Genomic DNA, 117,495 nt, shown 5'->3' on the forward strand with positions numbered 1-117,495 from the left:
TCTGATATTACAAAGAACAACAAAATATAGAAAGAGAAAATAACGTGACATTGCTCATTCTCTCCCTGAAATTCACTCTGTGCTATCCCAACCCTCCTGAGACATTGGCGATGACACTGAAAGTTGACTGATGTTCTAGAAGCTTAAAGCTTCACGCTCATAAAATACTGACCACTTATGGAAGCGGCCTGTTGTGTCCCCACCAGAGAATTTTAACATTTGATTTATAAACTATATTCCCTTCACAAAAGGCCTGCAATGAGATCCCAAGGACAACTAATGAGATTTCATACTGGGCTCTTTTGTGTTAATCTAATTTAATGCTCAGGGTGGACGTGGAGGAAACAACAAAGTCTGGTATTCCTGCAGAACGATCCCCTGACTGGAACTTACTTTCATTTACTGTAGGATGACACTGCAGGGTATTGCCTCATCCTCTGATGATAACCATTGCTTGAGTCATGCAAGCAAACATGCACCTCTTTGGCCTCATTCAAAACGGCCCTACAAATTCACCTTTCAGGGGGGCAGAAACGGAGATAGTCATCACGACTCTCTCCTGGTCAATCCGCCCCTACATTGTACATATTATGTGTCTTTTCAATTTATTGTTATTTTGCATCTGTGGAGTAATTTATTTTTATTTTATTGGTATTGTTAAATGTCGATGGTTTATGTACTAAGGACTTTCAACGGAAACAAGACCGCAAGGGCTTTTTTGAAATGCTCCTCTTAGACAGGATGTTTGACTGTATTTGTACTGTAATACATGCTACTGTTTGACTGTACTTGTACTCTAACATTCTATCTAATAAATATATTCATCATCATCAGTCCACAGAGTCTTTTGGAAAGAACCTTTCTGGCTGTCGAGACCGCTGCTTCCATCAGAGTCACTTTATCTTTTGCCCACCTTAGTTTGATAAGATGGCTAAGAGGAGTGTCTCCGGTTGCCTTGGTTATTTCCCATAGTTCCATTTATTATATGTTCTTCATCGGTTTGGAAAAACTTTGAGATAAAGAGATGAAGCTCTGGGCTTCTGTCTGCTGCCACCACTAGTGGAACTGCATAGTCTCCAAGGAGCATTTATTCAAGACCGTTTAATTAAATCATACACTTATCTAGCAATAATTACTGTGGCTCATTTGAATAGATAAGTTTAATGCAGGGGTCTGGACGTAATTTTACTTCTCAATAGAATGATGGCCGGAAATGAAGGAAGAAAATCCTTCTAAAATGAATAAAAAGCATTCAGACCTCTACAATGAGCACATCAAGCAATGCAACTGAATTAGTTTCATGGCAGAAGATGCTGCTTTTAGTCACATTGAATCAAATCCGGAAAATAAAGTTGTTGGAAACTGGATGAAGTAAATATGCAGCAGCTTTCATATAAAGTGCTGCTCTGTTCTCAGTTTAAAGTCAGTGTTTGATAACCTTTCATTGTCATTGGCTTAGTTTGTTTTTGCTTTTTATTGGAGATGCTAATGTAAAAGATCCCATCTAGGTTTTTACCTGATCGACAGGCGATGTCCACGTCTTTCTCGAAGTCCGTCTGTAGACAGAAAACAGTCAAATGGTCAGGATTGTTAAGATGTAAATCCTTGAATAGATCTACTACATATTGCTTTTATGCAAAACCCATGCTCCTCTTTAAAAAACATCGAGACTGAGATAAATGATATATATATATATTTCATCCTAAGCCTTTAGAAAAACACAAACCAGCCATTTTCCCTTTTGCCTCATCCTAACAATATATCACTAAAATCACTATGGGGAGAAAAAAATGCAACTACAGCAGCTGAGATGTATTTTGTGCTTGCTGCTAATGACTGTATTGAACCAGGGGGCATGACACCATTCTGCTATTGCAAAAACAATTTCACGGCGAGGAGTATTAGAATACTAATGGCAGATCATTGTTAAGATGTGCCAGTGGTGGGGTGTTACTAGATGAAAAGAGGGTGTCCCATTCGAAAGGTCAGGTAGGGGAACGGCCCTCTGATACCGCATGAGAGGAAATGAGAGAGATGCATGGAAAATGGGGACAGTGAGTTTAATCAAACATAAATAAAGAATTGCGTTTAGAAAACCAGAGGCCAGTAATACCATCTATCAAAGGGCCAACTCTCCAACATGTGTGTAATTGCTTTGTAAAATTGATGTATGGGAAATTATAAACCCATTAAAAACAATGCCTTAGATTTCAGAGGCCAATTTAAACTAATGATGAGCAGAATAAAACAGCACAAAGAGCTCAAGTTAAATCAAGGTCAGAGGAGAAAAAGTCAGTTTGAATGCGTTTATAAATAACCAGGGACAATGTCTGCTTAAATTATAGAGCATCCAATGGCTGCAAATAACATGCCTACCATTATCTGAGCATGCCCATTAGGGAAGGTTCCTGTTGCATCACCACTGATTGGGTCTTGGCAGTTTCTGAGTCTGCATCTGAAGGCATCCTGGACCTTAAAACAGAAGGTGTCAGTTTGTCATTGTGTCCATTACACTGCATGTCACAAACTACGTTTGAAACTTCATTACTGCATTATTACACTGTTGCCCATAAAGTTGTAATAATTCTTTTTTCAGACACATTCTTCTTTTTAATTCCTATTTATACACCAGTAAACACCTTTCAGCAGGTGCAATTATTACACGCTCAGTCCCAGTGAAATGCATTCCTGCTTAACATCTGTTTGGCTATAAGAGGTAAGACATTCACTGCTTTGTCTTTGTCCTGCCTGTATGCAGTAAGTTCATGTCTTCAGAATTGGCTCTATAATTTCAAAGACGTTCGCCAGGCTATTGCCTTGCCCGATGCAACTGGCATTACATCAAAGAGTTTCTATATTCCAACAGAACAGACACAAACAAGCTAACAGTTTGGATTACCTTGGAAATGCGGTCTGAAAAAAAAGTGTCAAACATCATCAAAAGATTAGTCATTTGAAGGCAAGAAAATCTCCAGAAAGACCACAATTTTTTACCAGACAAGATGATTGGCAATTGATTAATCTGATTAATCCATAGAAATTGGGAGATAACAGCAAACTGTTGTTTGTGGAGAAGTTACCATTGAATCAATGATTCCTGCCAAACTGTAAACTGAACTGTAAATCCTACAGCAAGCTCAGGATCTGACCAAGGAGTGGGGCTGCTTCTTTCTCAATATTAGTTACTGAGTGATATTTTAATAAATAATATTGAACATTCTTATGCGTGAAATCCCCTTGAAATGTTTCCTGTTAAATTGACCAAGGTCAGAAAAATTAAAACAAAGCCTTTAATCCTTTCGTTCAAATAGCCTCAATTTGGCTTAAGCCTGAATGCACAGTCTTCAATGGTCAATTGCAGTTACATTTTCACTGTGATACATCTGGAAGAGTTTGATCGATAACATTTAGCTGTCAAGAATAAATTATATTATCACAATCATTTCATGAGAAGAGGTAAAGATATTTTATTCCAACTTTATGGGCAACGGCGTGTTGAGTATTAAGGGATTTATTTCCGAGTCAACAAACTTCTTTACCTCTCTCCTTAAGATGCAGTGGACCATCACGATGACAAAACCCTGCAGTGAGTCAAAGATGGCAAAGAGGATCTGAAAAAGGATGGAGCGCTTGTCTGTCATGGCGAGCACCGCCGACATCCAGGTCAGAGCCAGCAGTGGCAGGACAACGCAGGAACTCCACAGCGAAGCCCTGGAAGGAGGGATGAAGGAGGGTGCAGAGGAAATAAAAGCCAGCTAACCTGGTGAAGGTGATATGATAAGGTTCTGAGTGAAAAGTAGCATTTCCATATGGGTCTCTCTTTTTTTTTTACTCCACTGACAGCAGAGCCTCAAAGAAGCCTGTAACATGACATGCTTACAATAAAAGGTCCCTATGCTGACCTGATGCATAAGGGGTGCGAGTGTGGACTGTAGTGTGGGCTACATTGTGGAGCTGAACACGCTGTGCATGCAGAAACTCCCCGTTGCATCGTCTCATTGATTCAGACACTGACAAGCACTTACATTGCATTGCTAGCTGTAGTTGCTGATAAAGCAGTTGTTGATACAACGCCACATTTGGCACACTTGAGAGTTAATCCTGTATGCGGCTCACTCATTTGTCTGTGGGACACAGAGACAACAGCATGACAAACAACACAAACAGCCACTCCTCCGACTTGAAATCCTCCCCTGTCACATTAGCTACAGCAGACACAGCTAGTGGGTGGGCGATTTAACTGATTTCCACAGTGGACTGATTCTGCCAAAGAAGTGCAGAGCCATGACGGTCCCGAGAGAGTTATGACCCCCTTTATGTTTGTGCTTTTCATTTCCCCTTTTAACAGCAATAAAAAAGGAGGTCTGAATCTTCACATGTACAAAATAAATATATCAGATTACATTTGTAATTTTGCATGAAGGTAAAGAAGAAATTGGAGGTACTAACAAGGACGTGCTGTCATACCCTGCGCGGTGCTTCAGCTTCTTTTCCAGTATGCCATCTCTGGACACTAGTTTATTAAACACCAAGATACCGATCACCATGTTCACCTGTGAAGAGGAAGGGGAAAGGAATATTAGCCTCTGAGATTATGTCCAAACAAATGTGGAATCGTATCTTTAATTTCCCATCTTGACATTCAACAGCGCAAAGGCAGCTGGGATTTAATGTTGTTACCCTGGGGGGAGGCAGAGGGATTTCTTTTCTCTTCTTGATTTTCCCATGTGCTGAGCTTTGACCTCTAGCATATATTGTCTGCACATCTGTGACATTCCAGCCAATGGATGAGGCATGCCCTGGATGCTCAGTCCAGCATGGCAGCCTTAAGAAAAGCTCTGCCTGACAAGAAAAACATCTCGAAGGCACCTTCCCCTATTCTTAGCCCAACAGAAAATAGAGGCAGATTTAGCTGGGAAACAGATGATTTCAAATATGCATTCTCTATTTGAAATGCCTCTAGCTGAGATAAAGAGTTCATTATGTATTTATAGAAATACATTTGGGGAAATTCTTATTCAATGAGCTTTGTTAGCAGGAGACGTTTCATTATGATGTCACAGTATCAAGGCGTGATAACCGCTGTCTGCTGTTCCATCTCGCTGCAGAGGCTTGTTCTTGCCATTTTTCCAAAGAATAGTTTCCATTCCTCTGAGGTTCATCACGAAAGAGAACCACAGCGGGACGAGATGGCAAGTCAGACCCCGACGTTTAGTCACATTTTAAGAGGAATATCTCAATCTACTTTATTGCAAATCCCACCACAGATCAGCGGTTTTACAGTGGGGGACATTCGCCGTCAGCTGAGACACACTTAGGGATTTGCATACTCAAATTTATTTTGTGCATTTTCATTTTAAAACCAAGAGAATGCAAATAAAATTCCCCAGTATATGAGATATAAAAATATTTTCTGGTCTCAAGCTGGTAGGTGCACCCTTCCATTAAATACAAGAGAACCACCTGAGTTCATTACTTTGACTTTGAAATCTGACTGTTCCTTCTTGTCAGGTGTTTAAATTTTAGCATCCTATCGCGTTTTAGTATAGTGCAGTTGTACTAAACCGATGCTATATCATCTCTAAAGCATCATTATATTTGTTTGCTCCTTTTAATTTTATTTGACCATCTTTATGTTCAAGAGTAGACTAAAGAATGTCCCTGCTTCTGTGCTCTCTGTCTCTCTATCACTATCTCTCCCTCTTTGTTTTTGACTCTCATCCTACCTGTCCTTGTCTCTTGCTCCCCCTGATCTGTCATTGTCTCTCTGTCTTTCTACCTCTCTCTCATTCTCAACCCAACCGGTCAAGACAGAATGCTGCCCGCTATGAGCCTTAGGTTCTGTTAATTATTGTGAAGCTGCAAAATTTGGGGACTTAACTGCATTTTGATATTAGCTAAAGTAAATTTAACAACTATAGATTATAGAAATGTCAACACCTGCACATTTCTTAAATGCCTCAAGTATTTTTTTCACTTTAAATTTTTAAATGTCCTTTTACCTCCTATCCTCAGCAGTTAAAAAAAAACTGATGTCTGAACATACCAGAACAACAGCAGCTGCAGGTCCGACAAAGGCATACAGGAGACCACCCTCTAAAGACAGCCAACAGCTGCAGGGGGGAAGCAGGAGAAAACAGGTAACTGTTAAAACAAAGACATTAACTTCCAAGTTAATGGTGCACACCAGCAAACAATTGTATTTTCCTCAACTGTCAGGGGAGGAGTGCCATATGCTGTAACTCTATTTCCAAAGTTTTACAGGGTAATAAAATGCTAAAGAGATTTTAAGCAGTGTTTATGCATTTGGTTTCCAGCAGGGATTCAACTCACACAAAATTGGCGTCTAGCCGTGTTATTTTGAAATTTGATTGGTTTCAGGGAACTTTGGTTATGGCACGATTTAGGATTGGTATAAGCCACTGAAGAAGCACTTAATCATTGCTCTTAAATATCATCAATATCCTATTGTGTGCACAGAATAATGGATTGGCTCCAGTATAAGTGTCATCCTTACAAATGTTCTGCATTTCTATTCTTTCTTTCACTGTAAAACAATGAAAATGTTTATTTTAGATGTGACTGTGTCACGCCGGATGGTCCAAAGGTTTGCGCAGCAGACTCCCACTCATATGAGCCATGTTTGTGTCCCGAACGTGACGTCTTTATATAATATGAAGAACTTAAAAAATATTTAAGTATTTTTTTGTGGTATTTTGTGAAATATACCACAAATACCACAAATGTATTCAACAAATAAAAATAAACTTACTATAAAGGTGTCCCATATCCCTTTGTTTTGGTGAATCCCATTGAAACTGCAACCACTAAAGCTGGCAATCCTAAAAAAACAGAAACAAATCAATAGTCATTTGATCTCCTCTATTTTAGACCTGACAGCGCAAGTTCTCCTCAGTGCAGAAAATATCAGCATCACAGTGCAGCCAGACTCCATGAAGCCACAATGTGAGTGTGAGATAATCACACAGTCCATTTACAGCGTTCTATGAAGCTGAAGAAGCAGCCTGTTCTGTCTTGATAAAATGACAACAGTGCATCAAATGCAGGAACCTATACATATAAAATGTCATTGTTGAAATTCACCCCGCCCTTTAAAACTTTTACATGAAGGGATTTATTTTTTGTTGCTGTATGGCTCTTCATCACAGATTGGTGCAATGAGTCGATCTTTACTGCTGTGTGCTCAGAATATTAATGATTTTGCTTTCAGGCCAACGCAAGCAGGTGCGATTGGAGGCAAATTCAAAATATCCTTCTTTGGACATGCCACCGCCCCCCGGCGCTCTGATTGGCTGGGCACGACGATGCCCTGTCAATCATTATTTCTTCTAACTGTCCAATGTTTCCACATGTAGGGTAGGTGAGGTAACTTGAATTTGCTCAAAATTATTCTCATATACTTTTTGTAATTCAGAGTGTCATTCATTGATTAGAATAAGTAGTCAGAGGCTGTTGATTCATCAAAACTGTTCATGAATGAATGAGTGCTAACATCCATCCATCCATCCTTCTTCTTGTAGCTGAGATCTCTCATCTATAGCCCCTTTTCCGCTTTGCGAGTCACAGGAGTTGCTGGAGCCTATCCCAGCTTGCTATGGGCGAGAGGCGGGGTACCCGAATGCGTCGCCGGCGCATCCCAGGGAGTGTGTGACACGAGCCATTTTAAACAGCTATTCATCTATTCCACTCTATTCATCATCTTGAGCACTTTGCTCCTCAAAAACTAGCAGTTGTCTCCGACTCCTTTCTGCAGCAATAGAGCACAGAGACTCTTTTAGCTATTGGTGGTGGGATGACCTACCTACAATGGTCCTGTTCATATCAGCTATACCTTCATTCAGAAACCTGTTTATTTGGTTCATTTATGCAAATCATAAATTAGGATTGCAAGAAATACTAGTGATAGATGTAATAATTGGCTCTTTTACTTAAAAAATAGTTTTTCCTGTTATTATAATGGAAACTATATGATTATAATCTCTTTTGTCATTAGAACCCACAGTAGTATATTACTTTAAACACAAATAAGTGATGATATCATCAAACAGTAGGCTAACTATAGTTCAGTGACTGGATTGCTAGCAATAGCTACATTCACATTAGTATCATTCACCAGAACAGCTGGTGCATCTAAAAAAAACTTTATGAGAAATGTCATGGAAAGCCAGTCAGGACCGGTGTAGGACATAATCATCACGTCGCCATGATGCGATCTGCTTGTGCTTCCTGGAGGCACATGACAAACACCTTGTAGTCATGCAGGGCATGTCTGCAGTGTTGAAGAAGTAAATTGTACACAAGCATGTCAGGATCCATGACGCAGGAGACGCTGCACTCCAAACAGGACGAATGAATATATATAATTTTATTGTAAAACAGCGCTTGTCATTTTTTCCCCTTTGCAGCAGCAAGCAGCACTGCTGCAATGACTAAGAGTGCCTTGTTTGTTGCTAGGTAACACGAAGAATGAGTGTGGGCTCTTTCATAATCAAATTGATTTTGTTTAAAGCAGAGATCTAGTAGTCTGTGAGAAGGAACCTTTTAGAAGCAGATTCAGATAAACATTGATTGATTGATTGATTGATTGAAGTTTGGTTATTTCGAGCATTCACAAACAAAATAATACATGCGAGTAAAGAAATTCCAAATCATACATTCACACTCGAAAAGGAGTGGGAAGAAGAAAAAACTTAGTTAATCCCAACCCCATTCTCATCATCAATAACTTAACATTAACATTTTAAACACTCACTCCTGTCCTTCGAATTCAAAATAAATGTTTTTTTTTCTTTGCAGTCTAAATCATCTTTATCAGACATGAGGTCAGCTCTCCAGCCTGCTACTGGAGAGCTGCCCCCCCCTCCCACCCCACCCCAGGCTAGCCCATTTAGCGAGCCCCTCAGGGTTTGACTTTAGCACAAAAGCACTGTAACAAAGAGCCTGGCAGCACGACGATCTTGCTGCCTCACAGAGCATGAGATCAGTGAAAAGAGGGAGAGGGGCAACAAATAAATAGATGCACTGTTAAAGTACCACCTTGCATGGAGACCATGGTTCTAACTCACCCCAGCCCAGACATAGAAAGCGCTTGCGGATGAGCCTGGTCCGGACCTTTCCCGTCACGGCCATGTAGGATTGCCATGCCTCTGTGAGGACCCAGCAGAACGATGCCAGGAAGAAGAAGTGCAGAAAGGCTGTTGTCATGACACAGACCCCCTGTAGATGGAAGTGCAAACGGTCAGAGAGAGACATATATACGTGGAGGGGTGTCAGTCGCTCAACCACAATTAACTGTACAGCAAGATTGCTTATTATTATTTACTTATGTCCTTGAATTATTCTTGAAGCACAGACAATATTCGTGTGTCCAGACCATCCACTGATGCGCAGCAAATGAAAAAGAGCGTCTTTTACAACTGCAGTAACAGAGGGAGTCACTGTAGTAATGATCACAGACGCTGACGCAGAAAGCCACGGCAAAGCGTTCGCCTCTGCTATCCCACATTAGTATGCTGGGGGAATCCACCTGGAGGCATGTGTGTTGATGTCAGCTGTTCCACACAGACAGAAGGGGAATGATCCACAACACTGCCTAACCAATACAGGAAGCCCATGTCGGAGGTAGCAGATTGCATTCAGGCTCGGTAATCTACCGGCTCTTTTCGGCTTTGTTAGCGCCTCCATCTTTGTTTCACCCAGAGACACGTTTGCGAGACGATTAAGCGATAAATAGGTAGACTTAGGAATCCTGCCATTCTGTGAAGACATTAAACTGGTTTCCATTGTGAAGGTGTGGCAATCTGAGCAGTGCTTCATAAAGAGGGAGAAACTGAAGAGCACCATCTTGTCCCAGGGCGTCTCCACCATGCTGCGAGGGCTCCCGTACTCTTTATGCTCCCCCCACTGAGATAACTATGCTAAATCCATCTGTCACCTGTGGTGTTCATGAGTGTTGCACAAGACAGTAATCCTGCATGAGCCGTGGGGAATTCTGTTTATTACACTACATTATTACACTAAGGAGGGCAGATCATGATGTCAATGTAGATTCTGGTATAAAATATTTATATTTATGTTTCACGAGAACTATTAGAATTTGTGTAGGGTACATCCTGGCGCAGTACTCATGTTAAACCACAAAATGCCTAATGTCTAAGTTACTTAAATGTGAGGTGCGTCACTATATTTGTCAGGGATTTTGATTTTTTCATTCCTCAGAGAATGATCTATAAAGAGAAAGAAAGAGTTGTCCCTCTTGCTAAAATTGATCAAATACACTAATACAGTACATGATATAGTTTCCGGTGCAAATCGGTAACATGATTGTGCAACACAGAATTGGAAGCAAAGTTATGCAGTTATTTCAATATATCATTTATCAGCTCTTTGCTCATAACTAGATTTAAGTAGGTCAGTTCCATAGATAATGTGTTTTATATAAAAAACACAAGAATGTATTTTTACTCAACAGCCTCAAGATGACTCAGCTGCTTAATGACAAGAGCCTCTAGTACATTGTAGGGACCTTTTAGCTGCTCATTCTTAATGGGCAAAGGCCTCCAATTCTGCCGAGGTGCTCGGTTTAGGCACCGCAAACATGCACCTTCTTCAAATCCCAGCAGAGAGATTGTCTGGGAGCTTCAAGTCAGGGATGGTGGCGGCGACTCTGTAATGAACTAGAGCTTCTTAGGCCAAGCTGTGGTGAACTTTGAAGCAACGTTTCTGATTTGCAAATGTAAACTCTAACACAGGATGTTATTCAGGACATCGAATCAGTTGACATTGCAAATAGTCTTTTGTGTGGGGGGAAAAAATTTTGTGTTCTACTGAGCTATTCAACCTTCTTCCCGCTGCTGTTTTTTTTATTTAACAAAATAAAATTTACATTCTGCTCAGTCAGTTAACATATTTGTAGTTTTCTGATACTTTTTGATACAAATACAACAACTTCCTCCTGAAATGTAAATGTTTCTTCCTAAATCTAAATTGTGCTCATAGCGAGAGTCAGCTTGTTTTATGTTAGATCAATAAAGTAAAAAATATCAGTAGTACTTCACTGTATAAATTAGGCTAATTGGTTTATTTACATCTCATAAGAGAAGCCTTCAATATACAAATATCCTGCAGGAAAAGGTAAAAAAAATGCCCTCATATTTAGTGATGATAAGTATCGGTACTAGAATTGCCCATAGCTGCTTTCATAAAAAACTGGTTGGAGTTACACATGAGGCCGGTTCAAGAGTTGCTGTTGCTAAAGAGTTAATGAAAGGTGCTGAAAATAGAGCCTCGTTTGTTGGAAACAGGTCGCACACGACTGCTCTGTTTCTCAGTTCACCTGGGTTCGTGTAACCATCTGGCCTCATTAGTCTTTGCATATAAAACTGTTCATTTAAACAGAGACAAAGAGACAATATGTGGAAACCACAGCAGCCCCGGTCACACAAAACAAAAAAAAAACACACACGGCTGAAGCCTAGAGTTCACACTGCCCTTTAGAAAGGCAAATGGCGAGAGAGCGCACTGTGTCAGTATCCATGGAAACAGAGGAAGGAACCCCATTGAAGTACAGTATTACAGAGCTGATCAACATGAAGGTAAGAGTAGTGACTGATGGGAAATATTTCAAGTTGGTTCAATGCTGGCACATTAATATCAGGATAATTTGCTGTGGTCTGCCTAAACTCTGGGAGGCTCGATGCTCGCTCAGGTGTGAAGAACTGAAAGCGTGGTTGCGAGTATTTTTGCTATTTGTTTTACGTTGCAATGACTCAAATGGAATAAGGGGAGCTGCATATATTGTTGAAATGACACATAAAAAGGATTTTATGACATGTAGAAATTCCTATTCGTAATTGGATTAAATTAATGTTGACTTGATGATTAAACTTTTATTTTCTTCTCTGAGCTCTGGGCTTTGTATTTACTAAACTTTATATGCATTATTTATACTTTCAGTCCAGTTAACAGGATAACTTTTCCCAAATATAAAGCACGTCAAGGAGATCTGAGAATTAGGTTGCATATATCTTCTTGTTATTCCTTTTCTTAAAACTCATCAAAAGACTTTGACCAATTCTATTATTCTGACCAAGTACTACCGTAACATATGGCAAGGCCGAATTTACTGATATCATGGGAACTAAATGTAAAATTTAATTTAAGAAGATTTTACAAGCGCTTCATTTTTGATCTGCATGATTGGTTTTGGATAAGATGCCAGCTTTGATGAGCCATCTGTGCTGATGCGCGACACGCAGTGTTTTAATACAGGTCGATAATCATCAATCTCGCGACGCGTCAGGAGGTTTACACGCTAAACCTACAGGCAGTTTGTCTGAAGAAGTGCTTCAGCTCACACGATTAACCGGCTGTGACACTCGTTTCATGAAAAGCAAACCAGCTTCTGTTGATGATTTAATTGTCTCTCGATAGTGTCAGGAAGGGTAAACAAAAAAAAAAGCCTTTAGACTTCTATCCACTCAGTATTTAATACATTGTCGCCCATTAGAGGAAACTGTCATAGGTTCTTCCCCGGTGAGACCAGCAATGTCTGCGTCATCTTCTCTTTTTCTGTACGCCTAAAAACCAACGAGGGCAGAAGACAAAAGAAAAGCACAAAGGTGACTAACTGACCTCCTGCTACAAGAGGACACCTCCACACCAAAGAAATGATCTCTATCAGACAATGAACGAGTCTGAACCCACAAACAGTGGCGCCAATTATATGCTCTTCTTGCGAGAGATGCCGGGAAAAACAAGTAAGGCAGTGTCAGGCAGCACGGCAATTAAACCCATACAGGGGCTCTGTTTTCTCCTCTTGCTCGCCCACCCCTCAAACACTGACTTCTCCAGTATGCTTGATCCAAACGAGTGAATTATTTCTCATATATTTCTTTACAACGGAGACGTAGTCAAGAGAAGTAAGGGGCGACAGCTGTAAAATGTGAACTTTCATTCTCAGCTTTAGAATTTAAACCAGCGCTAACTTGGTTTCCGTGCAGGACGATGGACGCCAGAAGGGACGGTTTGCTTTTACGTCGTCTAATCAAAGCTTACAAACTGTGTTCATTGAGTGTGTGCAAATACGCAGAATTCTGGTTTAGCTATTGAAAATATTTTAGTAGAATTTCAATGTCTTATTTTACATGGTTAATGTTTGTTTCTTGCTCATGAGGACAAGATTTAAAAAAGGGAACCACAACTTTATCATTCTTATGCAATTAATGAGAAGCAACATTTGATGCTACCATGTTTTAAGCATCTATAATGGATGAAATGAATCACTAGCATTGCATCGATTGTGTTTTTGGTGACAAGCTATACACAAAAACAGTTACATAATTATACAACTAAAGGCAGTAGAGCAGCATTAGCACCTATCTGGAGCTGTGCACATCACCTGATGTTTTACCTTTATTTTTATCTTTACCAACTCCTGAAACAAAAGCAAAATGCTCGCTTATTGTCTCCAGTTATCGTATGGCTGTGTTTGTCTGTGATTTGGTAATAGACCCACAAAGGGAAAGCTTCACAAAGCCAATGAGTTGAAAAAAGATAAAACCTTTTATTTAAAGTGTGTTTGTAATACCAACGCATTTTATGGTATTTCACCGATGCACTAAAAGACTGATGAAGTCACAGCAGCAACAGACCACGACATGTACACTGATAATATCACAGCGAGTAGAACTTCAGCTGTGTCCGTCTTCCATGGAATTGTCTAGTGTTAATATTCATTCATTCATTTTCTTAACCGCTTGATCCAATCCGTGTTGCGGGATCTACTGGAGCCTATCCCAGCGGTCTACAGGCAAGAGGCGGGGTACACCCTGGACAAGCCACCAGTTCATCGCAGGGCCACACATAGACATACACGCACATGCACACACACACACACACACACACACACTTACGGACAACTTAGTGCAAGCAATTCACTTAAACTGCATGTTTTTGGAGATGGACAGAAACCAGAGAACCCGGAGAGAACTCACACAGACATTCAAACTCCTCACAGAAAGGCCACAAGTCGGATTCGACATTCTTGCTGTGAGGCAACAGCGCTTACCACTGCGCCAGCATGCTACCCCCCGTGTTAACATATTTTAATATATTGTTTTGAGATTCTTCAAAGCTCGCCATCAGAACGATGGCGAGCTTTGTTGTACTCAGAATCTCTCAGTGGGGGTTCAGCGGGCTTTAGAACGCCTTGCTATGTCAAACATACCTCACTGTATAAGGTTTGTTAAATCCAGCAGAGAAATGCGGAAATGACATCTTCAGCTCTTTGCAAATCAGAGACAGATCTTATTAGGGGCACGCCAGAGGAGCATTCTGTTGAGTGGTGGTCCTCATAATCAAGACTGGAGATAAATGGAGCGCTGATTACATCTGACAAGCTTTCAATCAGCGTTCAATGCTCTCCCATGAGCAGGATATAGAATGAGAACATATTCATTTATTAAGGATAATAATAGAAGAGAATATGGGGGATTAAGAAATTTTCAAATGTTTGAGTTGGTGCATTTTGTCCATGTTTAATCTGTAGTGTCACTGAATCAATGCATCTTTAGTTTATGCTTTTTCTTTTTGTTCATTTATTCATTATTAATGATCCAATTTTCATGAGCTCAGAAAAAATTAATGGAGGAACGGCTTGATTAATGAGCGGCGCCTGATCCAATGTGAGCCCCTAAATGCTTGCAGGGCCATCTGCTCTAAGAGCAAATCATACATGTAAGCACAGTGAAAGCAGCCGTGATGCACAGCAGCAGCAGCAGTGGCAGCATTGGCGTTTCTGATGCCTCCATAGACAGGAAGCGTCATTCTAAAGGATTGTTAGCTCTCTTATATATTCAGTTGAGTACCATTAAAACACATCCACTGTATTATAACACAGTGGGTCATAATAGAGTGAGAAAAAAATACAATATGTTCCTTTTAAAAAAGGCAAAGGTCCAGTGAGAATGACGTGGCTTGATAAAATGGACAATGTGGCATTCTGTTGAGCTGCCAAATTATTGAGCAGGCCGTCCGAGTGGGCAGCTTGTAAATCCCAAATACAGTTTGCCAACCAATCTCATACATTAGCCACTTGTTTACTGGACTGTTATGAAACCAAGGAAGTGATACATATTTATTTAATGCACTTAACCCTTTGAATTCTAATGACTTGATTTGGACTACAGCGCTCCCTGTCATCTGAACATAAACTTTCAGTCATTTCAGTAAAAGTTGCGTTGCTGAGTAATCTAAGTAAAAGTCTGTCTCCCATCCTCCCTTTACTTCATTGTCTCCATTATTGCACCCTTTCAAGGGCAATATCACAATACTCTCATCGGACTTTTGTTGTGCTGTCCACCAGGGCTCCCAATGTGCTTCATGGCAACATTTTTATAAAATCTTCCATTGAAAAACGTCCATTATTGTGAATTGTTAACAGTTCACATTTGAACCACTATTCAAACTGCTATTTTGTGCACACTATTTATTTGCAATTTAAGATCTATCTATATATGCAAACGGATTGTAGATTTTCCCAAGACATGGCAACACCTGAGTAAAGACCGCCTGTATACGTAGACAAACGTGACAGAAGTCTACGTCTTAGAGGGAAATTAAAAACTCTTTATTTTCCTTTTTGGATGAAATCTAAGAAGTTTTGCTGTGCAAGACACAAACGAATGAGAGCATCTTGCTTGACAAAAGTTATAAAGTAACCGTTACATCATTGTTTTTGTACTCTCAATGACAAAACCAACATCTGGCACACAAAAGACAGCATTTTACTGATGAGAATTATAGTGATCAAAACTAAAATGAAACGTGTCAAGAGTGAATTGGACTCAAATAGATTTGGCAACAGATTCATTCAGGCCAAATTGAAGTACTGAGTTCTATTCAAACTAGACAAGGCCACAGTTAGGTGCTACTCGAATCATTCCTGCATTCTGCAACGTCATCCTGAGTTAAACCCTTTCACAGATGAATCAAACACAAATCCTCCAAACATTTTGAACTGCGCAGAACAGATTCTTAGAAGACACTTACCACGTTATGGGTCTGAGTTTGTCCAACAAGGATCAATATATTTGAGCAGATTATAGACAGGCAGAAGTTGAGCAGGATGATCGATCGTTCCGAGCGAATATATCTAGGAGAAAAAAAAGAATGACCAAAATCAGATATTTCTTAAAACTTAGAGTTGGATTACGACATTCATCAATCGAGCGTTTGCAGCCAATCCTCTTAAAGTACAATTACCTCCATAGCACGGCATAGATCACTGTCAACGTGATCAAGGCGAGGCAAGACAGACCACAGCCAACTATCAATGTCACAGATGGGACCCCCGAGTACGCCATGGTCTGTGGGGGGGAGACAGAGCAAGACCAGCCAGTCAGTGGGAGGTGGAACCTTTATTGTTGCCTTGTGATGGAACCAATCAAAACTACAAACACCAATCCGAATAGCACACAGTGGGTTCCTTAATACATTGTGAGGTTTGAATTGCATGCGTGGGCTTGAAAGATTTGTATACGCATGCCAGAACTTTCCACCTGTCTGTGCTGGAAAATATGCTTTCATGGCAGAGGCAGACATCTGTTGCTTCGCATGTGTTTATTCCCCTTTGAAATCCCTTCAGCTTGCCAATCATAAGGCTGAATTTGGAGAGTAATGTAAACTAATGTGGTGAAAGCATAAAACACTATAGTAGTGAGCGAATAATTACCAAAAGTGCACTTTTATGGCTAAAAGTGGTGTTGTGGCGCTGAAGGCCTGAGCTGAAGCTAACAGATGCCTGCAAGTTATCCATGTTTCTAAGCATGTTCTCAATGTTGATTATTCTCTCACTTCTGTTTCCTCGGTAGTAATCTGATTACAAACCCCCCCCCATATGTAGATTATCTGATGTCAGTAAAGAAAACCCAATAATGCTAATTTCAGATCTGAAATCTTTCTTCCTCATTGATCTTACTGATGAAAAAGAGACGCATCGGCATGTTCACGCCCCTAAACGCAGAGTTACCTACTGTAGCGTCCGTCGGACGCTGGAATAAGCACACAGTGGATCTCACAACGAGCTCTTTATTAAATGGTCACTGTCGGCCGTAACCACGCCACAACACAGAACGGGTAACTATCCCTCACTCCCGCAGCTCCCTCACACACACACCGCCCCTCCTCCCTCGGATGCCTTTGCGGACCCTCTCCAGCGTAGGAACAACGAACACTCCTAAAACATGAACCGTTACACTGCCCCCCCCTTACTGAATCCCTCGCCCCGAGGGATCACAAACAAAGTCTCTGAGATGGCCCGGGGGCTTTCTCCGCCTTCGGGGCCGAGTGGGCAGCGCTGCAGCCTCCTGCCACTGCACAGGGGGTGAGTCCGGGGGTGGTGGTGTCTTGTCTCTGGGAGGGGGTGTTGGGGGACGGGGACGGGGCCTGGGCCGCTGAAGTGGGCGCGCATCCCCTTTGTATGGGGCCAACCTGTCCCTGTGAAGCGCCACCCGTCTCCCTCTAGGGGGCAGCTGGACCCTGTACACAACCTCCCCCAATCTCTCCAAAACTTCACAGGGCCCCGACCAGTGACAGTCTAACTTTGGGCACCGTCCCTTTTTCCGTTTAGGGGTGTACACCCACACTAAGTCACCAGCGCTGAAGTCTTTCCCTCTGCACCTCAGGTCGTAATTCCTTTTTTGCCTCATCCCCGCTTTCCCGAGCTGGTCACGGGCAAAAGCGTGAGCTGACTCCATCCTATCTTGGAGCCTCCTGGCATATTCTGGCCCCGGTGGAACTGCTGGTGTGTCCGGGGGGTTTCCAAACACCATCTCCGCAGGGGCCCGCAGCTCCCGACCCAACATCAGCAGAGCAGGTGTGCATGAGGTGGAATCTTGCACAGCAGATCTGTAGGCCAGCAAAACAAGGGGGATGTGCATGTCCCAATCACGCTGATGTTCTGCGGTGAGTATGGCCAGTTGTTTCCCTAAGGTTCTGTTGAACCGTTCGACGAGCCCGTCACTCTGTGGGTGCAGCGGGGTGGTCCGGGTCTTCTCCATTCCCAGGCGCTCACACATGGCAGAGAAGACTGCTGACTCGAAGTTCCTCCCCTGGTCGCTGTGGATCGTCTCAGCTGCTCCGAATCTGGCGAACATGCCCTCCACCAGTGCATCAGCAACAGTCTCTGCCTCCTGGTTCGGTATGGCGTACGCCTCCGGCCACTTCGTAAAATAATCCATAGCAACCAGGACGTAACGGTTCCCCTTGTCTGTACGTGGAAATGGGCCCATTATATCCACTGCCACTCTCTCCATCGGGGCTCCCACTGCCAGCTGTTGAAGGTGGGCGCGGGATTGGTCGGGGGGGCCTTTATGTGCTGTGCAGAGGTCACAGCGGCGGCAAAAGTCCTCCACGTCCCGCCTGAGCTGGCCCCAGTAGAAACTCTGCCGCAGCCGGCCGAGGGTTTTTGAGATCCCAAAATGCCCGGCTCCAGCCGTGCCATGACAGGCCTTTAGCACGGCTTCCCTCAGGGCTCCAGGGACCACCACCTGCCACCTCTCCTCTCCAGTAGCTGGCGCCTTCCAGGCCCTCTGAAGCACCCCGTCCTTAAGCCGAAGGGCTGCAAATTTTTCATAGAGTCCCTTAGTGGCAGGGGAGCACCCGGCGACCTCATTCCACTGGGGCCTCCTTCCGGACTCCATCCACTGCAGCACTGGTTGGAGGTCAGCATCTTTTTCCTGTTGGACTCTCCACTCCACAGACCCAACAACCTGCGCTGCTCTGCAGGCTAGTCTGTCCTCGCTGGGCATGGGGTCGTGTTTCCCCTCGGCGCAGAGCTCCACCTCCCGGGCCTCCCTCTTCTCGCAGTACCGACAGCTCTCAGAAGCGCAGGGACGCCGGGACATAGCATCCGCATTTGCATGGCGAGCGCCAGCCCTGTATTCCACGTGGAAGGTGTAGGGCGCCAGCTCCTCCAGCCAGCGTGCAATCTGTCCCTCTGGCTCCTTGAAGGACATCAGCCACTGCAGGGCTGCGTGATCTGACCTGACAGTGAACGGCAGGCCGCAGAGGTAATACCTGAAGTGGCTTATTGCTCTCACGATCGCCAGGAGCTCTCTGCGCGTCACGCAGTAGCGCCTCTCAGCTTTGTTAAACGTTCTGCTGAAGTACGCCACCACTTTCTCTCCCTCTGGCCCCACTTGGCTCAGAACTGCTCCCATACCCACGTCGCTTGCATCTGTGTCCAGCAGGAACGGTAGGCTCGGGTCGGGGGGGGTAAGGATGGGCGACTCCGTCAGGGCCTCCTTCAGGTGGCTGAAAGCCTGCTCACAGTCTGGGGACCAAGCAAAGTCACTGTCCTTTCGCTGCAGGCGGAACAGAGGCGCGGCTATGCAAGAAAAGCCACGCACGAACCGTCTGTAGTAGGACGCCAGGCCAATGAAGCTCTTCAGTTCTCTCAGGGTGGTGGGGGTTGGCCAGTCCTTCACTGCTCGCACTTTTTCCTCCAGCGTGCTGATGCCCTCGCCCCCAATCTTGTGCCCCAGGAACTCCAGCTCCCTCCTCATAAAGCAGCATTTATCTGGGTGGAGCTTCAACCCAGCCGCTGCTATCCTCTGCAGCGTCTGCTGCAAAGATGCCAGAGCCGCCCCAAAAGTGCTCCCATGGACCAGGATGTCGTCCAGGTAAACCAGGCATTCCTGGCGGGGGACATCAGCCAGAGCTTTCTCCATCAATCTTTCAAACGTGGCTGGGGCATTACACAGGCCAAAGGGGAGGACCCGAAACTGCCACAGCCCCCTGCCAGTACAGAATGCGGTTTTCGGTCTTGCTTCTGGGCTGAGAGGCACCTGCCAGTAACCGCTGCGCAGATCTAGGGAGGAAAACCAGGAGGAGCCGGAAATTAAGTCCAGAGACTCATCAATACGGGGCAGCGGGTACGAGTCTTTTTTCGTCACGCTGTTCAACGGCCTGTAGTCCACACAGAATCTCATTTTTGAGCTCCTCTTTTTGTTGACCATCACAACCCCAGAGGCCCAGGGGCTGTCAGAAGGCTCAATGATGCCATTCTGCAGCATCTCGCTGATCGCGCTGTCAGCAGCAGCCTGACGTGCTAGGGGAAGGCGGCGAGGGCGTGTCTTAATGGGCCTGGCATCCCCGGTGTCGATGTCATGTTGCACCAGGTGAGTCAGGCCCACTTCCTCTTCCGTCAATGCAAAAATGTCCTGGAACTCTAACAACACCCGCCACAGCTCCGCTTGTTGCTTGGCATCCAAGCTGTGGCAGTTGTGCTTCCACACCTCCCTCACCATCCCCATCCTGTCTCCCTCACCTGCCGTGGGACACTGCACCTGAGGAGGCTGTGTGACTGCTGGGAGATGGGGAGCGAGGGGCTGCGGCACCTGAGAGGTTGGTAGTAGGGGCTGTGTCTTGCGTTGCTCCTTTACTGCTCTCATGCTTGGCTGTTGCAGCCCACGGGTCTGAGCGGGGCGCACCATTTCAATTGTGGGGCCCCTTGGGAAAGTCAACGTGTTCCCCCCCAGGTCTAACACACCTCGTGTGGCACGAAGAAAGTCCAGGCCCAATATGCAGGGATCCTGCACTGCTGCAACCCACACCTTAAAGTTCACTGACAGCCCCCCCAGCCGTATGGTGACCACTCCCCTCCCAATCATAGGAGCTAGCTCACCTGTCACGGTTCGCAGCTTCACCTCAGTGTGTTCTAAATGTGTCCCTGCTGGCACCACATCAGGTCTCACTAATGTTGCAGTGGAGCCGGTATCAATAAGGGCTGTGCATGGAGCTCCTGCCAGGGTGATGGGTACATGGCAAAAGTCCCCTGCATTGGTCCAGCCCACCACCCTTGCAGATTCGGTGCTGTCGTCTGCTTCTGGAGGGAGCGGAGCCCCGCTCCCCCTGCCGTTCCGTTGGGCTCCGTCCACTGGAACCGAGGCCGGGTGGGACACAGAGAAAGGAGCCTGCGTTGTCCCATCTACGCAGGTCCCGAGCCGTTTCCCTGGACGCCAGCTTGCTTCGGGCACCGTCTGCTGATGTGACCCTGCTGACCACACGTCCAGCACACCGGGGGGTTTCGGCGAGGGCTGTGGTTGTCGCGTGCTTGGTGCGGTGATGCGGCTCTGATTAGCTCAGTCAGTTCAGCAACCCAAGCCGGTTTCTCCTGACCCGGGTCACTATGCACCACAGCCCTTGTCACTGGCCCTTGGTAGCCCTCGGCAGCGCCCCCTACAGCCTCTCTCTCCGCCGCCAGCTCCAGGGCCTCTTGCAGACTACGAGGATGGGCAAGCTGTGTCTGCACGCGCAGCTCCCCCGGTGATAGGGCTCGTATAAACTGGTCTCTGGCCAGTTCATTCTGCACAGCAGCGGGCATGTGGGCATAAGCTTTCCTCGCCAGAGTCTCAATGTCATTAGCCAGCATACGGAGCGGCTCACCCGGCTGCCTCCGTCTGTTCATCAGCTCCGCACGCAGGACGCCTGGTTGGTTACACTGCCCAAACCGACGCTGGAGGGCTCCGACCAAAGCCCCATAGTCTTCTCTCTCCGCTGGGCTCAGCTGCAGCAAGCACGGCAGCGCGTCATCGGCGAGGCACATGGCTAGCTGGAGGGCCTTGGTGTCTTCTGACCAGTGTGCGGCCCGAGCCAGTAGTTCGAACTGGGCATGAAATGCCTCCCAGTCTGCCTTACCGGAGTACTTTGGGGTCTTGACTTGCGGCCGAACACACTGCGCGGCGCCATCCACGACCGTGGGCGGGCCCGCAAAGCCTTTCCTCGTGGCTGCGATTGAAGGGCTGAATCCGGCGTCCGCTGCTAGCTTCCTGGCTGTCTGCCTCGTGCGCTCCACAGCGCGTTCAAGCTCCATCTCATACACCCGCCTGCCGGCGTAGCCACCGTCCATTACCTCCTCTTTGATTTTCGGGCGAGCCCCTTTTCCGTCGCGTCCAGCCATTAGCGTAGCCGACGAGCAGAATTAGCCGTAGCTCACCTAGTTAGCTCCGCTCGGCTAACGGAGTTTAGCGCAGAGGGATCCGTGTTTTCACTTCTGACACCAATGTAGCGTCCGTCGGACGCTGGAATAAGCACACAGTGGATCTCACAACGAGCTCTTTATTAAATGGTCACTGTCGGCCGTAACCACGCCACAACACAGAACGGGTAACTATCCCTCACTCCCGCAGCTCCCTCACACACACACCGCCCCTCCTCCCTCGGATGCCTTTGCGGACCCTCTCCAGCGTAGGAACAACGAACACTCCTAAAACATGAACCGTTACACTACATTTACGTGCAAACTATAGGAATAACCTTAAAAATTCCCGTTACCGCTGATTAACTGTTAATGGGATCAGCACGACAAATATTACATCTCCATTCGCTCCAGTATAGACACGCAAATAGACACACGCACACACACATGCGCGCGCGAGCGGCTTTCTCCTTTTCATCGGCCTGTAAAACCAACACTGAATAACAAATCAATAGCCTACTTACTAGATCTCTTGGTTGCTGAGCCAAAATGGCGAAGGTAGATACGCGATCACATAAGCATTTCGTATGGGATGCATCTGTGAGCACCGTTTTACATCCTTTGCTGGACCAGGCGCCCCAAGAATCGTTCCTGAAAGAAGGAGGCAGAGGTTTAACAGCGGCGGTGGGAAGACTTCACGGGACTTATCGGCATCGTCATTTTTTTATTTCATTATTTCTTTGAATCGGGGCAGCTATATAGACTGTTACGTAAAAAAAAGAAAAGAAAAGGCGAACGGACACGTCGGCGCAGCTCTTGAGGAGCTGCGAGCAGCATTTCAGCTGCAAGCAGAGCGGCAGGGACGCGCAGGAGGCGGGAGGACGCGCGGAGCTGTCCAAGCCGACCGGTGCTGATTGATTCGCTGTGCGCGGATTAAAACCAAACTACTGATACCAAACCGTCATTATTCCCTCCCGATGCTGAGAGATAACAGCGTTTGCATTTACCTGAATCTCTTTAGGCGTGATTTTCCTATTCCTTTAGGCTGTATCCGTCTACTCCCCTCCCAAAGTCCGTTTTCTGCCGCTTTATTCGCCCTTTCGGCTGTTTTAATTAGCAGGGTTTGATTGCTTCCTAAGGGGGATTTTCACCCTGGAATCGGCAGACAGCATCAGATTGATACTCTCTTCCTCTCTGCTGGCGAGAGGGGGGGGGGGGGGGGGGGGGGGGGTGAGGTGGGGGGTGGGGGAGGCTGATACAGTGAAAAAAGAAACGCTCGCTGTCGCAGGATTTGTTTATTCGGCTGCATGTCAAATGCTATGATGGGAATAATTGATGTTTTTACGATTAATCCAGAAAATCATTTCAGACCAAAGCTGTTGCCCGTTGGCGCGGAGCGCTCTGGAACCCCCTGCTGCAAACTGAACACCACCCTGCGGAGGGAGCGCAAATGGTTGCAGCCAGCCCCCACTTCTCACCACTAGCAGGTGAAATGCAAAGAATGCTTCACTTCCAGTTTTTTTCTTTGTCCATACCTCATTTTCAGTCTCCCAGAAAAAGAAAATAAGAAGGTAAAACATCCTCGTATAGTTGAAATACATCGTGTATATACGCCATGGCTGCGTTATATCATCGCCTAAACCTAAGATTCATGTCACAAAACACTCCAACAAACACCTGTTGTCCTGCAAAACCCTTTCCAGTATTCACTGCACATGGGACGAGACTAATTCCACGCTAATTGTAGGGCTAGATTCAGCACACTGGTAACAGAAGCAGACTCGCTGCGTGAAGCAATCCTGCTCAGCCATTTGATCAATATGGCATCATAATTTATTATTGCTGTGTGGCAGCTTTTCCTTTTCTGAGCAGTGTGTGCTGTGTATTGCAACAACTGGGATGTGTGTTTTGTGCAGCTGAATGTTTCTGTTTTACTTCCACGTCTACACCTTCTTTAATACCCACGTTAAACTTAGAATATGCATTTATAAATTATCCAAACGCAGTAAACACTCACACACACTAAAAATACTCAGTCACAAAGGCATACTGTGCAGACCTGCTCACCCTTATTGATTACCATGGATAATGTGAAATATCTCCTGAAAAAAATGAATCAAGTGAAAGAACTTTTTTCTATAGAGAACTCGTGTTTGATACACTTGTGCTAAATCACAAATAAGAATGTGCAACCAAGGGTGTGCTGCACATGATGTTTTTTCAGTTACTTCTTTGACATTACAACATGTAAAATTGTTAAATTACTTTGGACCTCGGATTAAAAGATCCTGATGACGATGTATATTTGGTAAATTTCTGTTTATTTCTGAAGATATTGGACAGATTATAAAAATAAAATAAAGAAGGGATGCCAATAATGGTGAGCTCATATGTAAAGCTCATACTCTCTGCAGCCTGTGGAGGAACTTTCTGCAGCTGCAGCTGAGTCGTGCCATTTCAAGGATTTCTTTGGAGTTTTGTGATCCAGGAGAAAAAAAAAAGTGCGCCAATCAAGCCTCTCAACATTCAACTTACTATCATATCCGAGTAGTGCTGTTAGCCACAGCGAGAATGGCGCTGTGACATTCGTCACATACACACTTGTTGACCACTTTTCATTCGCTCTGTGATATATGAATTACTTTTTACAGAAACTTCGAGGACTGGAATAAGTAACAGAATTTCATCCTGACCATTGACTGCAGACCAAAATAAAAAAAGTCAGAAAAGTTTTAAACACATTCAGTGTTTAAACCCTCTCGCCTTACGGAAGCTGAGAGATAGAAAGCTGCATGAAACTCCAATTAAGTTTGTTTTCTTTCAGGAGTTTGACAGATTGAGTTCCTGCAGCTATTGAGATCTTAGTGCTAAACCCATAATTTATCCAGATGTCCAAGGAGTGCACTTACAAGTCAAACAATGACGCGGATGCAGCTGCATAGAGTAAATGATTGCTCCATTCTAGTGCACGTCAACCAGCTTTGCATATAAGACTGTTTTGCTCACCATTTACTGTTTCTTCAGGTAAACCAAATCCCTAAACCTCTTTAAATGCATTGCATGTCCACATTAGTGATGGGAACTATGATTCTTTTTACTGAATCGGGTTTGAATGAATCGCTCACTAAAGTGAATCGATTCATTTGAGTCATTTGAGTCACTGAGTCAGTTACCCAGAAGGTACATAGAAATATACTGTAAATACAAGTTTCACCTGCTACCAATTTATGCTGCTAAAATGGCTGATTGAAACAGGGAAATAATAAATGTCATTGAGGGAAAAGAGGTAAAGATCAGGAGTTCTGAAAGGGAAAAAAATATTTTTTTGTTCTCTGCATAAATTAAATATAAATACAAAAGCAAAAAATGTGTTCAAACAGTGCAGCATTAGACTAAAATAGTATACAATACACTTGTGCAAAAGCAATATATAAAAAAGTTGTACATCTTTATTTTTATTTATTATGTTTCCGCCAATATTCCAAAAATATATTTTTTTAATTTTAATTATATACTGTAATAAAAAGGCGGCATTAAATAGTTTCTGTTAAGTCCGGACACTAAAGTTTATCTTCAGAATAATCAGTGGACTAACTGAATGAATATCGATTTAGTTTCTTATTAATCCTTGTGAGACAAACAGAACGTGCGGGGCAGCAGCCCCTCGGCTCCGGTGAGGAAGGGCCCCCCCAGGCTCGAGGCGAGTGGCTGCTGCCGCTGAAAGGGGGTTAGCGAGTCCGGACTCAGTGACTCATACTTGAGTCCGGTTCAGTGACTCGTATGTGCTGCAGGGAGGGGGTTAGCGGTTCAGTGACTCGTTGTGCTGCGGGGAGGGGGTTAGCGGTTCATGACTCGTTGTGCTGCGGGGAGGGGGTTAGCGGTTCATGACTCGTTGTGCTGCGGGGAGGGGGTTAGCGGTTCATGACTCGTTGTGCTGCGGGGAGGGGGTTAGCGGTTCATGACTCGTTGTGCTGCGGGGAGGGGGTTAGCGACTCACTGAACCACTCTCTTGTGAGCGCAGCTGAGCTGACGTTAGCTTGTAGCGAGTGGGACGGTTTACCAGGGGAATTGGTAGTTCATTAAAAAAACATGAATCGATGCTTTTCTCACAATTACAGTGATTAACTCGACATGTTTCTACAAGGTATGTTAGAACAGCAGTAATATACTGATTGGTGTCTTCAGTTAGCTGTGCAGCTAACTAGCGGTAGCAGGGACGAGTCAGTGAACGACTCAGTGGGGAAGAAGAATCATGACTCATGATTCAGTAAAGTGAATCACGGGTTTTGAACGATTCGTTCAGGAATCGCACAACACTAGTCCACATCCGATTAGCCGGCCACTGGGCTAGGGACTCAAAGAGTCCTTTAGGCGTTGCACTTTAGGCAATTTTATACATTCTTGAAAGACTGACACAATGACTGGCAGAGGAGCGTGGAGGCCGTGTTGGGGAATTATTCCATCTATCTTGGATCTCTTAATGACAGTAATTTACATCAGCCTGTGGGCTAGGCTGTGTGTGTTAACTGAAAGAAGATGAAAGGAAAATTAGTGGCTTTATTTTCATATTAACCCTGTGTTGCAAAATGCCTGTTTCTTAATTTAATGATTAAAAAATAACAACAACACGACTCAATACCACAAGTTGCTACAACAAGATCACAAATAAATACATCTGTTAAAGCAACCAAAATCATTTATTTCATGTACTAGCTGAGGATGCAGATGATGTTGACTCCAAATCATATCCTGCCTTGTCGCTGAAAGCTTTACCTCCAGCTGACAGCTAATGCCCAGTTTGTGTCCTCACTGGAGCAAAACTTATCATTATTGTAAACATCGCTCACGTGGTTACTTTTCTGGATGCCAATGCCCTTTAGCAGTATGCAGAAATCATTCTAGTTCTCAAGCAGAGATACCAAGCAAACTCTTATTTGTTTAATGTAATGATGACTCAATGAACCAGTATGTCGACATACTCCATTCAAAACCAAACCTAAAAAACACATACATGAAAATTCTACAAAATTGAACTCAGAATGAAAGTGCGGATCATTTCCCACCTCATACAGCATCAGAATTGGACTCACATGCCCCTTAATCAAGGTAACAATGTCAGCATGTTGCTCAATGCATGACTGAATAATACTACCAAATAAAACTCATATATATATATCATGTTATTGACCTACACCTCGAGAACCATTCATCAGAGCTCTGACTTGGTATGTAACTGATGACCCAAGGAATTTTTGGTTCAGTTTGTACAGTCAACAGCTTCAATAGCAATTAAGTTAGTTAAGTTAGATTAAGTTAGTTCAAATAGGAGAACAGCTCTCTGTGGAAGTGGGAACATGGGATCAGGCCTCTGCGGACTGAGCCCAACATGTCCTGAGTTATAACCACAGCCACAAGAAATGCAAGAAAGCTGCAACCAGCAAAACCACAGGCCAATAATTCACACCATTCCAGCAGGAATGAATAGCATCATAAATTAGGAGTGAGTAGAATCAGCAACTGAGAGTTGTGGACCAGGAGGTACGAGTCTGCCTCTCAGCACTTTTGTGCATCTTCACAGGCACAGGTTTCCGACTGATAGCAAGTCATATTCACCCCCTCTCTCCAAATAACCATGCATTCGTGCAGAGTGAATGTTGTTAGTTGCATTTATCCTATTAGGTACTGATTAACTAGGAAATAACCTTATATGGTTTGCAGCCCACCTCCCATTTATGGACAATATGATCATATTTCACCAAAAATATATGTTTGTTTATGTTGTACTGTTAAAGGAATCTAGGATACTTCCAATAGCATCAAAATACAACATTTCTTTTAGAGTAACTCTAATTGGAAGCAAAGGGATTTACATGGGTGAAATAATTCTGTTGAGTAATTATGTAAGAAAAAGGTGTCCTAACTGCGGGAGTGACTAAGACAGATTTGTGGTATAAGAAGATCTGTGACAGACAAATCTAGATGCCGTTAATCCTCATGTGAAGTTGTTTCAGGTTCCATAAGCATTTAATGAGGAGACTTGTCTTCCACAGTTTGATGGCTTAGCCTCACTAAATCTCTGTTGGATAATCTGAGAGGGGGCACTAAAACATCTGCTGCCATCATGTCTAAATGACACTCATGAGGCGCTCCATGCACTACTTTACATGGTTTCTGAGGATTTTGAAGTAGCTAATTGCAAGGGAATGCCAAAAGGCAAGAACCATCATGTAATGCCGATCTGTAATTATATTCTGTGATGTAATGTGATTCCCTCAGAGATTACGCAATACCACCAAAGCCATTGACAACACACGTTCTATCATCGAGGAACATAACGTGTAGTTCCATGACCCAGGAGTGCTACACCTAACATTTACAATTATATTCATTCATCTTCTGAACCGCTTTGTCCGTTATCAGGTTGCGGGTCATGCAAGAGCCTATCAATGGGTGAGAGGCAGGGTACACCCTGGACTGTACATATCACCCCCTCCAAATTTATAGTTCATCAAGATCAAGAATATAATCCAATTCAATGTTAGGCTTTTATGTTATGTTATGCACAAATATATTCATATTGATGTGTCTACTCCCTGATAAGGGTTTAATGTGTAACTTTACCTTGCAGGTTTAGTTTCTGCAGCTCATTCTGCTGTATGTGCTAGTGGTTTACCCAGGTTCTTCACAAAGATGTGTGCAAGACTCGCATGTTCCTGATTGCTTTTGATGAAAGGACAATACACAATAACCCAAATTCCAAGATTCAGCAGTGAAGCAATATAACAAGTGGCACTGCTAACTGTAAATAAATAAATGTAGGAAACCTGACAACAACAAAGTAGAGTGTGAATGCATGCCCACTTACATTATGTTGCTGTCCCACAGTGCACAGTAGGGGTTCATTGTACCCTGAAAGACAGGAAAAGGACAATATTTACCTGGCAAGTTGTGATGATGATCGAGCGTCATGACAATCATTATAAATCTGCATATTTGTCTTTGTGTGGTTAAAAAAAAAGAAGTCATACAAGGGAGTGTGTATGTAATTATCTGTACATTCTGAATTTAGATGCTTACAAATGAATTACCGAGCCAATTAACCACCATTGTGTGCTGGCTCATGTGTGTTCATTGTGGAGCATTCAGTCAACAGGCAAAAGCTCCTATGGAGCTAAAAGGAGGGCATTTTAACCAGTCAAAGCAAATCTAACTGAGGCAAGGCAATATCCATGGGCAGAGGTGATGCTTACATTTGCCAGGTGAGCCAGTTCAATCTCTAGGTGGGACTCGGTCACCTTGGGCTCAGGTCTTACAGTCACAGCAATGACCTTGGAATTCACAACCGTGTGGTTCCTAATAAAAAAAAATAGAGAGATGCAGATTCAGTTGAAATGTTTTATTAAGATAAATTTGCATTTGGGAATTGTGGATAAAAAGCAGATCACTTTGATGAAAGCGTTAAAGTAGATGCTCATGGTTAATATATAAGCTTAAAGCTTTAACATTCAACATATTACTATGAATGTTAAGCCGCGCTTATGGGCAGAAAGGATTATCATGGCATAACACTTCCAGCGTTCAAGAACAGCCTCACTTTTACTCCTGACACCAGACGTCTCTTATTTCATGCTCTATACGGCGAGCATAAACACAGAGGCTTAAGTTCAGATGTGTCATTGAGACTCGGGTGAGGTCTACGAGGAATACCTGTATCAGCCCTGAAACTCAATTTCCGGGTTGTGTGCATTATATTTGAATTCAAGTTCCTCTAGTTTGCTAAATATCTTTGAATCACTTTGACTCGATGGTGTTGTAGTCTGAAGTATTTTATCTCATGCAGTTTGTATTGAACACTGAAGCAAATTAAATAACACAACTGAAGACGCTGCCCATTAGATGTCAAAACGCCAGTTCAGGATGTTTGACAATGACTTTTTACAGAGCACATATCAAGAACTTGAACTGAATGTCTTTTTTCATTCTGTGGTTTTAAAATCTGGACCAATAATCCTGTTTATATATAAAAAAATAAACCTTTTCTTGGCGCTGTCCTTATTTAACCACATTGCTACTTTCAATATGTTTCATTTGCCAAATAATTTTATCTGATTCTGATTCTATCCAAGGTTCATAAATGAATGCACCTGATTTCATTAAGGGAAAAATAAGATGTATAAGTGCAAAGCGTCCGTAAAATCTATTCACATTAATGCGTGACAACATTCACGACAAGTAGTGCAGGAAAAGTAACTGGTTTTCTGCTGTTGAAACTTTAAATGTCATGTGTTTGATTTGGAACATTTCAGGGACATTTGAGTCAGACGCAGCCGGTGTTGAAGAGTGGATCTATAAAGCTGAATAAAAATGGACACTTCGACTGCTGCTAATATTTCCACTTGCCAGCTGATCAGGACATATGGACAAGGTGTGTTGCACTTACTTTGGTGAAGGTAGCATGAGTCCAAGAGTCTTATAGAGAACAGTTCCCAAAATAAACACGGGTGATCCTTCCATATCTTTAAGGAAAAAATGAAAGCAGTTAACACTGTAGCAATGTTTGTTAGAGAGGCATAACTGGTATAATCTACTTTTTAATTTCTGTAATGTTGATTAACACTACGAAAATGTAACTATTTGTAAAAATGCTTGCATAATTGAAAGAAACACTCTGCTCAAGCGAGCCTGCTAGTTTCACGAAGCAGCTTCTGCTTCACCAAACAAGACTTGACTTGAAATATAGGCACCAGGGGGGACCAGAGGGTGGCTGGTTCAAGTCCAGTGTCGAATAATGTCTGGAGTGAGAACTGGTGGCTACGGAGGTGCCCTTGAGCAAGGTACCAAACCCCAAAACTGCTTCCAGTGCACCGCCACATGGCGGCCGTTCACTCCACCATCTCTCCATTATTTGCATGGTTACAGGCCTGTGTGTGTGTGTGTGTGTTTGTGTGCTCCAACCTGTATGTGTCAAGTGTAAAAATAATTTCCTCACTAGGGATTGATAAAGTATCTTAAACTTATCAGTGAGAACAAAATGTTTTTCTTTAACAAGAAGCACATACTTATTTCTCCAGTCGGATCAGCTTCTGTCTTACACTGTTCAAATTAGAGTGACTGGGATTAGACACGCCGCACAGTCTCCCAATCAATTGTCTGGCTATCTTTGATTTATTAAAGAAAAGACTGATTACGCCAATTAACCAAATTGTCTGGCTCTGGTTTGTGATATACGGTGGTGACTGGCACTGTTTGAATGGATGCTCAATACTGAGTTGACAGAAAAGTCAACGACTGAACAGGCTAGAAGTCCGTCATTTTATAGGCTGGCATCATTATCCGAAGCAGAGGACTCTATTTCTACTAAAATCAAGCAGCTGAGATGTGAAATATCTTTTGCTATTACTCAACAGTGACCAGTGAATTCAAATTCAGACAAATGTATTAAACCCCATAAATTCAATTCACTTCAGTGCAGCGTGGCCACTAGGAATTAATCCTACATTTAAACCACAGCTTCCACTTCAGACTGTATTAAAGTTACTCTATTTTCTATATATGCACAAAAATGTTTACTTCTATAAGAAATGTGCTCCTGGATTGCTGTGTTGGACAAGAAGATGGCTACATAACATCGATTTTGTCAAATACCTGTCGACTGGGAAACAAAGAGGCCCTTTGGGATGACGACTTTATCTTCCGAGTTCCTGGCCCAGTCGACCATGCCTTTACGTCCTTTCATGGGGAAGTTGATGTCAGTCATCACAGACACTGCTGGAAGCCTCTGGATGCTGGCAACTGCAGGATTCAAACACACAGACCAGGGAAGAAATAGTGATCTTCAATACACAGTATTGGAGTTTGCATACTGCACATTTTTCTTGTCTTGTCTTAACAGGCTCGTGCACTGGGCTGTCATTACACAGAGTTGCTAAGATAAACTAACCAGATGCTGAATGCAACTTCTCATTACCTGCAAAAGATTCTCTCTTCTCGGATCACATTATGAAACACAAAATGTAGCCCAAATAGAAGCCCGAAAACCTAAGATCAAAGGTTTTAATGCATTCATCTGCAGGTTTAACATGTGCCTACACCTGGTACCTGACAATCTGTTGACAGGTGAGCTCTTTAATACCTCTCCACTGAGGCGCTTTACAAGCCTGGTCCCTGCATTTACCGTGACAACAACAAACAGAATTCCCAGGATCAACTAAGAAGGACTCGGCATTACAAGGGAAGGATAAAGATGTCCTGTTCTCTACCTGGTTTCACATCTTCTTCCAGTCAGGCGGCACTTCAGAGGGGAATTTGAGGCTAATCCTGCCATTGATGCAAAAGCTCTATTGTTCCTTGTGCTCTGCCAGTAACACAATTTGAATCATGGCTGGATGCTACGTTTGAGTGAAATAGGCAACAGAAGGTGTGTCCATGTGTTTGGGATGATCCAGCAGCAGACATGAAATCACAGAGCATCATGAGACCCAGAATTTGCAAAGAGGCACGTTCACAGAACCAGATGTTGGGAACACTGTGGCGCACGGCGGGGTGCTAAGAAGATTCTCAGATTTATGGGTAATTCTGCAGGTAAATGGGGGTTTAAGCGGCGTAAATAAAGTGATCACCTCGGAGTGTGATGCTTCTGAACATCAACTCTATGAAAATGAGACATGCAGAATGCATTAAGGAATTATAGCATTGCTCAGTGCTTCTGAGCTCCAGAATTAAGTCAAAAATACATAGCAATAAATGAATGACTATTATCAGCCATTGTTAATGTCTAATTCCTATTTACACTATTAAACATCTAAGAATTCTCTCAACCCTCGGAGCAGAGGATCACAACAGACAGCCAGAGTGAATTTAATTTTCTAACATGTCCTGTGCTTCACTTTGTCCTCAAAGCATTTCCCTGTAAAAACAGAGAATAAGCTGCATTTTTCAATCAAGGTTATTTTGACTAAAAGTAGGAGGACAGAGGACGAAGCTCCGGTGAGAGCCAGTATTTATCTAGGTGTCAGCAGGCTGCCATAAATTAGTGAAAATTGATGCAGCACTATCTTACTCAGCCAAATGCTCTCCACTTGGCTTCCACCAAAGGATCCACAAAACTTCCATTCCTTTAATCAAAAGGGTTACTTGGCTGCTACTTTGAGAGCTGAACTTACTGAGTGTTTGTCTACTCCAGCTGGTGATCGGCAGTGAAATGATAATAAAATAAACATGCCACATGTCCGGCTTGTATATTTTCAAGATACAGTTTGGTATATTTCTAAATAGGTGTCACAATTTGACTTGATTAATGAACCTTTAATATAAATTGCAACTGTCACCGAGTCAGATTTTGTATTATAATGGGAACGATTATAATGGGCCGATTATTATTTTTTATGAAATTTATTGCAAAAAGTAAAGCGGTTATGTTGAAAGCTTCTCTCAATCTTTACACTTTTCCACCAGTAGTCAGTGAGCTTCTGGGTATTCTAGCCAGAGGCAGCTCATTACTGCCAAAGCTTCAGATAAACGGTCAAAAAACCAAATGGCCCCGAGTGCGAAGAGTTTCCAAGAAGATGGTTCAGAAATGTGCCTCTCATGGTTCTGTATCCCTGGAATGAGGACCATACTGCATTTCCTGCCATTCATATTCCCTCACGCACATGTTCTCTCAAGATTCTCACGTTAAACATTAAACAAGCGCTTAAATCAAAAACCTATTTTCTATTTTATTTCAATTGTGAATAGAAAATGTAAAGGACATAAGGTACCAAGGTAAAATGTTAGGAACTAAGGGGGAATTTCAATCTCAGGAAATGTGGTCACTTTTGAGTGTTTCAGATTAATTAGGAAGGACTTTGTGCAGGCTTTATCAATAAAGCTGATGAGCCACGGTGGCTGAAATTCATTAACGCCGTTTGCGCAGTAATTTGGAAGACTTCAGTCGCAACCGGAGATCTGGGAGAAGCAAAAAGGATGACTGAAAACCACTTACTATCAAAAGATTCCCAGTCTTTGATGTACTCTGAGATTGAAAGCCAGATTCCTATTTACTGCAGTGACTATTTCTGAAGTAATTACATTAATTCTAACAAATTATTAATCCATAAATGTAGAGGTGCCAGCGTTCACATTGTTCAATGAGAGGAAATTCAAATCTGAAATCTCTTTGTCCTCTTCTCTTAAGTTTGATTTTTAACTTCTTAGAAGTCAGACAATATTATCTGAGCTGAATGTGGTGATCCAGTTTCATCATGATCAGCACTTCTAATGCCTAGAAGTATTTCAGTATTTCAAAAACAACTTTATTTGTTCAATTAAGTTTCAATTATTATTTTTAAGTAGATTCTATATCGAAGAATGCTGAGGATGGAACTGGCAGGGCACAGGGCTAGAGGTCGACCCAGGAGAAGATACATGGACGTAGTGAGGGAGGACATGAGAGTGGCTGGTGTTGGGGAGGACGATGCAAAGGACAGGGTGAAGTGGAGAATGTCGATTTGCTGTGGCGACCCCTCAAGGGACAAGCCGAAAGTACAGTAGTATATTTTTAAGTAGCTGCAGCTTAATATTGCTGTGATTTGTGTGTAGCTTCCTTATTAAGGAGGAGCCCTTAGATTATCAATAAAAATGTGCATCATGTCTGCATGTATTTTTGAGGAAACAAAACATTTCTGATGTCAGTAAATGGTGCCCAAAACATTTTCCAGATAAACCCGTTTCTCCAGTTGGATTCTGTACCAAATAACCCTACATCATACTTTTAATAAAATAAGCACAGACATTATGAATGCTGTAGTGCACCGCCCGTGTCAAGTTTTTAAGCTTCTGTGACTCCCTGATTTGAATTCAACAGAAACTAATGGGCCTAAAAATTTTCTTTATTGTGAAAAATTATAACATTGCTGGAAAACAATCCATGGAAAATAGATGCGATTTAAAAGATGGTAAAATAAACACACATGTAATAATGTGAGTGTGGTCATTAAAGAATGGATGCTCAATATACCTCATTATCCCTTAATGCTGAAACAGTGCAGCATTGCAAGATCACTTTATATTTACTGGATGATTTTGTGTCTGTCATATGTCTGACAAATGGAGCTTAGCTGAGAAATACCCACTGCTCTTCAAGGACTTTGTACGAAACCGGATGAAACACTTAACACCCTCAATTTAGAGTCCGTTTCACAGACGAGATTGCCTATTGTGTATGAAGCAGAGGTCATGTGTTAATGCTTTCTCCGGCACAAAGAGGAGGCAATGAAATTAGATTGGACGATAGCCATTAAGCCAAATTGGAAGAAGTATGAAGTAGTAGGACACTGGGATATTCTCACATAAGAAATAAGTCATTAGCGGTCCGCATTATGAAATGCATCCAAGCCTCATTTCCAAGAGTCCATTGCTTAATTTGTTTCATGCAGTGCTTTGTGACTGCTTTCTGACGGGCGCATGCATTGTACCATGTTTGCTATGCTACTATTGGGGGGCAACCTTTTCATCATTATGAAAATGATATGCTATGAAGAGATACTGAGAGTAAGTGTTTGCTGGAAGTGGGTCAAATGTTAGCTATTGTGGAGAATACAGAATGAGTGAGAATGAGGAAGAAACCTCACGCCGCCGGAGCAACTGCCAACCAGCACATTGTATGTGTTCACATTTTACTTTCATGAATAAATCACAAATGCAATTCTATTATTCCATTCCAGCAAGACACCATTCATGGCTGAGTAAGAAATGAAATGCCACAGAGACCTTAGATCATCCAAGCGGAGGCTGTGCAACAGGAGCGGGAACAGCCGATGAGAACGTTGGGGAAGAGAAACACTACTTCTTTTTTTGGTGATCAATGGAGGGGGATTTCTAATCTGGACTATGATCAATGGTGCAATGTTAGCAAGTTCATTAAAGTTGCATTAAACAATAACATGTAATTACACTTCAAATTTTATAGCCTCTTATCAGAGACATCACACACCGTATTTTTAGAATAAGTGCTAATCTCGCTAAGAAGTGACAAACAATCTTTTTTTTTATGCTACTCCACTTCTGCTCAACACCCCTCAGGCTAAACGCTGCTAATCAGGACTTTCTACAAGGGATGTATTTCAGTGCAGCATTGCAAAGAATGGTTTCACCTTCAAATATATTGGAAATATTTTATTTGATTATTGCATAAAAAAAAGTAAAACTGATAAGTTAGGTGATTAAATTCCATGAATGGGTTATTTAAAAAGCCATACAGCTAATCATACCAGAGGAGAACAGTGATATCAATAAAGGAGTATGAAAGTATTGTCAGTTTACGGCTCCAGTTAAAGAGCGCTCCTCTCGTGGGAGCTCCTGCACTGCATGCTCGTTATCCTGGATTGAATTGTAGGTGTTTTCATAATGTAGCACATTAAGACCGCAAGATGAGTTTCAATCAAAATTATTGATTTGCAGTAATTTTGCTCCCAAACCTCGCCACGCATTTATCCTGAATTAACGATCGTAGAGAAATTGACACAAGGAGTCAGCAGAGCGCAGGGATCGTGTGTTTGTGTTTGTGGGGAAAAGAAGGTTGATACTTACCCAGGTTCCCAGTCATCAAATAGGCATTGTGGAAATCCTTCATGCCCAGTCCTACAATGTGGATGAATTCCTCTATGACCTGCATCAGCTCCACCGCTCCGGGGTAGATCTAGACAAGATAGAAAGATAAGAAATCACTTCTGTTGTCACAGAATTAGTTGGCTTCATTAGATGGATTGAAGTGAACAAATCCGGACCAGAAATAAGCTTCATGGTCCTAGTTAAACTTGAATGATTCAATAATTTTGATTATTGTGTCTACTGCACACAAGCATTCAACTAAAAAGCAAAGCACATTTGAGAAATGTAGGAAAGAGACGGGATGGATTTGTTTTAACTGTTTCTAGATAATTTTATGACTTTCAATTACATTTATGAAGAGTTGAAACAATTCTTCCATTTTATTTGCATCTATCTTTTCTGAGACATGAAATCACTGACCATCTTCTTCCTGAAAATATTGAACAAATAGTGGAAGCCAGAACTGAACCAGGATCAGAGCTGCAACCACAGCCTACATGATTGATAGTCGGCTTCTCCTCCGAAAGGCTCTGCCAAGTCAAGGGTGATTGCCTAAGTTCAAGTGATGCTTCACAGACAGTGTTCAGCGAGAGAATGCCGAACAAGGACTCCAGAATCGTTTACAGCTCCTTGGCTCATCCGGCGATTCTGCCAGTCTGGTCAGCTCTTTCCTTCCAGTCGATAAATCAAAGAAATGCTAATCCAATAAGTGACCTTCAAATGATTGGACAGCAGTCCAGGCTGCCAATCTAGTGGTGATGGGTCAAATTTAATAAGAGGCTTTAAATTTGGGGGCCAGACGCTTTGTCCGTTCACTGTGATGGAGTGAATACGGACTGCATGGTTGAGTAGCTGTACCAGGGAAATGAGTCATTAATACAAACACAAAGGCAGGTCTTAAACATATGTGTGAACGCAGAACAGTCCTGTCAGGCAATTAGAAAGGCCTTTGAGCGGCACTAAGCAATTAGCACCTCACTCTTGGTATTCGACAAACACCTGAGGTGGGCTTTTCCGTCCCCCGTTGACACCTTGTGTCCTGATTATTTGCACATGCCTCCACATGTGATGATGTTTAGCCTGGCGAGCAGTTCAGTGCTGCTGAAGTTGAGAGCTTCTGACATAGAGTGAAAGACATAGTGGGGGAGAAAAGCACATCACGTCGGCCCCTTCCGGCGTATCTGACGCACAGTGCAGTCATGCTCATACGGCTGGTCTCCATGGCAACCATGAGATGTGAAGGCAGTGCGGGGAAATGGCTGCAGTCGAGCTCCTGTAGACAGAGCTCTTCCTTTTCTTGCCATGGTAACAGTGACAGGAGGTGAATATATAGTGATCTCTGAACAGAGTAACAAAAACCTCACAGTGAGGTGTTTCATGTGAGTTTTCAATGTCCACAGCGCGCAGTGTGGGTGCCGTGTAAAAACTCATTAATGCAGGAGAAACGAAGTGAGAAATTTGATCACTGTCAAGTCAGACGATGTTGTTTAGCCAATGTCCTCTTACATTTGTAGAAATAATGAACAACTATTCCTCATTCTCTTCTTCCTTTACATATCTCTTCTGGGTGTTCAATCACAGATGCAACTTTTCCTATTCCTTTTCCCTAATAAGTCAATTTCTCTCTGAGGCATTCTTACTTAGTAAACTGCTCATTTGTGAGCTCATTGACCGCGTACCTTCGGGGCATGCCAAGCTAAAGCTGCAGTGAGCAAACACCTACAGTAATTACTATTGATAGACACTCAGGACTGGCACTGGTGCCACAATCTGAACTGTCTGTATCCCCCCCCCCCCCGCCCCCCTTCAATCTTACTTTAAGTCACGCTTGGAGAAACGGAGAGAAAGAAAACGATTGAATGATTTTAAGACGCTGCCTTAGTCACACGTCAGCGGAGATGATGCCTAATTTGAGTCAATTTACCAGTGAAGGTGACAGCAGAGCAGATGCCCTTTGCGGAGTCAGTCATTGCAAATTGTACCTCAATCTGGATTTGCTTGATGTCAGGGTTTAAGCTGGTCTCAGACCCCAGTGACAATCTTGGAAACAATCGCTGCAGCATCTAATGCAAACAGATGTGACAGCCGGATGGCATACAGAGGCTAGACTCCATTGTTAAAGACATTGGACATTGTTTAATTTACAGCTCACCGAAGCAGAACTGCATTCGGTTACACCTACATACCATACTGGTTTTCTATATTATGGAACACCATACAGTACTAGCTCCTGTGTTTCAAGTGAGGAAATGTCCAAACACCGGTTGCAATGATCTGTATCCACTGTGTGAAATGTGAACAGCAGGAGTGGGGCTTGCAGAGTGGATGGTTGGACAGTCTCCATGGCAGCGTTGCTGCCACCAAGTGGAGCTCTAAGGAACAAGCTTTTTAAATTAGGCCAGGTGTCATACCTGAGTACATCAAACATTACCGCCACACTCACCTGACTTTTCCTAATCTCTGTTGTTCATATAAAGAAACAAGCTGTGTTTTTACTTTTGAGATCTGTAACGCGGCAAAGTGCAGCAAAATGAATTATTCACCAAGTGTGCAGCCTCATGCTTACCTTTTGAGCGTCCTCCCATTTATCCTTATTTTCCTCCTCCAAGAGGTTGCTGATGATTTGAAAGAAGTTCTGCAGATATGATGAAAGGTGAAGCGATAAAGTACCCACACACGCCAGCATTACAGACACTGCAGAAAGATTTATTTTAAATCATGACCTATAAACGACATGTACTCAAAATGTCTCTAGGATTTATTCATATTTGTATATATATTTTTTACTATCAATGGGCCTCGGCAACTCATTTCCTTCTGTCGTGTTTTTAACATGGTCATGACAAATAAACCCTTGACTGAACTTGTGCGCAGAGAACAGCATTGAACAGAATCTCTGTCAGAGAATAGCGCAGCGCTAAAGCACACTGGGATATTTGCCACTGAAACAATGACGGTAAAGCATCAGAGACGATCTAACCGGCTCTGACGTAAATACAACTTGAATATCCCTGCAGCATGCAGCAAACATCTAATGCTGGAGGAAAGAAGCATCAGCTGCGATCTGAAAGAAGATAAAAGGGATTTTTTGAGCAGCTGTGCGTGCCGTCTCCTCCTGCAGCAGAGAGCAGGGTATGCTCGAGGTGCATGCCTGCAGAAGTAATGGAACCCCTTGTCTGATCTTTAGCCTGTTATTTCTTCTGAACTCCAATGCGCCTGAGGGAGTGGCTCTCTCTCTTTTGACATGGGCTATCTTGTTTTCTACTTGAATGCTTATGCTCCCTCTGGTGGTAATGTGCCCACTTTAACACTGCATTAGCGCAGAGACACACAGAGAGGCTGGGCTGCCTGGCTGCTCTACGGTCTGCCCACACACACACACAACATAGGGCTCTCACAATAACTAGAGACAGAATGCCTTCCTCATCGCATAGATTCTCTATTATAAGAAAATGGTCGAATGGCCCCTGGACTACCCATCCATGCCCAGGAAATTTAGGTTTCATTTCCGCAGATTAGCAGCAGACCGTACAGCTGGAAACTGTTGATAAATGTGCAGAAAACTTTCCTTTCATTTTGTAATACAAATATTACACTGTGGAAGAGTGTAATTAAGTGAGGTTCATTCTAAAACAAACGAACAAAAACAACATCACATTCACACAACGTACAATGCTCTCTTTGGGAGCGCATGCCGGGCTGCATGCAAACAGAGGTCTAGAAGGGTGTCTTTGAAAGTGACATAGCTCTGAGGACATAAATTATCTTATTGCTGATGGAGGCGGCGCTTTAGCTATAATCACCATCATCCTATTGACATAAAGAGGATCAAGCCTTCATCCCTAACATGATGAGATGAGACTGCTTAGGATGCGGAAAAGACCTCTTCATACAACAGAGCCACGGGGTGCATTTGTCAGCCTTTGTCGGTCTCGGACGTGCTATTTAAACTCATTATTTACTCACAACAGATCTGTGAGCCACTTTATAGTCAGAAATCAATCTATTCCCTGCAGAGCCCGTCTATGTTTAAATAAACCCTCTATCCGCTTACCTGAACGTCATCTGAAGATGGCTCGTAACTGGCTCTCTTGAAGGTCTCCGTTACGTTGCGAAGGATCTCCACAGAAGACAGCAGGTCACCAGCGTAGAAGTTCCTCCTCTGGGTGAGGTCAAGCAGGTTCTTGGTCACCTGCGACATCCCATCCCCTGCCAACATCCTCTGGCCCTTCGCAAGGTGCCCGTGAACCTCCGAAAACAGGAGAAGGCAGAACTTGAGGCATCTGTGTCCTTGAGACTCACACAAAGCTACTGTATACTTTGCTCCACAAACATCAGAATAAAGACTCGACTCGCTGAGGTCCTGTATGTGACACTTAGATCTAAGGCAGGCTGAAATGCAATTTGCCTCACGGATGTTTTGAAATGAGCCGATATGAATAAAGGAGTTAACCGGAGCAGAAGACACACTTTTAGGCAGAAATTGCATAGCGGAATGACATTTCACATTATTACACAGGGTTTATGACCATAAATACACATTCACAGGTGCTTTTCAGACTTATTTCCTTTTTAACACTGATGGAGGATTATTAAAATGATGCAGTTTAGTGACAAAGCTATCATCGTGAACAAAAGCCCAGTTGATTGTGTACTCATTATACTTGACAGGACTACGATGATAAGAGTTCATGACATGTTGTTTGGTTTAGTCTCATTTTCTGAGACAAAGATTTGTATCCTTCAATGACCTGCTCCAGTACAAATTACATTTTAAGGGATGTTATTTAGCGTACGAGCTCACTGCTTATATATAGGCTTTAACAAACTCAGAAAAGATCCTTCAGTAACTTGATGAGGACCATTATAATTATTAAATTTACTCTTGCTAAACTGGTTAATCATTGGCTGCATTGTGTGTGTGCGTGGTGGGAGGATCACTGGGAGGTAATTTATGATGGATTGCAAATGGGGGCTCTGAGAGGAAGCTGACTTTGCACCTACTGATTGCTGCAAGTATCTGAATTCATTTGTTATGCATCGAGCATAGCTTGGCTGCTCCCAGAAGGCCATTCCACGGTGATCCAAAGAGCAGCGTCGACTGGTGGTGCCTGTGGAGGGGAAAGAGAGCGACAGATTTAGAGAAGAGAAGGGAGCGAGGGAGGAATTGGATGGGAGATGAGGATGTAGGCGTATGGAGGGGGGGAGGTGTGTATGTGTGTGTGTGTGTGTGTGTGAGGGATTAAGACCAAAAGAGAGGCAGATGAAAGCAGTGGAGTGGAGGGAGTTGGTTACGGGGAAGAGAGAAGGACAAAAGAGGAGAGGGAGGAGAAGAATGTTAATTGTTTCCAAGAGAGGCTCATCTTTTTCCCTTTTGTCCATTTCTGCTGCCCATCAAAATCTGATGTCGGCCATTAAATTTTGAAGTGGAGTCGAGGCACATTGTAGACATAGAGAGAGAGAAAGGGAGTGCCCAAAGTGAGAGTGAGAGAGACATTTCTGGGAAGAACGTGCTACAATTTGAAGAGAAGTGGTTTCATACTATGACAGTCCCATGACTTTTAATAAATGCACCGTTGTACCATGTTGTTGAAGCTCACGGTGGGCTTTTCAAGCATGCAGCTGCATGGCTGCAATAGCTGTCTGCCATTTAAACAACGATCTTGAAATAGTATAAGAACAACTCGACATCCACCCACATTGTCATGCACATCCCACATAGAAGTCCCGCATCTGACTTTCCCAAGCTGTCAACCTGGTGGACCGTGCTTCAACCGTCACCCCTCTGCTCGAACACAGGTGCCCGACATCCCGAGGAAACCTCCCACGGTACAAAACGTTTCCCCTGGCATCAATGCTTCAAATAAAGCCTTCGCTATCTCTCGTTCTCTCTCTCGGTCTTTCACACAGACACACAGATCAAAGCCTCACCTCCCACACTCACCTTCTCCATAGTTACTAACCGGTGATATGTGCACACCAAACACTGCTGTACGCTGGCAGCGCCCATGCAGCGCCATGAGACACCCCAAAGGGCACCATACTGAGCACCCCCACCCCCAAATTGGCTTCACAAAGGTGGATTTGTTTTCTTTTGTAATCTATTCTTATATTTTTAAGGATATAAGGATTCAAAATAATATTTTCACATATTTTTTTTCCATCATCTTTTTGCCATTCAAGTTGAAAACATGGTGAAAATGTGTTTTCTGTTTATTATTGAAAAATTAGGGAATCACTTTAGTGTTTTGCTTCTGACATTCTAAAAGGTCATTGTTATCTCAGAAAGACTGTGCACTTTAAGAGGGTATTGGCAAAAAGACAGAGTACTAAAACAAGGTCACATTCAAAAACTGTCAGAGTTCGAAAATTCCTTAAATGACTTGTTTTCGTATTGATTTAAAAGTTAATTTAAATCAAGAGCGACAGAAAGACACATTCAGAGGACACTTGAGGACCTTTAGTCTGCTTTCATTTTATTATAATACTGTTTGATGTTGCAAACAGTATTATATATATATATATATACACACACACACAGTGGGACCTCGGTTCTCGAATCACTTGTTTTTTGGGAAAAAAATTGAGTTTAAAATGCCTCTGCGTTCGACCAGTTTTTCTGAGTTTGGACACGCGGTTGGAGCTGACGTAAACCGAACACACACAAATAAAGGCTGAGTTGCAGGAAAGTGGAATATCATTCAATGATCAAAAAAATATATTTTTTGATCATTGATCATCATTAAGTCAGCTAAATAACTTCAATCTTAATTGAGTTTCTCCTAAACCTTAAGACAAAGATGCTCAGTAGTTTTGCATGAAAAATGCCTTGTCCAAAGGAACTCCACATATCGGCAGAATAAAAAAACTGAAATGTAAATAATTAAACTGAATAACGTATATCATTGAAAAAGGTAAATATTTAAATTAAATATTTTACTTGAGAGCACTCGGAGCAAATCTTCATCACAGCAGCTGAGTTTCACCGTGAAGCTTCCTCTTTCAAGTTCACTTCTTAATATTATTTGTAGCTGTGCTTCAATCTCCCTGTGGCACACCTTCCTTTCCTAAACAAATATGTGTCTACCGCAGCCTGGTGAACCCCTTTGGTAGTAAATGTATGTGCAGCTCCTTTTAAGTCAACTTTTTTTTAAGTAAGTAACTCATGAACAGCAAATCCATGGCCTGTAATGATTTGGATCACTAACAAAATCTAATGGATTGTTCCTTGGGCCTTTTGCAACCACTTCAAAATGTTTCATCTGTTATATATATATATATATATTTCATATGTCTGTTTTAAAATCTGTTCATAATTTTCAGAGTATTAATACATACATGCGTACCAAAAATGGCGCAAAACAAATATATAATAATAAAGTGCACTAATTGTTTACATTTAGATTTACTTTCCAATAGGAGTGTTGTCTTCTTCATGTATTTAGATGTATCCTCATACAGCGCCGACATCCACAGATAACACCTTTGATAGCTGTCATCCAGGATGGCCGAGGGGGCCCATGGACTGTATACGGTTCCTATGATGGCCTTGATGAGTAGGGCGCTGTTGCCATGATAACAACCAAGCAGCCTCCTGCTTTCACAATGCACCTTCTGTTCTGTCGCCTTTGCTGATCAATATTTCATCATTGTTTACCAGCTCTTGCAGCAATTACATCTCTCATTGCCCTGAAAGAAGGAGATGCTGCTTGTGAGGCATTTGGATTCCTTTCACATTTTTCTCATTAAGGGTTTTGTGACTTTGACCTTGATTTAATTTCAGGTCAAAGGTTGGGAGGTGCTGTTTTCATTTTTATTTTCACTATGTGCTTTGTAAAACCTGCTGACACTGGAGCTGTGATTAATGGCTTTACAAATACACTTGACCTGACCTGAACTGCTGTCCATCATGTTCTCTTTGTCCAGTGGTCAGTGTGAGCTTTGAAGGGGGATGCACAGTTCTTACACTTGATCTGTGTGTTATCTGTCATTTTAACCTTTTATCATGGCACTGGCCTTCTGTTGCATGAACATTTCAGGTTGTGGTTCTATGATAAAGTGACATGGAATCACAATATCTTGATGTGGGCTCTGTTGTTCAGTGGAATTAGAGATATACTGATAATCATAGAGAACTCAGCTCTGATTTACTGCAACATTCTAGAATGCTGTTTGAACATACTGTTTGTTTATTAAGGATCCTAATTATAATAATATTGATGACATATATACTGTATCTCTGCAGCAGCATTGCAGTTGCATGTTGTAGAAACATGAAATTCATCTCAGGCTCATAAAAATTACATTTCTTAGCTCCATTTGGAGAAATTCTATTAAAAGATTTAATTAACTCAAACATTATCCCTCAGATATACTCTTATGACCATTAGACATCTGTGGGTTCTCTCCATGTTCTCCGGTTTCCTCCCACCTACAAAAACATGCAATTTAAGTGAATTGATTGCTCTAATTTGTGAGAGTCGGAGCGTTTGTGTGTTTGTCTGTCTTTCGTGTGGCCCCGCGATGAGCTGGTGTCTCATCCGGGATGTCGTCAGCTGGGATAGGCTCCACAACACCCACAGGGCAGATAAGCAGCTGAATACAATGGGTGGATGGATGGATGGATGGAGAATTTGACAATATAAGGACATTTTCACAATTTATTTGTGCACATTAATAATCTGACGGCCTATGAGCATGATTTGTAACAATGTGAATAGCTTGGAACCCAATTCTGGTGCATTTCTCACCATAAATAAATGCAGAAACAGGAAGTCTCCAGTTTGTTGAGAGAGAATGTTAAATGGAAAATATCTACACATCCACGTATCCGTGAATGTTAAAGGAGAAAACATTTGAAGGTGAAATTATTTTTTATGCAACATCAACGCACATGAATGGTTTTAATGGTCTTAATAAATGTGATTCTATAATTATTTAATGTATTTATTTGACGTGGCATTGCTCAGTAAAGAAATGCTTTGCATCAGGGAGGCAAATATCTCACCTGAACTGACTGACCTGAATTTAAGACACCTCTTGGGTGCATATTAAACAACATCCTATTACAGGAGATGGAAAAAGAGAGACAATAGCCCTCATCACAAGCGGGGAACAGCTCCGTAGTGCCTAACAGCTATGAGCTGTAAAACTAATGTCAAGTCACAAAGCTAATGTCATGCTACTAAATCTTACTCTGTGTAACTTTGCCGCTGGTTAGCCATCTGTCAATGACAGCGAGTTCGCTACCACAGCTAGTTCTCCAGTCAGCTATTTTATGGCTCTGAAGCAAATGCCAATCAAACACGTTGGCCTGCTTGAAGTTCAACAATAGCTTCCCATGTCCAACCTGTGACATTAACAGCAGCACGATGTCCTCTCTTTCTTAATCCGACCTTCAGCGAGAACAAAAGCATCAGAGCAGCTTTATCAGATTCCTTCCTTTTCAGCCTCCTGCTCTCTGATTTCCTTTCTCTTTGAGAGCTGTGCTAGCCTTGCACTGTTGGAGAGCTGGCATCCTCTGCTCTAATGCTCTTCTCACCGTGCATATTAAAGCTTCTGCTCACTGTCTGAAAGAAAGACCTTGGTGTGCCTGTCTTCGACAATACTCTCAGAATCACAGATGTCTTTTTTCTTTTTGCACATACACTGTGTCCGGATGGGTGTAGACACGCGTTATATCATTGTGTATGGACATGATATGAATGGATACAGTACGCGTTTATCATCACAAGATTATTTTGTTACTCAGATATAGCTTTATCATTGGGAAATTTGGATCATTTTAGAAGACATAAAAAAGATAGGCTTGATGATGGAAGGTCCACAAAAGTAACTATGGTGGTAGAAATCATCATTATCCCTGATGATGTGGGCAAATGAATAATATTTTGATGTATAATCAAACAATGGATAAAGTCCATGTCATGCATTTTGCCTTTCCATTTTACATCCAGGGGACTGTGTGAGGGGAAGGATAGACACTGATGCCCTAAGGTGACAAGCCTAGTTGCGTTTGAAGTTTAGAAATTAGGTCTAATAAAAACAGATGAACCTTGGTGGAGGTGAAGACGCCTACCTGTGGCATTGGGGGGACATCTATTAAAGGCCAGCTCTCCTGAAGGTGTCCTCCTCCACACCATTGACACTGCATAGTCCTCCGGACAAATCTCATACGGTGCTGAAAAACAGAGTCCATGCAAAGAGCTTCTCAGCATTTCCAGCATGATGCAACAATTTCTTCATATTGAATATAAAACTATGTAGATATCAGGGATCAAAGGTGGATGGTGTTTGTGAATAGGAACATGCTGTAGTGCTGCATAATTAAAAGAAGTATGTCTGAGACTTCGTTCCGGAAAGAGATTATTTTGAACGATACATTCGTACCCATTCACCCTCCTCTGCATTTGTCTGTCTGCATGTCCTCTCTGGATGCTATTATAACTTGTTATTTAATAAGACCAATTGCTCATCTAATAAACATAATTATTTCCTTTTTTGGGAGTCTTATTTTCCTAGTCACCCATCGACTAACCTGGACAGCGTTGGTCGCTGCATTTTCTGACTTCTTCTCCGTTGCCATCGCACTGCTGCCCAGTTACGGCTGCCCCCTGACACACCCTGGCTCGCCTCTGCCATCCACCATCACAGGATTTGGAGCAGCCACTCCATGGGCCCCAAGGATTCCACTGGCCGTTCGCTAAAACAGGAATACGTATTCTTGATCAGAAACAAGCGCGACTCCTGCCAGTTCGTATCTGCCACCAGAAATATCGTTTTTGAATCAATTTCTTTGTTTATGCTGTCACCACTTTTAGTTTGTAGATGTAATTTATGAGTAGTGCTCCAAAAAGAAACCAAATGGTTTAGCATATTGAGCAGAATGTGTGTTTCATAACTCGATAAGCTACTGTGTGATTGCTACTCATTTGCCACACTTTGCAAATTTTGAAAAGTTAAAACAAATTCAGTTTTCAAAACCAGCAGCATGTTTTATGCCCTTGTAATAAACACTGTAAAATTGTGGATTACACCAAAAAACAGATGCTCCTCTTCAGCAGTGTAGTAAATCACCACACCCTTGTCTGGAAAAAAAAAAGTACAACACCCTGTGAGCAACAATTCACTCTCATTTTAACCTCCACTTACTCCATCCTTCACATATGTGGAGCGGTTTCATGTCCTACAACTAACCTCTATCACGATTGTTTCTGGAGGGGAAAAAAAAAATAACAGAACGGTGTGACCTGTTGGCTAAATCTATCAGTAAGACATTGATCAGCTCCCGGTGGATACTGAAGTCTCTGCTCCGCATCAAAGCAGGTGATTGCTCAGATAGATGCACGGTCAGGAGCTTCAAAGACATCATTGTCCTGACAATCTGGGACAAATACTTCCATTTTTGAAACACTTAAAACTGATTCAAACCCTGTGCAGAACTTGATTGTACTTATTAGCATATTTAATTGTTTTTTTCTTTGTTGTGGTTTGTTTTTTTGTGAAACTAAAGCTTTTTGCACATTGCTCACAGACACATCTGATTAGTTCTGAATAAAAACATTTTGCGTTAACCTTTGTTTAATGATGAACTAACTTGTTAAATGATGGCTCAGTGTTGTCTCTCTAATGTTTGATTTTGCAGCTTGGGATGAAATTGCCAATCAATAAAGCATAAATAAATGCCTTGTAAAATGTATGAATAGTACAATTATTTGCCTGTATGAGAGACAAACAACACTTTCTGTTAGCAGATATCAAGAAGCACACATTACAAGCATTCACCTCTATTCCACTGCAGTTAGATGATTAGTGAATTAAAGAATTCTAAAACCCAGAAGAAGCATCTTTGCCACACACACATACCAGACAAATACAAAACCAAACCCCAGCTGTTTTATGGTGCTGCGGTGAAAACTGCATTGATTATGAGAGTGCTCAGGCCCTTCACATAATCACAGCCTGGTGGAGACCACTAAGCTGACATCTTTGAGCCTCTAATACATCTATGATGACAGTCAGTTTGGATGGCTAACCCTGAATTATTTGAAAGGCATACAATATATCTAACTGGATTTTACAAATCCAATTGATAGAGCAGGGTATTAAACATTGGCTTCTCACAACACAGCTTTAATTCTTGCTGCAGAGCTTGTTGGTCGACAAAAGAAATCAGTTCAGCAGGATGTATGTTTAACCCTAAATTGAAAGTGAATCTGCTGCTTTTGTTTGTCTCTCTTATTTAAAACAATGATTTTAAATTTAGACATCAAAGTGGATGCACCATCAAGAGGCTCAGCTTTTTTTTGTTTTTTACCTGTGCAGTCAGGATTATGGCACTCTCTGCTTTCTGCCCAGTGACCGCGACACTCTGATCCCCCATGGGCGGCCGCTGAGCACTGCCTGGTCCTCTGCTGAGTGCCATTGGCACAGGTCACCGAGCAATCACTCCAAGAACTCCACTCCTGCCACTGTCCGTCCACTGAGGCACCAACCACAACCCAACAAATATGCCCCATGTGAAGGGAAAAGAAATAGCAGACAGAAGGGAGGAGATATTCAGATGACTTGTCTCTCCCTGGGTGGCAGCCAATAAAACAGACATTAAGGGGAAAACAAATTGTTTATATATTCCGGTATATAAAGATTCTGGGAATTCTACAGCCGGTTTTAAAGATTTCCTTTTGGGGAAAAAGGTGAGAAATTGCCAAGAGCAGATAGAGGCTTTAAAAATATTTTCACTCTTCAATTTCCAAGGCAGAAACTGCACAAGCTGTTTGTTAGCGGCCTTCCTATTTTCCCTGTCTAGGCAGCGGGAAAGCATTTGGGATTGAATGTTTTTTGCTGAGTCTGTCACCACATTTACTGTGTGGAAAACCTCATCACTAATCTGCTTAGCATTCACGGGCAATTGTGGGTAAGTGATTTTGACGTCAGGATTACAGTGCTGACTCTCGACAAGGTTTCCTCAACTGAATCATCGTGTGAGTGCTATTACTTTAAATGCATCCCACCGCCTGCAATCATCCCGTCTTTATTCACCTCACATAACAGCGCTGAGTAAAAATGTATTTAGCTGTGTGTTTGTGGGGTAAAGTACTAATGACGATTTAATTTTACAATTTATACCGCTGCTCATCGTCATGCTTTTGGTTGAAATTGTTCATATATTTGTTTCATGTGTTTAAAGAGCAAATAGATGATACCTGGGCATAGAGCTATGTTGCAAAGCTTAGTCTGGGTTTCAGGTCCATCACAGGCCCTGCCTCCATGCTGGGGAGGGGCACACATCCTAGTCCTAGTGCGGTGACCTCGGCCACATGTGAATGAGCACAGGCTCCACGGTGACCACTCCTCCCATACACCGTGTACTGCGGGCACAGAAACGGCGTCAGGCCTAATCGAAGTCTCTGTCCCTGATTTAAAGCATTTGCAAACCAATAATAAACTGCAGTGAGTATGGAAGCCCAAAATATTCAAAATTAAATAAATAAAACCATTTTGAAATAAATACCATTTTGATAAATGACAGACAAATAAATAATATGGCTATTAAATTGTAAAATAAGGTAATATTTTATTACATTTCTTATATTTATTATTCTACTATAATTCAATATTTCATGATTATTTTAACAATGTCATACTTTAATAAATAATGACTTTTTATTTATTTCCCAAGATTTTATAACATAAAAACAGTTTTTACTAAGTATTTTTTTATTTCATAATGTCCTTTTTCGCAATTGCCTTTGCCGTTTTTCAGCAGAATGACTTGGTCAGTCAATCAAAGCTAGTGGGTTGGGCCTCTGCTTGATCCTTTATGATTGATTAGTGTGCTTTGATTGACAGACCAAGTCATTCTGCTGAAAAACGACACTAGACATTAAAAGGTCATTTTGAAACAAAAATTGACTTTGTAAAAAGAAATCTTGGACAATAAATAACAAGTCAGTATTTTAAAAAGTATGACATTGTTAAAATAATCATTATGAAATAATAAATTATAATAAAAAATAATAATTAGATATTAAAGAATAATAAAAATATATTCATAATAATATTACATTATTTTACAATTTAATGGCCATATTATATATTTGTCTGTCATTTATCAAAATGGTATTTATTTCAAAATTATGTTTTTATTTATTTATTTCATTATGAATCTTTTGGTGAGCCATACATGACATAAAATCAATTAAAAACAATTAAAAACAAAACTAATGTAAATGAAACACTGAACACACAGACGCTGTGGAACTCCAGCTTCGATCACCTCTATAGATTTAATGTTATCATGCACAGAATGTTAATAAAGAATAAACACAAACTAGCTGAGAGAGTCACGGCAGTAAGATTAAAGGTGTGGATGAGGAGCAGAATGTCTCTTTCATTTCGCTAACAGAAATAGAAAAGACCGTCAAGTTACCGCGGGCTAACTAACGGTCTGCATAATTATTGTGTTGATGCACAAACACGACAACCTGACAACTGTTTTAGGACAACTTTAAGTAACAAACATTTTGGCCAACACAATGGCCATTCAGAGCGACAATCAGCCTTAACAGCACAAATCCAAGCGTAAGCACATCCATTGATGTTCCATGTGATGTTTTCTCATCAGGTACCTCAGCGATTCAGACTAAAACATTTCAATGGCTTATTCCTATAATGAAAACAAATAAATGACACACTCGTACAGCACATTGTTATTTCTGGATCCTGTAATTCCTTACATATTGGTGTAACTGGTGATATTCACAGGTTTCTATTACTATGTTTCTGCTTAGCACCTGAGAAAATACCAACATGTGAAAATGCATTCAATCCTACTGGATGTTAGTTAAATCTGCTCTAATTATACACACAGAGAGAAACCACTCCCTAATTTATTATTATTATTTTTATCCAGATTGGTGCATTATTCCCTGAGAAAAGAAATCTCTGCAATTCTTAAAAATTGTGGACCAGCCTCTTTATCTGAATCTACACCAATATCTAAAATTTTATTCCAGCCCAAGAGCCATCCTCCAATAAGTTCCATGAAATTCAATCAGTAGTTTTTACTCTGTATTGTTGACAATCCAATAAATAAATGAACACACAAACTCCTGACTGGAGGCAAATAAAAGAACAAAGAAGGGATGTCTCATTTAAAAACCAAAAAACTGTATAAACACATTTTAGAAACTATTATTTTAATGGTTGAATACAGTTACAACAGATTTTCATCTGCCTGTTTGCAAATGGTTGGTTGTTTTTTTATTTATTTTTCCCCTGAATGTGAGAGATTTCATTTAAATTACTCAAACAGCTGAACTATTTCCCATTATACTTTTAGGGATGGGTCGAGCATGGGTCAGACCAGCTAAACAGACCTGGAGGAATGTTTGTGGTTGAAAAATCTGTTACTTTTAGAATTTAAATATTTTTCACCCCCCACTTAATTCTGAACATTAACTTGCAAATAGCCTCGCTTTTCTCTTGGATCTTGGCTTGTGTGTAAGCGAAGCATGATTCTGGTTGACAGATGGTAAGTCTTCACAACTGCAGGGGATATTTGTTTTTGGGTCAAAGTTTTACTTTTTTACTTTTGAGAAGGAATATCTGAAAGGTTGACAGAAATAAGAAACCTGCTGTCTCCTCTCTCTCACTAAATGTACACGGTAAAAAGAAAATGTGAATGGTTTCAAAATGTGAACGTTATCATCTGACATTAGTTTCTCTGAACAAAACGCCTCCATTAAAAGTATTGAAAAGGATAGAATTTGAACCCAAATCAAAACACATCTATTTTATTAGCTTTTCTTTCAAAAATAAAGCTGAAAATATCTTGTTTTTAGAATCAGCAGTGGCACAATTGAACAGGTTTGTTTGTGTGCAGATGTGTTTTTACATTTTCAGCCATTCAAGACTGAAGCACAGAAAAACACTATTAATAAATATTGGCCAGAGCATAGGTGTCAGACTTCTTTTATCTGCTGATTGCTTGTGGAATTTAACCTTAGAAATGTATAAGAACCTGTTCCATGGGGATTTGATGGTTGGCCTTCAGAGGAGTCACAATCCACAGCTTGCGCAAAGGTCTAAGATCCTGCAGCACAATTGTCGAACATCCGCTACATAATAGTCGGACCTTGATGGGCCACAATGAGCCCGGCTGCCATCTGTCCCACCCTCTTCCTCCAGGTGCTGCTTTGATGCATTTCAAATAATATCACCTTTGTGCCCCACGGCAGCCAGAGTTCCTTTCATAATTTTGAGTTAAAAGCAGGTTGTCATAGCAGTAAGATAATAATAAGATTGTGTCTTTTCATTGTTTGTATGGGTTTTAAAGAAAAAAATAATTCCTTCCAGGCTTTGATTTAAGATTTATTTTAAAATTGCTTGTCTTTGTTGTCAAATTGAACATTTATTTTTTACATTTTACAAAATTTATTTTTTTGTGTGCACATATGGATGATATTTCTGATTCTGCAGTGTCCGGGATAAAACATTTTCTTTTAATACAAAAATGTTATTTTTATGAATAAATCCACAGCTGCATTAAATTACTGCACTGAATACATTGATAAATCTTGGAAAATAGCTGATTCATTAGACTTTATTGTGGGTGATACCAAATAGTCTATCATGAAAGGAACAGACAAAGTTTTATGGCACCATGCTAATGTAACATTCTTGAATTGCCTTCCATAAATTGCTGAGCAATGCTAGGTATTGTTGGGTAGAAAGAGTGTTGGATGAATCTGCCCTTGCACCATGTTGTGGCTTGTTGTTTACATTTGCTTTACCAGCTAAACAAGCTGAGAAAATAAATAGACCGGCTGTGTGCACTGAAATTCCTGGTCTGAGTCCACATCCATGGCTTCGTTCTGTTTCTGATGACGGTGGAGTTCAACTACATAGACTAGAGCAATAAACCATTTCAGCCTGTAGTGGTGCGCAGACAATTCTTTCTCACTTACCGGTAATTAGGCAAGCCATTTTGTGTATAAGAGTATTGATGAGGACAGGGAGTGTGAGGTTGATAAATTGAAATACTCAGTATAATATTAACTCACTCTGTAAGAGTGCTGAATGCTGATAGCAACCTCATCTAACTGTATTCTACATTACAGTAGAAAGAATTCTGGATTGGCTAAAAATATTAAATATTAAGAGCTGCCTTCTTTCTGCAGAATAACTGCATTTTAAGGATATACACCAATGCTGTTTATTTGGAGGAAAGCTCAAACTAGATGTAGTATTAATGAGGTTTTCCAGATAGATTTATGGAAGTGTGCTTGATCTCAGCAGGCAGTGCTTGAAATATTATTTGTTGTTTGTTGTTGTTTTCAATGGTAATAACAATGAGGTAAGAGTTCCTTCAGACAGGAAGTTATGTGTGTTTGATTTAAGCAATTGTTTTTTGGAGGTATCCTCCCACGTATCAAACAGAAAGTCTGAAGAAAACAAAATATTCTGAGTGCCATGCAGACTATTGGACACTTATTAACTGCATCATGGGACACGTCGAATATGATCTTTCCTTGTGTCTTCATTCTGTGACTAAGGTTATGACTACAGCAGCAGCTTTTTTTTAGTAATGACTTGGAATAACTATTTATGTGTGATCCCAGTATAATGTTTTTAATAAAGTGAAGAGAAAAGATATTAGAAGCAATGCAATTAAAGGATTGCTGGTAATTTGCAATAGTTTACCTTAAAACCCCTATATGATACATTTACATCTCACAGACCTAATCTTTATCAGTTGTGTCAATGTTGTCCCGAACATTTATAGCCTGGTTATTTGGTGAGGAATAGAGCTGCATTTGTCCAAGGGACAAATGTCTCAAATCTGCAGAGCTTGAGATAAATTCAGGAAAGCAATAAATTGTGGTTATCAAAAACTCATACTTTTTTATAACTGGAATTAGACTTTGTAGATTTCTTTATTTTAAACTTGTATCATGTGCTAAATATTCATTTCCATATTAGATTCAAGTAAATTCTCATTTAAATGACTAATTCTTTTGTTGCTGTTGTCCACACATTTCCGGCTTCTCACATCTAATAAATGAAGCACCATCACTCATAGTTTAGAAAGTACAGCTCACTTTATCCTTAACAGGCCCGTCATGCCTTCTCAGAAACACAACGCCTTAAATAACTTGACAAAACACAAGTTCACGATCTGACTACAGAATCAACATATTTGTCTGCATCAAGAATCACAAAAATGAATAACAGTGACTTATTTCGGACAACAACAACAATCTGTCCTATGAGATGCATACAGCAAAAATAACAGTTCATTGCAATCGCCAGTCAGAAAAGCAACCATCGCTGACACCTGCCAGTGACTCATCTGCCATGCCATCAGGAAGAAATGCCTCTCGGTGTGTTTGAGGAAATTCTGTCGAGCTATTTTGGAATGCATGGTTGACCTTCAAGGAAATGAATCTGACGGCGCATCAGTACCTGCTGCTCCCCGAGCTCCACGGAGAGCATGTGTCATTAAACCATCTGAATGCTGATGAATCACCATAAAAGACATGATATGGAAAACACAAATGTGATCATGGAAACAAAATGCACGTCCACAAATTAACATAAAAAAACAAAACATTAAAAATAATTTTATACCTGCAACACTGTTAATACTACATACTCAAAGAGAGACATTGCAAAGTTTGTTAAAGCACAAAAACACATTTTCTCCTTTTGAAAAGCAAATGAGCAAAACATTAATATTCAAGAATCTGCGGCTAACACTACCTGGACAAGGGACAGTGTTATTGCAAACCCTTGATTCTCTTAAAGGGCCGCTGCAGTGTGTTCCGTATGGTGAGACACATGTTCTTGTTCGCACCTGCGACCCTTGACCGCATGTTACAGAACATGAGCTCCACTGGGACCACTCCTCTGCACCTGATTCACCTGTGTGGGAGAAGGGTGACACTAGTTAAATGCAGCAATATGGTCCTAGGGCAGGGCTTACGGGGTGAGGCGAGGCAAGAGGGGGCAGGGTTTAGTCAAATGTGGAGGGTCCACGCAGGGATGAAGTGGGGTCTATTTACACTATTGCACAGACTACACTACCTTTATGTGATCTTTGATAAATACTGAATTATATAGAGCACAAATAAGAGAATCTGCAGCCACAAACACAGCGAGTGGCTGCATTAAGTGTGTCTTTATAGTTTTTGCAGACATCAGCATTCTAAAACAACATCTTTAAAAACGTATTTATGCAAAGATCACAGAGAGGCCACAGCTATGGTTCTAGAAATCAACAAAATACATCAGGGTTTAATCTAACTGTTCAAATCACCTTTAAAAAATAAATAGTTCATACATTTCAATAAAACACAATGTGTTTGAACAAATGGAGAAAATCAGCCTTACCAAACAAAATCACTGTAGAAAATGGGTGACATGCAAGAAGGACGTGAGAAAATAAGATGGAATTCAATGGGTGTTAGTTCAGAAGAAGGTCTGAGTTATGAATTGTCCCTCGCACTGCAGCAGACTATCCAGTTTCCTTGACAACACTAAAGTAGAATCTGTTTTAGACAAAGGTTGAAATAATTTCCAAATGTGCTTTAGCAGGTTGACTCCCAGGGATGATGAAAATTAGAATGTTGGCTGCTTATATTCAGAAGATCGCAGCCATTTTCATGTATATTTCATCTGTTGTCAGTACATTCAAAATTCAATTTTGAATGCCCAGAAGCTAGTGTAGCAGTTAATAATGTGAGTCGGGTCTGTCTATTGTCCATTGTCCAAGTCTTTGTGAATATATGAACGCTTTAATGAGCAGACTTTGACACTGTTTTACTCTGCAGGCAAATGTATTGTCTTTGAATGGTCATAAATAGTACTTCGTAGCAGATTATAAATGAAAATGACTCTCAAAGTTACATTAATCTATTCTGATTCAAATGAAAAGCAATAAGAAAAGATATCAAACATTTCAATCTTCATGATTCATAATGGTTAAATGTCAAGAAGTGGTGAAATGCTAAATTAAGCTGTTTATTACAGTTAGGCAGTTGGGATGACATCCAAAGTCATGGCTAAATGACATATTTGGTGACAAGTCAATGTTCCTGCAACAAAAAAGTCACAAAATAATTGTTTCATTATGTTAAACCCTCAGGTGAATAATTACATTTTGTCAAGGCATTGTGCATTATTGAAATAATTATTTAGAAGTATTTTCATTTGCAGCTCTGAATACATTTATGCCAGTTGAAGTAATTAAATCTTCCCAGAATTTTAAGCAAAATACCTCTTAAAGGTGTTTCGTTTCATTTCGTATGGAGGATACATGGAATCAGCCAAATAGCCCTGCCCTTAATTTTGCACATCATAAAACAGACTGAAAAGTGGATCAATTTGTTAAATGAGGCAGTACAGGGAAATTAAATTGTGTGAGGATGAGAAACAGGAAAAAGCACAGTGATGGGACTTGACAAAGAAACAAACAAACCTACAATGTGTGTAAAGAGGGAGAGGCGTTAATGATGTAATTACATGTTAGCACCTCATGTGTTGCAAAATTATAATGGTAATTAAATGATTTTTTTTTTCAACAATGGCAACCATTTAAATGAAATGATATGGAAAAAAATGTAAAACATCTCCCCAAAAAAAACAAATAATAGTAATAAAAAACAAAAATCTAAATGGCATCTGGATTTAAACCCATCTCCAGAAAACAAATGTCCTAATAAAATGAAGTAAATCAAGAGGGGATTAAATAATTAAAACTAATTTATTTCTATTTCAACACCTTATTTTTTTTTTTACTAATTTTACTCAAAGGCTTATGTGGTAAGTCATTATGACTTTATTGGATGCTGTACTAGATTCAGCCACATAGCTTGGTTTCTCTAAGGCCAGCATCCATCAGTTTAACATTTGTATGTGTATCACATTTGGCTGAAGCTGTGGGTTTTTAATCAGATGACATTTAATTTATCATGCCTTGGAGGAAATGAATAACTACATCAGGGCCATAGTTTTTAAACTGCTGTTTAATTAATGTTCTATGAATATACTCTCTGAGTGATCTGCTTGCCAACTCACTGTGTGACAGTAAAATAAACAGACCTTCAAAAATCATTTATGTTCTATATTCAATGTAAACACTCATATGAAAATGGGGAGATTTATCTACCTAGTCCATATGTTGCAATAGAGAATGAAAAAGAATAATAATGCACAAAACATTTCCACTTAAATGGTGCAGTAAAAGAGAGAGCATGCATGATGAAATTAAGTTAAGTTAACAGAATAAAGTAAAGAAACATAACTATTGTATTACCAGTTTGTGCCATAAATTTAGCAGATTCAGCTTGGTCCTGCAGAGCCTTTGTGTCATGAACTGATCTTGGGCGCTGACTTTTTACTGTATGCTCTCCGATCATTCCATATTCTAAGGGACAAAATAGAGGTTCATATGAAAGCTAGTCTTAAACATAATTTTCTGAGAACAAAAATTTATAACAATACTGTTTATCAGGATGTTTGAAGCAGTACATGGCTCGAAACAAAGACCACACAAGTTTGTATTTACGTTCTCCTTTACTCTAAGGCATAGAACAATGCAACAAATGTATAAGGGTGAGTTGGAGGTATTGAGCTCTAAAGCAGTGTAGACACAAAGCATACATGCAAATAAACTTCAATTGTCTTTTTGAGACTCTTAACACGTCATCAGACCAGCTCCCTTTCTCCCTCCCACCCTTCTGCACACCCAGAAAAGAAAAGCAAAGCAAATTAAAGTAAAAATGTGTAAGCCATCAGAAAGCCACAGAGGAGAAGGGGTCATGAACATAACATGCCATTGATCCACAGTTTCCTCAAACGCTTGTCATCTTTGTGAGATTTATTTCTGGTTTACCCAGTTGAGAATATTGAGAGCTTTTGGAAAAGTAGACAAATGTATTCTGAGCTGTATTCATTACAATGAATGTCTTCTTTGTTTCCAGTGAGGGACAAAGAGACAATGAGTGCAATATTCTGACACCACACTGAGAAAAGTGAAGCAATATCACATTTAGTAAGAATTTGCATCAACTGATTTTAATCCCACACATTGTAAAAATAAATAAATAAAATAATTTAAACAGTTTATAGTTTAAAAGTCATGCTTTAATTAAAGCGTGCATTACTTTTGGCAGTGTGGCCTAATGAGGGGATTATATATCTTGCAGAACTGCATTGCAGGTAATGCATCAGCAACAATTTCACACACAGCTTATGTTAGTACATTAGACAATATAATGCACAAGCCATTGATAAGCAGGATGCTTATGTCTTTCTGCTGAGGGGGACATCAGTTTCCCTATCGGAAATTCCATAAATAGTCTGATCTGTTCAGCAGAGGAAAATCTCTTTAGATCATGTTTTGCAGTAACAGTAAATCACATGACCGTAAAAAAACAAATTGTGATCTCTCTGATCCATGCAAGATATGATTGAATTCAAAAAACAATAACAAAAATCCAAATAAATGAAACCTCCAACTGTAGCACCAACAAAACTGCCTTATTGCTTATGATAAAAGCCTAGAATATTAAGTTGGAGCAATGAAAGGAGAGAAAGCTTCAGGAAAAGAAGGTATAAGAAGCATCAGCACATATACTTCTTTCTGGTGTTCCTGTCTTATTTAATTGTGCCCACATCCATTTGGCAGTGTGAACACACTGGACAAGGACTGTGTAGGTACACAGATGGTGGGGAGGAAAGCAGTCGTACTAACATTCAGTCATGTATGGCTGTAACTACGGTAGATACAAGCTACATTTTGATTGTGTGTTTGCTCTACCCCAAGGCGTTGCTTATTGTGAACCCAGGACCTCATGCAGCAGAATAAAGGGGCTTGATTTCGTCAGCCTGAACGGCTGCTACAGTTTTAAGGAAGGCATACAAAAAGCAGATAGCTACACATCTTTTAAATGGAGTCGTGCAAAGGAAACTAAATGCTAATAGTGTTCAGCAGCATTCCCGTGTCTCACACAAGAGTATAAATAATAAATAAAAAAAAATGGGGGGAGGCAGGGGGGGGGACCATACAAATCATTCTAGATGCTTCCCTGCCTTGTATTCCATAACATAGCAATGATGTCGGCTAGTACAAGAGTCGTTGGATTCCACCATCAAGGAGGACGTATTAGGAGCTGGAGGCTGCTATATTCTACGTTGTCATTCTTAAATGTGAATAAAAATGACTGGCTTCACAAATTATTGATCATAACGCTGTCATGCCTTTGAAAATAAATTGCCTCCATACAACATTGATCAGCTAAGCCTATTAAATAGTGATATTAGCCCTGGAGTCGGTCTCACCTAATCTAATTGAGCTCTCGGCAGCTCATGATGAACAATACAACAAAAGCACTGCAACATGAAATAGATTCTGAAAATGCCATTAAGCGTCACGTCAGTAAGACACTTCGTTTCTTCATCATCTCTTTATGACTGATGTTGAGTAATTGTGTCTGCATCGGTCTGCAAGGATGCTCACCGTGTTGGGGCATAAATGAAAAGTGGTTAATTTATTTAAGGAGACTCGATTTCACGAGAACGAGATTGGAACGGGAGCTTCTTTTGATGCAATGTTAATGTTAATCTTAATGTTGCGTTTCAGCCTGAGGTACAAGGAAAAGAGAGAGTGTTGATACATCTTGCTAGAAAAGAACTGAGCAACAAGCACAGTGGTTTGATTGAACTACCAGAGCTGTATTTAAGCCTGCATGACGTTACACATGAGAGACAAACCAAAATTATAATAACTGGAGGGGAAGGCTGTTGGCGTTTGTCAAGGCAGCCAAAAACAAAGCATGCTTGTTGTCAATTAGAAAGCAGGAAGCGCCGATGATGCATTAAGCATGTTGTTACTTAGAAATATTTCTTTAGAGGAAATGAAGTTTGAGATTCATGAGGTCCCCTCGAAGTCTGGACTAAAGCGAATGCTTATTATTGATATCCATCAACCGCCATGATTCAACGACAAAGCAGAGATGATGCCATTCAGAGAAATTTGTTTTATGCAAGAAGAGCCTCATTCCCTTTGTCATTCCCTTTTATAAAGTATGTGGTCTAGCAATACAAGACATTTTCTTTTTACATTGTAGCGTGAGTATTTTCAGCAGGCTAGGAAATTGGGGAATAGTGACATCACTTTTCTATTCCTCAACATAACCATGGAAGTTTAAATGCATATGAAGGAGGTATAAAATATAACGGTGATATCACACTTAACACAAGGTCAAATCCATGCAACAACACTCTATCTATATATCTATCTACACACACACACACACTCTTTCTCAAAGTTCTAAAGTTCTTAACTTGGAGTGTCTGAATTAGCACCCTGTTCAGTTGTACTTTGCGACACCCAATATCCAATTACCTTCAGTAAATGCAGAAATACGTCTTTTAAAAGGTGCACGCAAAGACAACCTGCCATCACCGTGCTTTGATAATGGCAAACATTTTGCTTGCATGTCAGGGATTATCAGCAAGTAATAAATAGGTGAGATAAGGAATAGGTGAGATAAGGATAAATGAGATTAGGCTATTTTTGATACCTTTCTCTCAAGTTTTAGAAGCTGAAATTGATTTGGTGTCTGGAGCCTTGTTAGCCAGGCTGCCTTGCAGGTTGATCTTATCGTGTGATATGTCTGGCCACTCTAGTAAGGAAAAGAAAACAAGTATTTTGTTATAATCAGCTTTAGAAGCTTTTCTCAAGGGATGTATCTGTTAGCAGAGCCAGCACTGCCTGCTGAAATGGACAACATAATAGGAATTTTTCACCAAGTGTTACAAAACAATGACTGAAATAAGTGCAGAAACCTCATCGCCTATGGTCTTCAGCAGCAGCTATGATCTGTGACCTAGATGGATCACCGTTGTGCCAAAGATGTCCAATAATGCAATTTTTTCCTGACCAGTTCTATTTAGGTAACTCTGATTTGGTGGGCTCAAACATTTCCTCACATCACAGCACACTGACGCTTCCATGTTAATTCATGCTAGAAAGTAGTCGCATTTACTCCTAATCTAATTAATGTCCCACTACGAAGCACATGCAGGACAGATTACAAATAAAGTCTCAGTCAGCATGCAAGGAAAGCCAATGAGAGTTCCCTGAGTCCCTGCTCTTCGTTATCTCTTGCAGGGAATTGCAAGCCTTCAGTCTGGCGCTGACCACATCAGCAGCCGCAATAGAAGACATTTCATTTCCAGGTTCATCTTCACTTTGTGGACACGTTCCATGTGTAATTTAATTGAAAGGAACTAACAGCCAGTCCCATGTCCAATGACTGATGTGTCTAACCTTGCATGAAATGAACCTTTACCGAGAGGCCCTTATGAGTAGCTTCTATCAGCGGCTCTCCGCTGTCTGCCATCCACACATTCCTGCCCGAATGATGAGGTAATTCATTGCCACTGCACCTGCGTAGTGTAAGCTCCCAGAATAGAGATAAGAATACTGTCCAAACAGACAGGGATGAGCATTCCTCCCTGACAGATGTCTGTCTTCAATCCATTTGTGAATAGGTGATTAGGTGATGTTGCAAAATCTCGGTGAACTGTTATTTGTAAAACTGTAATAAGTAGTGATATTTCTGGTATATGACAAGCTAAAAAATGCCATGAGAAAAAAATTACACAATGTGTAATAATAATATACGGATTATGTACTTTATTCGAACACTTATGAGGTAGGACAGTACATTTTATTTTAGTGAAAATTGCGATAGACTCACTGTCGATATAGAAATTAACGATGAAGATGATATGGATCATGTTTATGATGCAATGCCGATATGTCTCATTTATCAAGAATGCACATCAAAAGTCAATCAAAATCTATCATTCAGAAATAAATAAAGAATAAATAAATAAAGAATACTTTACTGAAATGTCCTCATTGTGTCTTCTTATAGCCATTATTTTAACCCCTCACTCTTGGTGGAACCATATCCTTCAGCCAATTAAAAAAACTCAATTAGTCCTTCATTAAGAAAATGAGGGGGTTGCATGGAATCAGATACAAATTACGAATTGTCCTCTGAGACGTACAATTATCCATCATATTACTCCTGCCATCTGTTTGCTTCCTGTTGCCTATCCTAATGACTCAGATTGCAGCCAAATTAGAATTCTGTGCAACTGCCGCTGCACCTGATTGAAGTCATGCGAACTCACCTAAAAATGAAGTGAATGAGAAGAGAACAGCTCAGTTTGCAGCCTTTTGTAAAGTAGAGAAAAAGCTTTTTGCATTTATGCAGAAAAAAAAGGGTCTACTGGAGATTGTATCGATAATCTACAGCACCATGATAAATTACAAGGTTATTGAGCAGTACCTCAGAAAGTAACCTAGATGGAGCTCTGATGTTATCAAAGCACTGCATCAAAAATCCCTGTTGCTGGGTGCAGCAAAGATGATCAGATGGAATCTCTTTTTTTTGTCAAAGACTGCGCAGTTAAGATGCATATTCCAGAGTCTAATTACTAATCTAAATTATGCTACCAAAAACTGGTCAAGGACATCACCGATGTTGTTGTGGCAATAAGTAAATGCTTGCTCATCATTCATGGGACCAAGGTTTTATTTTAATCTAAATTCAAGTGGAGAAAGAACAAAAGAAAAGATCAACAAATGAGGAAACAATTATTTTGTTTTTCACAAAGATGTAGACCTCTGAATAGTAATGAGGTCAATGTGTCGTGTCTTCAGCTCAGCTGCGTGATGCTCTCTGAAAACGGACCGCTTTAAAGCGAGAGTAATGCCGAGATTGCAGCTTACAATTTTCAAAATCACCATCCTTTTCAAAAAAGCAACACTTGTGGAACAGCCGTGACTGAAAGTGGGGCTGCTGCAGGGATACGTCTGAAAGGACTACTGTGCACCAACACAGACAGGGATGGAAGCAGATTACTAATGAACCCATTTCAGAAAGCCTAGTCAGGTTACAGGAACAGTATGGAAACGTACGTATTATAAGCTGTGTAGAATACTGAAGCTTGTCTCAAGATTGAATAATTGAATATTTTGCAGTGAATTCTGATCGGACTCGAGACGACACACCAACAAACCAACAATATATGATCTTGATATAAGGTTGCATAATTACCCTATGAGGCATCCTTTACCACAAGGCTCTTGTTAATCAATATTGAAGGCAAGGGGCTCTTGGCATGAGAAATGACACTACTCTAGTCGATGACTCTGCAGCCACGCACACTGCCAAACCCAATGCCCCCATGCCAAGCAATGCATCTGTCAACTGAGAAACATGACACATTTTTTAGCACCTTTGCGGCCGCAGCCAATTTTCATAGATACCTTGTCCTTTTCTGTGTCATTTTGCTCGGCATACCAAATATGACCTTATGTTTAATACAGTCACGGTTTGGCATTCATGGAAATTCCTCACTAATAGAGTGAAAATGATACGCCAAGGAAACTCAAAGAGCAAAATATAATGTGGACTATATAACCATGTAGGCATGGAGTTGGACGACCATCTTCTGTGGCAAGATAAATCACTTCCTACAACCTCTAATGAGACCTTCATAATTCATGCTGTCAGCTTTTCCACGGCACCAATCATGTCTTATCCTTTAGCAGTGGTAAAACCCACTGCTTCAGACTGCCACCCTGCATCTGTCAGCACAGGGAACATTGTGTCATACGCAAGTTAGTCATGAGGAAGATGCCTGCAACATGCCCTGTCTTTGCTCATTGGTTAAGCTCATGTTGAAGCCAAATACATGGTCCGGAATAATTTCAAGGACACAGTTGTGATGTTGAAACATCCTCAGACAAGAGCACAACAGCAGCCCAATAGGATTTCCACTTAATGGATTCTGATGCAATGTCTGGGAACATGAGAGTCATCCTAGTTATTACGAGGCGCAGAGACATGCTTGGCTGCACTGGATTGCAGTTGCTCATATGTAAGTGCTAATTAAAATTTTAAATGTATTTTCTGTTCAAAATATTTTTTAATCAAAAACCACACTTTGTTTGACCATTCGTGCAAAAATGACAAGCAGATGATCTTGCCAGTTTAATCAGTGGAGGCGCAACAACTTTAGCACAATGTCTAAAATTAAATAAAAAACAAATGTTTTCTATATGCAGTATGTTGTATATCAGGGTTTTTATTGCCAGGAATGTATTAATCATATTTTCATTATTCTACTTAGTTATAGGACCCATAACACATGGATGCATCATCAGGCAGTTCTCTCACACATTGTGAAAATGTACTGGTTCAAATGCAGATTTTTTTTACCTTGTCTCAAAAGGCAAATTTCAGATACTCAACAGATGAACTGAGAGACTAATATTACTCTTTGACACAAACGAAGACTACCCCAAATACATAAGAATGTCTGTCCTCAGGACTTTTTTCCCCATTAGTTTAGCCTAATTAATTTATTATTTTTTTTCGTTCTAATTCTGTGAATATCACATGAAACTGGGATCCCTGCTGGAAAAACCTGCCAACATTATAAAATCCTCTGAAATAGATAATTACATTTATCTTACAAAAACAAAAACATCAACAACTAGAAAAGCACTCGGAGAGCACAGACCTCCACCGATCAGCTCATTCCCCTCTTAATTGGATTTACACCGTCCACATGGTGATCTGGATCATCATCCATAAGGTTCTAAATTTTTCTTGGTATCTTTATACACCAACCATGAAAAGTACAATTTAATCGGAGTTGATGTGTATTTTGTAACAGATTTTTGATTCTGTAAATGGGGTTTTCATTGTTAAAATATATATAAAATATTTTAAAAATGTTGAAGTGAATAAAAAGGAAAATAGGTCCATTCAGGGGGGCACGGTGGCACAGTGGCAAGCGCTCACAGGTTCGAATCCGACTTGTGGCCTTTCTCCGGCTTCCACCCACCACCGAACACATGCAGCTTACATGAATTGGCTACACAGGTCCATAGGAGTTTGTGTGTGTAAAGTATTGTCTGTGGCTCGATTAGGTAACCTTTACAGGGACATTATATTGCTGTGACACAATAATTTGGTAAAATACACACTTTACAGTACATATTAACCATATCAAAGTAAATATTTAAGTAAAAATAAATGCATAATTTTTTTTTTTAATGAAAATCATGGATCATGTACACAGTTAATCACATTTTTCACGAACAGAAAATGGTATTTAGCAATATGGCTAAACATGCTGACTGCAAAATGACCACTAGCAGTCAAACTAGACCACAGCCTTTGCTGTTTACTAGTCGTTTCATGATTTCTGGTTATTACAACGTTCATAATTAAATCTTATTGCCATGTGAGGCTGATAAAGTGAAAAGTTGCCTGCTGTAGTATGAAATTATGTAAACACGAGGTTAATTCATGGCTAAAGCAATTCATAACCAGACAATGAGTTTTGTAGCTTTGTAAATATGTAAGGAAACTATTTTAGATAAACTCAAAAACCAGAACGGACTCTTAGGTTTTGAAGAAGTGATCCAAAAAGGCAAGGTACGTATCTAAATCTGACAAAAAGACCATAACTTCACATAGCATGGATTAAATCTGAGATGGAGTATGAAATGACTTATTTGTGACAGCTCCTTATTATATGTAGCAGGAAAAGCAGCCAAGAGTTATAGCAGTATTGAAAATTAATTGGTTTTTAATGTGCATGTCTCCATTGTCCACCAGCACATAGCCATGGACCATTACTGCGGTCAATTAGCCATCCAACATTTTACCGTTGCCCAGTGTATGGAATTGATTATCACACCACAAGCTTTCCCCGCAGCAAACCATGTCCAGAATATGAAGTGTTATTAAAAAAAAAAAATAGGGTACAGCTCAACAAAGTAAATTAAATCAGCTTCAACCTAAACACAACTGCTTAATTGTTTTTCACCCAGAGGCAACCACCAAATGTGAATTCAAAAGAGCTGCAGCCATATTTCACATTGCCATCCCTTTACACACAGCAGGTCTTAGTGCAGCTGGCTGGTATAATTACTCTGCATAAAGAATAAAATAACCCCCCCCCCCCCCAAAAAAAACTTTTTTTTTTATTAATTAATTCAGGTTTTGCTTTGGATGTGGTGAAATAAAACTTATTCAGCCTCAGCTGAAGAGCCATGGCTTTATGGCTCTGATGCATTAAGCATGATTGAAGTGCATTATTTGGGCACACAATGGCTGCCGTCCATTCAGCTATGCTCCGCAGAGCACTGAAATAAGAAGTGAAGACACACTTGCTGCAGAAGAACGTAGAGTTTAAAAAGGCCAACGACACCCTAGCTCCCCAATTGCTTTAGCTGAATAGCCTGTCTGACCTCCTGTTGGCGAACCGGCATCATTGTTGATGTGTGTCTCTGGTACGCAGTCAAGGCTACCGGGTCGTAAGCCTCTCTGCAAAATCGCTGTCGGCTTGAAAAAGGGACCTGATTGAAAACATATCGCTTCCTTCACTTCAATTCTAGGAGATGCAATTAATTTGCAGATAATATTTTTTCACTGCTGCAACAAGAATTACCCGTTTATTTGGATCTGGCCTGGATGCTTTCACCTGAAAAGTGTTTCAGATCGTAAAAGTACTCAGAATAACTTGCACACGCATTAAATAATCATTATATATTTATTATTTGCCACGCTCACACCATACCTTCCAGCGGTGCCTCATATGACCGAAACTACTTATGCATTGTGTTTATCACATAACAAAGTGTGTGCTACTCATGAAACTGAACGACAAAACAACTTTCTTCTGTGTCTTCTGCACTCGTGTGAGAGCAGCCTTAATGAGCATTTCTGTCAGAAAAATTCAGCTCTGTGCATATATTTTTTTTTTTTACTCTAATCAGCTCGGTGCATTCATTTTTTTTTACTCTAATCAGCAAAGACAAAAAAAGCTGTCTCTTCATGCACTCTCTTGCTCTAATCTAATTAGAATTTATTAAAACTAGGCAAGAGTTCAAAGATGTCAGTAGAGACTTTTTTCCCCCACACACACAGTTAGCCACTTGGAGAGAAGAAATCGGGAAGGAAGGAAGCATTTCAGCACAAACTATTCCTTCACCTCATTATGACATTGAGAGGCACCGATGGCTGCACATTTCTTGTATTTTCTCATGATTTTAAAACAAGCAGAAGAAGAGCAGCCTCATAAATCAACACCTATATTCAGTCAGTAATTGAATCTCCATGGACATACGATGATATAAAAATAGAGGGCAATCAGAGGGCGCAGTATACTATTCTTGTATTTACAGAGTACCAGGGATGCAATATGAGGATTTTCCTCTACAAAACACTGTATAGGTATTATGAAATACAACTGGATAAAACCTGTGCATTTCAACAAACACAGGTATACAAACATAAAATAAAAATAAAAGAATGAAAAGCATAGAAAATTAATGTCACAAACTATTCATTATTACATTATTCTTACATACAACCAACATACGTAATTTGTAAGAAATATTTTCTCAGTCATCCAGGTCGAGGTAAATCATGAAGAGCAAAACAGGAGTAATCAACTGGACTTGTTCAAGTTTGATTGAAGACGGTTCACCTCTCGCCCAAGAGGCTTTTTCAGAACTGACAAAACCTCTTGGACAAGAGGTGAACCATCTTCAACGTAGTGCTCCACTCAGTTTGATGAATTTTGACTTCATATGATTTCTTCAATGTTTTACAGTCATCATGTATAAACATAATTTCTGAGTGAGTTATATGTGTCACTTGTACAAGCAATTTTCCATGTCGTCTTTCTTTTAAACATCACTGGCATGATCATTTGTAATGGGATCATTACTGCCCCCTACTGGTAACCGATAACAACAGTTGGTCAGAACGGAACGCTTTAACTTGTGTTTCCCCCTAAACAGCTACGGGGGGCACTTATAATGAACCTTGAAGGATTGTCAGTATTTTTCACCTCAGGACAAGAAATTACGATGTATTGGATAGTAACCCATCCCATCTCCTTGCCTGAGCTTTTCAAAAGGATATGCACTAGACGGGTTACAATATAGGCATGCAAGCATCACTCAATACAGTCAGAGTGAGTGCCATTTGAGGTTATAGGTAACGTGGCAGATTATAGACAGAAACAGATTGATTGACTGACTGTCCAGTTGATCAATTCCTTCATACCTAATGAAATACTGGATGTTGGCACCTTTTCCTCACGCTTACAGCAGCAGGATTCTAGCTGCTATATTAAGTCTTTAATTCAGAATGTCAAATTTACAAAATACAATAGGGCAGCATCAAGGGGCGAGGGGGGGGGGGGGGGTTGTTTGTTGGCCATTCCCTCCATATCCTGAGAACCAAAGGCCTGTTTCTATTACTACAAGCATTGTAATGAAATGTGATTATAGGTTCTCTATCCTTACACCGACCAAGCTATGGTGTTTCTGTGGATAGTGTATAATCAAAGCACTTTGTCAAATGGTGACAAAGGTATGCAGGTTATTCTCTTTGTGTTTGTTTGTTTGTTTAACGCTGTAGATGAGGATCCAGCAGCTCCCCATATGGTCAAGACTCACAGGAGCTGTGGTTGTTTAATTTAATTTTATTCTCACTGTAATACTGATTGCATTGTGAATGTAAAAATGTCCAAATTGTACACATGCTACCGAGGACTGCAGCCTACTCCAAAACACAGGAATGCTGCGCTAGCCAGGTCGGCTTTTTATCTGATGCTCAGTAGAAATGATCCAACGCCTCCCACACAGCTCATGTCTTCCAAGCAGTCTTTATATCCAGACCCCGTGATAAGTCTCGTCTTCCCCACCAGCCAGCTGTCCACCATGGATGCAAGCATGTGAGATGTTGATTCGTTTTTAATTTTAAATAAATGACAGATGCACATTTAGTTGCATGCTCAGCCAACCCTCTCAGCTTCACTGTAACTCAGCCACTTGCTGACATATATGAACCCTAAAATGACAACACTATTGGGGTCCATTCATGCACAGTCTTACTTTGGTATTACATACGTAGGGGGATTGTAGACAGATTTGGACGTAGAAGTGAGATTTTACAAATGAAAGGAAATAACATGCCTCAGAGCAACCAGGTTCTGGGCTCTAACCATGGAGCAGATATGGAACAGATATTTTTCATAAGAAGCAGCATAAAATGAATATTAGCATAAGTGGCAGCACAGCCAAAAGCGGTAATACTAAGTGAAGGATCGTTTTCCACGATACAAAACAAACGGAGCCGGCATTAACGAGAAAAGTTACTCCTTTCCACAACCATGCATTATGATTACAGATTAATCGCTATATTTATCATGAAGGATATACACAATATTATATAACAAGGCACTTCTGTGGTTCATGTTGCCCCTTTCTCCAGCGATGATAACAATTTGTAAATTTATACAAATGCAACATATTATATAATACACACTGACATATAAACAGCTAGAATTAATGAGCCCGGACACGTTCTCCATGACTATATTTATAAGATAATGCAAAATGCAGTACATTCATTTGATGTTAGAGCATTCCGCAATTCCAGCGTCTCCAGGCACCCTCCAGCGACAGGAGACAGGTTTCATTATAACATTCTCAATAATTCATCACAAATGAACCCTTCCTGTTTCTTCTTGTTTTAATCTCTTGGTCAACTGCGGTTAGGCAGCTTGAATTGAGTGATCCTCTCAACGATGAACCTATGATGAGCCTAATCCTTTTACTCTGCAAAAAAAAGGAAGACGAAAATCACGCCCACTTCCTTTCACATCTTAAGTTTGTGACACATGCAGCATGACTTCTACTGGGAATAACCACAAAGGAAAAGAATCTGGCTGGAGAATCTCTCATTATCTTTTCTTCTTCAGGCTACAGTTATTCACGGCTGCAACTTCATCCCCCATTCTCATTTTCATACTCACTCTAGGCCTGCTCTTTTCTTTTGCTTGGACAAGGACAAGTAATGAAAGTCCCTTTAAAGTACAATAAACTGTAATAGAGAGTAAATTATATAATACAAAAATAAACACACACTGATTAGAAGGAGCAGCAGACATCACCTCATCTATTTACGTATTTATATTATGTGTTTAATGACATCACAGTCACAATTCACTTCCTTGAAACATTAAGCATTCATTTTGAGTTAGACGATTTCCAAAAATAATTATTTCCACATTATCTTGACTATGGCATGCCGTTCAGGAACTTATTATATATATATATCAAAAGTGCTGGAATATATGGACCGAACTATGAAAAGTCTGAGAATATGGACCGAACTCTGGAATATATATACGAAAAGTCTGAGAATATGGACCGAACTATGAAAAGTCTGAGAATATGGACCGAACTCTGGAATATATATACGAAAAGTCTGAGAATATGGACCGAACTATGAAAAGTCTGAGAATATGGACCGAACTCTGGAATATATATACGAAAAGTCTGAGAATATGGACCGAACTCTGGAATATATATTTTGATATATATATTCAGACATTTTCATAAATATATTCAGACATTTTCATATATATATTCAGACATTTTCATAAATATATTCAGACATTTTCATATATATATTCAGACATTTTCATAAATATATTCAGACATTTTCATATATATATTCAGACATTTTCATATATATATTCAGACATTTTCATAAATATATTCAGACTTTTTTCGGTGCACGGGAATATATATTTGAAAGCCGCGGTGTAGTGGTTGGGGTTCCGCGCTCACACCCCAGTCGCGCCCGTTCGGTTCCCGGTCGGGCAGCCAGATCGATCTTGTGTCATAAATGGAGTCAGCTCGAAATCTAGTGCCGGCAATTCTCAATGCGGAGATAATGAACGCCCTGAAACAAACCCGCAAGGGCTTTTTTGAAACGCTCCTCTTAGACAGGATGTTTGACTGTATTTGTAGTGTGATGCATGCTGTGGGTGTCCGTCTGACGCGCGACAAGTCACGTGATGGCTGGCGTGCCGACAGCTGATCGTCACGCCCCCTCGCTGGCCAAACTGTTCTGACCTGATACGGCACTTGACAGGTCACGTGACGGGGTCGAGGCTGCCTGCCCCGGAACATGCATAGCGCCGTTCTGGCTTTATACGGCGCTATGCATGTTCCGCCGTATAAAGCCAGAACGGCTTTATGCACGGCGATATGCATGTTCCGGGGCAGGCAGCCTCGACCCCATCACGCGACCCGTCAAGTGCCGTATAAAGCCAGAACGGCGCTATGCATGTTCCGGGGCAGGCAGCCTCGACCCCATCACGGACACTTATAGCATGTATTACAGTACAAGTACAATCAAACATCATATCTAAGAGGAGCATTTCAAAAAAGCCCTCGCAGATCTGTTTCAGGGCGTTCATTATCTCCTCATTGAGAATTGCCGGCACTAGATTTCGAGCTGACTCGCTCAGTGATGACGCAAGATCGCAGCTGCGCCGTGATGATGATGAATATATTTATTAGATAGAATGTATTTATTAGATAGAATGTTAGAGTACACGTACAGTCAGACAGCAGCATGTCTTACAGTACAAATATCCTGTCGAAGTGGAGGATTTCAAAGAAGCGCCCGTGGATTTGTTTCCGTTGAAAGTCATAAACTAGTTTGCCCGACCGGGAATCGAACAGGGGCAACAGGGGTGTGAGTGCGGAGCCCTAACCGCTACACCGCGGCTTTCAAATATATATTCCCGTGCACCGAAAAAAGTCTGAATATATTTATGAAAATGTCTGAATATATATATGAAAATGTCTGAATATATTTATGAAAATGTCTGAATATATATATGAAAATGTCTGAATATATTTATGAAAATGTCTGAATATATATATGAAAATGTCTGAATATATTTATGAAAATGTCTGAATATATATATGAAAATGTCTGAATATATTTATGAAAATGTCTGAATATATATATCAAAATATATATTCCAGAGTTCGGTCCATATTCTCAGACTTTTCATAGTTCGGTCCATATTCTCAGACTTTTCGTATATATATTCCAGAGTTCGGTCCATATTCTCAGACTATTCATAGTTCGGTCCATATTCTCAGACTTTTCGTATATATATTCCAGAGTTCGGTCCATATTCTCAGACTTTTCATAGTTCGGTCCATATATTCCAGCACTTTTGATATATATATATAATAAGTTCCTGAACGGCATGCCATACTTGACCCGTGACTGGAATATATAAATCATTCATGATCTGATGTAACTATGCGTCACTTTTTAAAGCACCTTGTTTCAAATTAAATGTCGATGTATTGGATGGGTTGCCGTCAAAAGTTCTTTGCTACTGTCCATACAATGGATCCTGTTCTTGATCCCCTGAATTTCATGAACTCGACACATATATACTGCAGTTCCATCACATTGTGTATGACTAATATTCTCAGTGTTAGAGCAGCTTTTACTGCTATATATAACAAATATGTTTAGCTTTTTGCATGTCTCTGAATGCCTCATCATAATCATCATCATGTCAAGCTTTTCAGGTGCCATTTTAGCATAAATGTAACATAAAATAAATTGCAGGTGATGTAGTAACCAAGAGCAAGAACGTACACATATGGTGGAGGTTATAGTGGTGGAAGGGCCAAACAAATGCACAACTTTCATCCTGAGGTCTTTCCTGAAGTTAGTGTTGACCTACTTTAAATCATGTCACAAGCCAGAATTGTATTTATTTTGACAATGAGGACATTTTAACCCAGGCTATGGTATTTTCTGCCTAAACATGAGTGAGCCATGACCATAGGACACCTGACTATTGCAACAAAGGTCAGATGCTGAACGTCACCTGATTTTTTCCCCCTTCCATCCATCCATCCAACCATTTTCGCCTACAGCTGCTTATCCTTCCAGGTCACGGGTCTGCTGGAGCGTAGCACAGCTGGCTACGGGCGAGAGGCGGGGTACACCCCAGATGAGGCGCCAGCTCATTACAGGGCCAGACACGCTCACACTCACACCTACAGACAATTTGGTGTGACTAATTCACCTGAGATGCATGTTTTTGGAGGTGGGAGGAAGCCGGAGAACCCGGAGAGAACCCACTCAGACATAGTGAGAACATATAAACTCCTCACAGATAGGAATCGAACCCAGAAGCTAGTTGCTGTGAGGTAACAGTGCTACCCACTGCCACTGTGCCTGTCCTTCATACACAATAAAAAGTCCTGTGTTATAGTAGAATGGGAAAGTAACAAAAGCAAAAAGATTAAAACAGCTGACATGACAGGAAAAGTATTCTGAAATATAAAATTATATTTGTACCCAATGCCATGACTCCACCTCCACATTTAGTGGATGTTTTTGTACAGATATTCTGTCTTTTTTTTATCCTAATAACGTTAGTGATCCCTATCTTCATTTCTGGTGCTATGAACATGTTGCAATATTAATCTGCCTTATTGGGACTATGTCAAAATGCAAAGACATCCAGACCTACATTAGCTGTGAACACGTTAGAAGGTCAATATGCTAAAATAGGCTGGCAATCATGTCTGATCAGAGCTCCGAGCTGGCTTAATGTCTGTGATTGCTTCATTTGCAATAATCAAACATTTAAAAGTCAAAAGAAGCTAATAAAACCTACAAATACAGCCGTACATAGCTGTTCCTCTTAATATTTATTTTCTGCATATACCAGTACATAATGTTTTTCCATCCTTACCCTCCTGCTTCAAACCCCACTGGACTCTATATATTCAGCAGTATATGAAGGGGGGGGGGGGGGGGGGGGGGGGGGGCAAAGGAGACCGCAATGCCACAAGCAGCACAAAGTGTGGCTTCTGGGTCCAAACATGAAGAGTTCTGTGTGCAAACTCAGAGTGGGTCAGTGCTGTGATAATTTAAAAAAAAAATAAAAGCAGAGAAGGGAACTATATGACGAGCTGCCGGTTACCAAGCAACCAAGTCAACCAATGTGTATCCCACTCAGTCTACATTAAAGGGAGGGTGAGAGAATTAGGCTCCCTTGTCCTTTTGAGCACTCTTTTTGGAAAGACCACATTAAAGGACAAAGCAATAGGGATGCAGCCAACGGATATAAATTATTTTAATGAAAACTCTGCTCATTTAGAGGTATTATTGAGAGTCCCGAATTAATGTGACATGAATCCGTAGCAGTTGGCCAGTGGTGATGGTGTGGGCAATAAGTTATCTGGAGGGATTTAAATAAGTGCAAAGAGGAAGAGCACGAGACAGGAGCAGGCGAAAAAGATTTGGGCCATGTTAGCTATTCCTTTGTCTGTATAAACAAAGCCACAATAAGAGGATAGGGCAAAAGAAAGGATTTAAAATCTTCGCTGAGGTCTTTATTTTTATTCTGTATTCCGGGATTGAAAGAATCTGACGCCTAAAAACTCAAACATTTATCAATGAGTATATTTAATAAATATAGATCATTCTCCATTAAATACAATACTTCACAAAATAACTTTATAAGTCTAAATTATGCTAATATATGCTAATTAATGAAAACTGTATATTAACAGTAAGCTGTCACTGGCATTGGCGTTTTCTTCACTTGTAATTTGGAAAGACATTCAAATAAAATTCATTTCATTTGACACAAGATAGATTGTCCCTAAAGAGCCCAGGTGTCCCATTATCCGTGCTGCTGTGAGTAGCAGTGGATGTAAATGTCCTGAATGCATCCGCTCCTGCCCACCCACCCGCACTCACAACAAATATCCATCCTACTGCATGTTTATCTACTTTCGCCTGTGTGTCAAGTTCATTTCAGTTCAGCAGCGAGTGGGACGCGTATGACAGTGCCACCCACCTTTTTTTACGGCAGTTGACATCCCCACTGCATGACAGATAGCTCAGACACAAAATGGATTTGAATAATGCAGGCTTTCTCTCTGGCGCTGAAGCCGAGGTGACGGTCGAAAGGCAGCATGGATGGAGTCCAAGCAGCTGCACCTGCTCGGTGAAATAGCATTTTAATGGGAGCGGCTTTTATCACCTCTGAGAATCTGCACTGCTCTTTGATGACAATGAAACAAATAGTGCATGTTTAAATTGTTAGATCAGGATGAGCATTGAGGTCAATGAGGCTGTCTGCTCCCTCGTTAACCAACCTATTTCTTTCTCTTTTTGTCTGTTCTTCTCTGAAGAACAATTTCCCCCTCATTGTTTCTTTAATTTATTTTTAGACTGAGCACCTGCTTACGCTTACTATTTCTGCACACATAGTGGGTGCAGGGCAGTTGGCTGTAATTACTGCTTGTTAAGTATTGCTGATATTTCTTTTTTTTACAGAGTCTACGCCTAAATAATTTCACGTGTTCAAGGTTTATTGTACATTTGCCTGAGGTACAGATCGCTTCCAGTAAAACCATCTGACTTTAAAAGGATGAGCTGTCAAGAGCTTTGCAGATCACCCCAAACCCTCACCATGCCATTAATCTAAATTAACGCACTGACAAATGTGTCAAAATATTGAGCATGAAATATGATAAATGCTTGCTTCAGCCCCTCCTTAATAAAGTGTCTTTAGAATTGCAGCGCCGGCTTGGCACCTGAAACTAACAAATGTCAACGTGTGCTTTCGCTCTAAACAACCGTCTGATAACGGAGATTGCCCTTTAAAATGATGACAGCTGAAATGAATTGAAAGGCAGAATAAGGTGGTAAAGACACACCTGAACTCAAATCAATATTCTAAATGCACTCCTTCTGCATAGCTCATTAAAACAGAATGAATCATTACATCAATACACAATTATCGCTTTCATACATTGGAAGAAAAAAAGACAATATATGATGAGTATTAATTGAACTATGACAAGCTGAGTGGGCGCAGAGCAGGCATAAACAAACAGCAGCATGCATTATCACCAAGTTACTGGTTAAATGGTGCAAGAGTTACAGATCCACATGCAACATATGTGGAGATGCCACACAGACAATTTTGGAATAATGTTTGCTTAAAATATGATTTTAAATTGAAGGATAATTTCCTACAATTTGTTGTTGTTGTTGTTGTTGTTTTTCTTATTTTTTCCGGTGGTAGCATTAAATACATCAGAACATGGATTGTATCTGACACCTTTCAGGGAGAGACAAATTCTTTCAGACCTGTCAGAATAAACATTCATTTGTTTTCCAGCATCTGACATATTTCCTTCTACAACAACTATATAAAAAATGGAAAAGCATGTGATTTCATCTTTTGCATACAATCTAATATATCAAATGAAATCCATGCCTAACTGGTTGATACGGGTGTTTTTCCTCTGTTGTCCTCCAAGGTGAAGGTATTTTACAACCCATTGGTGTCAACCTCTGACTGAACTATGAGGCACCTTCACTTCAATCTCTGGCCTTCCTGGTAGTCCTATGGCCAGATGGGAGGCACAGTCAGCTGGTGAGTCAGACAAAGTGTAATAAGCAAAGCCAAGGCATGAAGGGAGACTGCTGCAGTCAGACTGATCTCACAAGTGCTGGAGGACTTGCTAATAATAGGACATGCATATGAAAATAACAAAATATAAAATGCCACAGGGTTTCTGGTCACTGAATGAGCAGGGGACAAGCCGTGTGATTTCCAATCTGGCTCTCAATCCTTTTATTTTTGCATGTCCTCTTTCCTGTCACATCCATGATATCTACCAACCAAACAAACCACACGTTGCATATATTCTACATTTCATGCAATGTTTAGAGCATTCATATAGATGCTTGTGAAGAATGTCAGCAGCTTTATGATTTTTCATCGAGAAATTAGTATAAATAACAATGGAAAATAAAACAGCAGCAGAAAGACGGTCAAGAAACAAGCCACTGCTAAACCATTGTTTCCACAATTATATGATTATTATTCACATCAGACCACATCTGCAAAATCATGAGCCAGCAAACTGCGTAGCAATGAATAGCATGAGAAATGAATATGAAAGGAATTTACACCTGATGGTCTAATGGTGGTCGTATCAATACAACCGATATTTTAGAAACAGATCACATATTAAAAGGTTTTTAGTTAGCTGTTTTACCAACAACAAGAACTAGTGTGATATGGCTTACATCTGAAACCATTTTTCCTTCCACCCACACACTGCTGCTGCGCTGACTCCAAGCAGCAACATTTTGTTTGATTCAAGCTATGTCAAACAGTGTGAGCCTTGGAATGATGAAAACTAGTACAACACCAACATAGTAGATGCTGAAACGTTCCGCTAATGGGGAGATGTTCAATTTAAAATGGGGGGCATAATGTAAAGTACCAATGCCCGTGAGCCAATGGTTAAATTATATTGCTTAAAACCCTATAAACCTTTAAATACAAAGATATTTGTTTAAAAAATATTTGTTATCTTTTTGCACAATGGGGAGGATGTGTGGGAGGGACACATCTCTAATAATAATGATACTTGGTTTGTATTAATTTCACAAACAATCTGGGGATAAATATACTTTTTTTAATTGAGCGTAATACACCTATGAGTTTACGAGTGAAATGACGTCAAGGCTATTGTGTTTCTAGTGCTACCATTCATCCCTGATGGTTCCAACGTGAGCATAGCTGCCTGTGAGTTGGCCACAAATCAATGAAATACAGTAGACGTTATTCATTTCTGTTCCGTGGTTGATGCAAATAATTTGTTTATAAAAAAAAAAAGACATGAAACAAGCACAAAAGAGTGCGAGAGTGGCTTTCAAGCAGCAGCTCTGCAGCTCATTGGCTGAGACCCTGGCAGGTGTATAATACAACAGCACAACAGGCAGATGGAAAGTCCTTTAAACTGAGCGTGTGTGAAAATTTACATTCTCAAAAACTTTCACAAAAAACAAAAACATATTTTCCACACGTGATTTAAACTCTCATGAGAATATGTAGAGTTTATAAAGCAAGGTTTGCCAAGGTACATTTGTGTGTGTTCTTGCTGCCAAACAATACTAGCAGGTATCTGATGTCCGATAGGTGGTCTTTATTTTTTAGTACCAGTCTGAGGTCCTGAATAATTACGTGGGTGCTCCTCTTTTTGTTTAAGACAGGCGGCATTCTGACAGCCCTTGCTTGCACAGGCTTTGCCCTCCCCACAGACGTGAGGGGCCTCCTAAACCTCAGTTTCGTGCAGGGAGACGCTGTCTACGCCAAATATCCCTTTCACAAATATCTTCACCAAAACTGTTTGGCAGACTCAAACACAAATGGCTTGCTTTAGTTTCATCCACCTGGCCTGTGGGGATGGCTTTTAGCCCGTTTGGGAATTCAGTCAGGCTTGGTGTTGCACATCTGACAACCTGCAACAATGGACACACACCAACAAGAGGACATTTCTTTTTAGCACTGTTCTCATCCAAAAATGCTGTGAGGCATTGAAGCTGTTTTGCAGATGAATTTAATACGAAATTGACAGAGGGCATTTTTTAGGACAGGGACCAATAAAGTGCAGGCTAAATATCCAAACATGCTTTCTCCTCAAGGTCAAAAAAACAAAACAAAAAACATTGACTCTCGATTAACAAATTTGGCCTTGGGGAGTAACGTACACACGGGAATTTGTTATGTGTGTTGTGTGTACATATATCACAAGAGGGCCCTCCAAACAGTTTCTTGACATTAATTGGGAAATGCAATTGATCTGGAATATAAAAAAAAAACACATTATATGATAGTGAGACATGTACAAAAAAAGAATTCAAGGCTATCATTGCTGAGAGGAAGATTCATCAGCCCCTTTGAATCAGAATCAGATAAATTATATTTTAAGAAAAACTAAATACAATAAGAAAGGCTTGGTTAAGAAAGTGAATTTTTGAATAGCATCCATCCATCCATTTTTTTGTAGACAAGATGACCTAAATCATCGTTTCGCCAGCCTATAATCCACCTTGTGGGTCACGAGTGTTGGGTGGAGCCTATACCAGCTGGCTACGGGCAAAAGCCATGATATTTTCTCATATCAGTGCCCCGTGATGAGCTGGCATCTTGTCCGGGGTGTACCCACTCTCACGCCAGCTCATCACAGGGCCACACAAAGGACAAACAAACATGTTTTTGGAGTTGGGAGGAGAACCTTGAATCATCTAAACATTGAAAATGTTTTTGAGTTGCTGTCTCTTCTCGGTGCAACCAAAATGGCCATGGTGCAATATTATTTCACTGCGAAGTAGCAGATTTCAAACAATAATCTTTAATACTTGTACCTGCAATGTCCACATTTGTCTTGACATGATGTTCATGTGTTTGTTTGTTTCAGTGTCACTGATATAATGATCCGCACTACAGTAACATCCACACTTCCACTTGCCTACTCTGTCAAAATACCTCCTGGCATAATATCCAGATTGTCAAATGCATTTCAGAGTGGTTCGCTGAGCTCAGCAAGACCCGAAGGAACATTTCTGATGTTATTTAATCACAGTATTACCTCAGCAAGAGCAAGTAGGTAAGTGTGTGGAGACATGCAAGCCATAGAGGCTGCAATGGATGGAATCCGGCTCAATTCTCACTATATCTGTTTAAATATGAATATCTGTAAACATATGTAAACATACATGAGTTGATTTTAACATTGTTGTAAGGATTCTGAGGCATGGTCTCAGATGCCATCAGTGCTGCAGGGTTTTGTTGGAGGTAACTGTCAATGAAACATACCTGCACTGATTCTAAAGCCATAAATATGACCATGTCACACAGTAAGAGCTTTATCATAATGTTAACATTAACCATTGGCTCTCATCATTAGCCATGATATTTCCTCATATCAGTGCCCCGTGATGAGCTGGCATCTTGTCCGGGGTGTACCCACTCTCTTGCCCGTAGTCAACTGGGAAACACCCTAGACCCGTAAGGTGGCTAAGAGCCTGGAGGTGAGACGATTGAGGTTGCATGGCAAGTCCAACCTTTCCAGAGCTCAAGGTGACATAATTTAGTGAGTTTTGTTCAATTAACAATCCCAAAATATATTGATTAGCAGAGATACAGTATGTAATAGAGAAAAACCGTAAATCTTGTTTTAGAATCTTGAATGAACATATAGTTTTTCATTTAAATAATATCTCCAATAATTAATCGACTATCTGAACTGCCGTTAATTAATATTCGGTGGACTGATTAAAAAAAGATTATTTGAGTAATCAATTGATAGAAGAATAGTTTCAAAACAAGCTATTTATTATTCCATTCATTTAAACTGTTGAACAGTAGAAGTAACTTTGTAATTGCTTGAATGATTGCGATCTTGCATATATCTCTGAAAAACATTAATATTTGAATACATGACACTTTCAAAATTAACCGGCAAAAATATCTATTTACTGATTGAAGATGTTGTGGAATAATAGGTTTCTGAATAGGAGATGATTCTATCTCTGTTTTAATTATTTTCTGTTTCTTTGTTTCAATTACATATTTTTGATTCATAGTTTGCATCAAAAGGAGGGTGAAATTCACCTTAAGGACTTAACAACAAGGCCCAATTGATGGAGCCTAAACAGAGTCGCTTAGACAAAGACACTTTTGAGCAAGGTGCTGTGATAAGTGTGGACGCTGGGCTAAATAGTCCCAAACTCACCCTGACCTCTGCTGCTTATTGTTCAGGACACAGATAACAAAATCACATGTCTCTTTGGTCAAAGATGCGAGGCATTGATGACCTTAGAGCTGTTGTTTACACTTTACAGCCACATCGCCAAGGTGCAATGTAATTTCCAAAGTGAAAGACAAAAGGCAATACCAGGAGCCTGTGTGTTATTACGAAAATGTATTCAGGGCCTTATCACTTATCGAGAGCCATTCGGAGAAAAATTGTCTACGCTGCATCTCTTTACACCCCCAAAGAACAATGTTTTCAAAATCCTTAGATTTAACTTGCACATCAGTGTTTATCTGTCCTCTCTCTGAAAGAGCAAAGCATTTCCCCCCTTCCTCCAATCGTCACCTCAAATCGGAGAAGAAAGCTGCAACAATTAATGCAGTAACTGTTGAGACAATATCACAACAGTTGAGGCTTGGACGCAACATGCAGAGGCACCAGGACAAAACATTCTGCCGGGCACAGAGCTCTCTAACAGGAGGATCTCAGCTCCAAAACACCTGCTAAATGAGAGCTTTAAATCACTGCCTGAGACGACCGGAGGGTATAGTTGTTTTCATATGAATGTGCCCATAGGGGGGCAACCTAAAGAGCTATTCCAGATGTTGATGCCTGGAGAAACCCAAAGTGCCTCCATCGCTGCTTAGTAACCAAGTATAGTTGTGACTGCCCCTCATTTTTCAGACATATATATCTTTTTTGTCGAGTGAAAATGTTGTTTGTCCAAAAAATGTATGTGAATGAATGAAAAATCCCCATCCATTGTTTTTTCTGGTTTAAAGGGTACATGTCTGACATCCATTATGTGAAATACGATGAAATATTTAGTTTCGTGGTTGCCCAATTATCCATTTAAAGCAAACATGGACTCATTCGTCTCTTTACGTCATGATATGCATAACAACTAAAGGAAAATAGGTGAGTTTGGAGTATTACCCAAAACATAAAGCAAAAAGTTTGTTTGGCATTGTCAAGGCTGAAAAGTAGAACTGTGTTGGATACTACTCTTTTTTATGTACCAGCAAGTCTAAGCGCTAACAATACAAAAAAGAAAAATATAAGGCAGAAAGAAAGTTTATATTCATATTGTGATTCTAACCTTGAATATTTCCCTTTATCTGTTCTTCTGGACAAAAGTCCTCTGCAAAATAAATGTTTTCATTTCTACAGGTTTTGATATAAGTGCAAGTTCACCTTTCCTATTCATTCCTGAGGTTGCATTTGCTTTATTAAGAGAGGATTGGGGAATGTGTAGCAACTGTGCATCCTTCATCTTGAACTACAATTAAAGAGACTGTACTATTTCACTCACTGGATGATAATGCCTTTACTAAAATGGTTTCCTTGGATACCATTTGCACACGTGCATGTAACTGTTTGACCTTTCACCATTATAAAGTCTAGTAATTCCAAATGTAATTATTTTTAATTTGCAATAAAACTTTTCAAAAAATCTACTTAATAAAAAAAATATTAGTTACAGCAATGATTAGTATATCAATAAAACACAAACACACACACGCACACACATCAGCTGAGGACATGACCTCTTTTTTATAAACGGACGTATCAAAGAGACAAAATCAAAGGCTTGCAGAACTGCCTCAGACAGAGAGATAATCTATTATGTGTCCTTCGGAAACAAAGGTGTCTTTGAATGCACCAAATCAAACACAAAATCGATTATGACCTGAGCGCACAATTTACATAGCAGTCATGTTAGTTTTTCATCATATGCCGAGTGGCAAACATTGAGCACAAGACAGCAAAACTGGAGGAAAGAGAATCAGTTTTTATAAATGTTGGATAAATAGAATATCAAATCAAACCAACATTTTCCTTTTGATTTTGTCAGCAGATGATCAAATGAATGCAGATCAGCAGCTGGCGAATGAAAGAGATGTCAAATCCCTATAATCAACAATTAGTCATCAGTTATTGTGTCAAGGTGCCGTGCCTATTGGAGATGAATACTTGACTTGAAACAACATGGTTATAGTTATCTATAGTCAAAGCTGTGCCTCGTATTAGGAGGAACATTGATGTTGGCATCATATGCTTGTTAAACCTCTTGCATCTTCCAGTCATGGGTAAACATTTTACAGGACAGCAAAGAACAGATGGAGATTTTTATGAAACCAGTTCTTGTCTTCAACAGGTGAATCCAGAATTAAAGTCTCATTTGATACTGCAATGTCAGAATACAGTATAATGCACAGGCTTTATTCACATAAAAGTCAGCTCTTCGTCGTGATTAAGGTTTGATTTTCCTCCAAGCAACCATTGAACTGTGGACATTCTTTACATCAAAATGAAGACGTGAAGTGACACAAACCTGAGCTCCTGTAGACTTTCTGGGAAGGTATTATGTGATCTATGAAAATATGATTGACATACCTTCTCAAAATATCACTTGAATATTTGTTTCTATATTTCAGATAGGCTGTAGTTTCTTTTGTTGTGGGATCTATTTGCAGAAACATTTAATTTCACACCAGATGCCATAAAGTAAAGAACCTAAAACTCAACTGATGCTCTACTGAGACAGAGCCGGTCGGGGCAGTCTGGAACCTGCTGTGGTGCGTGACTATTGATTCAGCAATTTCAGGCTGTCTTCTGAGTGCCTCTGATTTATCTGCCACATTTCATGATTACTCCTGTTTTTGTAAGCCTTTTCTCTTCCATATGATGCCACAGAGAACATCTAGCTATCTGATGTGTCTTCTGTATTTGACAGAAAATATATGTAGGTTTCCCTGCAGCATGATTTGACCAAGTTGGGGGAGAGTGATTTGCACATTTTGCTGGGATTAAAGACCCCACACTAATGCAGCCATTGAGAGTATATTAGGAAGGCGTATGCAACACATTCTCAATGATATAAACAAAAAAAAAACCTAGTTCTTCACTTGACTATTTGCAGCTTGCTGCTAAATTTATACTGGAAAACAAAGAGCCTGTCCTTTCAGGGACAAACAAAGCATGCCTTGTTTGTTCAAGTAGGGATAAATGAGCTACATTCACATCCAGGTCCAAAAACAAAGCACCCGACTCTGATGCTGGAGGCCATGGTTTGTTATCACTAACATTTAATGCTGGTTTCCTTCAGCCAAAGCATTAATCTTCTAAAACGACAACTAGACCACTCTTGCTGCTAACGCCACACACTGAGACTGATTTTTGTCTCGTTGTGTCTAATGATGCAACGACTATGTTTGTCCTGGAGGAAATATATCCAAGCAATCAGTGAATTGCAGTGAAATTTGATACAGACATTCATTATCCCCAGAAGATGAACCCTGCCGAAGCCTGTGACTCCTGTTCTTTATAAACATCAACATAACAAACAAATGAGATGAGCGGGATGAGGATATTGGGATGATTTCAAGGAATATCTAACACATGATATTAAGAAATAGGACTGAAAGTAATTTGTGAATTTTCATATTTCTTGCCTGAAAACAGACCTGTGTATCCTGTTTGAGAGCAGGATGTTAAAATAAGAATTAAAAATGCAAAACAAATGGATGTTACATGGAATTAACTGTGACATATAAATATAACTCCAACTGAGTGACCAAGTATCCAAATAACTATTTACAGTAGGATTTTAAACATAGTTACCAAGTGGAATTAATTATAGGTTCTAGTATTTTACAATTATTGCAGGGGAAGAGTCAAATAGAATCAGTCAGGAGAAGAAGACTATGGAGGACAGAGTGCTGTAAACAAGCTGCGAATCTGGCACAAGATTGTTGCAGTTCTAATTTCTGGTTCTTATTCCATATTATATAATACTTTACTTCCCCAGACAGTGAGCGGAGAGGAATAACCTCACATGCTGCATGGAACCATGCACAAGCAAATGTCAGCCATCACAGTGATGGCCGTTGCTGTAATATGCTATCATGGCTTTGTAAAGCATTTCTGCTGCGCCTCCTTCAGAGTTCTGAATTCATAATTAACAGCTGTACTCCTTAATTAAAGAACAGCTGAAAAACAAAGGTTGCCAAAAAGTCCTGCGCTTGATTTCAGCTAAGTGGCTGTTTCAACAGCAGTAATCAAGCAGCACACTGGAGTGATTTGTAACCGTGTTCTTCAGTTCTGTAGAACCCAAAAACTTTAGTGCTTGAATAAACCATGTCAATACGGCAAAGCAGCAGAAAGGCTTGTATACGTTGTGTTTTATGTCTTCTGTCTTTCACTCTATCTGTACCGTTACAGGTGAGATCTATTTCACATCAAACTTAGTTAATACGACTTTATAAACTTTATACTTGCCATTTGTAAAAAAAACAACAACAGTTGTGCTGCTGTATGAAAAGTCCCCCCTTTATATACAATATGAATAATGCACCTTTCCTGTAACAAAAGCGTTTTGCCAAAATCCTAACATGATTAGATAAACATTTTAATGTTCGTAAGTCCTATTTTGGATGATGTAATTCTTGTGGTCTTACTATATTTACTGTTTTTCATCTTCACTCATCCTTAGTTGTTTACGGTTGTGTTTTTACATCAAAGTGAAAGCCTTCAATTTTGTTCTTTTTTTTTTACATCCTCATTACTTCTAGTGTATTCTAATTTAAGAAGAAAAAACCCTGCAAATACAGATCTACTAGAAAAGAGGGCACTGAATAAAAATGTGTGCGGTAGACCTGGACATAAAAATAGATAAAAGTCAGTCTGGATTTTCCTGAATCTGACAAACCAGTCTGGATTCCCTTCATTGTGATGTAAGGATAAAGTATTTGTTTAATCCATACAATCTTGGATTAAAGGAACACCATGTGAATTTTTGAATATTCACCTTCACCTTTATCTCGTGTGCTTGAGATAACTGACTAAATGAAATATTCTGTTTTAATTTCTTAAGTACTACAGTATTTAGGTTCCTGAAGAAATTAACTACATTATATTGTTTCTCACTGGTTAAGTATGCATGCTGGCCTAGATCACAGCATAACATGTGAGTTTAAAGGCAGCATCAATTACAGCTACATGAGGACACTTGCCATTCTCTGCAGAGAGACTGCCAGTGGGAGCAGTTATGGAAGCCCCTTGAGGACAGAAATTTGATTTTTGCTTCCACTTTACCACATAGACAGTGTCTTTGAGTGACAGAGTCATTTGCCAGGTTTTGTGGGTGGATGTTTATGCAAATGCCGCTCCTCTGTGGGCTGAAATAGCCATGGCGGTGACAGGCCAAATCTAACTGGGTTGAAATGCAGGAACATGCAACTGAGAGCCTGAAAGCAGCGCATCATTTACATTAACGTCTGTAGCCTCGCACAGCAGGGGCTGGATGAATATGTACCACTTTATCCAAGGCCGCATAAAAGTTAGAATATGCTGTTTTGTGCCTATTTAATAAAAAAAAAGAAAAAACATTTTTGCAGAAATGTTCCAGTCATCTGACAGCATTCATCCACAGCAAGAGCTCAAAAGACACAAATTTCAGAAGTGAGTAAATCAGTAACGGACTGACATGAATGTTTCCTTAGAAGGATGAATGAGCTTGCACTGAAAGGTTTAGGATTCTTAATGAATTCGCCATATAAGAATCACTATTGTCATTGTCCAGACTTGTTTTTTATAATGAGTTGGATCCATTTTTTCTGCTGTCACTCAAGGATACCAGACAGTCATTCAACATTCTGTTGTAGTTGAATTGAATGGAAACAAGTTCATAGTGTTCCCTCTTTTCTCATATGCAATATAATTTTATTTTATTTTAATTAAGAAAATCAAAAATGATGCCAATGCTTACTACTGAATTATGCATATGACGGTGGTGAAAGAAAATCTAATTTGTATAATAAGAAGATGAGACAGTCTTCTTCATCTACAGAGACTCATTATTGTGTTTGCATTCACATAGAAACCTTTTTGAGGTCAAAGGAAATACGAGCACAATGGTGGTGATTCCTTTGATTTACAAGGCTCAGTTATCTTTAACTCATAAATTGCAAAATAGACACTGGAAGCTGTAACGTCAAAGCGAAACATGTAATTACATATGGAAATGTTTCACGATGAGCATGTGTTGGTGGTGTTGGTGATGAAACGGCACAGTGGGAGATTTTGACAAAGAAAAAAATCACTTTCATGCAATGCACAAGTTAGGGCAAAACAATGACTCGCATGAGTGTGACAACAATGAGATGGCCAAGTTCTTTCCAATGGTCTTCAGTTTAAATTGCAAGATGTGAAGGCCTAACTGTCTCTTTTAATTAAATTAAACCCTAATCTAAATTCCGATCATTAACCTAATCTAACAAGCTTCAAGAAAACCTGCCAAGCAGTTAATGTGCAATTAAAAAAATATGCTGAAAAAAGCCCTTTATTGGAATAGTAAAAAAAGTTCCTAAACACATGCCCCAGTCTTCCACCCAGTTTCATCAACACAAATGGTTCAAGACCTCCTCCCACACACATGTGCGTGTGTTTGTGTTATAGTGGTGGTGGATAAACATCAGAAGACAGCGGACTGTGTTGTTAAAATAAAAATTGTTGTCTTGCTCACCCGGGCGGTGTGGTGTCTCCTTCAAGCTCGGTTCCTCTGCCAGAGGCTTCAGGGTTCTAGCAGGATCGTAGCTGTCCCTAAGACGCCAATCTTCTGGACGGAGATGTCGGACGTTGTTCCTGGTATCTGCTGGAGCCGTTCACCCAGCTTGGGTGTTACTGCCCCCAGTGCCCCGTTCACTATACTGGCACCCCTGTTGCCTTCACTGCCCACATTTTCTCCAGCTCTTCCTTCAGTCCTTGGTATTTCTCAATCTTTTCGTGTTCTTTCTTCCTGATGTTGCTATCGCTCGGGATTGCTACACCTATCGCTACCGCTGTCTTCTGAAGTTTATCCATCACCACTATGTCAGGCTGGTTGGCCGTCACCAGTTTGTCCGTCTGGATCTGAAAGTCCCACAGGATCTTGGCTTGATTGTCCTCGACCACCTTTGGAGGTGTCTTCCATCTTGGCTCTGGGGCCTCCAGTCCGTACTAGGTACAGATGTTCCTGTACACTATGCCCGCAGCCTGGTTATGTTCATGTATGCCTTGCCTGCCAGCATCTTACACCCTGTTGTGATGTGCTGCACTCTCTCAGGAGCTTCTTTGCACAGCCTGCACCTGGGATCCTGTCTGGTGTGGGAGACCCCGGCCTCTATTGATCTTGTGTTTAGGGCCTGCCATGATTAGTGCCTCTGTGCCATCTTTCGGTCCTGCCTTTTCCATTTTCTTGATGTACTCTTGGAGGGATGCAGCTTCCTCCTGGATAGTGGCCTTGATCCACCGTTCATTGTAAGGAAATATATATATTATCAGCTTTATGTCTAAGCTGCACACATCTGACGGATATATGAGCATATAAACCCAGCATTGTTTGGAATTCATTGCAGGAAACATACATACAGGTGAGAAATGCATTGTAATAAATCATACACTCATGTTTCATTGTGGCTTAGGCAGCGCTACGGAGGGGTGCACCTGCCTTACAACAGAGAATTAAACCCTGCATTACATAAGCCATTGTTCTGGTTGTGATTCATGCTGTAAGATGAGAGACGACAGTGTTAGAGTTTTTATTATAATTCAATCTATTGAAGGATGCAAAGTTAAAAACGTAGGTGGTGCAGATGGGGACAGTGCAGTTCTACGTCTTTCTTCTATTTTGCTTTAATGTGTAATTTTCAATGGTGTGCTGTAAATTAACATCAGCTACATTTACTCAAGACACCTATGTTATGTATAAACGTGAAATACCTGCTCGCTCCATTATATTTAATATAATTACATTTAAATAATATTTTATATATTTAGGGAATATTACTCTACTGTTCTGTGCTCTTCAGACATTCATTTATTCAAAATGATAAATAGTTACATTTTGAAAATGAGCTCAAACTTAATCAATTATGACCTAAATTATGACATATCGGGTATAGGATAAAAGAAGATCATAATTTAGAACAGTTTGACTCACATGTACAATTTTACTACACTATTAGAGATATGTTAAATAAATAATACTGACATCCTTTAACTTTATTTAGATTCAAATTTGTCAGGGTTATGCATTTGATAGTTTTATTTGATCATTTGCGTTCCGGGTATTTCCCTTCATTCATTCTGTTCTCTCTCTTTCAGCAGTGGGAGTGGCGGAGGACAGGTTGGCAGAGCGGAGCAGACACACCTGTGATTCATCTTCCCATAATCCGACTGCTTTAAAATCACTGCTCACCCGATCGCCGCTCACCGGATTATGCTTAGTCTCTTGTGCCGTCCCCGTGCCATGATTCTTGTGTTTTGCTCCGTGATGCCAGTCTCCGCCAAGGTTAGGTGCCTTTTTTTGTATATTTATCTCGACTGTGATTTTTGGTTGACATTTTTGGTTTTTGGACTTCCAGTCTGTCCCCTCTCAGAGTCATTCATTATTAAAGACTTTTAAACTGTTTTTCGTGCCTCTCCACATTTTGGGCTCCTGATTCCTGCTTGTTCCTAATCGGAACCTAACAAAATTAGCTCTCAAAAATCTGACTTTATTTAATTCAGAAATTAACATAACAAATGTGCATTTGAGAGACATAAAAAAAAAAATAGAAAAGTATTTTATTAGTGCAGTTTTTTTTTACAATACAGTCAACAATACTTGTACTATCGATAAAGCTTGCTGTGTTTGAAAGCCATTAATTAAGTAAATTATTTTAAAATACTATTTCAGATTTTGCTCCAGCCTCACATCGATGAATTGCCTTGTCTGTAGTTCAACAGACTGGGGAGGGCTATCACTGCGAGTTTGTCACACAGCAGAAACGGAGCTCTTAGTAATAAATCCATGCAAAATGAACCTCAGTAAATCACGTTATCTGCATCTGAATCTCTTTTTTATTTTATCACCAGTCCTCAAGCCGATGCTGTTTGTTTCAGACCCCATATTTTGCTCGAGGAAGTTAATTGGGAAGAACGGATTTTTAGGGGCTTTTATGATGCAATTAACAGAAAGTGTCATTTGATATTATACATGACAGCAGAAGCACAAGTTTTATCTTCTTAATCCGTTAACTTGCATTGATGTGCAAAATAAAAACCATATCAGGCCTCCTGTGGTAGTTCCATTTGCATCATAATGTTGTAATAGCTGGAAAACTGTGATATTTCTTGGTCCAAACAGCCAATTTGCATCCATGTGTGACAGAACGAGTGGATTAAACTGAACTCTAAACATGGCAGCAGTTTCTGTGATGTTATGCCTGTGTAATATGACAGTCACATCATACCTTCATGATTTTTTAAACCCCCAGGAATGGACCTGGGCCATTTGAAGTGTGTTGGCAGTTTTCTTTTAATTTAAATAAATGTATAATAAAGACATGATCATGTTAGTTTGGTCTCCAATTATTTTACGAGGGCTCTAGGACTTCAGTCATACAAGCAGAACACCGGTTGGCCGGCTGAAGCCAAGGGCAGTGAGCACATCTCGCTTATATAGGCACACATTCTTTGGTTCTTGGAACAGCAGGCAGGTGTTTATACAAGGGAAATTCTAAGTAACAATGTGGGAGGAAGTCATAATTTCTAAGTGTCAAACACGGAGATGCAGTCCAGAACTGTTTATCACAAAAAATCTGCGGCACACAAAGGTTTTTCGTTGAAGTGTGAATGGGAACCTCTGCAGACAGTTATTGTCCTACTAACCGTCCCTGTAGATCAAAGTTACTTAACATTGTTTAATCACCACTTAATGATTACTTGATTGCTCTTGCATTTATCAATTTATATAATTGTCATTATGCTTAGTAATTATTCTATTGCCAATACAGAAGAATACACCGTTTACATATGTATTTTTTACCTCTGCACAGAAAAGAACTCGCTCACATCCAGACTCCATTATCTTATCCTGACAATCACATTCTTGCATATTCTGATTTAATTTTGACCTCATTTTAGCATTTTTGGGGAAACTGAAGCTGTGTAATTGATTTAAGCATTAAATTTAATAGCTCTCAACTCTGCACCATTCTTTTTTTAATAGGCAAAATTTAATACGCACTTATTGAAGAAAGGAAGATAGCTGGCACTTTCACACTGATTCTTCAGGGTCGTGTATTCTATCACTCTCTTCGTGTTGACCTTGTCATTCAGCAGCAACTTTCGTTTGCATTTTTCAGCAGAGTTGCCTCGGAAAATTGAATTTAGAAAAAAGAAAAGACACAGAAGATAATTATAAAACCCAACCACTTTGCATGGGAATGATATTTACAGAGGCTACAAGGTAGAATAATTTAACGTGGGATTTTAGGGGGGGTAAGACAAGATAGACAAATAATGAATGTCTAAGATAAAACAAACATATTCTGAGCTGTTAAGATGAACTCTTTCCTTCACTGAATTGGAACTAAAATGGCCTCCAAGTGTACTGAACAATGGGGCCGAGTATAATGCAGTGTGACTACTGAGTGACTTGACTGAGATCCAAAGTGAATAAAAGGCCTCACTATGTGCAGCAGCGAGGCTGAGCTGCTGCAGTGCTCAGAACGTTGGAGGGTGACAGTGCATTAGAACGCTTCACACACATTTCATTTGCCAATATAATCCTATTGCCATTTGCCACATGGCACATGGGTTATGTCATCACAAAGTGTAATGATCAGATACACATCTGTAGTTTCACAAATATTTGTCTGAGTTCAGGCTCTTTCTTGGATAAATGATTTGTGTTGCAAATAGGTTTTGTATTCTTGCCCCGCTTTGTCAACTTCATGGGGGCCAACTTGAAAAATTATTCTATAATGCTGGATAATTGGAATAAAGAAAATATATTTATATCGTATTTTTAATTATGTATTAGTGCATGTTAAATCAATTCAAGTTTGTTTTTAAGTGAAAAATGAAGGAACAGGACTCAAATCTGTAACGTCACAGTTTTCTCTGACCTACTTCTTATACTAACAATGAATTTAGAAGCCCGCCCTTTAAATACTTTGCGATTTATGTAGCGTTATCGGGTCTGAAATGAATTACATATACTTATCTCCAGCAAGTGTCTTACTGTCACTGTCACAATGTGTCATCTTTCTCTATTATTAACTCCAAGTCGATGACAACTTGGAAAATAGGAAGCGTGGCCAGAAATGAGTTATTGGAGATATCTGACAGAATGACAATAATGTTTGCACAAAACAACACCTTCCTCATAATAAAAGAAATAACTTAGCAAAATACTTTTCAGTGGCGATATTAGAGAGAACATAGAGTTTTATTTTACACTCTTTCGTAGCAATATTGAAAGTAAGTCCACTTTTTGAGGCTCCATTTACACTGAATCCCTTGAAAGACATAAGGAAAGTACTTTTTACTTAAATGAAAAAAAAATATATTTAAACATGATCCTTCAAAAAGACAAGCAAGTTCAAACTCCCAGAGTTAGATACAAAACATCATCATGCTTACTTCCCAGAGCCAAGCACATTTTTTGGATGATGTGAAGAGTACATTCTGAGTTTAAGGATTATAAAATATAATCGGCATAGGATTTTGGAGGGAAAGGGCTGGCATCTCTGTGAGAGCATACGCTAAAATCTCTGCTTGTGGTTATGTGCATGGTGACTTAATGCCTCTTCATGCCCTTGATAAATCTATTCAAATTAAATGCACCAGGGAAATTAACATTTGTGACAGCGTAGAGAATCAGTAAAACATTTACTTTGCCTAAACAGTTGTTTTCATTTGTGTACCTTAAAAGCGCCGGCTGGAGCCAATCTGAGTTTATATTAGGCTGAAAATAACCGGAACGCATCTCAAGTACATCACGGTGCTGACGCACAGCCATTCGGTCACGTGGGCACCTCAGAGTCATCGGCCCACTTGACTTACATGTGTGGGACGTGCGAGGAAAGCCACGCATACACAAAACACAAACAATGAAGTCTGCTTTGCTGTGAGTACCACTGTGTCGCCACGTTTGGCAACTTCGATTCATGAAATCCTTGAATTTGATCAAAATGCAACTGCATGAATGTCTCATCTGAGCAGTTTACGATGTCGTTGTGTCACTGCGGTTGTCAAGATGCCACGATCGCAAAGATTGAGGCCTGTCTCTTTGTCTAAACAATTGCCTTAAATAGTCAAGGGCTTGAACTTTTAAATGCTGTTTGTGTCAGTCAGTGTCAGACCCTGACGGGGCCTTTCAGTGGCTTGGCCACACTTTACAACCTCACGCCTTGCTTCTTTTGATCGTCTGAAGCCATCCTCTACAGGAACTCAAAAGATCAAACGCGCCAGATTTTATCAAATGGAGCCCTTGTCGACGGTTAGTAATGCTTTGGTCTTCATAGGCAACACCCACTCTGTATCACCAGGATGCCGCAAGAGACACTGTGCTCTTTTAAAACCCAGCGGTGACCCCCCCCCCCGCCGCGTTATCCAGATGTAAACGGATTTATTCAAACCCCCCATCAACTGACCCTATAAATAGAAGCTTGTGGAAAATCTTCTGAGAGAAGGGGGGGGGAGAAATAAGCTGTACTCTTAAACTGTCATTAACATCCTGATAGAAAAATGTCAAATGTTATAAAGGATTGTAGAACTTTCTGTAAAAATAATCAAAGCTATATTCCTAGTGATATTTATTATTCGGATATGGAATTAAATTAAATGGTGACATTATGGAGTTCAGTCATACGTCTGCCTTCGGACCGTGTGATACAGCAACACTCAGCAGGAGTAAAACAAACTGAATTACTGCAATCCAAGTGCACCTGCTCTTATTGATTAGAAAACTGCCACCTGTTCTCCACATTACTCTTAGATAGCTATCCTTATTTTCCCTAAAAAAATAAAAATAAAGGTTGGTTCATAATTTTTGTTCAGTAAGTCATGATGAATGCCCCTCCTCTGTGTCTCAGCGTAAATGCGCCTCACCTCTAAAATATACAGCATATTCCTTTGGGTCTTTCCCTCCTTGCTCTGTATCGAGAAGTGCCCCGGTTGTAATTGAAAAAGCTACACAAATGTGTGAGCTGCTCGAACCCCCCCCTGCTGCATGGTGACACTTATAAACAGAAGCAGTTTGACCTGAACGTAAGCATTTACTAACTGATGAGGGTTCGCCACAGCAAATCAACCTTCTCCACTTCACCCTGTCCTTTGCATCATCCTCCCCAACACCAGCTACTCTCATGTCCTCCCTCACTACGTCCATGTATCTTCTCCTGGGTCGACCTCTAGCCCTGTTCCCTGGTAGTTCCATCCTCAGCATCCTTCTACTGATATAGTCCCCGTCTCTCCTCTGGACATGTCCAAACAATCGAAGTCTGTCCTCTCTCACCTTGTCTCCAAAATGTCTAACCCTCACTGTCCCGCTTATTGCCTCATTTCTAAACCATCCAACCTGGTCGCGCCCAAGGAGAACCTCAGCATCTTCATCTCCACCACTTCTAGCTCCAGCTCCTGTCTTTTCCTCAGCGTCTCTAAGCCGTACATCATGGATGACCTCACCACTGTCTTGCAGACCTTTCCCTTCATCCTCGCTGACACTCTCCTATCACATAACACACCTGATACTTTCTTCCCCCCGTTCCAGCCTGCCTGCACATGATTCTTCACTTCCTTTCCACATTCTCCATCACTCTGCACTGTTGACCCGAGGTACCTGAAGTCATCCACCTTCTTTACGTCTATTCCTTGTAACCTCACTGCCCCCCCCTGGGACCTTCTTATTTACCACTCATGTACTCTGTTTTACTTTATGTGCAGGAGTTACATGTATGCATTTAATCCCAGGCATCAAGTGTAGCTTCAAGCAGGTCTACTTGTAATGCACATCTTCTCTTTACTACACATAAATGATTGCTCAATTCAAACAAACTGTGAAATGTGTCGTATTCCTCTGGCTAAGTAGCACCCTCGTATAGTAGAACAGCCGTGAACACTGGGATTAATGATCAGTTGCTGCAGATTTGAGCGATTGCTAAACTCTGAAATCAGTCATTTTCACAAATTTAAAAAGTTGCATTGTATGAGCAACATGACCCAGTGTGATATAACTATGCCCATGAGCCCAGGCATTCACCCCATATCACACAGATGATATCCACATTGGCTTTGAGTGGGTGACACTGTATAACATACAGATCATATATTTGTGTCTGCAGCCATTTTATCCTGGTTCTGATGTCAAAAAAAAACTAAGAAAAAAAAACAAAACAGCCATTTTAAATTCACACCAATGACGTGGCATTTTGAATTCAGTCTAACTGAATGAAAGCCTCCTCGGAGGTTTGGTTTTTGTGCCGCTGCGAACTTTACTACACCCAACTCCTCTGGCAGTTGACACATTTGTGGGCCAACTACCGTCTATTCAACTATGTGTGCTCTTTGTTTCATGGGCCATCGCACTTCAAACATGCAATCAGGGCAGAGAAAGGGAGTGATTGACATGCACATTTGACTGACATTACACAGTAATCCATATAGTACTTCTATTTAAGCAGAGAGGAGGAAGATGACGTGATACTCACCTTCTTTAGGGGGCCGCTTCACTTCTGCACTCAGATTGCAGATCTGCCCAGCTTGTAGCTGTGGTGACAAGCAGCCTTCCGTTTGTGGATTTAAGGGTAAAACCACATTGTTGAGCAGGAGCATACTCTCCGATTCTCCATCACCTAAGTGCTGAGGACATGTGCATTTTGTGTACACAATCCCACACGTCTCCACCGTCCCTTTCTCCAATTTCAGGCAGTTTTCCAGCCACGCACATAGGACTTGACACCCAAACTGGCTGGGGCTCGCCTTATTCAACACCAAAAACTCCACGATCGACTTCTCCTCCTCATCGAGCTTCTGTGGCATCAATCCATTGTAATCGTATGGGAAAACTCTTCGTAGTTGAACGAAATTCTTGTCATACAGCAAAAATACATAAATATTCTTGGAGTCGCACAGGTACACTATAGACTCATTGACTTTCAGCAACTCGTTGATCTTTTCGTGTGAGTAATGATCAAACTGATAAGCAAGCAAAGAGTATTCGGAGCAGCTCAAGTCTTGCTTGTATAGCTTCAGGTAGATGCTGTATTTGGTTGGGTCTGGGTTCTCCAGCGTCCATGTACAGTTTGTGTAGTTCTTGGGAAACATTTCAGTCACCGAATATGATCCATAAATGACCCCCTTGACCAGAGTGGAACACCAATAATCTTGGGCACCAGTTAATCCAAACATAACCAGAAGATAGGTGGAAAATATATAAATCAACAGGTTTCGAACAGCCTTCATCCTATGTCATTTGGCCTGAAAGGAGAGATGGAGAGATGGAGAGAATAACACAAGTGATTTATATTTAAACCAAGGGACACAGGAAGCATGATAGATGAGCTTCATGCATGTATTGTGAGGTAATACCAAGAGGTTGGGGAGATGGGAATAAACAAAAAAATATGACACATTGGCCTCAGCATCCCCATCCTGCGGTCGTTATTCCTATATTTCGTGCAAACATTGCCACCTTGTGGTTGTTTCAGCTGTTATTTATTTATTTATGCATTGTTTTTTTAGTGGAGGTGGGTGCAATAATGTGAGTCATTTAGTCAGAATTAGATTGTATTTGATATGTTAGAATCCTTGGGGATGTTCACGTGCAGATTAGAATATCTAAGGCAAACGGGGGAAGCTGGATCAGTCCGTGCGGATTTCACGAGTTTATGGGGACGCTCGAGAATCTCGCATCTTTCTTTCTCCAATTATTATTGTTTCTTCGTGATTTGATCTGTTTCCTCACACGGCACGTAGATAATATGAGGAAGACGAATTCCTGCTGAAAATGTCTGTCCTCCTCGCCTCCCGCGCGTCTTTGCAACACGACCTGCACGTCTCCGAAATTCAGGGCTTGACATATTTGACAATGCAATTTGACAGAGCCAGCGTGTGAGTGTGTGTGTCTATGTGCCATTGCGCTTGCACGCGCGCCTGTGTGTGTGTGTGAGAGAGAGAGCGAGAGCGAGCGAGAGAATGGGTGAGAGAGAGAGAGAGAGAATTCAATGCGATGTCCTGATTGCTTTAATCCTACAGGCAATGCAGCTGTGAGCAGTGTCACAGCACAACGTGCGTATGTACGTGCGCGCCCTAAAACTGTGTGTGCGCGTGTGTGGGGGCGTTAATTTCCCAAGTAAACTGCATATAGACATCATCCAGATTCTATACATGTGCATGTTCCTAACTTATTCCCCTCTGGGTGGTGAAAGCTGCGCTCCTCGCCGCATTATAGGATAATAAAACGTGTTACATAAAGATCTTTAGAAGCAGCGACGGGTAAAAAGCTTCTGGTCGCAGGGAATCCGAGGGATTTCTCTAGATTCATGCCCAAGACCTTAAAAATAAAAGGAAAATCAGTATTCTGGAGACGAGAAACTGCTCTTCAAGAGATGCTGATTTTTGCTGCCGGTGCTTTTCGAAGCAATTTCGTCTCGAGGGGACATTAGAATCTGGAGACTGTCTAAATCTCATGCGGTGGCGGCTGAACGCGCAGTGGTTTAAAGTGATTTCTGCCTCTTAGAGAGATCGACACTTAAAAAAAAATCGTCTATTAAGCATCACCCTGGAAAAAATACGAGGGGACGGAAGCTTCAAAGGCATCACGTTGAACAGACACGGTAAAAAGGGGATGGTAAACTTTGACTGACAGGTGAATTCTCTCTCGCTCCATGTATTAATAATGACACCAATAATATTTACAATAATAACAATAACCTTACCTTACACTGCGGAAGCTATGGCTATTTTTCCAACATACTTGGCCACATCCTTTATAAATAAATTCTGCAGCCTTCCAATGAATCGATGCTCCCCATTCCTGGCAATAGAAGTCCGCGGCGCAACAAGATGGTTCAATGAATGAAAATAAAATGCGTTACACTCCAGGCTGCCCGCTCATATCCCCCCGTCTTCCTCTTCTTCTTCTGGGTTTTTCCCATCAAAACGGAGCGCAACAACACACACCAGCCAGCGAGAGAGAGAGAGCGAGGGGGAGAGAGAGAGAGAGAGAGAGGTTAGAAAACCGAGACACACAAAGAGTCGGAATAATTCTTGGAGTGATGAAAAGAAGATAACAATTCTTACAGTATGACCATGAAAAATAATTCGGCTGAATCCACGTCGCTGTTCCCACGACAGACTTCTGTTTTCTCCCGCAAGTCGCGCACCCTCCCTCTGAAAAAAGCGGGGAGGGGAGAAAAAAAAAAGATCTGTAGTGGGTGGATGTAAAATGTTGTGGAGGCTTGTGAGTTACAACAGAGAGAGAAATAGACGCGCTTTGCTCGGTGCTTGCAGAGCTCCGGGAGCAGCAGGCTGCAATATCACGTCACGCAGTCAGCCGCTCAGAGAGCGCACGCACGTACGCGTCTTAGTGCCGCTGCGTCTGGAACCGCCAATACTTTCTTCCCTGCCCTCCTCCTTTCTTCCTTTCTTTCTTTCTCCACCGATGCCTATACTTAATGCGATTCTAAAGAGCCCCACCCCCCCCCCCCCCCCCCAACCCCCTAAACTGGACCCTCTCAGTTGCGCACAGACCACGCCGGGCTTTGCTGCCGCACGTCTCCAACACAGGAATATCATTTCATGGACTTTTATTTTCTTTCTTTTGTGAGGGGAAATGGAAGTGCATGAGAAAGAGATGGGGCATCCTTACAGCCCGTGTGACCTATCAGAGGAGAGCTGGTGTGTTTCCTCATTTTTGGCTTCCTCTCCTGATGGGCGACCACCGCTGTTTGGGTTTCTTCACTGGAGGGTGCAGGCTCTCCTGATCCTCGGCTTCATGCTGCTGGAAGAACAAATGCTTATGGGGCAACGTGTGTTCTAAAGTTCTTGCACTTTATGAGGTGCAGACCTGTTTAGTGTTTATTTTTGCCCACTTGCCATACTCTAATGAAGGTAGGAAGAAAAATGCATTTACTTGACAGGCTAAAAGAAACCTGTCAGCTTCAGCATTGATTTCCCTCCCATTCCTTGCCCTGACATTCAAAAAGACATTCCTTTCACAACCAAGAGTCTATTAAATCCACTAATCTCGGATCTTTAGTCGGTCACTGACAATACTGCACCAGTCGTGTCACATCCTTCACTGCCTGCTGGTTGAATTCACGGGAAGAATGGAAACATGATGGACATATGGGGAGTTACACAGTCACCAGAATTGCCTGTTGATTGCACAGCCTTCCCTTTAGGGAATGTGGGTGTCTTTGTTCACGTGAAGGCTCAATTTTATCAGGTGCAAATAAAGCATCAGATTCACAATTATAGTTTTACGATTTTGAGTGAGAAATTCATGTGTATGACCTTCACACATGTGGGAGGTCCACATTTAGAAATATATGCGTATACAAAAGGCAGGCATGACGCTGCTTAATTCAGATCAAAACACGATTTGACTCTATAAAAGTACTTTTTTATTTTTGCTTTTGGAAGGCTGGGCCAGCTGCACAACTCATTTTGCTGTACGCAGTTTACTCTCATTAGCCGGGCCATGTTTTTCCGGCCTTGACTGAATTTGCTCCATCTGAGCAGATGCTGCAATGAAGAGCCTGTTTGTTTGTTTATTTCCTAGAAGTTTCACTGTAAACTGTTTTGAGCCAGCCATCCCAAAGAATGCTCCAGAATATCAGTATCCGCCACAGCAGTGTAATAATCTGAAGGAACATGTCTATTTCCCTAACATCCTGTTCCAAGCAATGTTTACAACATTGTTAATCTGTTGCCAAACTTTTAAAGGAGATTGGAGTCATTCAGCACAGTTGGTCGTCATGGCCTGTTACAGCGGTAGCTTTCTAATTCCGGTCTTCCCCTGGCAGCCAGTGGAACATCAGGGGTGACCTCGAGCCAGCCCACTTACCATGGCCATAATGAAGACTTTGGTGCTGCGGGAGCTTTTGGCTCAGTAAGCCGATAGGTGGGAAAAATTCATGCAAAGCCTTATTGAACAGTGAAAACCCTAAGAATATCTCCACTGACTATTGGGGAGGCCAATTGCCAAGATTTAGAAATGCTGCCATCAGTCTCCCATGCAAAGATGTCTCCAGAATCTAAATGGCACCCTTCATGCATGCTTTGGAATGGTTGCAAGTAGTTTAACAGATAAAGTTCATGTGGAAATGTGTCAGCTATAAGGTGGAATGGTGTGCGTAGCAGTGCAATGGCAGTGTGATGTCTCGTGTAAAATATTTAATCCCTGCGATGAATAAGATGATTCAAATGACATCACATGGTCTGTCCAAGGGACAGCATGTTTGAATCAAGAATAGTGAGGTATAATTATGGACAATTATCACTATAGATAGATTAATATGTTTCAGATATTCTGAAATATCTTTATGGCATGTCTTTCTCAGAGTTTACTCGAGGCACACACAACAAATCGATTGATCCTTTGCTTGAATCCCTAAAAGAAGTGATGTTATTTCTCATCAAATAGCAGTTGTAGAGTCTCCTATTATTCTGTCAACTGAAGAATCTGTTTGAGCACATAAATTTAGAATTATTCATGACCCCATATAAAGTAATAAAGTATAGTGCCATTACTGCCTGCTACTGCTACAAGTGTATGCGTGGGATATGTGTGTGGAAAACAGTCTGTTTGATATAATGGCAGTCAAACAGTGTACTCGCTCGCGTCCATGACAAAATATGATGCAACGTGATAAGCACCAGTCTATTGATCATGTGTAAAACATTGGTTTATTGGCTCTAACCCACCATTGTGAATCATTATGGCATAACTGCTCTAAGAATATATGAACCTCATTCTGATAGAAAAAGAATGATTGCTATTCTTTGTAGTTAGCGGTGCATGCAGGCAGTGCAGACCCCTCAACACGAGCAGGCAGACAAGGGAGATTTTCCTCACAGCAGTCAAATGCATTCAGACTCAGCCAGCACCAGGTAGTCCACATGTTACATTTGTCAGAAGACACAATAATGGGCTCCTCTCTGTGCTAATCACTGCTGGATGAGTTATTGGAAAACTCCAGACGAGCACATCTGAAAGCCATTTTCCATGAGGTACTGAATTATTGTGTTTTTCCCCAACTGTAGTTGAATAAATTGGTATTCCAGTGAATGGTATCTTTCTTTAATAGTCAGATCCGAGGCTGTGTTGTTATCATTAAAGCGATGCTCTTATTTTTTTCTCCTTCCAACACATTGCACTGCAGAAGCGTGCATCTGCCCAACTGTATGTACGAACGATTAATGCATAAATAGAACTTGTGTATTTAAAGTGGCATTTTAATGTTTTTTGTCAACAAAATCATGGTGGCTTCATAAATGGAAATTTGAATATAAAACAAAATTAAATTATAAATTGTCATAATATGCTATACACCGGCTTGTATATTCTGAAGGCTGTTCCTTTGGTGCAGCTTTGCATATTTAAATATAGATAAATTGATAAAGATAACATAGAAAGTTAACAATGTTCCCTCAACATAGAGTTGTGTTGAATTTATTAATTCAATGACTGTTCCTCCAGCATCTCCATGAAGCTGAGATCAGTTGAAATGTCTCCACAACTGGTTAGAGAATTCACAGGTGAACAGTGACCTCAGACAGTTTTTAAATCTCTGGTAATCCACTGACCTCACATACAGGGATATCATCAGATTACATTTTATGCTATATATGATAACTAAATGTTAAACGGATTATGCTTTTGTTTACAAGCAAATTTCTAAACGAATTGCATTCCCATCAACCTGTATATTTTATGCATTTAAAACAGTGTTAACAATGTTAGCATGATAAGTCTACAAAACAAAGATAGTGAAGATCAGCACAGATATCAACAAACACTGTGAGTATGACTGCGTATACTCACACAAACTATTTGCATTATGGATTCCTGCTTACAGTAATGTATTTCATGCATCACGTCAATTTGATGTCACTATCAGCGTATGCAGGCTTGGGTCTTACAGTTCGATTCAATCACTACACTAATGATGTGCTACTTTATTAACAAATGAAAGTGTGGCCACTTCTCTTGCATCCCTTCATGGGCTGTTTTCCATTTTCTTTTCATATTTCATTAAAAACTGTAGCCGATATTGCAGTGTACCGATGCTGAGATGAGGTTAAGTGCTGAGGGCCATTCTTGCAGTTCTTCCTGTATGGCATACAAATGAGTGCAAAGGGAAATGTACATTTACTGTATGATGCAATCAATGACTGTCAAAAAGTGTTCGACTCCCAGGTAATCCTTGCAAGCCAAATGCGTTACGAACCAAAATGTTTTTTTTTTTGCTAGCAACATCATTTTTTTTATTTTACGATAAAGCTTAAAAAGGTTCACACACATTTCTAAAAATGACATTAATATTGTTAATCCTTTGCTTTCATTGTGACATCGAGTGAGAAACTCTGAGACACTTAGGAATGCAACATGCCATTAAAAGAACTTTAGCTGCGCCACAATCTTTTGACTTACAACCCGACTTGAACTTTGGGATAACCTTGCCTGATAAATGAAGTGAAACACATCGTGTGCTGACATGCTGCACTCTGATGTCCACTGTGGAACATCTCTCTCAGAGACACCAATCAGAGTCTGCTTTACGTGGTGTTTGCAGGTGAAATATGACTGCTGATCCTACAGCGTCTTTGCAGTAATCAGGGGAATCCGAAGTCAGTCAACAGTGTAAAAATGATGTATAAGGGTGATATCACCTCCACTGCACTACTTTTAAACCATGCAGTTGTATCTTACAGCAAGGAAATGAAAGCTAAAATGGTAATTGTGACGTTGATAATGCATATGGGTCTATAAAGAAAATGAAGTCCAGGGGTTGTATCGGAGTCCGGTTTTATCTGAAGGTGGCTTGTTAATTTGGATGACTGGAATTTGTATTCCATTTGATTTTATGCCTAAATAAATGTTGTCTTACTTGATGACAGCCTGCCAACAATGGAGCGTTTATAGAGTAAAGATGATGATGCTTAAAATGAGTCTGGGTGCTCAAATAGTGTAGATGTTGTCTTTAATTAATCACTGTAAAGTTATTTTAACTGCACAGCTGAGCAAGCAGGCACCCATTCAAAGCGGCCGGCATTCAAATAAGCAGAGCTTCTCAAGAGTGGATGCAGTATTCACAATCAGAGGGAGATGGATGTCGTCTTGCTTCAGAGGCTTTAAATATGTCTGGAATAAGCAGAATGTTCAGGCGGAAATAATAATGCTGATTCTTCAATGTAAACACACACGAGCAGCCAGGAGGTTCACGGTTTTGCTGGGTTTGATACACAGGGAGGCCTGGAGGATAATAGAGGCGCTCAAGTCTGTAATTTAATTGTTTCATGTACTTCTTATAATGCCTGGTGCTTTTGAAAATAAACATTTGGTTGTTTTGATCATGTTTTTGACATTTATTGATGAAAAATGAGCTTCATAACATGGATAATTATTATAATAGAGAAAAAATATTCTTAATTTAACATTCCATTGGACTTTTGCGTCATCAGTGGTTGCTCTATCATAAAACAGCCAATCGGACTTTGACAGAGTCGCGTAATCCCCGTGATAAAAAAAAAATGCACTTCCTATCAGTATTTTTCATGATTTTCCTTCTCAGGTCTTTTTGAAGTTAAATATAACAGCTTGCTGTTTACTCACTTCAAACAGATACTGCTGACATCACTGATCCAGACCAAATCTCCTTGCAACAGAATCACTTTTTTATACCAAATGGTTCATTATAAGCATGAATTAAAACCAGTTTCATTTTGGTTACATGTGGAAACCAGGCAAAATTCAGATAACTTCCAAGAAGATTATTATAAAACAAGAAAGGAAAAATGTGAGGAAAACTGCTACTGAGCTTTGTAAATGCCTGTATGCATGTATGTAAATATCTCAACACGCACAATTTCTTTATCCTGCAGAAAACATATCTAATGTCTGTCATGCATGTGTGACCCAAACTATCGCAATCTGGTGCATACAGCTCTGCTTTACATTCCCCTCACATTTCTATTTGCCTTTTCCATGCCTTTTTCACAGTATTGTTCCTGGTTTTTTTTCTTCTTCTTTTAGAGACAATACTGCACCACACGAATCCTCAGGGCCTTTATCTGTTTCCTTTGAATGCAGTTCCAACCACCATGCCTTAGAATCCAGCAAACTCCCATCCCTGGCTGTGTAAATATTCCATGAGCCACTGCCTACTTACTGCATACTGACAATCCTTCTGACTTTAAAACTCCATCTTTAACAGTGACTTTGAATGGCAGACGTAAACCTACCGCACTCAAGCTTTATTTTACAAGCGCTGGTGTCAATTAACATGAAACAGCCCACTCAGGACAAGAAAATCATAATTTTCATCATTTCATGAGGGTTCTTTATTGTACAGGGGACAAACTACGGATGACTGATCTGTATCTGTGTGATTCATTTAGTAGAAAAAACAGAGAAATCATGCTGATAAAGAGCTCTGGAAAAACCAGGAATATAGAGCTGTGCCCTTGCTAATCAAAGAGATCATTGATCACCTTGGTAATGATCAATTCTGATAGAAAACTATATTTCAAAGAAATCATCAGCCACATTCATTTGTCCATCTATCATTTATTTTTCCCTGTGATCAAGAAATGGGGCGGAACTGAAACACTAACAATTTGAAGTCGTAGATGTTATATTTTTGTCGCTGTCATCAGCATGTCTATTGTGTTCTATAGGATGCAGTGAAAGCTCAATCATGAGTAACAAGACAATCTCCTTCCAATCCGCATCTACTCACATCCAGTTTAAGCACTAATGCCTCCTCTACTGAAATGAAATTGACTTCACCATAAATTTCAGGTATTTTTTCAGTTTCAGCAGAGCTGGATTTACTAAAGATATGACTGTGTTTGTAATTACTTGTTTGTAATTTTTCCTTATTATTTTACTGAAATATATATTTTTTTAAATTGCAATTTGAAGATTAATGGAACCACAGACTGATGCAGGCTATAGACATATTATTGATTAATTGTATAATCTTTGAAGCTCTATAATCCTATACCTTTAAGATATATTTCAGATATCAAATAATGTGAGTAACTAAGACACCTTTTTATGTAAAACATGGAATAAACATCCTCTACAGTCTGTGTCTTTTCATTATTTCGTGTCAAGCTTCCTGTGAAAAGCATCACATACAGGCCAGCTTTTGCAACTCCTTGGACTGCTCTGAGATGTAGCTAATTAAAATTGCTATGATAAAATAATTAGCCTCCCTGGCACACAATGGAGATGGAAATTATTTCATAATCGCTCAAATGAACTGATAAGAAACATTTCAAACACTGAATAATTTGTCATCATAACCGCAACTCTAATTTTCACTAGCAGACATGATTTTATTATCATTATTATTATTATTATTATTATTATTATTATTATTATTAAGATAATAATTATTATTATTTTAATAAAACTTGCTGTGACACTATTACTGGTATGTTATGCAGACCAATAAAATAAATTATTCCAGATTGCAAAAGTGACAGGGTTATATTTGCATTAATCAATTCGATTTAATTCATTTTTATTTCTATAGCGCCATACAACAGAAAGTTATCACAAGGCACTTTACAGGTGCAGGGAAAGACCTGCAGAGAAAGACAAGACCCAACTTGATCCACAAGAGCAAGCACTTCGGCAACGGAGGCAAGGAAAAACTTCACTTTAACAGGCAGAAACCTTGAACAGAACTTAAGACTATTAGGGCCTGTTGGGTAGAGAGAGAGAGGGCGAGCGAGAGCAAGCAAAAACATAATGTATTTACACTCCATCCAGTGATGTACAACATATAGGCTGCTGATGAAACCACTGACTAAGGAGCTATATAAAGCTATAAATGCTAATACTAGCGATTGACAGTCCAGGTTCTGCATCGCCACGAATAAAAGGAACTGCAAACTGAGACACAAAGAGGGACAAACAGAGGGGGAAAAGAGCACAAGACTACGGGGATGAGAGAGCAATTATTGATATATTTATAACGTGAACAACTAGATCGAGAAGGAGGAGCTCAGTGAGTCATAGGAGGTTATGCCACCAGTGTTGGCCCAGTTGCACAGGATGACTGAAAGGAAGAAATTAGGAAACTAAAAATGTAATTAAAGCTAATGTTGTCAATGTAAGGGAACACATCTCTCCTAATTTTGTCTTGTGTGTAATGTGGTTGTCTTCTATAACTCAGTGCACATGTGCATTTCATCTGAAACCAGTGATCTGCTTCCTCCCATAGCAGCTTTGAGGAAGACTACTTGTCTTGTGTAGTTTGTATTCCCAATGTACACTGGATGGAAACTATTGCCTTCGGATACGTAATCTCCAGATTCATAGAAAATGTAGGAAGTGAACAGGCAACATTTTTCATCTGAATCCGTTTAGTGCTTTTGGATGTGTTATGAAATATGTATTCAGTATGGTCTTATTAAGTAAAATAAAGATATCTCAATCAATATTGAGTGTTCCACTTACATTTTGATCGGTGACACACACTATGATTTATTAAACTGTGTAAAATGTTATTATTTTTCCTTCTATTTTTTATTGCATGACCTTGAATATATGGTTGGTGATTTAAATTCTTCTGTGGCGCTACTGAATAATAAAGATTAATGTGGCGAGATTATGGTCTTTTCACGGTTAGTGAGACACATGAGAGCATACTGAAATACAGACAAAGTGCATGGATGATAATTGATCTGGTGCATTTATTCATTTATAATTTTTTAAACGTGCAATGCAGTTTGAGAATGAAGTCTTCAAAGTTCAAATGAATTTGCAATTTGTTGCGTCACTGCATTACCTTTGATTAATGTTGCCTGTCTGAAATAATGCACAATGGAAATGTGTTTACATCTAACTATAAATCCTCACACTTGTTCAGTCACAACTCATACATCCCCTAACATTTATGCCAGGGAACTATATTATAATCATCATTGTACACTGTATTACGCAAATAGTGCTCAGGAGTCAACCTCCAGTGAGAAGCGATTGCCTGAATCAACCTGTCCACTGTAATGAGGCTGGCTGAAATCTGTCTGTGCCACTGGTTTCCTGCAGCTCAGCTGTCCCTTGTGATATCCATCTCCTGAGTCTGGTCTGGCTTGTCAATCTGGGCTGGAGGGAGACACTGCCTCCACTGATCACATCTGGCCAGAGAGCTGCTTTCAACAGCATGAATGGTAATGGTAAACTGTGCCTCTGTCAACACAAGCAGACAGCGCATTTCAGTCACACCACACAACTTAGAGAATCTTGCGTGTTTCCCTTCTGGTAAAAAATTTGCTCTTGAATTTGCTCTTTAGAGAGGGAAGCTGGGGTTTTAAACACTCACAAAGTATTTGGCAGCAGCATGAATTAAATTGTAATTTTAAAGGTTGTAATAATGAAATCCTCCAGGTGCTATTTAACAATGCCATTCAAATGATTATTTGTGCACTTTAATAAACCCGGTGAAATACAGTATCTGGCACGATTCACTCACCTCACAATATCTACTAGGACCTTTCAGAGTCCGTCCATCCCGGGAGATGAGTAACAGAGACAGCTGAGCTGACGGATGTCAAAGAGGGAAATACAAAAGTTATTTCTATTAAGATAAAAATCCACTTTAAAATCTGTTGCATATTACTTCTATACAATTCAACAGTGAATCCTGTCTTGTGTTTGATGCCATATTTCTTCTGGAGCAGATGAAAACCAGCCAATATTGAATCTGACATCTTTGGATTTATATGGAATTAAGTTAATTAATCTTTAGAAGAGAAAATAAATATTCCCATGAGTCAACAAAGTCACCCCCTGGTTCATAGAGCAGCTCATTTCTGTTTGCCTTATAATTTATTAGCATGGTGGGTTTGACCTTTTCAGGACAACAGTCTGTGCTCATAAGTGTGTATTTATGGCTTTGCCCAAGATCATAAGAACTACAAAGGAGAATCATTTAATCATGGCTTGTCAACCACCATCCTTTGATCAACTCCAGACAGCCACAAGAAATGAACCGAGGTGAAGATGCGGAGTGTTGGTTTAACAGCACACAAGCATTTCACTCAGAATGGGACGAATGATTTGCTCACACCACTCCACACGTGTGTCATTACAGCCAACAGAACCCACAAAACTGGTCCGATTAGTCCTGAAAAACAACCAGGGTGCTTTCTGCTACCACCTGTGGTATCTTACAGCTGTGCATTAGAGGGGAGCTAACCGCCCCCCAGTGAGCGGTGGGATATATTAATGGGGTAATCTCTAGTGTACATCTCCAAGGGAATTAGTGGGGAACACCACTAAGAAGTCCTATTCTTCCCTCCTGAGGCCTGTGCAGGTGTGCTAATACGATATTGGAACTGTCTGAGGCACTTATACTGCAGAACGATGACGTGTTAGATTCATTAGAAGTGTGCTCCAATCATGCCGACATCTCACCACGGCTTTATTTCAGCCAGGTCCCCAGCATGAGGATGACCCATCAGCCTGTTGTGCTTTACACGAGCCAATCTGCAGGGATGATAAATGATAAGCAGGAGCTTGGTGCTGCTGGCCCTGTCAGAGGAGATTGTGGATTGGAGAGATGATGGGTTTACCACACCGGTGCATGGCATGGGCCCACAGCAGGTACAAAGCTGGGGATCCAGTGCCACCAATTAATGCTTGCCTTTGTTCACTCTCCCTATCCAGAGCACACTATGCACCATGCAGGCAAAGCCAACACGTAAGATCAAACATGCAGTGTTCCAGGGCATGGGATGGGAGGTAATAGGTGAATATCAGCAACAACAATTAGTCTGGCATTCCCCTGGGAGTCATCACACAGGATGCACAACAGAAACGAAACTAGAGAAACCGTTTTAGTATTTTCGGTTTCATGTCCTAAAGAACAGCTGATTCAAAAGCATCTGAACAGGAGGGCAAAATAGAGCATAAATGTGTCCTAAAATCCCATAAAAGAAGCTGTCTTTTCATCTGCCTGTGCCAAGATGCTGGGCATTCTTCCTGCCCTCTGCTACGTTTGCAGTACTACAACAGGTCTGTGTGAATAGCTGCCATCTGGAAATCCCTTTAACAGCAGAGGGTGCCAAAGCTTTGCAGTTTTGTATTTAGAGTCCGACTGCATCTCATCGCCTTTAAACTTCTCAATTTAGTCACGAGTTCAGGCTTCCGTTTCACAGTTTAAAGAAATACGATTTGCTCAATCAAACCAACTGAACCGACTTAATTGGGTGGGGGGGGGGGGGGGGGGGGGGTGATGTAAGGGGAAAAAAAAATCTACTCTACCGGAGCTCTCTCAACAAATTGTTGTCAAACGAACCATCAACACATTACATAATCACTGCGAGCTGCTCTCAGCATATTTCATTCCCAGATCATTTAAAAGCGAACTTATTCCTCTGTTTATATAATGGGATGTTTCTGTTGTTGAGGAGCTCTAACGCCCTTACCCTATTACCGTGCACTTAATGCTCTGCTGTCCGTCTTACATTTCCTCTTCCTTTGTGAGTCCATTTCTTTGTCATCCAGACTAATTTCAAAACAGTATTCCAATGAGGAAAACCTCAGCGCTACACATACAGAGACACTTGTATTGCTGCCACGTGTTGGCAAGACACTGAATGCATCTATTTCTGATCATTAGAACTCACTTGTGAAGCAGCAGTTGCTGCAATAAGACAAAAGTGTCAAGTAGTGATAATATTGCAGGTTGCCCGTGCAAGAAAACGTTTGTTCTTGAAATTGAGCATTGGTGAAATGTGATCAATAAAACTGTAGTGAATTGTTTTGAATGACTGTACTACGTTCAATGCTACCTGTTCTGTGTCTGCATCTGGCGCAGGCGTGAATCCCTCTCACCATCTGCTGTGAGAGAAGGGAAAACAGAGGGGCAACGAGAAGAGGTGAGAGAATATAAAGTATGTTTTGAGAGTGTGAAAACAAATTAATGATTCCTGTTCAAGCTTTTTTTGTCATTGGTCTTGTCAAACAGGATTCCATATTGTGCCTTATTTTCTCTCACGCGACAATTCCGACATGTTTGTTAGGTCATCACAATGCCACGGAGTGCCTCTGTTCATATCTGAGCTGTACTCAGTGTACTGAAGCTCAGGTGAATAGCATAATTTCCTGATGGTGCATCCTATCATTTGGAGGCACTGTCTGCTGAGCTGACTGCAAGTTAATTCTGTCGGACGGAATGAGCATCCACCTGACATTTGTACCACAGGGAGCCCCTGATATGTTGGCAGCAACAATAAAGTGCATGTACCATGAAGGCGCAGACACAGAAATACAGCAGAGTAATCTAAAGATTGTCACAGAAATCTTTAGTTTCGGGTGCCAAATGAGATTGTGAGGCAGAAAGCTGGCAGCGACTGCAAGTGACAGATGTCTTATATTTCGCATGGATTAGTAAAAAGCTTATTTCTGCACCTTATCTGTCATTGGAAGTCAGACTCATCAGACAATTCATCAGTTTCTAAATTATGCACAGTCTGTCAAGCACAAAAGAAACTGAGATTGTTCATCATGCGCATCAAAGAAATGCAGAATTCTATTTCAAGGTCAAGGAGCTTGAATAATAATGAATAATAGTTTTTTTTAACTATTTTGTTGTTGTTAATTATTCATTTATGGGTGAAAATATGACTTATCTTCTCTGTGTCACTAATACTGATGAATGATTGACTATTCAATTCAATACTCAAATTGCCATGTGATGGGACATAGCAGCAAAAATATTACCATACCATTTGACCATTTCATTTTTTCACAGCAAAAGTCAAAAGTGGAATGATAAGTCCCTTTCCACTAATGCGCAGGAAAAAGCTCTATCCACCTCACATAATGTTCCATCCAGCATCGCCCACAGCAATGGCCACTCAAATTGGATTAGGCTGAGGTGGCTTTGGGTTTCTCTGCAGCTGCTGTTTGATATGGCGGGGGGGGTTAGGTGTTCTGCAAGTGTTAACTTGGCGAGACTTAAAAGGCTCAGAGACACATTAATATTTTCAATGAATCTATATACTATGCTGCCAATGAGTCACTGGCCTTCGACAAAAGACAACAGTATATTATGCAAATAGTATGTAGGCCTACAACTTCAGTTTTTATTGAAAACAGCCTGACTTGTAACATAGATAATAATCAACTGATAACTAGAGCTTCTTTGTAATCGAAATGAACTGCTATGATTATCCTGAAGTCAAACAGAAGGTAGCATGCAATGTGGCCACAGCCATGACCAGAACTTGATGGCAACGTGCGTTAAGGCTATACTGTAAGTGGCTGATGGGGCCTTATTTCTGAGGCTCATGAGCTAAAGGGGTTCACTTGTTGGAATGTCTGTGGTTTCAGATCAGACTGGATGTTGAAATGCCCCCGTGTAGGATACTGAACCTCTTAAGCTTTAAATTGCAGCTCAATGGTGTGTGATAATAGGCGTAAATTGTGAATTGTAAGCACTGTATTTCTCCCGACGAGCAGATCGGCACGTTGCACGACAGTCGTGTACAAAACTGTGTTTGAATGGGTGAATGTGTTGTGCTTCAGGATCCTGCGAGTGTTTAGCAGATTTGAGTCCATGCAAGATCATTAACTATTTACATAAACTCTAGCATTGATTTCAAAAGTTTAAATGGGCTAGATTAGGTTTCTTAAAAATATTGTCTCAAGGCATCAGAGCTTTGATGCAAGGAGTTGGCCTACACAAAAAGTAAGGTTTGCTGTCTCGACCAAGACGACGGCATCTGAAACATTCTGCTGTCGAAACACAACATTTTATCAAATCGCCTCACTTCAGTTTGCATCTGTATAACATTTTGTAAAATCATCTATTCAATTTAACAGATGATATTTTGAAGAATATTCTTCCTCTCATATCTTGAAAAGCATCTTTTCCATAATATTCAAATAATTACTCAAGAATTACTTGTTTGTCTGAATATTGCAGGAATATATTACTTTTTATGTTTTTTTCCCCTTTGGAATATCTAGAAGACCAATCACATATTTGCTTATACATGCCTTTTTAATATAAAACAAATTTTAAAGTGGCAATTATACTGGATATCTTTTTAATATTTTCTATAATCTCTTTCTATATTTTAAGAGATGGCTTCAGGTTTCTGCACTAAAATAACAATAAAACTCACAGGCTAATCAGCGGAAATACTTCAGCTCACAAGTGGATGAAGACATAACAAAACATATACATATAAAGGAAAATTAAGAGTTGGCATTGCCATGGGAACAGCTGCATCTTGTTCATTCAAACTGAGTTGCTGTGAGAAGGAGCAGAGCATCTGACCACAGATTCTCTAATATTGTGATATTGTTAAAGTCCTGACCCAAATATACCTGCAAATGAATAATGGGAATGAAGTCAGAAATATATAAGAACTTTAATACATTGACAGTGTTGTTTTAAATGAATATATCTTTAGAAGAAGTAGTTCTTTTTGGAAACTTCAGCTGAAGGGACGGGAGGAAAAGGTATATTTTTAATTTTTAAAGATTTATGAAGTTTTGATTTAAAAATACAAAATGTGGCCACTTGCACAAGACAAAGCCAAATCCTACATCATTATACAATGATTATGTGATGACTAAGTCTTGCATGGTTATACTTGACTATCTTTATTCAGTTGGGCTTGAAAGAAGCTTTATTAATATTCTTGATCCATTCTGGCATTTATATCCAAAACCTTAGTGGAGACTATAAGCATCAAAGAAAATTCCTGTATGTCACTGATAAGGCCTTACAGTGATACGGATCAGAAGGACATTAGAGTCTAGTGGATCAATAATGGCAGCTGTTCTGACTGCGCACGACCACCAATCTTTAAGATTCCCTACTGCAATAGTCAGTAGGGAAGAATAAATCTTGACACACAGGAAATAATTTATTTCTCCTCCTTCTCTGTCATTCACATTCATTCTCTGTGGTTCATTTTATATTCCTGCTATCATAGTCTGTGTCATCACCAGGGTCATCAGCCACCACCACCACCACCAGTGTCGTGACTCCAGACGGGGGATAATCATCTTGCTGCTTCTCAGAACACATGCTCTCCGATCTCAAGCTATCGGACGAGTATAAGACTTTCTGACATACTATTAAACACATGACATTCAATGTAATAAACATTCTGAATCATTTCCACCATTATTCTCTCTTGATTTAAATACAATTTAGCTTGTGCTGCTGAAAGCATTACAAACGTGAGTAGATTTCACATTACATTACACAATGTGTCCTCTTCTTTTGTGACATTGCATTGCACACAGGCCTTCTTCAGATGTGATTTGTGATTCTGGATGGTTGAAGAAGATTCAATTTCAATATTGAAGTCAACTGTAGTGTCTCTTACTGTGGGAAAAAATTGTAAATTGTATGTGGTGTATTTTGTGGGTTAAAGTGACATTTGTTATTTTGGCAGTGACATGCCAAAGAAGACCAATTAGAAGAACAATCTCATTCAGTGGGTTCACAGAACAGAGTTTGCAGAAGAATAAGTCTGCTCTCTGAGCCCATATTGCTTATATGTTTCCCGCTGAATTGTAAAAGTAAGCAGTAAGTGGTCAAAATGTGATTTCAGGCTGATGCAAATGGTGACAAAAGAGATTGCATGAGTTTTACTGCAGGCTACAGCTTTTGCTTTTATTATCTCATATAAAGAGCATTCACAGAATAAACTCCAATATGTAGCAGCCACGCTGTGGGCTAAACCAGACAGCCTTTACCTTTAAGAGCAATGGAGGTTTTTCTTTTTTGCATCTCCTTTTACTATATCAAAATTACTTTGAAAACAAAACTTCACACTTTCAGTAATGGCTTAACACATAAAAGCCCCAAGCAAAACTTTATTTAATGTCAACAGTATCAAGGAATAATTTAATTGAAGGCGTTTTCACTATTTATACTATACACAATGTTGAGGAAATAGGGAAGCCACATGTACACCATATTTCACATTCTACAATTTCAATTCAATAATATTGGAATAAACACAGAATGCTAAAATGGATGTCATGAATGAAAACAGTATCATAAATAATGTACACTTGACATCATTATTATTACAACATTAGCTTTGATAAGAAAAGGCCAATTTCAACATCTTATATTAGGGTGTGGATAATTAATGGGCAGTTTGCCTGTTTACTCTTAATGTGCTGATCAGTCTATTTATTACCAATTATTTAACAGCTTTATAGCTCAGGCTATTGATTTTTGCAGGTTAGTACAATGCAGCTCATTGAGCAGTATTATGGACCTGGTTTCAGTGTGTGAACCCCCCCCCCCCATCAAGACATGAAACTACCACAAGCTAATCTGTGTGTAACCCGTCTGTGGTTGTTCCCTCTGTGTTGTGTTCTTGTTATTTCAAGGACCACCAGAAGACCGTGCTCAGCTTCAGTCGTTTATTGCTGTTAAACAAAATACAGTCAGTGTGTGCTTCTCGTTCTCCTGCAACACACCTTTCCTCCGACCTTATCCAAAGCATATCTGGTCGGAGCGCGCACAATACAGCCGCGCGATGACGTCACCAAACAGGCGTGCACACATTGACAAACAGGTAGGACAGAACAGCATATAGAAAAATAACATACGAGATGACCATGTTACTCCCTCAGAGTTCAATCAAAAATCAACTTCGTTCTTTGGTTTTTAACTGCCATTTATTTGGACAACAGGTCTTGAGCTTGTCCCAATAGTGTCGAATGATGCCCAAACAATGCCGTCAGAACTAAAACAAGATACAATATAAAGACTTAAATTAACTTACGGATTAGAACTGACAACAAATGACATATAAATGCGCATTAAACAAATCAGCACAAATATAAAATCACAGGCTTAAAGATTGGCTTCACATGAACACTAATTATCACAGAAAAGCAAACAAACTGTACCTCATTGGCCACATAGACTCAAGGGGAGTAAAGATGAGGTTTAACGACTTCTTAAAGAGATTACTTTGCAATTTCTTGGTCCAGTTCTTTTGACTTGCCCCTTTGCAGACATCGACGGTTGCGTGCCTAGTTTTGCTCATGGAGCGCGCAAATAATCTTATCCCGTGGGGGTACACGAACATGCGGAACTAAATTTTGGTTCCCCCCTTACTTCCATGTTTATAGTCAAATTAATTACACATAAATATTAGATATACCTTGAACGGCAGCTACAGACCATTTAGATGCAATTCATAAGACACATTCTGCATCTGCTACATGTGCCTGCATAATGCACCAAGGAAACAGTGTTAACTCTTTATGTAATGGAAGACATACTGATCGGCATTTTAACTGAAGGAATCATGGAAAACAAAATCTATAATTACAGCCACTGCTCAGGTACAAAATGTATACTTGCAGGTTATGTTTTAACCTTTTTTATATCATGATGAAAAACATGTAACTCGTATTTGTCATTTTATGTATCCAAGCGTTTCTTTTTGTCTTCTTCATCCTAACCAAGACATGCCCATTATTTATCCAGTATAACCACAACATCACTGTTGATAACTGAACATTTGGTGCATCCAGGCAACAAATCTACATGCTTGGGTCCCATTAATGTTACACATAGAAGCTATGAAAATGTGAACAAAGGTGTTTTTGAAAGGCAAATCCCTCTAATTTAGCCATCTGGCACAAACAACAGCAAAAGAAAACTGTGACCCACATGAAAGATTTTGTTAGCGAAGTGCTGAGTAGCATCTGCTTGCTGTGAAAATGCCTTGGGTCCTTCACATGACATGACAAATTACACTGGGCAGTTTACATTTAATTATCCACTTCAATGCTCACCTCAATGAGGAAGTGCAGAAAATAGGGAAGTGCATTATCTTTAGCAGGCTTTATAAAGAAAAAGAAGGAATCTCCCCATTTTTCAAAATGTAACGAATGTGATCATATCCTTTAAGTATCTGTACAGGGAGCTTTAACGTGGGTAGATATGGCACATAACCACTGGGTAGGTGGAAGGCGTTTTTAACCACCATGACAGGGATGAGAATGGTAAGAATAAAAAAAAAAGTAAATATATTGAGTAATAATAATTTCTCTGCAAATTTTATTTTAAATTGTATATCAAGGTTTATTACATGACACTATGCAATATATGTGAGGTTCACAATTTCACAGATTCGACTTGTATTTATTTGTGTGATGCCATACAAAGAGGCCTGCTAACGACTGTTGACAAACCCCTAGAATGAAAGTTTAACATTGAAACCCTCTTAGTGAGGTTTGCTATGTTGTTGAACTGAAAGAGACGCACCTGTTACACATCTCACCTAATCAGCTCCCGCCTCTGCCAGAATAGCCTCTCTGTTTCCTGAGTATTTTCAGGCTCTAACATTCTATCCGTCGTCCCGTATTCCCTAGTTCTATCTTTAATACCTGAGGAGACAGATCCAGTTGAAATCGGGGTAAGTTTTCACAACAAAACAATTTTGTTTTTGGACACTTTCAATGATCTCTCTCTTACTACCTCCACAAAGGAGGTTCTGTTTTTGCTGGCCTTTACCAAGACACTGTGGAATTAGTAGTGGGCAAATGGATTTGCTGCATTTTCAAAAGCTATGGATCCGGATCCAGAAGAATCTGCCATTACTGAACGTGGGCTTTTTGTGAAAGACTTCTAAACTAATAATGATATCAACATGAACACAAATGCTAAAGGTTTGTTTTCATGGTTAAGGAATCAAAATATATAGATCAAATAAATGTAGAGCCATTATTTTTGATGTAAATCACAATATAGGGAGCCGGAGGTGCTTTTCTACTTATTATTTATTATGTTGTTGTTGTCATAGTTGTTGTTTCTAAAATGAATGCCACTGAACTTACTGCTTTCAGTGATTTGTGTCACATGTCTATAACAGGATCTGGATTCTGTGTTTTGTAAATGAACCGAAACCCCAAAGTCTGTATCGAAACTGGCCAATGCTGTTTCTAATCCTGGATTTCATGAATGCTGTTTGACCATTTAAACTGACCAGAACAGAAAATGCCAATCTTTATTAATGCACTCCTTTTCCAATTTATATTAATGTAGGGTATAAATGACTTTAGGTATTTGGTCCAGTATTTCATCTGCATTCTTCTAGCATTAAATGGAGCTATTAATTATTCATTAACCTTTTAGTATTGATGTGCTGAGAAAAATACCTGACTCAATTTCTTGATTCTTCTTTATCTATTTGAGGCATGATGAAGTTACAGTATTAACTAATTTACAAAAAATGCTCCTTTATGTGAGGTCAACTG

General features: G+C 40.4%; 1 protein-coding gene across 1 annotated transcript; it reads right to left on the bottom strand.

The window, feature by feature from the left end:
* Nucleotides 1-1,516: 1,516 nt before the first annotated feature.
* LOC137912918 (adhesion G protein-coupled receptor B3-like) lies at nt 1,517-96,455 on the bottom strand (the record flags this gene model as incomplete). Its single annotated transcript, XM_068757046.1, has 26 exons — nt 95,702-96,455; nt 57,909-58,019; nt 55,355-55,516; nt 49,795-49,959; nt 48,906-49,070; nt 47,127-47,291; nt 46,668-46,769; nt 41,594-41,700; nt 40,644-40,838; nt 39,156-39,224; nt 36,569-36,677; nt 31,646-31,792; nt 30,441-30,516; nt 29,251-29,353; nt 28,866-28,909; nt 22,525-22,651; nt 16,285-16,388; nt 16,072-16,174; nt 9,087-9,237; nt 6,773-6,842; nt 6,047-6,113; nt 4,468-4,553; nt 4,026-4,124; nt 3,540-3,711; nt 2,377-2,472; nt 1,517-1,556 (listed from the first exon to the last, which is right to left on the bottom strand). Coding segments are annotated over exons 1-26 (3,589 nt in total), but the record flags the coding sequence as incomplete, so codon positions are not given.
* Between the last annotated feature and the right edge of the window lie 21,040 nt (nt 96,456-117,495).

This window comes from Brachionichthys hirsutus, unplaced genomic scaffold, assembly GCF_040956055.1.
Source record: "Brachionichthys hirsutus isolate HB-005 unplaced genomic scaffold, CSIRO-AGI_Bhir_v1 contig_797, whole genome shotgun sequence".
Taxonomy (NCBI): Eukaryota; Metazoa; Chordata; class Actinopteri; order Lophiiformes; family Brachionichthyidae; genus Brachionichthys; species Brachionichthys hirsutus.